Source organism: Coloeus monedula (assembly GCF_965178545.1).
Source record: "Coloeus monedula genome assembly, chromosome: 18".
Taxonomy (NCBI): domain Eukaryota; kingdom Metazoa; phylum Chordata; class Aves; order Passeriformes; family Corvidae; genus Coloeus; species Coloeus monedula.
This window is the reverse complement of record NC_138798.1, coordinates 901,823-1,046,001: the sequence shown is the minus strand read 5'-3', so window position 1 is coordinate 1,046,001 and position 144,179 is coordinate 901,823. Positions and strand designations below refer to the sequence as shown.

The 144,179-nt window shown below is 44.1% G+C and overlaps 2 protein-coding genes across 8 annotated transcripts; one reads left to right on the top strand and one right to left on the bottom strand.

Annotated features, from left to right (window-relative positions):
- Positions 1 to 72,810: 72,810 nt before the first annotated feature.
- On the top strand, positions 72,811 to 85,232 carry PIWIL1 (piwi like RNA-mediated gene silencing 1). Its single transcript, XM_082293114.1, has 18 exons — positions 72,811 to 72,853; positions 73,212 to 73,426; positions 74,517 to 74,638; positions 75,238 to 75,318; positions 75,896 to 76,093; positions 76,437 to 76,548; positions 77,730 to 77,847; positions 78,469 to 78,586; positions 78,739 to 78,853; positions 79,811 to 79,998; positions 80,539 to 80,615; positions 80,939 to 81,135; positions 81,423 to 81,526; positions 82,029 to 82,099; positions 82,624 to 82,777; positions 83,598 to 83,723; positions 84,152 to 84,299; positions 84,988 to 85,232. The coding sequence occupies exons 1-18, from the start codon at positions 72,826 to 72,828 to the stop codon at positions 85,102 to 85,104; spliced, it is 2,289 nt and encodes a 762-aa protein (XP_082149240.1). The 5' UTR covers positions 72,811 to 72,825; the 3' UTR covers positions 85,105 to 85,232.
- Positions 85,233 to 87,807: 2,575 nt separating this feature from the next.
- On the bottom strand, positions 87,808 to 125,549 carry RIMBP2 (RIMS binding protein 2; the record flags this gene model as incomplete). 7 transcript variants are annotated; one of them, XM_082293398.1, is made up of 20 exons in its annotated part: positions 87,808 to 87,999; positions 90,368 to 90,502; positions 90,746 to 90,817; positions 92,542 to 92,645; positions 93,230 to 93,398; positions 94,960 to 95,144; positions 96,872 to 96,989; positions 98,687 to 99,382; positions 101,744 to 101,902; positions 102,647 to 102,790; positions 104,430 to 104,891; positions 105,239 to 105,390; positions 107,910 to 108,719; positions 109,139 to 109,248; positions 110,079 to 110,155; positions 112,743 to 112,894; positions 117,990 to 118,194; positions 121,078 to 121,098; positions 122,299 to 122,349; positions 125,445 to 125,549. In XM_082293398.1, 20 exons carry the CDS (start codon positions 125,544 to 125,546, stop codon positions 87,808 to 87,810), a joined length of 4,116 nt encoding a protein of 1,371 aa, XP_082149524.1. The 7 variants fall into 7 exon arrangements, with proteins under 7 accessions (XP_082149524.1, XP_082149528.1, XP_082149529.1 ...); XM_082293403.1 differs by lacking the exons at positions 87,808 to 87,999; positions 98,687 to 99,382 and adding an exon at positions 89,765 to 89,791; XM_082293399.1 differs by lacking the exons at positions 87,808 to 87,999; positions 121,078 to 121,098 and adding an exon at positions 89,765 to 89,791.
- Positions 125,550 to 144,179: the final 18,630 nt, after the last annotated feature.

Below are 144,179 nucleotides of genomic sequence, written 5' to 3'. Positions count from 1 at the left end.
AAGGGGGGGATCAATTCAAAGAGACCCAAAGGGCTTATTGACTCTTTCTATTGTTAAACAAATTCTCACTATGAATAGATCAAGAAGCACTAGATTCTGCAAAGGGAAGCTTTGTATAGAGTGATGCTCTTTACTGTGCTGGGGGTGCACAGTTTTGTGCTGTATATATTTGTAATATACAATTATTTTTCATGCTCCACTATTTTATTAAAAATAAAATATGTTCTTTAGTTTGATAATTTTGTGTGTTCTAAACTTTCTCTGATGTGCTTTGCGGTTAATAAACTTGTTTCCTGGATTATTTGATAAAAGCACACTTTGAATATAATAGTTGTTGTTATACTTGCCTGCAAGTACAGATAGAGAGAACAGTAACTTACTCGAAAGAAATTGCAAGTTGGAAAGAAATAAATGGATTTTGAAGTTGCACCTTTCTGTGAGCCTCTGCAGCTGAGAAGAGTGAATGGGAAGAAGCTTTAGTGATGTAAAAAGCTGCAGTGATGTAGAGCAGTACCATGTTTACAAAGCACTGAAATTACAGCAGTGATCCTCGGTTGACACCCCTTTAAAATTTGCATAGGCTACGTTCAGCATGTTGAAGATCGCTGGCTCACTCCACGCAGCTGCAGCGCAGTTCAGGCTCTGCCCTTCAGGGAATTTTCCCCCCTTTCTAACACCACGGAAAGTATCACCATTTGTGGAAAGGCTTAGGGAAGAGCGGGAAGTACAAACGCAGGATTTGAATGCTACTTCAGGGAAGTTATCTGATGAAACTCAAATTGTAAATACATTTCCAAGAAGGTTCTAGTGGAGTATGATTTTGTGTGAATGAAGTTTTCCATGCAGTTTTCCAGTTGGTGACCTGGCTGGGTGATGGCCTGGTGAGGCAGGGAGGGACAGAGCCTCACCCAGGCTGCTCTAGAAAAGCCTCTCTGTCAGGGCTCCCATCACAGGGAGAACAGAGGTCTTGATGGACTTGGGGAGAGTGGGGATCCTTGGGACAGTCATGCTGTGGCTGGGAATTTTCCAACAAAAGGTTCTTTAGTAGTGGTCTGGTTTTTCAACTTATCTGTGCAGTGTGACAGATAAATTTGTGCCTTGTACTCTTTTTAAGTGTTCCCAGCAGTGACGAGGAACTTGAGTGACAGAAATGATCTTGCAGGTATTATTAATAATCTTTATGTCTAAAGTGCACATATACAAAGTAGCTTTTGATATAAAATGTATCTTTTGAGGAAGAGAAAATATCTTTTTGCTCTTTTGTGCCAGTGTGCCACTGTTTGACACACAGCTTTGAGATGCCCTGGAAGTTAATCCTGGTCAGAGGATGCTGTGCTGGAGCCAAAGTAGGACATTGCACTAAACAAATCCACTTCTGAAACTACTGAATTAATGCCTGTGCATCTGCATATGCTCTGGCTAAGTCAGTGGCATGAGATCCTGAGAAATAGAGAGTTTTAAACTCTGAGCATTGCAGATTGCTGCAGGAACCCTTCAGGTGTGGGTTTTGTTACTGTGTGTGTCCCCTTGCCAGGGACGTGTGTGCCTCACACGAAATGAATCCCTGACAGAAGGGTCAGTGCTGGCTGTAGCAGGGACAGGTTTGTTCAGGGAATGCTCTCAGGCTTCGCTCTAATGTGCACTAGGCACTGAAATAAACATCTCACTGTTTCTGTAGGCTATAGAATATTATTTGCTTTCACTGGTGATGATGAATTCTTACAGCCTGCTATCAGGATTCTGGAAGAGAAAAAAGTGAAGAGAGATGTTCAGCAGTGGCTGAGTTCCTGCTGCCATTCTGAGTTCATTCCGTTGTCAGCTTAGCCCTTCATTGCCACCAGAGCAGAACTGCACCTTTTTCTATGAAAATGCCAAATAATTCTTGGCTGGATGCATCGTGTTACAGAGAGATTCCTGCTAAGCTGTAAACCAAGTATTCAGATTTTATTTCATGTTTGCAGTTATTCAGGAATTATTGGGGGGGGGGGGGATACTGGTAAGGAAATTAGATTCTTCAAGTACGTAATGATGCTAATTTCTTTACTTCAGGACTAGTACACTGTAAATGCAGCAAAGTGCAATGACTGGCATTAAGGACATCTTAAGAATTAATTAATTCAGAGATTGTACTTCTGACTGTCCCATAACTCCTGACGATCTTAACAGTTTAATACTGAAGTTGCTACTTCTTAAGGAATTGGAAGCTTACTACTGTTAAGAGAAAGTGATATTCTCATTTCAAAGCAATTCATTTAATATAGCATTATTCATACTTAACACAGATTTGTGTTCTTGTCTTAGAAGGCTGCATATTAGTTAAGTGATAATAATACTAAAAGTCATTAAGACAACATCTCAAAAATATTAAGCTTCTTTATTTTTCACAGTAATTTTAAATTTTAGTGAAATCATGTTTGTATTTTTATTTGTTGAATTTTATAGGATTTTTCTTTACTGTCAAGGCCCAATAGGTATTTGCTTATCTCAGACTTTTAGGAAAAGTATCTGTATGTGGTTATTTTAACAATCCAGCCACTCCATAGGAAACTTGTTGAGGAAGAAATGTTCGGTGGCATTTATCAGATAAAAATTCTAAAAGAAATGCATTCAGTTGGCGTGTACATACACTGTAAATCAAGAACCAGATGTTTGCCACAGGCTTGCGTACAGGTAAAAGAAAGGCAGAAAGTTCTTTTTTCTGGCAAAGGTATTTGGTAGAACACTTTGATTTACTGAAGAGAGATTAATGAGGTAAGAGTACGAGATCAGCAGGGGAAAATGGGATTCAGGGCAAAATCCCACAAAATTCTAATTACAACAGTAAGAGTCTTGTTTCTCGGTGAAATGCTGATGCTTCTCATAAATAGAAATATAATTAAGCTCAGTACTTGCAGGGTTTAGCTTGAGACCTGACATGTTGGGACGCTTTGAGCAGTGCTGTGCAAGCGCCACGGCCAAAAGGATGTGAGGGGCTCAGTCCAGGAATGTTCAGATCTCTTATCAGATTTTGCCCAAGCAGCATTTCATGTGTCTGTTATTATGCAGCCATTATTCACATCTGGCTGTCATCCCAGGGCTCCAGAGCGCATGAGGAGCCCAGGAACAGCCGTGTCTGACTCACACCCTGCTCGCCCCAGCCCTTAACACCCCTGGCTTCAAGGGGATGGCTCTGTAATGATGGGATGTTACGTGCTCAGGTGGGCTTTTGATGACAGGTGGTCTCCAGCAACAGATGGCCTCAAAGGACCAACTCCAGTGCATTTGAGTTTAAAACATCTACGCATTTCTTAAAAAAAAAATTGAAATGTTATCCTCGTGTAATGTTTTTAAGTATTTTAGACAGAGTAGCCAAGTTATTAACAGTGACAGATGATAAATCAGGGCATCCTTTAAAAGGTGGGTGATGGTGATTATGTGGTCTTGGAGCTTGCTTTGATCAGAAGTGACAGCCCTGTAAGGTCTGTGCCACTCAATCCCCCCTGAAGGGAGATCAGCACCTGTTTGCACTTTGAGGCTCCTCTACCTCCCACTGCCTTCCAGCACTATTTCATCTTTTTTAACACACTTGATGTTGATTAGCTTTAAGCAAAGTCATTATTCATTTACAAAACACTCCTTGATGGAGCTGACTGAACTGTATTTCAGTGGTTTGTGCTGTAACAGTTAAGGGTGTATCAACATCCCCATTACGAAAGCTTTATTTTCAGGAAGCCACAAGTTACAATCTGCCTGAGTGCTAATATTAACAGGTTTCAATTATTTTTGGTCCAGACAATAGTACATGTTGCCTTTGAGTCTGTTCAGCTCGAGCCTGCGGTATCCTCACACGTCAATCCAGAAAAGACACGGGATCAGCTCTGTGAAACAAACAGGTCCTGGGCTGGTAGATCCGATTTTAGCTCAGAAAATGCTGTTCCAAACAGCTTCAGGTCTTGCTTGTGAAGTGGAACGGATATTTCAGGCAAAGGGCACAAACGAGGCTTTGACTTCACCAAGGGCTGCACAACAAACCCCGGAAACGAGTGCCCGTGGTTATTTCGTGCTGTAGAGCAGGACTTTGGCACGGCCCTGCCAGGGCAGATGTGAGCTCCCAGAGCAGGCAGCAGGGTGCGATGGGGCAGCTCCAGCGCTCTGAGCACAGATGGGGGTCCTGCCCAGCTGCTTTGGGGGCCCAGCTCTGCTCTTCCTGTAGTAGCAAAGTTAAAGCTTTGGGGAGTTGTACATCAAAGGCAGGACCGAGCGATCCTTGTGCATGTTTGTAAGGCATTGTTTAAAGAGGAATTCCTTCATTTTGTTGTCATTAGTTTTTTCCTTCCATTCTTCAAGATCTCCTCACAGATCTGCTCCACTGAAGTCAATGGGTGTCCAACTAAATTCAGTGTATGCTTTGAATCAAACTTCCTATCTCAGGGAAGGCATGAGCTGCAGGAAAAGTCATTATTTTGATTTTTTTTTTCCACATCAGAGCATTTTCTGAAAATCCTGATGTGACATAAATTCATGACGCAGGAAAAAAATATCAGCGAATGAAACGATTTCAATTATATTTTCAAAAGTGCTGCTGTGTTAGAATGGACAAAGCCCAGTATGTTGCAAAACCACCTGTCATTTCAAAATGAAATTCAAAAATACTGGATGTCGATAATGTTGGAATGAAGATTTATTGTTGGTTTGGTTTATTTTTAATATATTTAGGCTTTTTGAGAACACATATTTATTGCAAAATGCTCAGTATTAATCAATCAGCATTTCCTGCTGGCGAGGCAGCTCCTCAGAAATTCTTCAGTCAGTTCCCATCTTTGCTCCTGCCTCTGCCTCTCCGGAGGGGCTCAGACCTGCAGCATCCCCGGGAGCTAACGAGGAGCAGCAACATCTGGAGTGGAGCCCACATTGTGCACCTCGTTTGCTCCTTTCCTCACTGATCAGCACCTCTGCTCCCCTTCCCCTCTCCTCCACTCCTGATCAGTCTTTCATCATCTGCATGTGCCTGGCTTCTCTTCCCCTCCTCTCGAGTGATCCCATCCCTTCAGTCTCTAATCTGCCCACACACAGCTCTCTGTGCTACTGGCCGCTACCTGCCACTGCTTTGAGCTTTTTTTGTTCCACAGAAACGAAAAGATATTTCAAAACTTGTGTTTTATCTCTCTTTTTGGGTAAAGACTGTGGTAAGAAACAGAGGTTCAAAGTTCTGGGCTACCAAAGGCGCTGATGAACACAGGAGACTGTCAAGAAGAGACTGCCAGTTCTGAGCAGGTGCCTTAAACCTAAAAATGTGCTTTTGTGGAAGACAGGCATTGTTTGGTTCTGTCTTGTATATTTGTTATTTTATAGTTCTTCTATCTGAGACTAATGTCTGTGTGAAATAAAAAACAGGAAAGGGACAAAGAACATTTGATCAATTGATAAAACAGGGGGAAAAAAGCCCCCACCTTTCACTCCAAAGCTTTTAGCCTGAGGAGAGCTTTGTATGCCTCAAAGCTGGCCAGTTTTTCCCAGCTATACCCAGCTGGTCTGACAGAAACCTTCTCCTGCCCTCAGCCTGGCTTCCTCATATCCTGAGTTGCTCCCAGCTGTAGCAATGCTGCACTGACAACTGCATTACAAAGGAGACTGATTTTGACTCTTTGTGGTCCTATAAACAAATTTCGCCACTGGCCTGTGATCACCACAGTAATTTGATAACATTCGAATCACGGTATTGACAACAGAGGCTGCAGTATTGTAGGGGAGTCCTTTTTGCTTTGTTTCAGTCTCGGTGCTGAGATAGGAACATCAAGAGTGCACCAAATTTTATGTTTCTTTTCACACTCTGTAATAGCTCTTCAAGGACCTCCTTTGCATATCTAACAAGGAGAACTGTGGGAAAGAGACTTCTGAATCTTGAATGCTGTAGGGTTGTCTTTGATAGCAAATTTCACAAGAAAGTAAACACTGACTGAGTGTGTCTATATGGAGTGAAACTTTGCAATCTGTGAGCTCCTCCAGAAAAGACGGGAGAGATAAAATTGAGCATAGGTAGTAAATAGGCTGAAGATGCTGAGAACAGAGCCATAGGAGAGGAAGGAGAAAATTCCTCAGGGGAGTTGGCATTGTTTGAGTCCTAAGGCTAGAGATGCACAAACTCAGCTGCTTATTTTTTGCACATTAATCTAATCTGGTGCCCAGGAGTTTGGTTTCCACTGCACTGCTCTGACCCTCTGCTCTCCCCACAGACACAGAAAGGCATTCCAGGTTTTGACTCCATGCTTCCCTGGTTATCCTGCATAACTGTATCAATATTTAGAGTGCACCTGATTATCAAGCTGTAAGCACAGGCTCTCACACAATTAGGAGAGTGTTACAGTGGTACAGCTTCTGATAAACTGAAGTTCCAATGTATGGTTTTTGAAACGAAGTACAGTGCAGTGGCAAGAGAAGGTTTGAAGAATAATCAAATTCAGAATTCCAGCCATTACTGGTTTTGTTAATTAACTTATCTGGGGCAACAGGTTCTTCTGCATATTTCTTTGAAAATACCACCCTTAGAGCCCACAGAGTCTGGACTGTGAAGGGGTGTATTACACAGCTCTTTGATCAGTTTTGAAAATTCCTCAAAGCCCTTCATTTGCAGGATATGATAAAACCAAATTTAAGGCAGAAGAAGGCACGTCCTCTACTCCTTTTTTTAACTTCCAGATTTGGCTTCACATAGACTGACTGCTGATGGTTAGTGACCTCTGAACAAGGTACTTCATGGAGCAGATTCTGCTTTTATTAGGTACTCCAGGGAACCCTGCTGACCCTGGGGCATTGCCACACGTAGAGGATGAAGTGGAGAACAGCCTGGCTGTGTCCAGGTGTTTATTACAGCCCTTGCTGTCCAGCCAGCCTGTCCTGTGCAGGCACAGGCTGGAAAGAGGATGAAATGGAACAACGGTGAGGTTGTCTTCCCCTCCCCGGGGCTCCAGGCATGACACCCCACACAAGGCAGAGTCACAGCCAGAGTGAGCACTCACTGGATCAGAGTGAGCACTCTCTGGATCACAGTGAGCACTCACTGGATCAGAGTGAGTGCTCTCTGGATCAGAGTGAGTGCTCTCTGGATCAGAGTGAGCACTCTCTGGATCACAGTGAGCACTCTCTGGATCAGAGTGAGCGCTCTCTGGATCAGTGAGTGCTCTCTGGATCAGAGTGAGCTCTCACTGGATCAGAGTGAGCACTCTCTGGATCAGAGTGAGCGCTCTCTGGATCAGAGTGAGCACTCACTGGATCAGAGTGAGCACTCACTGGATCAGAGTGAACTCTCACTGGATCAGAGTGAGTGCTCTCTGGATCAGAGTGAGCTCTCACTGGATCAGAGTGAGCGCTCACTGGATCACAGTTAGTGCTCTCTGGATCACCGTGAGTGCTCACTGGATCAGATACTCCTTAAAAGTAAAAAAAAAAAAGAGATTCAATCTATCTATAAATAGTATGTGTTTCCTAGAAAAACAAAGTCATGAAAGCAATAATAAGACTTATTCTGAGAGCTCTGTTCTGGCTGCCGTTTCCATCTTACAAATTCTGCACTCAGATCTCCACCTGCTGAAAATCCCACGTGTCTCTGGAGCCCAGAAAACAGACTAATGGTTTTCTTTTAACCTTGGGAACCATAAGGCTCAAGAGGGCTGCAGGGGCGGCCGTGACCTTGCCCTGAGGCCGCGCAGTTGTGCCTCTGCCAGCTTTGCCGCCGGCTCGGGGCTGACCGCTGGCCAGCGCAGGGTGCCCGTCCTGGCCACACCAGCCCAGGGCCGGCGCTCCCCAGCCTTGCTGGGGCCGGGCAGGAATTCCCGGACTGCAGAGAGCTGCATGTTCCCGGTTATCACTCCCAGGAGCAGCGCGGGGATGGAATACCAGCAGTGGCAGTGACCTTTTTTGGGTTTGTCTCTGTTTTGGTACCAGTTCGAAGCCATCTTTGCGGCAGAAGCTGTCTCAGTTTGGCAGCCCCTGTTAATGGTCCTGTCCTGCGAGGGATCGCCCTCTGACCGCTGTTCCCACCTCCCCGCCTTAATGGGGACTCCTCGCCGGGCATTTAAAGCATCAAAGAGCTGCTGTTTGAAATGCAGCCCTAAGCAAACTATCCGTGTCTCCAGCAGAACTCAGAATGCAGGAGACTGATGTTCTGGTTCCCCGTTTGATGTGTTTAACACAACAGACATATCGACAACTTGGCATTTAAAAACATCAACAAAAACAAACAAGTTGGGGTCGTTTACATAACAAAAAGCTCCTTGGCCTTGCAGGAGGTTCCTTTGAAATGTACGATTGTTTCTGTCACCGACCTGCTCTGGAGCTCAGCCTCTTGTTTCATACACACACCAAAAGGCAACATTTCAGTAAATGGGATCTCTTCCTTCCACAAGCTACGGGCGTTTAAAAAACCAAACCAAAACCAAACCCGGAGCTGCAGGGGCTCCACTGTTATGTATTTTTCCCAAAGTAGTCCTTTTGAAGCACTAGTGCCAGCTTTGCAGCCGATTTTAACAAGTACAGAATCTGCTTGTGACTGATGTAGAAGTGTACAGTTCACACCACAGTTCCACAGTAACCCTGGGTCACTGCAAAGAGGGCTTCATGGCTTGTTTTTCCATTTTATCTATTCAAAACCACGCAGGACTCAAATAGTTGTAGTCTGTGAGTAGTGTCGTAAATGTAAATGACAAAGTGTCCTTTTCTGTCGTCACAATCTGGCAATACATAAAACTCTCACCATGTGAATATTGAGGACATTGATATTTAAAGCCAGTAAATCATATTTCAAGGCAGGCTTAATCATTTAAAGTACAAAAAATGTTCCAGAACGTTGTACTTTAAATGTACAAGCAGCACTTCAAGAAACTGTGTAGTCAGGTTTTTTCTTTTCTTTCTTTTTTTTTTTTTTTTCACAAGGAAGGTCTCTCCCTTTTGTTTTGCTTATTTGCAGAAGTAATTTCTGAAGACAACAAAAACAACCAGCAGAACAAATTCCCATGTTAATTAGAGCTGTTCGTGTTAGGAAAGGAAGGGTTGGTTTCTATTTGTTTTCTGTGCTCCCGTGGGATGAGTGACACATGATTAATGTGTTAGTGGTGTATCTCAGACCTCTAACGAAGAATAAATTGAGTACAGTGAAAGTGACAGTAGAGTAATCCCTTAAAATATACTGTGGCACTCTAGTGCAGAACAGAACAGGCCGGGGCCTTGAGCAGGGCCCAGAAACACGGATCAGTAACAAATAAATGCTCACAGTTTCATGGGTTTGAGTCTGCCTTCTTAGGTCTTTCTGTGGCTCCACGTAGTGTAAGATCTGATCCCCTCAATCTATAGGGTTTGTTAATCCTAATATTGGCACCAGAGCTGTACCAGCCTGTTACAGAGGGTGAACTGAAAGGCACCGGGGTGGAGAGACCCATTCCCAGCTGGGGAGGCAGGATTGTGTCCCAGGGAGGCACAGCGGGACGGCTGCGGGGCAGGGACTCACGGGGTGCAGGGGCAGATCCCCCCAGCCAGCTGAGCTGGAAGCCACAGCTGCCAAATCCACCACATTGCCAGATCCACCACACTGTCAGATCCACCACAGCTCCCAGATCCACCACACTGCCAGATCCACCACACTGTCAGATCCACCACAGCTCCCAGATCCACCACAGCTCTCAGATCCACCACAGCTCCCAGATCCACCACACTGTCAGATCCACCACACTGTCAGATCCACCACAGCTCTCAGATCCACCACACTGCCAGATCCACCACACTGCCAGATCCACCACAGCTCCCAGATCCACCACAGCTCTCAGATCCACCACCACCACCAGCTCAGATGTGCATGGAGCAGAGGTTCCCACAGGTGCTCTGGGAGCACAGCAGGAGAGGTCCCTGTCTCTCAGGAAGGAGTTGGAGCTCACTGATGGTATCTGGCTGGTGTGCTCCAGTCCCAGAACACTCATGAAGCCACTGCTCTTGTTGGCTCTCATGGAGTGAGCTGATATCTTGCCGGGGCTCCCACATCTTCCTGGATTCCTGTGGGTAGAGGAACCAGCTTTTTTTGTATCAGGGCAAGACTGTATCTCACCTCTGTGCTGGCTCTTTCATCTTCATAAACCTGATGAGAGCAAAACCTTGAATTACCCGTCTAAAATGTAGGCAGAGCAAAAGGAGGGATGTGGCTTTTAGAGGGGAGGTTGAATGGAAGGTGCTTGGAAGAGATTGGAGCGTGGGATGCTGAAGATATGTGAGTGCCTGGTGACTTATGGAATTCTCATATTTTGTAAAATACAGCATGTCATTGGGTGACTGGACTTTATCTTCTTAATTTATAATCCTTCATAAAACAGTGTCTCTGATGAGGTTTGGGAGCAATCAAAACTTCCTATCATGGGCAATAAAAATAACAGACATTGTCTGTGACAATAGGATTGCAACATGCATCCCCAGTTTAGCATTTCATGGAGCAGTTATTGCACCTCAGCTTTAGATGTTTCAGTACAACTTCTCTTTGTTCATTGTTTCCTCTGCTAGTGATATATATATACACAATCTAGAGATTCTGCATTACGGTCACACCGTTTTGCTGGAGGAGTTTGAGTCATCTGCCAAAATCTAGCATTTCCCATAGATTATCTAAGAAATATCCCTCAACAGTTTAAGTCTGTGCTCTGCCCAGCTCCTAAAAATCAGACAACTACAAAAGAGATGTGAGGCAGCTGATACCATCAGCACAGTAAATCATTCTCACAAAGAAAACAATAAATTATAAAGCAACTTTACAAATTCTGTTCTAGCTCTTGCTCCCCGAATAGGAATCTTTAAATCACATTGGAAATGAGGTGACCATAGTTTATTTTATTGAAATGCTGTGGGTTATATGAGGGTTTTTAAAATAAGCTAAGTTGTTTTTGTTCCTGATCCTGGCACAGTGTGTGATTGGTCACCATGCTTTGGGAGTGCCTGTGCCAGCCAGAAGCAAGGCTGATGCAGTGACTGGAAAAAGCATCTTTTCCTGTCAGTTGGGAATTTTTAGTAAGAAGGAAAAAATGGTCCATGTTTCTATTTTTCCTTTAAACTGCTCTGCCTGTGAATCAGGCCACGGCCCCCTGGTGAGCACGGTATGGACAAGAAAGGCTGGGCTCAGTGGTGTTAACACCTGCAAACGCAGTGTGTCTGCCACGCTCTGGCTCCCACGGAGGAACATTATGGACACAGGAGGTGCAGAACAGCCAGAGAAAGCTCAGCTGGGGCTGAGCGGGGATGAATCAGGAAAAGGGCCTTATCTCCAGGAGCTACCAGTTATTGCTGTGGCTGGAATTGCACAAGGGTGGGACGGGAGCGATGCCTCTTTCCACCCATCAGCCTCCGCCCGTGGCAGCCGTGCTGGAGGAATGTTAGGCATGAGGGGTAATTAAAGCATTGTAATAACTGCACAGAATGTGTCACCCTTGCCTGCAGCTTCTCCATCATCTCAGCTCACACCCTGCCCCTTTCTCTTTGCTCCACCCAAGCTTTGGTTTCCAGCACCCACTCACGGCTTCTGTGCTGCCTTTCCACGCTGGCTGAAACTGCCTCCCACCTTCTGCTGCCTTTCCTCCGAATCATAATTGCCCTGGACATAATGACTGAATGAAGGCAGTATCAGCTATAATCAATATTGTGATCTGTTAACAACCGAGCATGCAGGGAGGATAAAGGGCATCAGACAAGGTGAGCAAACCCAAAAGAAGTGGGCCTGTTTTCAGTGCGGACACAGGGGCCCAGCTGGTCTGGCTCCTGTGCTGACTGGAGGTGCTGTTAGAAGCAGGAAGGGTTTTCCATCCTGAAGCTGAAGAGGAGGTAAAATGAAACAAGTTCAGTAAGTGTATGGAAGAGATCATGGCTTAGGAGGGGACCTTGAGGTAGCTTTTTCACCTGGTGTTTTAGGATTTACAATTGTCCCCAGTGGGCTTGAAAAGCTGCTTGAACTCTGCATCATTTAATGTTTGTTTTTTACAAGCATCAGGGTGTACGGATTCTCACTAACTGTAAGAGACAGAAAGGATGTTCTCCATTTTGATGCAAAATTTGACAATTTTTTGCCTCAGGTGTAATCAAAACTCACTGAAAACACATCGTTTAGTTGTTATTATTTTTCATTTGGACTGTACTGACTATTTAAAACCCATGAGTATTAATTTTTTTGTTAATTAAACAGAGTGGACTGCAAATATTGTCATCTTCAGGGTGTGCAATGTGAACTCTATTTTCTACCTTGTATTTTGTCTCTAGTTCGTCACGACCAAGCCCCGTGGAAAACCCAAAATTTCTTTTTGCATCTTTCTAAACCCCGATTTCAATCTTCTTCTGAAGCACTGGAGGTTGGCCACAGCTCCAGGGTGGGTTTGGAAGCGGTGTTAAAGTCGTGCACATGCCTGGCTGATGAGTCTCGCTCCCACACCCAGAGTTAGGCTGATTGCCTGATTTGGGGTCAGGAAAGGAGGAATTTTCTCCGGTCAAACTGGCAGAGATTTTAGATTTTCTTTCCCTCCTGTATGTTCAACACAGGCTTGGTGGAGCCATGTAACACACAGCGATCAGGACAGGCACAAATTCCGTGTAATACACTTCATCTTTTCTGCCCCCTTTCTAACAGTGATGTGTCCCTCAGGCCTGACCTTCCCTGTGTGGTGGTGGGAAGTGTCTGGGAAACGTCGGGAGTGGCAATTTTGTGGACCCTTCTTGGACTTGGTGACTCTGAGACCCTTTTCTGGTGAAAAGCTCCTGTGAGACAACTGTTGGAACCAAATACTGATAATTTCCCTGCTGTGAAGCCAAACGATTGATCTGTTTCTCTTTGGGTTAAACAGAGCTGTTTTGCAGATATAATCTGTTGGCTTTAAACTCAGATGATACAGAATTTAATGGGGCAGGGTGGAGATTCTGAGTCAGCACTAAGCTTTGTCCTGCAGTAGAAATCTTCAGGATTCCTCTCTGGTATCTGCAAACGTGGCAATCTCTGTTCCTGCAATGACCAGTTCCAGGTGGGAATCTCTAATTCCCTTCAAGTGCCTCCTCTGTGGCACCGCAGAACCAAGGGTGACTCAGCCAGCACAAGGAAACCTCCCGGCCCTCTGTCCTTGGATTCCCTGCGCAGACTGCAGTGAAAGTCCAGGGCACCACGGGAAAGCTGTCAGCACCACCAAAAATGCAGGCTCAAGTGCAAAGATCCCCTAATTACATATGCAGGCAGGTAATTGAGTTGGTAATTGGGGCAATTAGGAACTCAGATGTGAGCTGCTGTAGATGCTGGACCAATTTTGTATTTCTTTCCTCTAAAAACGCTGCACCCGGTGTGTGCAGCCCCACAGACACCTGGAGTGCTGCTGAGACCTTGGCACACGTCCTGTCTTCCCTGAGACTTCTGCTGCTCCTGCAGTTGCACAGATCATTGCCCACACATAATAATGTGCATTTTCTGGATCTCCAAGAGCAAACATTGACCTCATTCTAGGGAATATAACTTACATTTTTCTATTCCCTTTCTGTACAACATAGATTCCTTTTGGGCTTTGATGGATTAAGAGAGCAATATCTCTTCTTTTCATCATTCTTAATAATGAATAATAAAAATTCTCAACATCATCTATGTTCTAAGAAGCCGAGCACTTCACACAAGTATTTGTTAAACAAGATTTTTTGTTGGTTTTGTCCACATGAATATTTCATCTGCCAGGTGATTTCTCAATTAATGGGGCATTATGCAGTCCACATAAATAATACTGGGTTTCAACTATATTGAGGAAAAAAAAAAAGAGAAGGATAGAGAGGTCAGTAAAGCATATTCAACTTATGCAAAGATTCATTGATTTTATAGGAGATTCCCCAATTTTCATCACCTGAACATTTCACTCCAAAATATTTATATGAATTTTTCATGTGGTTTACTTTGAAACAAGACACTTACAAATTGCACAGAATCTTCTGCTTTATTTTTTCCCCTGGCTCACTGACTTCCACAGTAAATGCACCAGTTGCACAGTTAAATAAATAATGTTTTTTTTAATTGCCAGTCCTCCACACAGTCCAGCTGGGACTGTGAGAGGTGAGCAGGATGATTGTCTCCGTGCATCATCGCTGTAATTAAAGCCTCATATGCAAGATTAGACTTTCAGTCATAGCCTTGTATTACTTGATCTCATCAGCACTTGAAAGGTTCTTCCGCAGTTAATGATTTTGCATAAGCATAAATAATTGTCCTGTGATGGACAGGAAGATGGCAACTCTGGTATTGCTAAGGCTGGGTGGCTAAAACAGAAATCAGCCCCTGATTCCAGTTCCATTTTTTCTTTTTTTAAGCAGAATGTGATTTTTTTGGTTGGTTTTTCTTTTTAGCTTTTACAGAGGACGGTCCCTCCCTATCCAGTTTGAAATCTCTACATTGGTTTCTGATGATTGCCTAGAAACTTTGGTACTTTTTTTGGTTTTCATCCTTACCAACCTTTGGGTGAACAACCTGAACTCTATTTTTGCCTTGTTTTTCCTCCCTGGATCATCACATCCAAGTTTTATGTGATGTCTTAACCTTCTGCTTACAAAGCACAGCTAAAATCTTTCTTTCCTGCCCTGTATCACGGGTGAAACGTGGATTCCTCATGTTGTGTCTTGGTAGGTAAAACCTCTTTCTGCCCACACCGGTGAATTCCATCTTATCTCAGTTTTCCCATCAACACGTTGCTGCAGGGATTATCTCCCGATGTCTGGGCTGGACTGTGTTGTGGCACCGTGTGCTTGTGTCCTCCCTGTGCAAGGTGCCCCTTCTGCACCACTTCAAACACTCCCAAGGCTCTTTGTGGATTCTGTTACCCAGCGCCTTTCCTGCACCAGCTGGCTGTCATACCCACGACTGCTCCTTTTGATGTCACCTTTATCACTTAATTATTATTTTTCAGTTAAGCCCCTTTGGCTTTGTTTGTGTTACCTCCGTGAGCAGGTGGAGCATCTCTGAAACATCTCCTAAGTAATTGCAGTGTAATCCCTGTAATACCCTTGAAAACGTCTCCTGTGCCGTGGTGTCTGCACAAAACCAGCATTAGTTAAACACCTGGAGTACTGTGATTGCTTCTTGTGGTCATGGCCAGTATCAGTGGCCAGGTTTCGTGTGGTTTTCCTGCCCATCACCTTCCACAAAGTCTCTGAAGAAAGAACCCCCGGGGTTTCTGTGTGCGCTGGGTCACTGCAAAGGGGGCTCTGATTCAGCACCAAGGCTCGCGAGCACAACTGCAGGGAAAATAAAACATTATTGTAATAGTTTAGGGCGATTGCGTGACAAGTGCATTGTGTTTTTTAAGCCAGGCAATCAAATCTTCAGGTTCAGGATATCAGCTGACTGCCCTTTGGTTGTGAAAGAATTATTGTATCACTTGTACCCGGCCTTACAAAACCAGTCAGGTGCATCCTTTTCTTTTCGGCACCCTCTAAAGCATTCGTTATATTTGTGAGTCATAATCACACTCCATCACATTAAATGCTTTTTCAGAAGTGACAGCCTCGAACAGGTTTTCCCCTATTGTCCCAGCCTGGGCCCCATTCGAGTCGGTGACAGTTTTAAAAAAACACTTTGAAAATCCCACCCTTTGCCACCTGACTAATCCTGTTCATGTATATGGCAACAAACCCTTAGATATGATTCAAATATGAACTGTGAAAATCTGTAAAAATGCTCACAGCTGCATGAGTCTTAAGGTTTTGTTCTCTCTTGATTAAATATTTGGGGGTTTTTGCTTAACATTCATTAATGCCAAAAAAGCCTTTGATCTTTCTTCCACGAGGGTGTGGAATCTGCCTTTTGTTAGCCAGCGCTGAGGCTTAACAGGTACTGAATAACTTTTGATTACACAGCCAAACCTCTTAAGCAGAAGAAAGACATTTTGCTTACTTACCTAGATCTGTACTAACAGTCAGGTGCATTTTATTTATCAAGGTATAAACTTTTGTCAATGCAGCCTCGGAGGTGGCAGGCTAAGCACCCTGGATAAAGAGCTCCAGAGATAAGGGAGAGCCACTCATTTACTACGAGCAGAAAACAATTCAAGGAGACAATTCATAGGAAGCTTTTCCTGCCTCTGTGGAGCCACAGATGTGAGCTGGAAGGTTCTGAGTCAAGCTCTGTTGAAACAAGCTCTTTGTAAAGTCCTGTAGGTAAGAAATGCTTCTTTTACTGCCTGGCTTAGCACATGTGACTTCATTTCATTTTTTCCCCTATAGTTAAAACGAGGTTATTAGTGCAAGGATACTTCACTGGTTCAACCTTGGAGTTAAAATCAGAGAAAGTCAGCAAATCCTGGCGTTACCGTAGCAGAACCTGCGAACTCTTCAGCCTTGCTTTTAGATCGTTCTCTGCTCCTGCAGTTCTGCTGGACACAGGGTAGTTCCAGCTGTTTGCAGGCAAAATAAGTTTGTTTGTGGCAGGAGCTGTATCCATAAGCTGCAGTGTGTGCCGTGAGGCAGGGCGGTCTCAGCTCAGCTGCACACCTGGAGAGATGAGCGCAGGCAGGAAAACCCAGTGCAGTGAGACCCAGATGTGCCTGAGCCCTGCCTCCTCCTGCTGCCCGGGACAGCAGCTGCACCTCGGGGCTGTGCCTGCAGCACGGCCCTGGCGTTTCTGGAGTGTTTCTGGAGAAATGAAATTCGGATGGAGTCAGACAGTAAACGGCAGAGGCTCAAACTGGTTGTCTGGATGGGTGGTTTAAGAGGCTTCTGATACTTATTGGCAAATATCACTTTAAATTGCTTTGATTAATCTGTTTCCTAAATCGTTCTAATAATAGTCAGCAAGGTACACATGATGTACCTCATGGGTGTGATATCCCTGCCAAAAAGCCCTTGCTGTCATGCACAAATTTGTATGTCAGACATGCAGCCAGGGGGAGAGAATAAGGGAAGGGACCATTCTGAGAGCAGAGGTTTAAAAGGTTTTCTCCTTGTAACGCTGCAGAGAGTTTGGAAAGTAATTAATGACTGACCCACTCTGGTACAGACAGTCTGAGTCCCCAGGGGGATTAATCTGAGGTTTTCTGGTCATGCTCTGAAACAGGGACAGAATGATTCTCTCCTTGAACATACTCTGAAAGTGCTGAGCACCCATCCTGCCCACCCCACTTCAGCCACAAATCAGATGCTGTTCAGATATATGAGCTCTGAGGATTAAATGTTCCTTTGTCCAAAATCATTTAGCACAGAGAAGTGACAGCAATGCAGACAAATGCCTCTTTCCACCCCCACTGCACGGCTTGTCAGCATTTTCACACAGGTCCCCTGCAACACTCACCAGTTACCAGGCCAGGAATGATTAATATTTGTGTTTATTTATTCTGGTATTGTTTGTGCTGCAGAGGGGCTCCCTGTGTCAGGACAGAATAAATGCAATCAGCCTGTGAGGGATGAGTAGCTCATACAATGGAAGCCACTCAAGGAGCTGAGATCATCCATTCTGACACAGCCTCTCAGGCTCACACACACTCACTTTAACAGAGAAAAGGATCTTTAGCTTACCAGGGAACAAAGCTCAGTATCACATCCAGCAGGCCCCATTCAAACCCCTAGAAGAGGATGCTATCTAAATTCCTGAGACTCTCAAGCTCTTTTGTTGAATGCTATGGATGCAAAAAGCCCTTTGATGATACAGTCACTGCACTGAGGGGAAGGGAACTGCAGCTCCTGAGTTACTTGCAAGTTCTTCAAACAAGGGTTGTTTGGGTTTTTTTTGCCCCCACATATTGTTACCCTGTGGTTCTGTGTCCTGTTAGAAAAGATTGCAGAAATCCTCATTCCCTTATTCTTGGCCCCTTTATTATTTTCTTCTGAATCACTGCTTTATTTTGGTTGTGTCCCAAAGCAGAACTGTGACATTTTCTGGTTTAAAAATAGCGACTGAGGAAAAAAAAAGTAGAAGCAAGGTTTGTTTTTCATTGGTTTTGCTTTCAAGATCGCTGCAAGGTCTGGTGGAGAGCACAGCCATGCAAACACTGAATCAGCAGAACGGCACAGATGGTGATCCGTGACGAACTCACGGAAATTGGCAGCTGCTGCAAGGGAAACCAGGAACCTCTTTCGCTGGACTTGTGGCCAGTGGAACAGAAATACAGACTCATGCAGGGCCTTGGGCTGCCACGGTTGGGAATTGTCCTCTTTAGGCTGCTTTGGAACACCAGAGTTTTTAGCTAATGGTTTTAAGAATTGTTTCAGCGGTTCGTTACCGTTGTTACCTTCTGCTACGGTGAGCAGCTGTGAACAATAGAGCAATAATTCAGCAGCAAGAATATTAAGGGTATAGAAAGGCTGAGGAAAGGGTTTATAGAAGGAAAGTAAGGAAGTAGGTGACGTCTGAAATAACAAAGGGGAGTAGGGTGATTATGAATCAGAAGTAAAGGAAGTAAACAAATCGTTTCCCATCACATTCTAGATACATTTACCTTCCCTGTTCTCTATACAGTGGCAGAGATATGGATATAAACGTTCACGTTTCCTGCTACCACTCACACTGTAGCAGCACCTCTGAGTTTCAGTTCTGTCTCAAGACATCTGTGTGCTAACACAGCCCAAAAACACTCTCCCTGCCCTAAATCATTTTTTCTGACTAGTACAATGTGATATTAGCAGGGCTTTGCAGCCACAAGAATCAGCTGTAAAAGGATATTAAATCTAGGCCACCGCAAAAGAATCTAGTGAAATAAGGGGAGGGATGGAAAAGGAAGGAAAGTGAAACAGTAAAGATTATCAGAGGGAAAATATGTCCCACGTTTGAGGGTTTTCTTCCTTGTACTCCATTCAGAAAAGGGCACAGGTGAAGATGAACACAGAAAGTGGCACCAGGACAACATGAAAAAAATCAGCCGAAAGGTTTGTGAGCCCATCACTGCGGCAATCCTGTGACACGTCAGCGCTCCAGACAGAAGTGCTCATTGAGATCAGGGGATGATTAAAGGCAGGATTTGTCCTACCTGACAGAGGGAATAAAGTGAGCGTACCATAACCCGCTGTCCTGCTCACTGACGGGAGGACAAAACACGGTTTGGCACCAGCAGTCTCTGCTGTTGGAGTATCCCCAGAGGGGCTGCTAACGCTGACCAGCTGGGCTGAGGGGTGTGATAGATCTCATTAACAATGGCAGATAATGACCCAGCCCAGGCTCTCTCTGAAATCGGTTATGGACCTGCTGCTTGGACCTGAGCACTGAAAGGCGTCATGGAGAAGCCCAAGGACAAGTGCTCGAGTGGTGCCAGTTTTGTTTGCCCAGCCCAGGCAGAGCGAGGCCTTGGCTGATGGAGCGAGCGTGCTCTAGGCTGCAGCAGTGCAAGGAGACGTGTGACGTGGTGTCACGTGTCATCACACGCCACGTGTCACATGGCACGTGTCATCACGTGACATCACACACCACGTGTCACATGGCACGTGTCATCACGTGTCATCACACGCCACGTGTCACATGGCACGTGTCATCACGTGACATCACACACCATGTGTCACATGGCACGTGTCCTCACGTGTCCTCACGTGTCCTCACGTGTCCTCACGTGTCCCATCCATCAGCGAGCGCAGTGCTGTGAGCTGTCCAAGGGATTGGAGGGGCGTTCGGAGCCGGCCGAAGCCCTCGCTGCCGGAGCTGCGGTGCCAGCCCTGCCCTGCCCGGTGTGCCGCGGGTGCCCGGCGCTGGGTCACTGCTTGGCACAGCCCTGTCCCTGGCTGAGCTGCTGCACTCCTGCACTGCACACGAGGCCATCATCTGGGCCAGTCGTTGTGCATGGCTGTAAAATAGAAACATCCATTCCTTTTCTAGCTCAGACACAGCTCCTGTCTGCTGGGAAATCTCGGTGCGGCTCAGTGAAGCGAGTGGGGTGCTATCAGCAAGGAATGAAGTTTTGGTAACTCGGTTGAAGCAGAATATTTATGTTCAGCAGATTTGTCAGCACTGCATGGGTAGGAACTGGAGATTCCAGGTGACCGCAAGAGGAGCTGGCTGGCCCGCGAGCACATCCTTGCTTTTCTCCGGCTGGGCTGAGTGCTTGAGCAGTGTCAGTTCCTGCCTCTTCCCGCCCAGCAGATCTGTGTGCGGGCACTGCAGAGCCCCGTGGCTGCTGCAGGAGTGGGAGCAGATGCTGCTGTAAGTTATTAGGCGTCACTTTCAATTCAGCCTGACAAGAATGAGTTAATGGAGGAGCTCCGTTACAATGGCAGACAGGGAAATAAAAGCCACACTGAATCTACTTTCCTTGTCTCCCTTGTTTTCAAAGACAGTGCTACTGGCATAACACAGAGTGCCCTGTTCATTCATTTGCTGATAATGCTGCTCCCTTTGGGGGTGAGGCACAGCTCCTTCATGGATATAGAGTAACTTATTCAAACACAAAGAGAAACCTCTTCCTTCCTTTAAATTGTTCACAGGCTACCAAAGCAGCTACTGATGATGACCTACATATTGCTGGCTACTTTTCTCACTAATAGCATTGAAAAACCAAGATAACAATCTTGTTTTTTCAAGTGCTTAAGATCTTATTGCTTTCATTCTTGTTTCTGCCAACTAAAACTAAGGGTTGTATTGTACTGTGTGAGTCTACACCAGGGAATTTCAGAAAATGCTTGACCTGGGTTATGATCTCTATATTTATAGTTATAAATACAAATTAGCAGGTTTAATAAGCCAGACAGAGAGCATCAGACAAAGCTGGTCTTCAGTTTTATCAATGGAAATGTAGAAATCTTGGATTCAGACCGAGAAGCTCAGTACAAAATGGAATAACTAAGAGGAGGCTTTCACCTACTAGTCAAGCTTGGATGAAATTGTAGGGTTTTCCTGTCATTTGCTGTGCTGATTTTAAATCACACAGAGCCATGTCATTGATTTGCAGGTTCCTCTCTTACACCTTCCCAAAGTTCAGCCCCAGACTGTACTGTGAAGTGCTTGAGGAGTGGCTGTGTCTTAGACCACTGTCCTGCAAAGGCACCTGCATACTTCATTTATTTCATATTTAAATAGTACTTCAAGAGACTTGAGAGAATTCTATACGTGTTTAAAATTGAGTATATGTGCAAGAACTTGGGAGTGTGTGTGTGTATTGTCATATGCACGTTTTCCTTCTGCACCCAAGGGTTTTTGTGTTTTAAAGGGAGAGTTTATGTGAGAAATGAGACAACTCTTAAAAAGATTAATTTATTGAAAACAGAAAAAATTGAAAAATTACAGAAATCAGAAAAATATAAAAATTTGGGATCCTATGGCTCGGTAGATGGTATGCCCCAGGAGCGCAGGGATTTGAGATCTTCTGGCTGAGACAGCACTAGACCTCAGGTAGAGAAAAAAAACTTGCAGTGCTGGGTTGACTTAAAAAAATTACTAAAAGCCCCTTAAAAGGGGTAAGGCTTTTAATGCCCAGCACCGACGTCTCCCACAGCTAGTCTGAAGAGAGCAAGAGGGGAAGAGAGAAGAGAGCCCGCCTCTCGGCTTCGTCCTTTTTATAGTTTTTGCTCCGCCCCCAGTCCGCCCACAGCCCGCCCCTTCGGTCCAAGGCGATTGGTGCTTTCCCTTTGATGGATCATCTCTGTCCACCAATGGCTCATCGTTGTCAAGGGAGGGGTGGTATCAGTTAGAGATAAGGGAAAACAATACCTTCATTAATTCAGGTATTCAGGTGCCCATGGAACTTGCCTGCAGAGTAATGGCTCTGTAGCTAAAAATAGCTGCTGGCTATTAAGACTGGGTGGGGGGTTTGGCCTTGGAATCAAAATGCAAGTGAAACACCTACAAAAAGTATTCAAATACATCCAACACACCTCAGAACACTTGTAAAAGTATACAGTAAACACAGGAAAGGTAACTCTTATGGTGTACCAGTGGTTTGTAGCTTGAAAAGGGGCAAGTTTGTGATTTTTAACTGGGAAAATTTTAACTGGGAAGGGTGCAACTCTATTAATAAACTTTAAACAAATAGAAACACTGATAATGGAACTGGATTTTTGTACCTGGGCTGATGGGTTAATTGTAACATTCAATTTAAAAATAATTAACTCAAAATTAATTATTTAAAGCACTTAATATGCAAAGACCAAGCACAAATAGGGATTTCATGTATGACAGTTTACACAGTCAAAATTTCTACAGATCCTTAGGTTTAGCTGTAATTGCAGCATGGCAAACGGCACAGCAGCATAATGCAGGAACAAGTATGGCTTGCTCTGGAAGTTTTCTTCATTCCTCTTGGTCCAAAAGTTTGCCTTGAAAGACAATTTCTTTAATGGCTGCAACTCCCACAAAGCTGCTAGTGAAGTGTTAGGAATATACACCTGGGCACTAGACAGGATCAGACACAACAGGTTTCCTCATCTCCTTGCCCTGTGTCCTGTGTATTTTAAGAACAGTTGCCAATCCCAGCTCTTTCTCCATTGCTACAATAGTGGGGCACCCTGACACCAGCTTTTCTTCTCTGGTGTTTCACAGATCAAGTAAAATCCTTGGAAGATCACCATCCTCTTTGACCTTTTCTTGATAATGTCCTGTCCTTTGAGCTGACAGCCCTACAGACGATGTTTTTATGTCTCTGAGCCTTTCTGGTTCTCTGTCTGAAGAAGTTACACCCATGCACATCTGCTGAGCCATTAAGTCAGCATCATGTGCAGCGTTACAAGTACCACCTACACCAGTTGCTGCAGGTGGTTCTTAAATTTCAAAGCCTATCTGACAGGACTTCTAACAACTGCCCTTCAGTTTCCAGCTAAAACTCATTTTCATCTCGTAGTTCATTCCGAGGCTCAGCCCACTGGAGGCTTTTTCTGGGGGCGATGTGCATTCAAAAGCCTGAAAAAATGTGAGTTCTTTTGAAAGCAGCAACACCCCTCATCCTCCTTAGAAGTAAGTACATATAGATTCAAAGCCATGTGCTTTTAAAACTCTCTTTAGTCCCATTCTTTCCTTCCAAGTTGCCCTTGATTTTGCCTCTTTGTTGCTGATTCCTCCCCGCTCCCTTTAGCACTGTCCCTGATTTATATGTCAGTGCTGAGTGCATCTGATCAAAACATGGCAAAGTTGCTGGTTCAGCACTCGCAGCAGGGGATGGGAGAAATGGGCTATGTCTAATCCCACTTTGTGAGCGCTGTCACAGCCTGCCACGCTGCCAGTTGGCAAACGGGAGCTGCAGCGGAATTTGGAAGAGACAATGACAGGTGCTCGGAGCACATCTAGGACAGCACGTGCTGCAAAACCAGCTCCTCACCCAGCCTGCTTAGACTTTAAAATAAAAAGCACATTGGTTTCAAACAACAACCTGCATTAGAGAGTGTGCAAGGTACTGCAAGTGACAGGAAAACTGAGCAGGCTCCAGAGCAACGTCTGGGCATGTGATTGTACTAAATTATATCTATATTCAGTTCTGCTTAGAATGGAGTGGCTCTAAGAAGCTGAACTAGGTAGGGTGGTGGTTTTTTTTTTTTAACTTCAGCCCAAGAAAATTTTGTGGGAGGAGTCACTTTGGAAAGGTGGGAAAGCCTTTACCCTCAGGTTGCCTCAGTAAGAAGCTCCCGCTGTGATACTTGAAAGCCCAATAGACATGTCTGAATTTATAATACACTCTTGAAGTATTCATTCATAATCCTGTAGGGATTTTCAAAGCCACAAAGAGGATGTATTTCTTTTAACTGGCTACAGGGAGAATATTAGTTCCTGCTGTAATAAACAAATACTCTATTTTGGTGCAAGAGAAAAATTTGAAGAGTCACAGCAACAAAAGGGGAACAGCTCTGACACTCTTGGAAGTTTCTGTTTTTCTAAAATGTGTGATACGCCATGAACTATTCTCCCCCCTTTCTTTGCTCCTTGAAGCCTCGCTGTTATAACCTGGTGCTCCACCACTGTGAATCGAAGTCACTGTGCTCCTACCAGATAAACTCTTTGGCAGATGACTGCGCAATTCGAGGCAATACTAAGACATAAAAAAGAAAAATGGAATGGAAGGACTGTTTTTCCCTTGTATGATTTGTTTCCCAGTCTCCAGGCATATCACAAAGGAGGATTTGTGGCATTGCACCTCTGCTTCATGCAGCCACTTCTGTTTGCCTCCACGGCTTTGTATGGGCTTGTGCAGACCAATACGTGTGGTCAGCAAACACAGGCCTCCAAGAATAGGAGCCAGAATGGTGATGAGCAGAGGCTGGGAGCAGCAGATTCCTTATACAATGGGATTCTGTTGCCACCAGGTTTAAGCTGAGTTTTTGTTGCTGAAAAAAAAAAAAAAAAAGCAGCCATTTCTAATCAGTCGTTCAATTCCCAATCCTTGTCAGCAAAGAACTCCTGCAGACTTTTACCTCCTTTGCAGCGTGCTGGGACAAGCCTTAATGTACATTGTGGATGTTGGAATTTAAGCAGTATCCATCCTCTGTGCCTCATGTGCACACAAAGTGAGCTTCATAAATAAGCACAGACCTTGCTAGCAGCTGGGGTGGTTGCAAACACCTTTACCCCCAGCTCACACTGCCATCCTGAAAGAAGGGGTCTATCCCACTCTTGTTGTTGCTGTTGTTGTGAATGATGGGATTTGCTTTTAGAAATAGGGAAGAAGACAAATTTCAATTTGTTCTTAAACTTCTCTTTGTTCTAGACCATTCCATGTACTTGTTACTCTATACTTCAGATGAGGTACAATGGCAGCTTAAACTCAGCAGCCACAGCAGCCAGGGGAGGAAATGAGAAAGAACAGCTCACCTGAGGGGAGCCAAAGGAAGCTTAAAGCAGGCACAGTGTAAATTCACCCATTTTGGTGAAGAGAACCCAAAAAGCTCCACTCAGGAGAGAGTGTGCAGCACCCTGTCCTACTGAAAGCACCAATGAACCCTCTGATGACTGCATGTGATCAGGACCAAGCTGAACCTGTTATGTCACCACAAATCCTGTAGCACCAGCTGGTTTTGCTAGAAGTCTGTTAGTCCATCGTGGAGTCAATCCAGTTTTGTTAAGCTTGTGAAATCAGAGCCTGAGGTGGAGTAGATGCAGATCACACTATGATGTGCCCACATCAGAGATCCTTCCCAAGATACCTATCTAAGAGAAGATACTGGAGAGAAAATTAACCTGCTTGAATAACTAGTGGGTTTAACTGCTCTGAATTACAAAAGGTTTCCCTGCAAAAGGGAACTCAAGTTTCCCTGGATGACCATGCTTTAATTATACCTCAGTACAGGGACAGCATCCTTGTTGTTGTGCTGTAATTTTGCATTCTGTCAGGCTCGATGAATTCACAGGCACTGCTGCCAGCGGGAGGGCTTACAAACAAATACATTGTAGTCACCAAAATAAATGTGACATCATAAAAGCTTGGGGCAGCACTGGGGAAATTGGTGGACTAAGCTGAACACTAAAACTCCTTATCAACAGAGGGCAAGGTTTGTTAAATTTACAGTAAATAAAAAAGCACCCAGAAACCAGGTGAAGGCTGCAGTGCAGACTGCAATGTAAGCACTTCAGATTCACCACGGCAAATTCCCTCTGCCGTCTGAACTCCATCGCCCAATCTGCTCTCACCTTATTTAGGAGCTGGGGAACAGCAGGGTCTTTTCTTGGGAAGTCACTCTCAGCTCAGCTGGGAACAGCACACTGGAAGCAGCATTTTCCTCTATAAACACATTAATTGGAGTCCATTTCCCTCCTCTGCATGTGCAGAACCTGCACTGCTAATGGGAGCTCTGCAGGCTTGTCAGCCTGCTGCAAACATCCTTTCCTGGGGTCACTGCAAGCTCAGCTGCCTTTCATTATGTACACTTTCACCAACAGCCTTTTTCTCCTGGAAAATAATGTTCTTACTTCTCCTGTAGTAATGCAGGGATTGAGATGAAACATGATCTGCCATGTCCACGTTCAAAATGTTCAAAATGTCACTGCTGGCTGTTAGAAAAGACAGAACCAGGCCCTTGGCTGTTGAGAGATTCTCATATTTGCAGCACTGAACTTTACGAATTAGAATGGTCAATGAGGAAAATGGGACTTTGGTTAGGAGACAGTAGAGGTCAGTACATATTTTTCATATTGCAGAAATCAGTGCTTTTTAATGACATTATAAACTAATGTACTTACACTTCATTCTGGATTTTACAGTATTTTGGACAAGCAGCAGGTTGAAAGAGGTCATGAAAATCCAGATACAGGAAATCTACAGCAAATACGCTGATATTTATTCTGCTACAGATTTTGCTTCCAAACCCCACAGAGAGAGAAGCTGGTTATCATGTGAGTCCCAGCCAAATCTGCATATGCCAACCTGGCTTTATTTTAGGAGATACATGGACGTTTTACATCAAGAATTTCGCCCTAAGAACAGACCTCAGCCTGTTTTTCTAGTCTTCATAAACTGGCACCTTTTCTGAATACCCAAAGATTTAAACTGTTTCTTTACTGCTGAGATTCAAAAAGTTAACAGTAAATTGTCCTTGTTTGCTACTTCAATTGTCATGCATATTTTATGTAATCATTTTCCATCTCAGTGAACTTAGGTCCACACATGAATTCTGCTATTTAGTCTTCATTAGGGAGTCTTCTTTTCTCTCTCCTTTAAAGTGCTGTGGATTAAAATAATTACTTTTGTTTAATATGTGATCAGAGACTCACCTGGCCTGTCTCTGCAAGAGATTTGACGACGCCCAGGTCAGTGCTTTCCCCAGTGAGAAAGCTCTTTGTACAGCTCCCCTGGGAAGCTGAGCAGAGCCTGTGCCTCAGCTAAGAACCAGATTAGTCGTGCCATTTGTCACTTACAACTTCCGTGGTGCTTGAATGGGGCAGGAAATTACTGCCAGCGGAAAACGAGCTAAGCAGAGTGGATGGACACTTCAAAAGACGAGGATTTTCTCTGTCACAGCTGCCATGAGCTAATCAGACCTCATTGATAAAGGGGGCAAATATCACTTTGGGAAGTTAGAGCCAGATTACAAAGTTAAGGGAAAGCAAACTCGAATTTGAAAGGAAAAAAGTCTTTAGATGCACAGATGTGGCAGGCACAGATGCAGATGAAAGCTGCAGATCTGCTCCCAGGAATGCAGCTCACCCTGTGGATTGAAGGGCTGGCACCATGGGCAGGGTGGCACTGCAACCCATTATTAAAGGTGATCAGCATTAGCCCTGATGTGATCCGTGCTAAGAAATCTGATCATGTTTACTTTGAAACGCTCCAGAGACTTTGCACTTTGGTGTGAGACCTTGAAATCTGGCAAGAGGGTGTTCTTTGCATTGTGCACAGGCTTTTTGCTTTTCCTTTGAAAGCTCACATCGAGTTATTGAAGACAAAAGCACCGGGGCTATCGCAGTTCGCACACGTGCAGCAGAAACCTGCTCGAGTTTGTTATCCAAGCCTCTGAAGATTTGTAAGCACATGAATACCTGCACCTCTCACCCAGCCTGCATTTGACTGAACTGTCCTTTCACCTGCTCCATCCCTGAGATGGACTGGATGAAGACAATACTGAAAACTGGAGGAGAAAGAAGGTACAGAGTGTCAGGACAAAGCAGAAGTGTCAGGGAGAGAGGGGGATATTAAGACCCTGGATCCTGGACATAAAGATCTTGATAACAGTAGAATTATCAGGATAAGGAGACTGGCACTTGGAGTGAGTAGGACCAAGAATTCAAGAAGAATTCATGAAGAATTTGAACTGTGTTTAATCACAAGCTTGCAGAAAGAGGGAAGATGGTTTCTTGGTTAAGGAAGCTGTCCTGGGAAAGAGAACTCAGCTGCAGGATGTAACGCAAAGGCAAACATTGAAACCATAACTTTCAGAAAAGGAAATTAATTTATGTTGTGCCTGGTCCACATCTAGTCAGCGACACTAAAATCTGATGTGCAGAAGTGCAGAGCAATTTACACTTTATAATAACAACTACTCTGAAAAAAATCAAGCCTTCCATGTCTCAAAGCTTAAATTAATTAATACTTCTAGGCTTAATATCTCTGTGCAGCTCTCCATCTGTTAAAAGGGATAATATTCTCCCATCTCAACAATGTGTTTTAAAAATAATTCATCCTACATACTGGAAAATAAGATATGTGACTTAAACCAGGCCTCACATTGTAACAACAGCTCTGAGTGGTGCAGTGAGGGCTCTGAACAGCCCCTCTTGGTTCCCCACAATGCTGCTGCTCTGCCGTGGGGGGCTGTTGCAAGAGGGGAGCACACACCTGAGCCACACCTGGGGAGCAGGGCTGGGGCAGCAGGGCTGGTCCCTGTCCCCATCTCCCCTCTGGGGCAGCAGGGCTGGTCCCTGTCCCCATCTCCCCTCTGGAGCAGCAGGGCTGGTCCCTGTCCCCATCTCCCCTCTGGGGCAGCAGGGCTGGTCCCTGTCCCCATCTCCCCTCTGGGGCAGCAGGGCTGGTCCCTGTCCCCATCTCCCCTCTGGGGCAGCAGGGCTGGTCCCTGTCCCCATCTCCCCTCTGGAGCAGCAGGGCTGGTCCCTGTCCCCATCTCCCCTCTGGGGCAGCAGGGCTGGTCCCTGTCCCCATCTCCCCTCTGGGGCAGCAGGGCTGGTCCCTGTCCCCATCTCCCCTCTGGGGCAGCAGGGCTGGTCCCTGTCCCCATCTCCCCGGCCCTGCTGCTCGGGGCTGGGGATCACCATTGCCATAGCAATGCTCCACAATCCTGTGTCATCACTCCTGGGACACTGGAACCAAATGTGCTGATAATGAGACTTCATGATGAGTTGAGAAACCACAGAAATTAACGACTTAAAGGCTTGACATGTTCTCTTAGGTTTCCTTCTTCACTCCTCAGCCAGAGAGCTTCTCCTCAGTTCACCCGTCTCTGGGAGGGCTGTAATACCTTTTCCATTGGCTCAGTTTCTTCCTGCCTTTAGAAACATGATGCTCACAAAAACCATCTTCCTCTCTTCCTCTAAAATAGCTGAAAATCATGAAGTAGAACTTTGAACCAGGAAAGTGAGAAGTTTTTTAGGACAGACATTGTACATATGAGAGCCATGGCCCCTAAGGGTGATGATGACTACAATTAAGAGTCACAGAGTTATGAGCAGCCTGCCATGTCCATCTTCACAGGAGACAAGGGTCTGTGTAAAAAGACCCCAAACTTTAGAGCCACAGCAATGGAAGAAGCTAACCAACCACTAAAACAGCCAATATATGGATAAAAACAGCACTGACCTTAAAAGGGAGTTGTTTTAAAGACATTTGTCTAGTCCTTACCTTTCCTATTTTGGATTATCAGCTCTTACTACTTTCAGTCACCTTTTCTAAAACCTTTGTCCAACCCAGCTGGCACATTCTGGCTGTACCTTTCAGAAGAGTTTTGCTTCAGGATGATGAGATCCCGTGTTACCCTCACTGAAAGAACAGCCTGTGCCCTGTGCACGTCCAAGTGAGCAAATGGGACTGTGGGGAGTCACCTCAAGCGATAAATCCAACCAAAGGGGGAATGTCAGGGATGGCTGACACTTCATGCATAGATTGGTTTATATTCCTTGTGGCTGGAATCTCCCATTAATGCAGGGCATGAATCAAGGGTGACTGTGGAGGGCCAGATGGTGCTGAATCTGACTGTGATTTAAATGAGACATCCGTGGTATCAGAGCCTTTTCGCTATTTCTTTATACCAGGGTAAATGACAGTCTCCTAGGGACATTACACTTTGGACTAACTGCTCCTGTCCTTTTCTGATTTCCAGGTGTTCACTGCCAGATTAATGTCAGAGGTAGGTGCAAGTTGGGTCTTGTATTTGTGTGATTTTGTGGTGTGAGCCCATTCCGAAGCAGTTTTCCACATTAAGGTATCCATATCACATCTCTGGCTCCTGTAAGTTCAGTGATAAGTGTGCTATGCTAAGCAGGCTGACACACCAGTGAGAGGAAAGAAACCCCAAGCTCGGAGATAAAGTAACTCCCAGCAGATCTAAACCAGGATTTTCCGAAGGCTTGCGCTCGCCCATGCAGAACGAGATGTTCCACAAGACAGGAATGTTTCCTTTGATTAAAGAACAAGAGCAGAAATGCTGACTGGTTCTGAGTTTTGGCTTCTGGTCTCCTTTCTGTCTTGCCCCTAATGAACATTTAATTGGCTAAAGCTCTGTTTATCCCTACAGTGAGCTGGCAAGCCCAGATAACTGTAGAGATTCTTGGATGATATAAATAGGCACAGTTCCAGTGAGCATAAGGCAGAAATGCTGATTTACCCAGCTGAAAGCTTGGCCTGTTACATTCAATGTTTTTATTTTTCATTCTTTTTTCCACATGCAGCTGTATGTCCCAACTGTATGCAGATGCTTCCCAGCCTAAGCTTTAGGATGGCAGCCTGCATCTACCTGATGTGTCTTCTTCCATCCTGCAGCATTTTAGAAGACAAAAGGAAAGAGGATTTCTTCTAGTTAGACATTTTCTAATAATCTTGTGACAGTGGGGAATCCCTATAGCTACAAGTTTGATCTCTATGTCTATGTGTATAAACTTCTAGGGAATAGATGAGAGAGCAGCAAATGCTATTCAAAAATAAATACTATAATTCCTGGGGATTGAGTTCCAGCAGAACTAGTTGTGTATTGGAAGCAGCTTTTTCTGATAGCACTTAGACACCTAGGTAATCTCAAGCTTCCTGCCAAATGCACAGCCTTTGCAAAAGGTTTTTCAGGGATACCAATTTATCTCTGCATGCACTGACTGATATTGGAAATTACTGACTTGGTTGCAAATATGTGTGGATGCCTGTGAGCAGAATTTGATTCTCTTCTGATTTTTGGCCTCCAGATTTTTCAGTTACAAAAAAATAAAAAATAAAAGAAAGAATTTTTTTTAAAAAAAGCCCTATCAAATGAACAAAGAGCAATGTTTGTCACTGTCCTTCTCCCTTGCACAGGTGTGTAATAACATCATCCCCGCCTGAGCAGATGAGCTGCAGATTTCTGCAGTCACAGGCTGTCCCACGGCACAGAACCAAGGTGCTTTAGCTTCTCTTTTTGGAGAAAAAAAATCCAAGGAAGGCATTTTAGGTGATGGGAACCCAAAGCTTCTTGGAGGGGCAATAAGCATTTAAAATGCTGTTACTGCGGTGCATGCAGGAGGATTTTAGCTGCTGCAGCAGGATGGAGCCTGAAATCCTCAGAGGTGCTTGGGAAAGGTGCAGAGAGGCTGGCACACGCTGAGCAGGGACCTTTGGTACCTTTGGCTGTCAGATGTGAGGCGAGGGAAGGCACCGCACAGCTCTGTCCCGGCCGAGGCAATGATTCTTGCTGACTGTTTCCCTGCTGCTGCCGAGATAGGAAGAGTCCCAGTGAGCCCGACCTGTGAGGAGATTCCGGGAGCGATTCCCCCGAGGCAGCAGCCGCTGCTGCCGGCAGCCGGGAGGCAGAGCCCGGGCTCCGGGAGCACTCCCGGGACGGGAGGGAGCCTGAGCCCGCTGCAGAGGGCCCCGCTTCCAGCACGCAGCCTGGATGCCGCCTACATTTGGGGAATACAGGGAAGCTGTTTTCAGTCCTGATCACCTTTGAGAATCCCACTTTTTCCAAACTGCACCCTGGCACTTCCTTGACTAATCCTCTCCTTAGCTGCCTTAAGTTAACACCTCTTTATTTCAGAAATTGGCTTTCTTAGATTTATGCTCCACTAATTGGCTTTTTCACCCTCTGAACCCTTTCTGCTTCCTCCTGCATGCACCCCAGCCCCTTTCACCACCTAATCCCTTCTTTCCACACTTCCATCCCATCATTCTCTTTTTCCTTCTTTCTATTTCCTCCCAAAATGAGCTCGTACTCTTTTGCTACAACCCCTGAGGCTCTGGTGTTAAAAATCTCGGAGTTATGTTTTGGTGTTAAAAATTTCTGACTTTCCCTGACTTTCATTATCTGACACTTGTAAAAGAGTCTCTGATCAACAAACATGTATGGACACACCAAGCCCAGATTGGATGCAGTGAGACTGGTCCCAGTTTTTGTGGTTTTAGCAAGACTTGCATGATATTTATGTTTCTGTCTCTGAAAATCCAAATTTAAGGAGTCCATGTTAGAAAGGTTCTGCTTCACATAGGAAAAAAAACAAGAGAAGAAATAACTTCTAGTCCTCCTAGTTGTAGAAGCAGATAGCAAGTGTAAATCATCTAAATCTGTGAGTCAGAGGGAAAAATAAAAATAACCCAGTTGTCTATATATTTCAAATCTCTTCACTGTAATCTCATAATCTTATTGAAGCTGATCCAAATTTTGAATACCTGCAGTTGGCAATGCTGAGCATGCAGTTAAACATGCTTGCAATTATTTGCACTTACTTATTAGCACTGGCTTTTTTCTAAACAGAAACCAAATAAGTCAGAAAAATGGATTGCCCATACAGTAACAGAACAATGCTGCACCCAGTGCAGACAAAAGGCTCAAAGAAAGGAAAACAGGGCACCAAAGCTGTGCAGTTCCAAAGGGATATTTTAGGAACATCTGGTCTCTACTGGAAGAAGCATTTCTCCAAAAATGGGGAAAAAAATCAAACAAAAAAGTAAAATCTTTACATGTATTCAAAAGCAAAACTTTAACGAACAGGCTTTGATCTGCAAATGTAATTAGCATTAGAATTAGAGATGGAATGGAGATTTGTCTAAAAGCATTAATTCAAATCCCACGCCTGATATTTTCTTATCACTGCTGTAATTCTAACAGTGCCTGTGGCAGATTCAGAAATCAGAAGAAAGGGACAAGGGCAGTAGGTCTCCCACTAGCAAAAAAAAAAAAAAGGGGGGGGACGGTGGGAGTGAGGAAAAAGAGTGTGAGATGGAATTAATCTATAATATCCCCAACCCAACTCTATTTTCAATGTATGAATTATTTATCTCCCAATCTCCAAACGCCAATATATCTGTGTGCACCACTGCTTTGATCTCCTGCCGCTCCCCAGCACTGCAGTGCCTGCGATGAACGGCGGTGGGAACCTGCGGGCTGCAGGTATGGCTCATGTCAGCAGTGTCCCAGACACCAAGTGCCAAAGTCTGGGATAACCAGAACCTGTTTCGTGGCAGCTGCCGTCCTCTCGTGCTGCTGGCGCTGTGTGCTCGGGTCACACCGGGATGAGCCGCCCTGGCCCCGGGCGGCAGCTCGGCGACAGAGCTCGCACAGCCTGGCTGCCGGCAGGGCAGGAAGGGTAAAAGGGTCGCTCCCTTTGTGATGTGTGCTCCTGCGTGTGGAGATAGCTCACCAGCGTTTGAGGGGTGTGTGGCTTTGGGATTAACCTCGCCCCCAGTCCCGTGAGCGTCACAGCACACCCAGGTCCAGACAAAGCTTGTGTTGGGCCAGCACAGCACCGGGTGTGCCCCGCAGCAGCACCGGGGATGCCCCGCAGCGGGCAGCAGCAGGGATGGCTTTGATTTGATGGCACCGGGGCTCCCCATCACCCACAGGAGCAGGGATGGCTTCGATCCCGATGGCACCAGGGCTCCTGTCACCCATAGGAGCAGGGATGGCTTTGATTTGATGGCACCGGGGCTCCCCATCACCCACAGGAGCAGGGATGGCTTCGATCCCGATGGCACCAGGGCTCCTGTCACCCATAGGAGCAGGGATGGCTTTGATCCTGATGGCACCAGGACTCCCCATCATTCCTTCACCCACAGACAGCTCTCAATAAGCTGCTCTCTCAATACTCACTACGAGGCTGCAAAAACTTTCCAACCTATGACATCCATGAGCTATCACAGATTATGTTCACTCTGAGCTGGGTGGCCAGGTCACTGCTCCCAGACAGGAGGCAGAGCTCATATTCAGACACCTCTCAAACTCTTTTCCGGCCAATTCTTTTTGTAAATTGTGCTCTCTTTGAAATTGGAAGTAGACACATGGTGATTATGCACTTACCAGAGGGATTTGACCAAACATTTATAGGTTTCAAGTCAATATTTTAATTGTTATTACATTATTAAAATTGCGGTCTCTCTTGATCTTGTTACAGTTTTTACCTTTTATTTTTCACTCCCTAAGAAAGAAAATAACTTTGGCAGGAACAAAGGCTGAGAGGCTGAGCAAAAGGCAGCCATGAGAGTCTTATCAAAGCCCCAACAGAGTGGGAATAATTATTCACACTCTGTTGGGGGTTCTAGAAAGACCATCTGAGGAAAAGGATCACTCAGTCTTTTCAACATGTGAAATTAAAGAAAACCACTAGAAATTCAGTACAGGCTGGGGAGGGGGAAGTAAAACAGGGGCAGCTGGGAGAAAGCTGTGGCTGCTCCTCTCCCACTGGATTCACACCATTAGCTGACCACTGGCCGAGCAGGCTGTGCTGGGCAGTGCCACCGCAGCAGCTTTGTAACAGAGCTCTGTCAGTAACTTTAATGAAGGGGAGAGAGCAGAGCTGAACACTTGCCTGCATTAAAAGCCACATTTACCTGATTTGCCGTGTTCACTGGCTCCCACTGTTGTGCTGCTTGTTTATTCTGCATATGTAAAAAACAATCTAAGCCTTACCTAATCAACCTATTTGTTTAATTTCAAACACTTTTCTGTTACCTCCCACACTGGCCTTCACTCCTGAAAGAGGCACCTCTTAAATATTCATGGTACAGCCTTACATTGCACTGCTGAAAACTTTCATTTTTAACTATTTGGCTGCTGGTTTTTGAAGATTATAACCTGCCATAATAATTAATATTGTTTCATTATTTAGCTGGACTGTCCCATGTGTCTGTATCCATTTCTTATTTCAAATGGACGCTCTGTGAGACCAAGTCCCTCATTTTCTTATGTTTTGCATGAAACCTCCCTCTGTGGGCTCCTGACAACACATCTTCATGGACTTGTCACACACAGAGTGTCATAGACATAGATTATGGTGTTCACTGTATCCCCAGTGAATTTTATCTCCATTACACAAATGGGAAACTGAGGCAGAGAGGTGTGAAATGATTTACCCAGGGTCACACATGAGGTCTGGGCAGAGTAGGAATTTGAATACAGCTTTTGCAAGCCCAGAGCTAATATACTGACCGCCATATCAACTTTGGGTTTATTAAAAAAATAATTATATATACATATATATAATTTAAACTACTCAAGATCTGTAATTAGGGTTGACATTCAAAATGATGATGAGAATTGAATCAGCCCTAGTCTCTCGTAAAGCAGGGTTACCTAACTGACTGGAGATAGCCTCTGGCACATCAGAGCCCCACTCAAACAATTGGGGAGTGTTTCTGCTCCTAAATCACCTCTCTGCAGTTCACCTCAGGGTAAAGTCACAAAATGCCCCATTGGGCAAGGTCTGTGGTTTGTGTGAGCATTCCCACAGCTCCCAAGCTGAGAGCCCCTGCTCCTGTGGCTGCCTTCCCTCTGCCAGTGGCCCTGCAAGGAGAGAGGGATGGCAGCGGTGTCAGAGTGGGCATGGGCAGGTGGGGTTTGGGATGTCAGTGGTCACAGAGAGGGATGGCAGCGGTGTCAGAGTGGGCATGGGCAGGTGGGGTTTGGGATGTCAGTGGTCACAGAGAGGGATGGCAGCGGTGTCAGAGTGGGCATGGGCAGGTGGGGTTGGTGACCTGCTGAAGCAAACTGCTCGTCCAGGTCGGGCTGAGTGCTCCACACCAGCCATGCCAGCAGCTCACACTTTGCTAGCTCAGCACATTGCTTCACTCAGTGTTATGTTTAGGAATTATTAACGAGGGGCTTGTAAGGCTTGCTTTATTTTAATGCACGGTTCAAGTCAACGCTGGCAGGATTCGAATCTCCATTTGGAATGAAACCTGTAATTGGTTCCTGTTTGCTTGGCAGGAGGTTTTACAGGAGATTGGCAGCAGGATTTGGGTTAGAACTGAGGCTGGCTCCTGCCTGGGTGGCACCTCACCTGCAACTACAGCCACACCAAAGGCTGCTCTTTCTCAAATACCTTCTGACTGAAGTGGCCTTTGAATAAGCACATATAAAATTAAAGGTGATCTCGCTGTCCTTTGGGTCTCCATTAGGAGGCTGCTTCTTGAATATGTTAAACAAAAGACACTGCACAGTTCTTTGGCCTGGAGTTTTGAGACGTTAGTTGAGAAGCAAGTTAATAAAGTGCAGATTGAGTCCATAGATACAGTGCTGACCGGGTCTCTGAGTCACTGCTTTGCCTCTGACCAGCTCCTGGAGATACAGCATACTTGTTATTCTTCAGAAACAGCAGGCCTTCACCTCCCCAGCAGGCCGTGGGAGCTTGCACAGAGCTAAAACTTTTTTCCAAGTGGTTGGCATCTTTTTTTCCAAGCCCTTTCTCATCTTCTTTTGGAAGTCCTTGGGAATGAGTATCATTTGCATTCAGCAGACCATTTCTTGTAGCACTGTGGCTGCTGCCTGCTGCCCTTTAATCAAAGGGCAGGAATTTGCCCGCCACACTTGGCACCCCTGGCAGGAGCAAGAGAGATCTCCAGCCTCTGAGGGATGAGTGGTGCACACACCCCACTGATCTGGGGCCTGGGGTTCCGTGGGCTGGCAGCTCTGCAGAAGGGTGTATCAGCTAAGGTGGATACTAAGCTCAAGATTTATTTTATATCGGGTGGGAGGGAAGTTTCCAGTCTGAATCCATAAAAAAGAAGCCAGACCAGAGCCTAAAACCAGTCCTACACTGGTCAAAGAAAATGAATGAGGTTCCCTACCCGTCTACATCTTGCAACCCTAAGAACAAACAGAATCTAAACTCTTCACTGATCTCTGCTCACGTTACATAACATTTTACTGTTTCACTCTGTGCATTTTGCTGGTGTCTGGCTGCTCTGCTGTGCTTGCCAAGGTAGTGACAAATGGCAGGAGACAAAAGCAGAGGTTGGGAAGGGTTTGAGGAGCTGGAGGCTGGAGGCAGAGCAGAGCCCAGCGTGCCTCGGTAGCTGAATGTCAGCTGGCGAGTGCCTTGCCATTGTATGGACTAAATCTTGTTGGGTTTGTGTTGGGAAAATCGCAGATCCCCAGCACAAAATTTTACCCGCAGGGCTAGCTGAGCTGTGTTATAAATGTGCTGTATACCAAGGGAAAAGTATTCTCTGGTGTCAGAAAATTGTTGGTGTTGCTTTGATTATTTTTTAAAAAAACACTTTCAAAGTGAAAAAGAGGATTTTTTTTTTTTTTTTTATCTTAAAGGGATAAAAAGCAGCAGGGAGTTGTGTTCCTTAGTCTATATGCCCTTTAAAATCCAGCACAGAATAGCCTATTAATTTATTTTCTCTTTCCCAGCATCGCGTTTTGAAAACTGCCCGTCACACTGCAGATGTGCAGCTGGCTTATTACTGCACCCAGAGCGATGCTGCAGGAATTAGGGGCACTTTTTCCCCCCATTGCCCCCAGCAGCAGCTCTGGGTGACCACATGGCAAAAGCCGTGCCGGCTGCTCCTCGGAGGGAAGCGGAGCAGATCGGGTCTGTGTCTGTGCACTGCCACACAATGTGGGGATGTGCCGCCGCTGCCACCCCTGTGCCACGGCTATTGTTAGCAGGTCAAAGCACTGAATATCAATAGACTAATTCCTTCACCCCTCCAACCCGTTCTCTGACTGGAATGTTCACTTCTATTGCACAGCTTTCACCTCTGGCCTCGCCATCTTCATGGCTCCGCACTTCAAAGAATCCTGCTCATGTAGAAAATGCCTTATTGAAGGAATGGTCAGAGCTGCACAATTATTTCGAAAAAACTCCACATTGTGTTTCAGCTGAGGACAGGAGAACCGGCGAAAGTCTGAACCACTTTCAAGATTCAGATCTAAATCCTGAGGTTTAGAAATATGAAAGTCAAAACTACAATGGTCCAAACACACAGAGCCTATTCTTTGCACCTTGAAATGTGGAAAATTAAAGACCTGCTCTCAGTTTGACGACTCACCTTTCCATTTTCTAAGGCACCCAACAAAGTTCCCTCTGCTAATGAATACAGGTTTTGATTGTTGGATTACACAGATTATTTTCTGTCATCTTCAAGTCCTTTAAACAATTGCTGCCTTTGAAATCCCTTATGCAAGAAGCATATGACCTTACAACACTCCTATTCCTCTTTTGTATTTAACATCACAGCCCTCTCTGTGGTTACACACAATGTGGGGAAAGCTGTAGGTCAGGGCTGTGAGGTGATAGCTAAAAACGCAGGGCGCCCAACTATTGAAGCTGACACAAAATACACAGAAGAAAAGAGGCTGCATGGAAAAGGGTTTAAAAGTAAACATTATTTTTTTATATCACATTTTTTTACAGTTCCAAAAACCAAGGAACATATGGTTGTACACAGGACAGGGTATAAATCAAAGGACAACAGAAAATTAAATGGAATGTAAACTCGAGTGCTGAAACAACCTCAAATTAAATCTTACTTGAAGTGTGGTTAAGAATATCCATACTGGTTGGGATTTATACTGGAACACCATTCCTGCCCCCCAATCTTTCTCTTTCCCTCTCTGTCTCTCTCGTCTCTGTTCCCTGCCATGTTCTCCTGCACTGATACCAATCTCTCATGAATTTTCCATAAGTGTTTCAGATTTCCACATTATCTTCCATTTTAACACAATACTGAAATTCACAAATAGAATTACCTGGTTTTGGGATGTCTTTAGGCAGAGAGAGGCAATGTTCAGAGAAACTGAGGCACTACTGGTAAACACCAAGAAATGTCAAGTGCCTGTTAAGGGCTGAGGAGTGTTTTCAATTCTCTGGGAAGCCACAGATATGGCTCAAACAGAGGGAAACATTCATATATAGTGGTGAATGATGAATCTTTTTGTGAGTGTTTATTGTGAGGTTTGTTGTGCAGTACAATTCCTGGACTGGGATTTGAATGAAGAAAATGCTGTGGGCACAACAGGCTTGAAACAATAAACTCAACCTAACTTTGTCTAACTCAGCATTTAGAAATTTTATTGGCAGAGACTTGCAGAATGGAACGAGAAATCATAATTCAGCAAATTCCTTCCATCAGTGCTCAACTTTCTGTCCTCGTAGTAAATTATTCACCTCAGCAATGACTCAGTTAGCAGAGATTAAAGGCTGGATTCTGGCACCCTTGCTGTTCCTGGTGAGCATTATGGAGCACCCTGATGAAGGCTACAGACACATCATGCAGGGTTGGACAGCTCTGTGTGAGGAGTCGGTGTTTGTGCTCAGAGTCCAACACAAACATCCTCCAGAGCCCTTTTGTCAGCCAGCTCCCAGACTGGTGTCAGTGGGAGCTGGGGGGCAGCTCCACGGAGCAGCCACGGCCAAATGCCAGGGGCTGGGGAAGCACAGCTGACCCTCGAATTTCCCAGCCCAGCACTGAGGAGGGGCCCTCCCAGCAACAGCTTCAGCCAGCCCGTGTCACCAGGGTGGGTTTCTGCACAGTACACAGAGCACCTGGCATTTTACAGGGATGTCCCCGTGTTCCACAGCTCTGCTGTCACCTTTGCCTCTGCCTTCCGAGGTGCTTTAGCTCTGTTGGCGTTAGCAGTGCACGTGTGCCCTGTCCTGACAGCAGTTTTGGGGTTGTTTCCTGAGTTTTACTGATAAGCACAACCCCTTCAGCAAACAAAAGTGTTTTGCCTCATTACTCCCAGGATCAGAGTTGTCTGCAAAATGCAAAAATGTGACCCTTCTCCCCTGTCAATACAAAGGCAGAAATGAAATCTCCGTATAATCAGCCATGTGCAAGTCTTCTGAATAAACAAACCTCATAGACTACAATTATTAAACTAAATGCACTTGACTCCACAAGCCTTCCATGAACTGGATACCAATTTAAACTGATAATTCTCTGCATGGAAAATTTCAGGAATAATATTTTTCTTTCCTGTTAACAAGGTCTGAAAAAATAGCATGGAACTGATACTCTGTCACTGTACCCGGACCTGCAAAATTCAACAGGTGAAAGTTGAAGTGATAAAATTCCCACAGAATATTTTGGAATTCAGAACTGCTAGGCAACTCACAGAAAACAGCCCACATGCCATGTAGGCCCTGATGTTTCATCTCTCACTTCTCCCAGCTACCCTGAGCTGAGAGTTATCATTTCAGCTTACTGGAAAGCACTTGATGCAGCCAGTTCCTTTTAAAATATATTTTGTTGGAAGTTGTTAGAAAATTCAATAAAGAGACTTTGATCATGATTCATTCATTGACTTTCTTGGACTAACTTTTATATGGGATTTAAAGTGGATTTGAAGCTTCTGTTTCAAAAGCAAAGCATATTTTCCAAATTCCTGCAGTGCCTCATGGCATCAGCTTTGCTTTTGAAATAGAGAATGAGGATGCAGAGATATTAAAGCTAAGCTCAGAGAAACATGATTTTCACCCCCTCTAGAAAAACAGGAACATCCTTACTCTTCCTTTGAATACATAATTAGTGCTAATTGAAGACACATGTCAGAAATTTATGCAGCAGGACAGAGCATAGAATGCAAAGGGGTTTTCCTATCAATGCCAGAGACAAGCCAATGAAGACCTCCAGTTTTTCCTCCTCCTGGGTGCTCATGCCACAGGCAAGACCTACAAGTCATAAGTGGCCATGCACAGCCCTCATCAACAGTTCCCAAAACACCTGTATGGGTCCAAATCATCTTTTCTCCCCTGTTCTGTCCCATGGAATTCAGGCAGGTTCCTGGAGCAGCACTGAGGTTATATAAATTACTTTCTCCATGTTGATTCCTAGTTCCTGCCACCACAGTGGTCCTGCTAACCAGGAAAGCTTAGCCCCAAAACTCCTTCTCACTTTCTTTGACAATAGAATGTAAGTATCCCTGAGCTCTGTGCAGATCCCAATTTCCAAATGAACTCTATATGCACATACAGGCCTTTTGGCCAGTTAGCAAAATTTCCACTGAACTGTCAAATTTGTACTCTTAATAGAAAAGGGTGTCCTTCCTTGAAAACATAATCGCTCCTTCAAACACTTATCATAAATCTGAAGTACTATGAGCTTCTCAAAAAATAAAACCAACTTTTTAATGAGCAGAACATCCTTGTTTCCCTTAGGTCCACCCTTGTAAGACACCAAAACCTTTCATTTCACCTAATGGCCACAATGAGATACTCGGCAATGAGAACTTAGTTCAAACAACAGCTAACAGCAGGGGCAGTTAATGCAGCTTTGTTGCATGTTGTTACCTGCATTGACTGCAACAAACAGCTTCTCTTCAATGCTGTTCATGCCTAAATCAAATGGATTATAAATGAATTAAAAATCTCAGGTTTTGCTGTGACTTGGTGCCAGCCCTGAACTCATCTCTGCTCTGCAGCGTCCCCAGAGCCCCAGGCTCAGCCAGCACAGAGATCTCAAGGTGAGTTCTCCTGCCCCAGCCCGGGGTGACCCCCAGCACTGACTCGTCCTGCCTGACTCCCCCACTCAGCAAGAGCAGAAAATTACATAACACACCATTCCCATTCAGCTTTTCAAATTTTCCAGCTGTTAAGCAATTCCCTGGATCCAAATCAAAGTCTGCAGATGCTCTGGGGGTAAAATCCCTGCTGAATGAATACCACAGCCTGGATGGAATTGCATTATGGAGAGCACTGATGATGGCTCCACGAATTTGCCTGACTGTGGGGTCAGTCATATGCTACAGAGTCCTGTCCTTGTGTCCTTCACATCACTGTTTTTTCTGCAATATTATGCTCCTATTCCTTACTCACAAATTCCTGGGTCTCCTTCAGTCCCCCTCAGTGTGACAGTAAAAAAGAAGCAGCTGGAAGGAGACCAAAAACTGGGGAGGAGTTGTGGCCTGAAGGGGCAGGAGGCCAGCAGAGGTGGCCAGCAGAGGTGGCTCCTCCTTGCCCCTCCAGGCTGTGCTCACGAGCAGTGCCGTGGATTAAAGCTGTGCCCAGGCTTTTGTCAGGTAAATCTGGTAAATCAGCTGCACCTCCGTGTGCCAGCTCCATGTCTGAAAATCATTCTGAGCTTGGGAAATGTTGTGTAGGTGTTCCTTACTAGTGTGAGAGCATTTTTACATTTAGGTTCTATACAATTAATGATTGAAAACTGAATGCAACCCTAAATTCTGGCTGGCACCGAGCAAGCATTGTTACAGTGCTTGCAGTTGTGGTTGGGGATGCCTTTCTAGGCTCCTCCAAAAGCCCAACAAGAAAGTGTGGAATACAAGTCCAAATATTTATTCCCATTAATGTGTGTTTGCCCCAGCTCCGCCTTCATATGTTTAGTCTGATTCATTTAGTTCTTCTCTCTTGTCATTTAAAAAATCTCCCACCATAATAATTATGCCATGCTGCCAGGAGATAAGGTAGGAATAAACCCTGGGTGAAAAATCCCAGTTCCTTTTGCCAGGGCTGGTGTTTCCTTTCAGGAATGGGAAGAGCTCACAGCAGGGTCAGTGCTTGCAGGGCTCCTGTGCTGCTGGGGCTCTGCAGATCCCTGCAGCTCCCAGGGATGGGCTGTGCTTGCAGGGAGGGAAGTGGTGTCCTATATTGCAATACCCAAGAGCCTTCAGAGCTTTTCAGTGTGCTTTATAACTGTTTGTGCCACCCAGTTGAGAAAATTACCAAAACAAAACAAAAAGCTGGTGAAAGAGACAATTAAATGACTTAGGTTGAGATGCTCCATAATTTATTGCAGATCTATGAGAGAACACTTGTAGAACCCATTTAATTCATTTAATAGTAATGCAAACATTGATATAAATTAAAACTCCAGAACGCTTTCTCACATCTTTTCTCTCCCCATGAGAGGTGAATGAAAATGATTTATTACCCATAGATTATAATTGCTTAAAATAGGTTATGATGTAAGAAAAAAAATCTAATCCCTTCTACCAGGCAGGAGCAAAATTCTACAGACAGAGAAATTACATCTAACGCCAGTGTGTTAGGGAAGAAACATTCTTCTTCTCCCTTTGGGGAAACTCTAAGAACATCTTTTTAGAACTGTCAAAATTCACAAGCTGTAATAAATTATTCTTTTTCATTACCCATTTATTAAGCAGGCTGTTTGGTATAATAGCAGAAAAATTCTGTCTAATTTTTACAGTATTACACTACTGTGATTTCTCATTTGAAACAGACAAGTTATCAAGAGCAGTGATGTGTTTTATTCTGTATGTTGGGACCATCTTTCCTCTGAATTCTGATGAAGACAACTTTTGAAGCGTGTCAGGCTCTGCCTGTCAGAGGGCTCCGTGTCAGGGAGGGGGGCTGGCACCTGGGGCTGCCCGGGTGGGGCTCCTGCCACAATTAAAGCCAACATCAGAGCCAAAATCCACTGTGAGGTTAAACACAAAGTCTGAAGAAAAGCAGATCGCCAAATATTATACCAAAATTTAGGAGTGTTGTAAATGGTGGCTACAGGATGCTGCAGGGATCTCATTAACTGTAATGCTAATGTGAAATTCTGAATGAGACTTTAAATGGATAAAACCCTGGTTTAGGAGATGAGAAATCTGGAATAGGGTTCTGGCTCTACCACCAAGCTCTGTATGATTCTGAGAGAGTAATTTATTGAATACAGTCATTTCATATTCATAAGCACTTATTATACTATAATTACATGAGTATAATTTATATTGTGTATATACATGTGTGCAGTAGTAAAGGTGCACTCAGGGTAAATCCGCCTCAGCCCTGGTGGTGAAACACCAATGACTTTGCTTTCATAAAATGAAAGTAAAAATACATATTCTTTTTCTTCTTCTGGTTTGCTTAAGCTGTAGTGAAAATTCACACTCTGCCCTAGGTTTATTGTGTGTAGAGGGATCCAAAGTTATAAACCACACTGTTAAGTGGTGACTATAATGGCTTTATTTAGAGCACTATTATTATGATGATGATGATGCTCAATTGTCATGGGCCACACTACATTCATCCTCCCCGTGCAGAAAATCAAATATCTGAGCTGTAATACCAAAATCAGCACCTGCACTTCCACACTTGATGCTGTGCAGGCTCAGAGACATGCCTGGCCAGACCCTCAGCTGGCCAAATGAAGCCCTTGCAGGTCCCACATATGCCAGCGTGCTCCCCTGAGCTCACCACGTGTCTCACCTGGAGCTGCACACCTGGTACCTCATAACTACACAGCGCAGACCAAAAATAGGAGCACAGGAGCAGAGGGAACAGATGGCTGCAGGCAGGTTTTTAGCAGACGTTTGTGAGCCCTTCTGGCCCCCTCCAGCCCCCCAAAGAGACGTGCAATGAAAACAGAAAGAGAAAATAAAAGCCACCTATCTCCTACCCCCTGGATGGCAACAGCAAGGCAGGAATGCTGCCCTGTTGGCTCTGGTTGAAAATATATAAATAAATGGTGGTTCTAAACCCACATTGTATCTTCACAGCCAGCAGCGACATAAAGCTGCTTTCTTCAGCTAGGAAGTGGATTACATTTTTATAACTAATCCGCAGCTCTTTGCCTGAAAAGATTTGCTAAGCCCCCCCTTGCCACTTTTTCTTTTAGGTCTGTGCACTCCAAAGCTTCCTTCCACCTTCTTCCTCCTACTTCCCAAAAGTAAATGCATGGCTACTTTTTTTGAACTCACAGTACGGAACTTTGTTTGTGCCTTGCATTGTTAAACAGGATTCACAGACAGGGAAAAAACCCAACACCCAAACAACTCAGTGCTTCAGTGATCCATAAAACCATTATAGGCAACATTTCAGTTTCAACAAGTGCCAAAAATTCTCCCCCCTCCCCCAATATAAAAATAAAGCAGAAACAAAAATAACAAGGCTATTAATCTTTCATTAAGTTAAAGGGATGAAAAGGAATCGCTTAAAGTATCATTCTTTACTTGCACCACAAGATTGGATGCCCCCTGCTAACTTCAAAGGCTCTAAAAGAAGCTGGTTAATATTGTTGGCACAGAACCAGACTGTGGTTTATTTTAGTTTTTCTGGGGGTTTTTTTCAGCAAAAGAAAACATTAAGGGCTGGACACTGATTGCTGAGGAACAGCTATTGAAAGAGGGGGCCTTTTGTGCTGCTACCAGTAATATGTCAATTTTCAGACATGTAAAAGCTGCTCAAAAATTGTGTCAGTGATGGCACGAGGGCAGAACTCTGTAACACTGCTCCTGTTTGCTCTGTACTTTCAGCTCAGACACAAATCACTGCTTTTCCCTGTGTGCCAGAGTGCTTGGACCGGCAATAGCTTCGGTGAAATGTGGGCTTTATGCATCCCAGGAGAAGTAATGGATCCCCCATAGGCCACGAAGTCACTCACCTGCTTCCCCGCACAATTGCTACTCGGCTTTCATTCCTCCCCAGCCCCAACGTTTGTGTGCACTGACAGAATTCTGTGGTTAGGTCCCTGTGAGCAGGGGTTTCTGCACAGTGCAGTGCAAGCTGCTGGGCTGCTGCCTGGCAGAGGGTCAGTGAGGGGAGCAGGGCAGGGCAGGGCAGAGCAGGGCAGTGCCCGTGGTCACCAGTGATGTTCTGTGCCTGTGGTCACCAGTGATGTTCTGTGCCCGTGGTCACTGGTGATGTTCTGTGCCCATGGTCACCAGTGATGTTCTGTGCCCATGGTCACTGGTGATGTTCTGTGTCTGTGGTCACCAGTGATGTTCTGTGCCCGTGGTCACTGGTGATGTTCTGTGCCCATGGTCACCAGTGATGTTCTGTGCCCATGGTCACCAGTGATGTTCTGTGCCCGTGGTCACTGGTGATGTTCTGTGCCCATGGTCACCAGTGATGTTCTGTGCCCGTGGTCACCAGTGATGTTCTGTGTCTGTGGTCACTGGTGATGTTCTGTGCCTGTGGTCACTGGTGATGTTCTGTGCCCGTGGTCACTGGTGATGTTCTGTGTCTGTGGTCACTGGTGATGTTCTGTGCCCGTGGTCACCAGTGATGTTCTGTGTCTGTGGTCACTGGTGATGTTCTGTGCCCGTGGTCACTGGTGATGTTCTGTGTCTGTGGTCACCAGTGATGTTCTGTGCCCATGGTCACCAGTGATGTTCTGTGCCCATGGTCACCAGTGATGTTCTGTGTCTGTGGTCACCAGTGATGTTCTGTGCCCATGGTCACTGGTGATGTTCTGTGCCCGTGGTCACTGGTGATGTTCTGTGCCTGTGGTCACTGGTGATGTTCTGTGCCCATGGTCACCAGTGATGTTCTGTGCCCATGGTCACCAGTGATGTTCTGTGTCTGTGGTCACCAGTGATATTCTGTGTCTGTGGTCACTGGTGATGTTCTGTGCCCATGGTCACCAGTGATGTTCTGTGTCCATGGTCACTGGTGATGTTCTGTGTCTGTGGTCACTGGTGATGTGCAGCCCCCGCAAAGCCCCAGGCCGGGGTGTGTGTGGCACGGGCAGAGAACATTGCCAGGGCTTTCCTCTCCTTCTCGGATGAAAGAAGAGCTCAGGCCCCCTCCCACAGTCAGCTCCAGCCTTTCCCTGCAGTGGAGAGTGAGGAAACGCTGCCTCCAACTTCCAGCACGGGCTCCAGGTCCTGCCACCTGCTCTCCCTGTCCTGGGTGTGAGAAAGTACCAGCTGAGAATTTTAGCGCAGTTTAGGGAAATATTCAGTGCACACAAAAGGAGTAGATATTTCTAAAATGCAAACCATACAAACAAAGGGTAATTGGAAGTATCTATTTCATTTGATCTGTTGTCATTTAGTCCCCCAAGGCACCGCTACTGGATCTGCCCTTCCCAATCCATATCACCAAATAAAACTGATATATCCCATTTGTCCCTGGGAAGTTTTTTTCTCTTCTTGCATCAGGCTATTAATGCATAACAACTGCAAATAAATTTGGCTGCATTCCCCAAAGTGTATTTCGCCCAACATCTCCCTGTCATGCTTCTATCCATTATCTCCCCCAACTATTCCCTCTGGGCCAGATTCAACATCCATCACAAAATGTACATGTAATCCACCAGTGTTTGCATAAGGTGTAATGCATTCTTGCATATGCCAAATACGACAGATATCTTAAATTCCTCCTTTAAAACCCTTTTCAGGAAAAGTCTGTTATACTGTTGCTGTGATGGATAGTGTCCCCCTGGCTTCTGATAAACTATGTATTTTATTTGTCTGAGCTAGTCCATAAATTTTGGGGGCAGGAGGAAAGGGCATGACCATTATCCTTTCTGGGTTTCTTTCAAGAGGAAGTGCACGTTTCCTGACAAAACAGCAAATGGAGCCAGCTGCGCTGCTGGCAAGGCAGGTTGCCCGATGCTCCCTATTATGAGAACACCTTTCAGCTGCTCTTGGTTCAGCCAAAATGTATCTGCTTGTCCTGGAATGTGTGATCTCAGCTGACTGCTTCAGTCATCTCTGGGACTAAGATGAAGGATTAAAAAAATCCTGGCAAACAAAGTGGCAATAATGCTGTTATTTGTCTTCACAGAGCCTGCAAGCATGAGTTATGTGTTTAGAGTAAGTACTTCAGTGATAAGCACTGCAGGAAGGTCCATTAGGGAATGAATAATCCTGTCTCAAAGGCAGTCAGGGGTGTCCATAAAGTGGGAGGGACACAGGGAAGCCCTGAACAGCTCTGCTCTGTCCCTGTGTGCTGAGGGAGGCCTGGCTTCTCTGGGAAAAACATGCAATTATGTAATTAATAACTCTGCCATAACATATGAACAGCAGGATGCTGCTCCACCACCATCCCAGCTCCTGGCATTTTCTTGTTTTTAAGTGCCTGCACTTGACCTGAATAATTTTCTTTTAACATGTTCCTCTGTGTGTGTAATAAATAATGGCAACTAATGCAAACAATCCAAAACTGAGCAGCTGTGTGAACTGTCTCAGGTGGAACAGCTCCTACATAACAAAAGGAATTCCTTCCCTAAAGAATTAATTTTCTCCATCTCTCAGATTTTCTGGTGGAGTTCCCAGCTGGACAGGACAGGGAACAAATTCTCCAGCAGTGTCTCTGCCAGAACCTGAGCAGGACTGCAGGAACAGGAACATCTCCTGGGTGTCCTTCCTGGATGTGGGATTGGTCCAACCCCATCGGCAGGGAATTTACTCTGATTTTTGTCAGCAAACTTCCCATTGCAGAGGAGCAGCTGGAGCTCTCAGCTGCCTCCAGTGCACCCAGGACCAGCCCTGGGCCAGGAGGATTTCAGCATCCTCTGTAGTCTGGCTGCATCTTTGTGACTCTCACTGAATTTATGCTTCACTTTGTGGCATATTTATCTTGAAAAGAAGGGGTTTAAGCTTGGCGAAGAGAAAAGACTTTTCAGGAGGGGAAAGGCTGGTTCAGCTTGAGACGGCTGCCTGTTAAATGTTATATTAATGATAAGATCCTAAAAGGGCGGTCAGGGGTGAGCAATCTTGCTTTCCTTTTTTACACTATCTTTGCTGAAGTTTCTTTTCTGCTTACAGAGAAGGGGAACAGTTTTCTTTTACTTTCTTTTTTCTTTTTTTCATTTTCTTATCACCAACTTCAACCACAGGGTCAGCTTTGATTTGGGTGAGTCAGAAACATATTTATCTCTGAAACTCTCCCTCTGTGCCTGGGAATGAAGTGCTTCTCCTCATCTCAGAAGAAAGAGATGTACTTTAAATAATAGCAGTGCCAAAAAAGAAAAGAAAGGGTAATAACAGCGGTTTGTTTTACCTGCTACACAGTAGGCCTGATTTAAATGTTGCTGGTACATATACGATTTTAAGAGACCTCTTCAGTTTCTCCATGACAATGTTTATGGTTTGTTTATAGAAAGGGATCTGTACTCCAGACTTTGTTCTAAACTCTGCTCAGCTCAAACGGTTGTTACAGCAGATAGGCTTGACCCAGTCCTCACCCTGTTTAAGACGTGTTTTATTTTTGCAGGCATTCCATAGTTGCAGGAAGTACTCAAGCCTTAATCTGGACCACTTGTCGGGTAGTGAAAGGAAAAAAACAACTTAGGGAGCAATCCTCTTGGAAAACCATACACGGGTTTTAGGGAGAGCTCAGCAGGCCTGCAAATGCTGTAGGCAGCTTTGAAATCCCCGGCCAAGGAGGCTTTGTTGTTGATGCCCCAAGGGAAAAGCCAAACGCAGCGCTCATCACAATGCGGGTGCGGATCAGCAGCGAACGCACATTTTGCACGCCTTGAACCGCACGTCCTTCTGCAGTTTTGGTGCAAACAAAACTGCTTGGAAGCCCAAAAACCCTGGGAAGTGTCGGTTCTCAGAGCCCGGCAGGTATTTCCATGGTCTGCAGGAACGCGAATTGCTGCCGATGCCCTCGGGGCAGGGGCAGGGGCAGATGCTGCTCCTGGCTGGAGTTCTGTGTCAGGGTCACACATCCTGGCTGGGCTCTGGAGTGCCCCTGTGCCCGCAGGAACCGGGCACTGCCAGGACAGGCTCTCCAGCGCCTGTGTGGGCAGCCTGGGGAGGAACTCGGAACACGGCGCATCTCAGAGCACGCAGTGTTTGCCTCTTCTTTCTTTAGCAGCTAAACCATCCGTTTTGTTCTACATACCGTAACTGTGTTTGCAGGAATCAGTGTAAATACGGGGCGGTTTTGGGTAATATGTTTCCTCTTCTTTGTTTGTCCGTTTGGGGGCTACACAGCTCTCACTAAACATCCCTCCAGAGAACGAATAGCCCGCTGCTCAAAGATCTGTCCCTGTGCCGAGCTCTGTTTCCATTTAGAGGCATATTCAGAATTCCTCACTTGATCAGGCTGGTGCTGGAGCAGCCCCGGATCTGTCTGAGGAGGGCTGGGAGCAGATGCTGATGGGAAGAGACAGGAATGCTTCAGTTCCTAACCCAAGGTAACCTGCCTGCAGGGCGAGATTTCTGCCCAAGCCACAACACTTGGAGCCTGAGTCATGCCCTGAAGTAGAAAGCTTCACATCCCTTCAAAAACTGCAATCAAAAAAAAACCCCAAAAAAACAAAAAACCAAAAAAACAACCTCTCATGATTTCACAAAACTTTTCGTGCAGGGCCTGTTTCTTCGTGGAGTCCCCTTAAGTTCTTGCCTGCACAGTTTGCATGGTGACAGTGAGTTCAGTAAGTCAATTATGCTCAGTTCTGAAATAGATTTCCCTTCTGTCACTTTTCTGTTTGATTCATTTCAATTTAATTAAATGGTCAAAATTTAAAGTCTATTTTTTCCATCTTGAAAGATAAATCCTTCATTGTAACTTTTCAGAAAATTGTCTGTCTTTTCTTTTGGAATAAGTCTAAGTTTTTACGCTCCTGAGAGATTGTTTAAGCAACCATCGCTTATCTGCTGTAAAAACAACATTTTAAAGATGCAATTTTCTGTGAAAGAAGCTGGTTCAACATGTAATTCTCTTCTGTCTTTGATGGATCATTTGCTCAGACATAATGAATTCTGCTGAATCTGATAACTTTATTGCTCATAAAGTAATCACAGTGAAGTAATGAGTTACTCTATCATCATTTTTGCTTTATTTCTCATTGCTTGCCTTTTACACTTGAAAAAAGTCCTTGAGTTCTTGATTAGTCTTCTTGGCTTAAAGGACCAGGCTGAAAGAAAAAATTATTCCGATTCTTTACTTTTGATTCACCATTACTTTGAAATAATGAATGGTATCCTTCCTTATAATGACCCAAAACATCAAGGGTGGCTTCCTACTCACTATGAAAAGGCACAGGTCCAGCTTTTTCATTGGGATAAAAAACTTGTTAATAAAATCAGCACAGTGGCTCAGATGGGTTCCCCTGTTAGACCTCCGACAGGAGAGTCACAGATCTTAAGAAGAAGAAAGGGAAGGAGAAACAGAGATTCATGGGAGAAAAAAAGGGGGGAAAATGTGATTTCAGATGGTATCAAACAAAAGAAAAGAATGTTACCATCAGTCCTCTCCCACCAAATTTGCCTCTGCCCAGTTCAATGCTGGGCACTGCTCAGGTCAGGGATTTATTAAAATGCAATAAAGGGACAATATTTCTGGAAACATGGAGCCATGGTGGAGCTACTTGAAGAATTCTCCTTAAAGCAACTGATTCAAACCCAACTAGGATCTTCTGCATTGATTTCAAGAGGCTTTCAATTACACCAGAACCCTGTGGGGTTGAAACAAACGCTGAGCAGGTTGTTGGCAAGGTGTGAGAGGGAAGCCAACACTGCTGCTGCTAACAGAGCTTATCATGGACAGAAACACCAGCACTGCCCTCACTGGCATGGGAACAGCACCCTCTGTCCAGGAACCATGTGCAAGGAAAACTGGCACAGGCCTGAGCTTTGTGAAATGCTTGAAGAGTTAAAATTCATCAAAAGTTTGAGACTTGTTGTATTAAAACTATCAGAGAAGGATTGTATTTACTTCCCACCCAGTACATTTTAGAAGTACAAATGCCCTTTCACGTCCTATTCCCAGCAATGACCTCTACTGTCTGTGCTGGACTTGGGTATTATTTTTTACTGAAATGAGATCTCTTTAATCAGCTTTAAAAACATTGTGAACTGAAACTGCTCTTTTAAAAGTTTAACTTTACTTTCATCAATTTATAATCAGAGTTCCTCTGGTATGTTTGATTCCTGACAAACAAGGATAAAAGTCTTGTGCCCCCATTGCTAATGAGATGATAAAACAGCAGGGATCAAGTTTTTAATTACTACAGGCTATGCACTGGAGAGGTACCAATGATATTTTCTATTGCATGTCTAAGTTGTAACTTCAGGCTTATGACAGTCATGCTGTGTTCCTCTGCCTTTGATGATCACTCATCTTTGTCTCCTGAGAACATACAAAAATTTCTGAGCTGGGATCCTGGGGGGCTTGCAATTACTGCTGTAACCTGGCACAGGTTCCAGGGTAGCACCAGCGCTGCTCAGCGAGGATCCCGTGTCTGAGCGGAGGAGAGCACACGCAAAACGTGGGGAACTTTTCTTCTCCCACAATCTAGATTCTCAATCTAGTTGTTCCTTTAATAATTATGCTTTTAATTAAGTGGGAGAATAATTTAATATTGTTCCCTTTTTTCCTATTAGAAGCGCAATCTATTACCTTCTCATACATAAAGCATAGGGCCACAGGCACAGAGCGATGCACGTTTTTGGCACTAGGGGACCCGGGTCTTGGAAAATTGTCAATACAGGCGTGTTTTTGGCAATGATCGTCATTCCTGCCCATGTTTATAAGCTTGTTGAGTGAGTTCTGTTTCTTTGAATAAAATTAATATTGATGCAAGAGATTAAATTGCATTTCTAAGTAATAAATAGTTGCACGATTAGGGAGAGAGAGCTGAGGCTGATAATGTTGCAGACCTATCTTTCCCTTCCCCAGTGCTGCAGATCTCCACCACACTGATCAGCCTGCACATATTTGGCCACTATTCTGGTTATTCCAATGCTTCTCTTCCCTTTGGCTGCACACCACCGTCCCACACAGGAGGGAGCATTTCCTTTGGCTGCAGTGCAAGGCAAGCGGGAGGAGAGCCCTCGGTGGCACAGCTGGGCTGCACTGAAGGTGTCTGCAGGTCACCTGCAAAGTCACCTCTCTCACCTGCCCCAGGGCCACAGCCCTGCTTCGACCACTAGAAATTGTGGGGAGGAAAAAATCTGAGGAGAAACGCTCTAAGTGTCTTCTCACTGAACCTCTACGAGTTTTTCCCCTGAATACAAGGTTTATCTTCTCATGGAGGAGTTTGTGAAATCTGAACATGAGCCCACCAGATTTTTCAAATCAAGCAAAAGGCTCTTTCCACACGGACCATGTACCCCCAAAACTTCCTCTGAACCCACCACTGCTTTTTTTCTGCCACAGCTGCACAGCTCTGCTACTGTTCCATGGCATCCTACAGATATAATTTCCTTTAAATTCCTTTATGCTGCGAGAGCACTCTGTGCAAAAATTATTCCATCCCTATTTCGTGTTGCCTTTTCTGTTTAATCTCTGTTTGATGTGAGAGATAGCTATGTCTCAGCCTTTTATCCAACTAAAATGAAGCTGCCATTCCTTTCCTTAGTTCCTTCACTTTATACTTCCTCTCTGCAGCTAAATCTTAAACCAGGAGAGAGTTTTCCCTCTGGGGAAGGAGTGAAGACCACAGAAGTAGTGACATCTCCAGTGGAGTGAGCAAGGGGAAGAAGATGAGTCTGGGTTCAGGAGCAGGAGGTCCTCCTTGAGTGCTGAAATACAAAAAAATAAGAAACTACTTTTTCTCTGCCTAAACGAAGATTTTACAGTGGCATCATTTGTGTCAGGGTAAAATACCAAAGGACGCCTCGTGTGCAGAGATATTGCAAAGTACTCTGTGTAAGCAACCCTTAACTGATACATTCATTTCTGTAAGAACTGCGGGTTCTGATCTGACTTGGACTCTCCAGGAACTGCATGTCAGACAAATGCTGCAGAAATCAAGTGCCCAGCTGACCCACTTCTCCCGAGCTTGAGGATAAAACCCCAGTGCTTGGGCAGCCCCATCCAGCCCAGCTGTAAATAACCATGCTTAGGGAAACAGAGGGGTGACATTCACTTCAAAAAGTACTTCACAAATCTGAAACTTCTGTTAAGTAACCAACCATGATTAATGCACTTGGCTGTAGAAATCAATTATATTTTAAAAGCAAATCATGAAGGAGACTTCATCCTTGTTTTCTTTTACAACTGATATGACAGATCAAAACTGCAAACGCTACAAATACTGCACTGACTGGAACCCAAACACAGCTTAAATGCACTGATTTCTTTTACAAATGTAGGACATCCAAGTAACAGACTATTGTATGTGGAGGCAGTCAATGGCACTTCAGAACTTAGGGCTCATATCAACTCCAACCACTGCATAAACAGAATCAAGAGACATTTAATATGCTGCATAATGGAACTTGAAATGAAGTTGACCATAAAATGTGTATAATCTAAACTGCAGAAATCACTCCACTCTAATGATCTGTTCCCTAAAAAGAAAAATGTAAAGTGTTTAAAAGATTTAGCAAAATCTGTGCATAGACTGAATAAATCATCATGGGTATCAATTATATATTGAAAATGGTGTACAGCTCTTATAACATCAAGGACTGGTTTTAATTACGGCTTGAGTGTAACTAATATTTTCTTAATTTTAATGAATGTTGTCCTATTATAGGATTAACTTGTGCTGAAGCTGGAGAAGCCTAAAGAATTTTCAATTAAAAGAATTGCAAAGACATTTGAGAGGTACACCAAGAAGAGCAGATTGTTTTGAAATATGTTGGGTTTTGGCCCAAATGCTGTTCCACTTTCTGACTCAATGAGTCATCCCACAGGAGCATGGCAAGCAAGATTTGGCCTTTTTTCCAGAAGTGTAAAAGGTAAATACTGCAATGGGCTGCAAGGGAGAAGCTGTAGTAAGTTCCAGTCTATACAAGAGAAATTTGCAAAACTAAAACAATCCCAGTACATCATTGTAATTCTTAATAGGGAGGCACACCAGTAACTCCAGCTCTCCCAGGTTCCCGTGCTCAGCTGTGGCTCATGTTCAGCTCAGGTGCTGTGTTTACATTCAGCCACTGTGACAGCTCTGATGGAGCAGCACAACTCCAGCAGCAAGGCAAGCTGTGCACTGAAATATTGTGCAAAGGTCAAAGAACCACCGGGAAGGCTCCTGAATCAAAAACAAAACAAAAAACTGACTCTGCACTTATCATCATAATTTCAAAGCATTTTAACATTTCATTATTGAGGAGGGATGGAACTTAGGTAACTCCAGACAGGGCAGGGAAGCAGGGGTTTGAGAGGTGCCAGGAGCCCATTTTGTGGGCACTCAGAGTGCCCCCCTCTGCCTGGCTTACCCAAAAGGTGACCATGGTCAGCCACCTGCTATTTATGTTCAGGATTTTTTATTTGGGCCCATTCTTAGGCTACTGGTCATGAATGAGCTCTAACGTGGGACATAAAGAAGCCGGAGTTTATGGTCCACAAACAGTTTGTGGGAAGCAGCTGGGTTTGTGTAAACACATGAAGTGTTAGTGCAGAGATTAGAAGTCATCACTCGGCCTTGAAAATGGGCTTTGAATAAGGAGGAGAAGGAACTTCACGTTGCTTTTATGCTAAGACTATGCCACTATTAAATTAAAGGAAGAATTCCAAACCGAAATATTCATGTTCACAGAGAAATGAACACAGCTCTTGAGGCTACATCCACCTCAAGCCTCGTGATTCCTGCATGCTAAGGACAGAAACATTTGCATTTGGCATCTCACTTTTTCTTCAGCAAATTTATTTCCTGTGACTTTTTCATCAGAAGAGCTGTAGCGTGTATCAAGAACATTATTTTGCTTATACAAAAGGAAAACTGGATAATAGGTGCTTTTTATGTCTCCTACTGCTGGAGAGCCATAATATTTAAGTCATAAATGGGCAAATGTCAAAGCAGGTCTCCCGCTGTGCCTGACTCCCTCTAATAATTAGGTGCTGTTTTATTGTGCTGTGACTTAGCTGTGAGTCCAGCTGTCAGCTGACATAACTGGTAATGGAAGGACCACATTCCTCATAACCAGACAACTCCCTTCAAAACCCAGGGCATATTTACAGCCCTCACATTCGCAGGGTCAGGTTTCAGGCCATAGCTGTGCACAGCAAAACAGTATCTCAGCCTATGTGACTGCAATCTTAAATGCACAGATTTGACTGCAAAAATTTATATTCATACAAAATAAGGAGGACCAGACCTTCCATCCAGCTGTGAGTGGGCTTTGCCTTTTCCTCTCCCATCCATGGAATCAGAAAGAAGCCCCATGGACAGAGGACCTCTGTGGTTCCCAGCCACCACAGCAGACATTTGCAGCAGCAAACCACTCACAAAATTCAGCAGCTTGCCAAAAAGCAAGGAAAAAATGGGAAAAGTCAGCTGCAAAGGTCGTTGGGAGCACATCCAGGTGTGGACAGACGGCTCCAATTTGTGTTTGCCAAAGGAAAAACGCAACAGCCGTTCATGCCTCGCCTGTGCTGCTGCTGTTTGAAAGGGTTTCACCATCCTGCCACCTTTGTCAGGCTCTGTAGGCTCCTGCGATGCTCCAAGGGCAAAACTCCTCTCTTGGGGCTGACAGCTCCTATGGGAGAACCTTCCCATCCTGACTTACCTGTTCTTTGAAGGGCACGGGCAGCAGCACCCGCTCAGTACCTGCTGGAGAAGCTGCTGTGGCAGAGTTATTTCCTGGCTGAAGGGAATGAGGGGCTGGTGATGGAGGGGTGCTGCTGTGTGGGCTGGGAGCTGACTGGCTCAGGGGACTCTTGGCAGGGTGCATTGCAGGGACAGGGATCTGTGTCCCAGGCCAGCACAGGGATGATCATCCTGGACATCTCTCGTAGCCTGAGGCGGTCTGGAGACAGCGAGAGGACAGCACAGGTGCAGGAGCTGCTGTAGTGGGACATCTCCCCCACGCTGTGGAAGCCTCGGGTGGAGGGTGGGAAGGGTGGGATCTCGGGAACAGCCTCTCCACGAGGCGCCCTTGGAAAGGAAGGAGCTCCAGCTCTGTGCTACTCCAGCCCAAAGGTGCTCCAGTGCAATGCTGGGGATTAGGAGCTCTTTGTGTGCTGCACAAAACACGCCAGTGATGGGCTGCACAAAACCTCCCCGTGGCAGCTGTCACACTTGTGCTGAGCTGAGCTGCAGCAACCAGTCAGGACACGTGGATTTCTTGGGGAGAGGATTCTTGTGAGGATTGCTGGTTGCTGTATTCCAGAAAATCAAATCAGCTCCTCCCTATTCCATATTCTAGCAAGAGCTCCCTGCGGAAGAAGCTTCCTCCTTCAGCACGCACTTCGGAAAACAAGGCAAAAATAGCTCGTTCAAAGGCAGGAAGGTTCAGGAAGAACATTGAGAAAACACAGAATCCTCAACATCTCCCTCCCTAACCTTCAGTCTGTGAAACCTTCTCTGGTGTGGCACCTTTTTTTCTGGGCAGAATCTATAAGGGCAGTCCCATATTCCCAGAAAAAAAGGTAGGAGACTGGATTTTGGATAGGAAATTTATTTGCCACAGCATTCTATTGGACAGAGAAATGATATAAAAATTTTAACCGAAAAGAAAGATGATCACTAAGGGGTTTACTAACAGCCATGTGTTGATCCTGGTGAAGATGTTCATTCACTTTGGTGGTTATAGGAACAGGAAAAAAGCACAGTGAAAAAAAAAGGAAAAAAGAGGAAGCAACGTAAGATATTTTTCTGCTTTCTAAACACTAACTAATCAATCACCCGAGTTTTTGCTAGATAAGAAAGTTCCAGTGGTGGCTATTTGTGAGATACTTAATGCACAGAGACTTTTTTTTAAAATTATTTTTGCCCAGGAGACAAATGTGTAACCATATGATTTTTCCCCCTGCTATGTTAAAAATGCATTTATATTTTTTCAAGCACACCCCGATTAAAGAGGGCACATCTGTTTTAAGTCCTTCTTTATGAAAATTACTGAGCTTCCTCTGAAAGCTTATCTTTTAATTTCAAAATTCTTTGTAGCAATAACTTAGATAATAACCAACCATATTTCTGTCTTCTTTAGAGGGGAAAAAAAAAAAAAAGAGAGAGAGAGAAAGAAAGAAAGAAAGAACCATTTTGAGCTTTGAACTCCCCCTCCCTCCCCTCGCTGGGTCTCCTTTGAAAAGGCCCCCCTCATTTGCGTTTAAAATGGATGTTTCATACTGGTTGATTAGTGTTCGTGTGGGATACCAGCCGCTCCGAGCGCAGGGCTCAGCTTGAGCCCTGCGGATTATTCATCAACTTCCCCGGCAGGGGGGACCCTGCCTCTCTCCCCGCTCAGCACCAAAGTGTTCAGCTTTGCTTTTTAACAGGTTTTTTTTTTCCCTTTTCACAAAGTTGTTTCTTTTTTTTTTTTTTCCTTCACTCCTTTTTCCCCATGAAGGGGTTACTTGAGTGTACATAACACCAGATCACTTTCCACAGCAAACCTGCCCCTCCCCGAGCAGCTTCCCTGGGCTGAGGGCAGAGGATAGATGGGGCCGTATTCACCATATGTCTGTCTGGTTCCAACCATTGTTTAAGGCAAAGATCATTTAAATACGTAAATTGGGACCTGGAGAGGCACTCGGGTTTATCATCATGGCCATTTATGGCATCTCCTTTATTTCTCTTCCCCTGGGTCTGACTGCTGTTTTGTTTATCCTTTATTAAGTTAGCAAAGATGTAGAGGATGCTAGGCTGTGTCTGTGTTACCAATATTTCAATAACATTTATCATGGTTGCTGTCAGCATTTTGAGCACCAAATCTAAGCCAGCTCTGAGCAGACTTCTACAAAACTGCTATTTGGCATCAGCTACCTGTGCATGTTTGTGATCTTTGGTTGTTATTGTTCATCATCCCTACTGAGCTGATGTCTCAGAACCAGTGGAAAGGGGTTGTCTTTGTGCAGAGCAAAAATAAATAGCAGGCAATTTCGTGTGCCTGAAGTGCAGCCCACTTTTGTGCCATGTGAGCTCACAAAAGATGGGTTCCCTGCAAACCTGGGGTCTCAGTCCCACGAGCCATTATGGACACAGGAATACCAGTGCCACATGAAGAGGTTTTCCAGGCATTAGTGAGCACGTGCATTTTCCTTTGCTCCTTTGTCTCCAGCTGCCTAAGGGCAATCCTCCTTCCTTGAGCATGGTGACTACACATGAAATTATCATGTCTACAGAAAGGCAGAATTACCTTCTTTTAACTTTACCCATCGGAACCAGGCATGAACTTTGATGACTTGTTTTGAAGAATCTACTGCTGATGGAAAGAAACCAGCACCTGCAGAGTGTGGCCATCCCCATCCGTACTCACACTGGAAAGGAATATCCTGTATCTATGGTGTATCCTATTCCCACCGATGGAATACAGATAACTGGTTTGGGTCAAACTCCTAAATTTTAGACAGCAGAGACTGGGGGAGAATCTTCGCACTTACTGAGACACAGGATGGTTTGGTGCAATGCTCACAATCATTAATTCTTCTTAAAATTAACAGCTACCATGAGCTGAATTTTATTTTTTATTTCCTACTGCCATCCCTGAAAGTTCTGAAAAAAAAGATTTTTCTTCTTCAGTACTTTCAGTGAACTGTATTTCTCCTCTGGGACATCTTTAATCTGCTTACAAGGAGGTTAGTAGGAGTAAGAGACACAGAACAGCACGAAGCAGACTTTGAAAACAAGAACTTCTTCACACCCACGTGGGCACCCACAGCTCCCTCTTCCCGGTGAATACAAACCAATGATACATTTTCTCTCTTTGTGACCTTATTTTTTGGTTTTGAACCTCTACCTCCTGACGGAGCTGTCTCACCATGAAACCACCGCATGTACAGGTCAGACGTGGCATTTTAAAATATTTCACATCCAGATGCTCCTCCAGGAATTGGTGCTTGGCTGCTCCCTCCAGGTCCTGATTCCAGGGGGGCTCTGACAGCTGTGTCCAGCTGCACAACCACCTCTGTCCAGCAGACAGACCTGTGAGGATCTGGAAACTGCGGTCAAAGAGTGATTTAGGGTCTACCCAGTGCTGGACATACGCTAAAGAAATTATGCAGCCTGAAGCTGAGGGTTTAGATGCCTAAATCTCTCAAAAACTTGTCTGGAGCACAGGAATGTTTCCTCTGACAGCCCTCAATGCTTCCTTACTCCTCTCAGTTTTGTGTCTGCCACAGCCGTGACCACAGCAGCATCTGAGTGTCAGCAGGAGGAGCCTCATGTGAATTCTGCCTCTTTCTTCCTTTTCCCAGGAGGAATCCATGTAACAACTACAGGAATTTAAATACGTCCGTGGGTATTTGTACATATATGCATGTGTGGAACCAGTAACTGAGCTGGGTGGCTCTGCAGCCAGGAGACAGAGGGGTGTCCCAGCACGGACATCAGAAGGAACCCATGAGCGAGGTGGGGATGACAGTGACGCTGGTAAGTCAGAGGATATTGCAGAAGATGTTGCAAGAGATGGGAAGACACATTCCTACAGAGGGTGCTGCACTACAGGGGGGTGCCGTCCTCACCAAACACTCCAGGAGGACCCGGGAATATCCCGGGAATATCCCTGCGCCGGGGTTTCTTAGGGCTGCTTGTGCAGGGTACTGTGAACTGGCACAGCCCCACTGACCCGAGTGGGTCTGAGCAAAGAAACTGCACCAGAAGAGACACCAAAGAGAACCGAAGGAGCCCTCAGGGATTTCACTCAGACGTGTCCAGAGGCACGGGGACACTGCAGAAGCTTTGCCCACAAAGCACTGGGGACAGGGGTAAAGCCAGGGGTACCTGACTCATCCAGCTTGGACCTGCCCATCTCAGTCCATGTTCATCCTCTGCCTGAGGGATAAATACATCGTAATATTCAATATATGGGACAGCACATCTACAGCTGGTACTGGCCACTGGAGCAGCATGGCTCAGAATTCAGGGAGAACAGATTTTAAATGCAATGCAGTTCTTACATCTTCAGGTTACTGTTTCTGACACCAAGATCTTCACCACCGCAGTCACCACCCTTCCTCACAGGAGTCCCAGTGCAAACCCATTCAGCAGGATCATTTGTAACATGGGCCATCAGGCATTTGACATTTTAGAAGTTAAACAAAACAGAATTTTTTAAGTCAGTACCCACCCATATTCCAAGAGAAGCAAGTGAAAAGGTGACAGATGCTCTGCATGGAGGCAAATACAAACTTTAACACAACATAAAATGTGTGAGAATGATTTAAACTAAGTTGCAAAATTAATTATTGAAGGTTTAAAATTGTAAAGCACCATTTGGGCTTTAAAGAATGTTCAAAATAAAGAAAATAACTCAAGTATTTATTGTTTTGCTTCAATTTACATTGATGCTATAAATAGCTGACAAGAAATGATGACAAATAAGCTATTGTAACCCTCTGGGAGTTTATTAGGTCATTTGTGAGAGGTCTGAATAGAGTCATTTGTTGCTCTCAGGTGTTTGAGAGTCTCTTTACCCTTGGGAAAGGAATTTAACAAAGGAGTGTATTTCAAAGAAGGCACTCTGTGTTTTCCACCCTTTTCTGAAGTGTTTTCAAACACACTCCAAGCTAAAAATTCTCAGAAGTGAGAAAAGGAGGGATACATCAGATGACCCCTGAAGCAGCTGACAATCCCAGGGAGCAGAAGATATGGTCAGATTTTAGATGCTTGAATCCCAAATACATTTTCACTGTAGGAGGCCCTGATTTATTTTTGCCCCACCCACTGGGTGCGAACTTTGAAATGCACAATACAAAAGTGCTGGACTAATGCCCTACTTGCATTTTTTTATTTGGCTGAAATGTGACGTGTCTTATTTTTCGTCTGCTTCCAAAAACACCGGGCAGGTCCTTTGTTACAAAAGACATTGCATCTGCCTTAATCTATATATCTTCTTAATTAGCTAGAGCATTAGCATTTGTTTAGGCTGTAGTAAAACAGGTTGTCAGGCAATAGCAACACCGCCATCAAAATGAATCTGCCAAAACAGCTTTAAGGGAAAAAACTAAGGACAGGTTTGACTGGCCAGGGAGCATCCAGGTAATCTCTGCTCCAAAAGCAACGGCCCAGCCAGTCCCTTTGTGGGATGAAGGCCTGGGGAAAGGAAAAATGCAATTTCATCTGTGTCTGTATTTTTTTTAGTGAAATTTAGGAAAATTAGTTTTAGCGTCACCCATCTTGTCTGTAGTTCGGAAGGTGCGACCAGGTGAAGTCACCAGCTCAATATTTCTGTTTAAGATACTCAGAGATGAAAATCTGTGGAAATTTTAAAGTTAATAGTGACAGTGGTGAAATAACTCAGTCTAACTGAGAAGAGCAAATTGGTGCTATGGAAGTCTTGAACGCAACTGAATGCAGCAGTTGGTGGAGATCAGGTAATAAACAAAACTGGGATGGTTTTTTCCTTGAAGACTACTGCTAATGGATCCAAGGCAAGGCTTAGTATTCTTTGTTTCAGGAAAAGCTTCCTTCTGGTACAAATTTTGGTTAAAATACCTTCCAGTTGTAGTGGTTATCAGAGAAGTCAGACAGAAGTAAGGAAACCGTGGGCTAATACATAGTGCAAAAGCCTGATTTTGATTAGGGAGCTGTCACAAGGACAGCAGTTAAGTGTCACAGGCATCTCTGGCTGAAAGAGGGGCAAATGGATTCACTGGATTCATTGATTGGGACAGGGATATGCAAAATAATAGAAAGCAGAATTTGGCATTAATTTTTCTTCTACCATTGTTTTGTCATTGATTTCAAATAATGCTGCTCAATCTGCCAGCACCACTGCTCTATCCTTCACCCTGTTAGTCACTAGCAGTACAGGAAAACCACAAGTAGCTCAGAGATTTTTATATTTTGGTATCAGGACTGAGCTGTATTTCTTGCTCTATACAACCAGATGTTTTATTTGTCACTCCAAGACCATAAACCTGGTTTTGGTGGGAACCATTAAAAACTCTCAAAGTTTAGGAAAAAAATTGTGTCCTTCTAAAAGAAAAGATTTTTTAAAAATGTACTTAATGACTTCTAGGGCTGGAAGCTGGTGGTTTTTGTCTTACTGGGAGGCTGGAAGATTTCACTGTGTTTTTATAGCTTCTGCCAGTCCCCTTTCCAGTTTCAGGCAGAAGTTAATGTTTGAAAATGAGCAATGTGAACAGAAACTGTTTTCAAAGCACCTTTCAGTTTCTGGATGGGGTTTTGTTTCCCTTGACAGAAGTCTGAATGTAGTGGGCATTTCCGACCTACGTTTTTGGGAGCTGAGCATTGCCTGTCTGTGCGTATATAACCCATAGCAAAACACTGTCTGTGTTCCCAGCACCCTCCAGAGCTGGGTACAGAGGTCCCCAGATCATCCCAGAGATGCTGCTGTATAACTGTTCTGCCACACAAAAACCCACTTCCAGCAGTTCATAGCTACAGTAGGAACTAACCAAGTATCACAGTCTCTGCACCCGAGTTCAGGGTCTCAGTGCAATAGAGATGTCTGGGTACTGGACTGAGTTCCCCTGCACAGTAAATGCGGCTCAGGAGGAGTCCCAGCTTGGCCAGCCTAACATCTGCTGCGGGACTGGAATCCCTGTGTCCCCTTCCCGTCCCTGGCTGGCTCCAGGCTGGCACAGCCGGGGGCTCTGCAGAGCAGCAGCGGTTCCTGAGTGCCTGCACTGGCTCAAGCCATGGGCTGCACGAGGCTGCAGTCCTGTTTCCACCACTCTCAGAAATTATTTCCTGCCCTTATTCAGGGCTTCAAGAGCGTACTGTCATCCACTTAGACTCTACTTGAACCCTCTCTCAAGTGAATGCCCTCCAGCTCTTGTCTTCAAACAGTGGTGTCCATCCTCTTTGATCATACAAGTCATGTAGACTTTTCAAAGGCAGAGCTGATGCTCACAGCCCCTCTTCCCTCCTGCTTTCTGATTTCTTGACTGGACTCACTGTGCATTCAGTTCACAAGTCATTCATGCAAATAAGGCACTGCATACTCAAAAGATGTCCAAGATGAGGAATAGCTGAGATCAGACTGCCCCTATTAGAACAATTCATGTAGCCCACATATCTTTTGCTTAGGCTAAATTTGAGAGCATACAAAAACTTTCTTGTCAGTAGGCAAATATTTTAACTGTGACTACAGCTTATTCTGGCTGCCACTCACTCCTGGTTACTCCCTCTCTTTATGGGTCTTTCCATATCTTGCCCATATTGTCCTGGATGTATCCACAGACCGCATGCATCCAGCTTGCAGAGATTTATTTACTCCTAAGCTGCCTCTGGTGCAAAGAACCTGAGGAGTTTTGTCAAGACAGTTTTTGCGCTGGGAAAGTAGAGAAGAGTAATTTGGAGTGCCTGAGGAAATCTATAACCAAAGAGTTCAGTGCATTTGAAATTAGGCACCTTCAAGAACAGAGAGCATCTGAGCAGGAGATCCCAGCATCAGCTTGGTACAATTCTGTATTGCACACTGCAAGCACACAGAGTCTGCTCCTCCCTCGACATCCATGGAAAGCTCGTCACATAACCAATTTAGGTAATTAAACCCCATGTATTTATTTCTGGAACCCTTAGAGTAAATTAGGAGCTCTGCAGAAACCCACCATAGTCCCAGTAGATGAAGTGAAGCCCTGCCTGCTGTCTCTTACCAAAATGACCCAACAGTTAAGGTAGGGCAATTGAAAATCAGCTGCTGATACTACTCTACAGCAGAATTAGTTCAGTTGTGAGAGCTGATTCCCAGCAGATAATGACTCCTGCCAGTTCCCCTGGCAATGCTGACATCTGTGTTAGTAATTCAGCACATGAATGTGAGACTGAGCTGGTCTGGAAACCAAACTGTGGTGCAGGAGGCAGTAAGAAACGTGTTCAGATGCTGAACTGAAATGCATCCTTGGGATCTGAGGTTCCAACCACACGTTGGAAGCACCTAAGAAATGAAGCCATTCCATTTCTTTCTCATTCTCCTGATCACCACCAGGGAAATCGGACGCCATTCCTGGCCAGGGATCAGCACACCAGTGCAGCCTCTGTTCATGTGCTCCCAGTCCCTCCACAGCTCTGCTTCAGTGCACTGCCTCACCTGCAAGCCCTGCGAGGCAGGTCTAGGCTGAAACATTACATAATGAAACAATGCACTCCTCTTTCCTTCTCAGGCAATCTTTGCTTCCCTTCATGATGTGGTGCCTGTTTGTAACTCCTGTTACACGCTGGAGAAATATCCTTCCCTAGCGACAGACGCGCTCCTTTAAATACGCCGCAGTAGAGATTGGGACCTATTAATTTTAATTTACTGCGTTAAGTATCAGATCATTGTGATTGATTAATTCTAAATGAGAGATGCTAAAATAAGATTTAAGGAAAAGGTTTAAAATTGAAATTAAGCCTTCATTATTTTGGTGCTCAGTAATTTAAGATGACAGTGCATTCACTAGACAGCATCTGAAGTGCTAAGACAGCACTGAAATGCTCGTGTTGTCATAGAGAGAGGGCAGTACAAGATGACAAATGTGACTTCAAGTCTTGACAGACAAATATAAGAGGAAGAAATAAGAAACTTATAACTGGCTTTGACATGCTGCAGCAAAGTCTCTGAAAGCTACGAACCCTGAAAGAAAGTCTACAACTGCTGGCCAGAATCTTAAAGCATCCATCACTCTGGAGTCCCACGGAACTGAGAGTGGGTCAGTAGGGAATTAAATGCTCACCCCTGTTTTGGTACCATTGCAGCCCAGAACTCACAAGCACCTGAGCTAAAAGCTACCCTTTACAGGCAGCCTGGGACAGACTCTGCACTGGGAAAACTCACGGGTCTCTGCTTACCCAGACTGCAGGTAACCACCCCTGCCCTGCTTCCCAGCCAGGCAGCTGCTGTGGGAAGTATAACTGCTATCCCTGCTGCAGCAAGTACCACAGAAAGCCGTTTTCAGGAGTACAACAGTCTGTCTTAAGAATTGTAATGTCTCTGGGTGGCTTGCATGAATGAAGCAGTAGGATGTGAGTAAATATTGCCACGGGTGGAAGTACATGTTCAAATGGAAATTCCTTTGAAAAAGGTCAGGGAGCACCAAGTGTCAGGGGTTTATTTTCCTCATAAATACAAAACCAGTTGCCTTCATGCAATAAAAAGTTCAGAGTAAATAAGCTGCTATGGAAACAGAGCCCAGGGTGTGTGGTTTGGTCGATGCAGGTAGCCAGGTGTACAGAGCGTGTAGAAACGTGTCTGACTCTTAGCTGTGCTCTTCCACCCTTTTCAGCCCTGCACCCCACACTCATAGGGAGCCAGGAGCAAAGTGCTTTTTCTAATACTTTACTACTACACTGAGGAATTCACTCTGCCTTTCGTAACTCAGGATATCACTTACAGATTTGTGTTCTTGGTTGTCATGGGTGTGTACTTGTCAGATAACCAAGAACTCGACCCATCTTTCAGAAGAAATTCTTGGAATATTGAACCTGTGAATTCCCTTGCTCAGGCAGTGCTCTGGGTGGTGGCTGTGGTCTGACACTGAGCACAAGGCAGTGGCCACCCAGCCCTAGGTGGCCGTGTCAGTGACACCAAGACAGCGCCCAGCACTGCGGCCACGCACAACCGCAGTGCCACGAGGCCACTCATTCTCATGCACAGCACTGACAGAGGTTTCAGTGAAAACATTTCAAAAATGATTTTGCAACTTAAGAAAACATACTTCAGCAATTACCATTTCCTTTACCATGAAACCAAATTCACTGTACATTACAGCTTTAAAGCTGAGATCTAAGGTTCAGATCAACTCTTTAATCCTGACTGTGGCTTCGGGTACTTCCTGATATTTATGAGAAATGCTCCAGGCCTGCAGCTGGGCTTTGAACAAAAAAATAATGAACTTCGTTGACTGTGAACAAAGTTCTACACTATTTTAAAGAAAGTTAAGATGTGACATTTTTTAATCCAACATTAAATCACATAACCCAAATTCTCTGCATAATTCAGGAATGTTCAAAGCAATAAAAAGACAATTAGATCAAACTGGGTTGCTAAATGAGCTGAAATCAATCTATCTAAACTTGAGAATTCTTGCTAATTTCTCTCCTGAAATACGCCTATGTTACTATATAATAGCTGAATCAAAATACTGTTTCAGTTCTATTCTAACATACTCCATTCACTAATTCTCCATCTCCTCTTGCTAGTTAAAAATACAGGTAATAAAGGATGTCTTACTGAATACACATCTTACAGAATTTCATCCTTATTTACAGAATATGGTTTACAAATCTAATTATGGTATTATTTCTGGAGGCCTTGTTCCTGTCTGTATAATGTGACCTCTTCATTTAATGCAGCTGTTACTGAGAACTTATGCCAAATCGCTTCTTGCTCACTTCACTCAGGATTTGGGCACAGCTTGGCCTGATCTGAATTTTTAATGGGCAGAAATCAACAGAAGATATCAAGTTGATAAGAGCACAGGGAAATTTGGCAGGGATATGACGGTGTGTAAATAAGGGGCCCTTTTCTCTTCAGCAGACAGGGGCTCAGGGCACAGTGTGACAAACAGGGCCTGGAGCGAGCAGTGAGGAACTGCAGGGATCAGATGCCCTGGTGAACAAGGAGCACACCAATCCCAAACACACTCTGCCTCTGTGTACACAGAACGTGTTGGTGTCAAGGGGAACAGGAGGAAGTCCCACACCTGCTCCAAGAATACAGCAAGGGATGTTTTAAGAGAATAGATACAAAGAATAAGGGCTTAGACAAAAGGAGTAAGAATCTGAAGGAAAAAATCAGAAATTAGGGATGAAAAAGTAGACTAGAGAACAGCAGGGAAATACAAAGTTGAAACCTTTATTTTCCCTCTTCTTGAGAGAAAGTACTTGCATGATATTTGTTATGCAGCTGTGCATTATCTCCTCAGTAGCAATTTTTTTTCTTTTCTGTCACACGCCTTTTGCCTTCTGTTTTGGGATGTAAATAGTGCTTTGCCTGTCCCCATCTCCAGCCAGGACAGTAAGTAAGTCAGGCTCCCCTGTGCAGGCACATCAGCTCCTCTATCCCAAGCACCATTACAGGAAATGAAATGTGGCATTCAAAACTTGCACTGGGAAGAAGCAAGGCTGTTAGCTCATGAGACAGTATCTCAGATACCAGACAGTCTTTAAAACTTTGCCTCTCTCACTTCAGAAAAAAACTAATTAAGAATGTAAAAACACTGTGGTCCAGACTCACAACCAGTTAATACCTACCACAGGAACGTGAATTTCAATGCTTATTTTTGAGAAATTCCCATTTGAAAGTTTCTTAGCAAATATTTAATGAGATTCAGGACAACATGTTGGGCTTCTAAAAACCTAGCCACACATGTGAGTTACTGCGTTCTGTTCTGAAGGATTCCTTGTTTCCTCTTGCTTCAGCACAGCAAAGAATGGTTTTTATTCTGCTCTCTTGAGGTGGTGCCTTTTCTGGGGTTAGAACCCAAAGAGCTGGTGATACCTGGTCACGCTATGGTGAAGGTGAATATGTGAAGGTAAGAGTTCAACCTGCATTGTGAGGCATTTGTAATACACTTAAACATTACACTACAGGTAGTGAAGTATTTTCCTTACTGTGTGCATCGGAGTCACTTATTTATTTACCATTCAGGATCCCAAAGTGCTTCTAACTACACGAGCTAACAGCTGTCTGCTGGTACAGTTCCTGGCTCCTACCTCCTCAGGCATCTTTTTCCTGTTTATACTTGTACATCAAATGGGCCTTTGGAAAAATCCCTGATTTCCTTTTGTTCTGTTTTCTTTGTTCTGTTTCCATGCGGTCTTTTCCCCTTTGGGGATGACATGTATGGGAAATGGCTTATTGTAGCAACAGGAGACAGAAGGCAAAAACAATTGCATCACGGGTAAAGCAAACATCAAAGCAGAGTCCAAGCCAAAGAGCTGTGAAAAAAAAAATTTCATATGTGATATTTTGACGTGTTGAAGTCCAGCTTTGGGAGGGGTTTTGGCAACACAAAAAATAAAATGCAAACAGTTACCATTTTCCAAACCTTGTTTGTCTTGGTGTTTCTGTGAACCAGCCTGGGCTGAGGACATGACGGACCTGCTGCCTTTTCCACATTCCCTCTGACTACGAAAATCCTCTAAGGCTACCTGTACAGCCAGTTTTAACTGGATTGAATTGTTTAAGAAAAGCAGGTCTGAAAGACTGTGAACCAAACTGGAACCTATCTTTCACTAAGTACTAATTATCTGTCTGACAGCCCACGTATAAAAATTAGAGTGCTTATTGCTGATGTTTATTTTCACTTTATAAGGAATTGCTGTAGGTAGCCAGCCTGATTAAGTACTTTTAACAACTCCTTTCTAAAGATAATTAAGTTCTGCAGTGAAATGTAAGGAATTTGGCATAAAAAAAAAATTAAGCAGGCAGATATTTTAAATGAATAAACAAACATAACTCTTTCCAACACATGCATTCTGCTTTCTCATGATTTACATAACGTAAATTACTTTGACAACATCTTTATATTCTGTTTATCTTAAAATACTGCTGAACCAAAAAAATCTGCATATTGTGTTTCTGCAGCTTTAAACCTCTGACCTACTGGAGAGTTCTGCAGGCTACAGAGCAATAAAAGTTGCCACTGTGGGTGAAGAGCCCATGGCAAGGAGTAATCACTGCTCTTAAAAGCACTGAACACGCCACATCTAAGTATATGCATTGAGTTTGTTAAATATTTATCCAGATTTGTATGTGAGTAATGAAAATCACGTTAAAAGTACTTCAGCTATCTTTAAGCAGCAACATCCACACCTTTGTAGTTTGAAAGCTCTTCTTTTTAACTTCTGATAGAGAACCTGGCTGCCCAAGTGGGTTGCTGTGCTGACATAGTAAGCACGAGAAAACTGGCTTTGTGGACAGACTGACAATATGAATAAACAAAAAGAGGTATTCCTATTATTTAAGTACTAATCGTAACAGTGTCACCCACTTCTACCTGGAATAGCAGAGAACAAGGAAAAGAAACCTTGCTCACTGAAGGTACCTCAAAAATTGTAAATGACCTCACAAGAGCAGAGTGGTCTTTCACGAAGGCAAGTATTTAATTAGGTAATGTTATCTCTCGCCCCGGGAAGTCGGTGTCTCCGAACACATCACAGCCATCTAACCTTTAAGCAAAGGCACACTTGTAAAAACAGAAATGGTGCACGTGAGCCCTGGTGCCATCTACAGATCATGTCTTTTGTGGAAAAGCTCGCTAGAGAGTTAATTCCCACTTCGGACCGCTTCCTCCCAAGTCGGGGGGGGGAGGTCTGTTAGTTCTGTTGCGGGGTCCAAAATACAAGTGACGATTCTCTGTAACAGCCATGGCAATCGGGTCAGCCTCGGTACTTAGAAAAAGGGGCTTTTCCCCCCTTTGCTTGCTGCTGCGGAAGGAGGGTCACTGGTGGGCTGTGAGCTGCTGGAGCTCGCTCAGGCTGTGTCACATCAGCCCTGGGGACAGCTGCGTGCCCCGCTCGGCTCCGCCGCCCGCAGCGGCTGCGCTTCCGTGCCAGCGAGGAGGAAGCTGGGCGTGTTTTTACTTATCATTTGCTAAAGTCAAAGTAAAAACGCCTTGTAATAGATCTTTTTATGATAAGGGTTGTGTTTCATTGTTTTATAGTTCCACGTCAGTTTGATCAGTCAGTTAAGAAGTCACGATTTCTAAAGACATATATTTATTTTATTGCTGTGAGATACAGAGCGTTAAGCGCATGCATATTATGTGCACTAATTGGAAGCACTTGAAAATATTTTAAATGTATCGATAGGTTTTCATGTACTGCATCGGATTGATTTTAAATTTTCCAAAATAAATTCTTTTGGTAAATGTAGACACTATCAACAGAAAGAAAACTCTGTGCTGATAAAGGGGTCAACGGGGAGTTGCTGGAGTGTCTGAATTGCAGGGTCAGTCATGCTTAAGATAAGCCAGGCTTAAACATGGACAAAGTACAGCCACGGCTTTAACGCTGCCGAGCGACGCTGCCCTTCGCTGGAACAACGTCAACTTTTATTTCTTGTTTGACTGCTCCACCTCCTGGTGAACTGAAATTTACCGTTGGTAAATGGTAACTGGGTGAGGGGGAAGTCACCTTCAGCGGGAACTTTCTCCGCACGCTCCTCCTGTGTGACACCCGGAGCGGCGCCTCAGGGCGGCACCCGAGCGGCCCCTCAGGCCGGCACCCACAGCCCGGCACCCACAGCCCGGCACCTCAGGCCGGCACCCGAGCGGCGCTTCAGGCCGGCACCCACAGCCCGGCACCCACAGCCCGGCACCTCAGCCCGGCACCCGAGCGGCGCTTCAGCCCGGCACCCACAGCCCGGCACCTCAGGCCGGCACCCGAGCGGCGCCTCAGCCTGCGGACGGAGGCCCCGCCGCCATGGCGGGCACGGCCGCAGCAGCCCGTGCCGTGGTGTCGGGGCAAGCGCCGCCCGTCGGCTCCCTTCGTCACTCTCCGGCGGCGCTCGGCAGCCAATCGGCGCAGAGCGCGCCTTCCCGCCTCGCCGCGCTGTCGCGTGCAGGAGGGGCGGCGTGCTGAGGGCTGCTCCGGGCCCGGTCTGCGAGGCGGGCGGTGGCTGCCGCGGGAACAAAATCGTGTGGGGGCCTGGGGAGGGCAGATTGCTGTCTACAGGCAGGTAAGAGCAGTGTCCCCGTGCGGCCCGAGGGCAGGCTGAGGTAAGGCCGAGGGATGGTGGGTGTGCCTGGGTGCGGGAAAGGGGGGGCGACTCTGGCTGGGGATTTTGGCCCCACAGACTGCTCGAGGCGGGCAGGGAAGTTCGGGCCAGGCTCATGGGGCAGGAAGGGTGTCCGTGAGTGGAGAGGGTGGGTAGGGCTGGGCGGGACTGACCAGGCTGCAACGGCGGTAGGTGCCCTGGTAGGTGCTCTGGAGCAGTGTGCTCTCTCTGCTCCTGGTGTAAGGCAGCAAATCAGGCTGAATCGAGTCTCCAGTGAAAGTTGAAAGTAACATCAGAGGGCCCTGGCTTAAGCTTGGCTGAGGCCGTAGGTCCTGCTGTGCTCTCCAATCTGATCCACTCAACAGCTTCGGATTTGTGGCGGCCTGTGCCAGTCCATGCAAACCTGACTGAAAGAGCTTCCCCACGCTCCGTTAGGGCTCCGTTAGTGTGGAAATCCCCGAGCAGGGAATTCTGCAGGGATGGCTGTCTTTTACTGAGCCAGTTGAAATTAAAGCAGGGCAAATGCAATAGTGCTGCTTGTAATATTTAGTGGGATAAGGATGGGGAAGGAGAAGATAGAACATTAATGCTGTAGGTTGCTTGTTTTAGAAGATGACAGGAAGAGCCAGAGCCAGAGCCAGAGGGAGGCCTCCCACACAAGGATCTGCTCTTCCTGCTGTAGGAGATGCACCTGTAAGTTGGTTTTTCTTTCTAATGAGTGCAACCAGGATTTGAAATGTCATACCTAACCTACTTCCTATTTTAATATCAGGCAGATATGTTAGATGTTCTTTGTGTGTATGCATATATTCTGTTGGGTGTACGATTAATATAACTCTGTTTTATTAAGGACATTTTATTACGTTTCCAGGAACATGAAACTCTGAATTGTGGGATTGCTCATGGCTGTAGGTTGTAGTTCTTCCAGCCATGACACTTTTTAATATTGTTTATTCACTAGACACTAAAATTACAGAAGACGTTTTTATGGAATAACTAGTCAGTTACTTGAGGTATCAGACGGTCTGCAGAAAATGAGAAGTCCATCAATTTTAGTTAGAGCTTAGAAAGAGGAGGTTTGCATTAGCTATTAGTTAAATGAATAACAACTTAGAAAAAACATTTCCACACTCCAGTATTTTTGAGTTAAAGTGTAGAGTAATAACTCTGCTCCTTAGGATGGGAAAAAAGACAGTTAAACTTCCATAACTCTTGCCCTCGAGTATTTGAATGTTCTCTCCTTAGTGAATGTTCTGTTGCACTCTTGGAAGCACGCTGTTTGTTCCCAACTGTGGCAGGTCCAGCTGCGCGGCTGCCGGCAGCCCCCACAGCCCCCACAGCTCCAGCAGCTCCAGCAGCCCCTGCAGCTCCAGCAGCCCCCGCAGCCCCCGCAGCCCCCGCAGCCCCTGCAGCTCCAGCAGCCCCCGCAGCCCCTGCAGCTCCAGCAGCTCCATGTTCCTCCACCACAGTCGGAAGAGCCCGGGGGCCATGGGCGCCTGCGTGGCTTTGAGAGCGTCCTGCAGGAGAGAAGGCCAGAAGGTCAGAAAGGCTGAGAAATTCAGTGTCCACAAGAGCATGTGTTTTGAAGAGAATACAATTAGGACATTCTTTAGATCATATTTCTCTTCTTTCTTTTCAAAATGAGATTTTTTACTAAGATTTGAAAGATGTTTGCTACATAACAAAAGCTGACACTTAACATTTTGTGATTACTCTTAAATTTATCTAAGTGCCTTCCAAGATTGAATTGTATTATGTATTTTTATTTATGTAATGACAGTATATATGTTATGTGTTACTTGATTGTGATTCTGCCTCAAATTTTAAACAATAGGAGTACAGGTTTCCTCGGGGCTCCAGGATTTGTCTTTACGAGATAGGGGTGGACGTCGTAGAGATTTCCATGACCTTGGGGTAAATACTCGGCAAGCCATGGTACATGTTCAAGAATCCAAAACTGGTATGTTTAAATTAGACTGTAGACATATAAGCAATTTGAAATTAAAGATAGGTTCCTTTATTTCTGCTCTTAGTTTCCCCTAGAGAACCAGGTAAAAAAAATCATTAGAGTGTGTTAGAAAAAGATACAAAGTTGTTCCTGATACCTGAAGAGGAACATGGGGGGTTTTCCTGACAGCTGAAGGCAGGAAGCTCCAGTGGGCACGAGTGTCTGATAACAGCGTGCCAAAGCTCGCTGAGCCAGAACAGATGCAGAACACGACTGGCCTCTAATCTTTATCTGAATGCTGTAGCTTTAAAAAATTTTCTCAGGGCTGTTGAATGACTGTAACTGGTACCATGTTTGCGTCTCCTTTCAGGTTTTTCAGGAAGAATGGTAAAATTGACCACAAATCACTTCCGCCTGACGTCTCGCCCGCAGTGGGCCCTGTACCAGTACCATGTTGCCTACAGCCCCGAGATGGAGGCGCGGCGGCTGCGCTCGGCTCTGCTCTTCCAGCACGAAGAGCACATTGGAAGGACCCACGCCTTTGATGGGTCAATACTGTTTTTGCCAAAGAAACTACAGAATAAGGTGTGATACGAGATTTTTTGTTTTGATTTGCATTTTATGATGCTTCTTGTTTCTTACTAGCTAGAGTGGTTAGGGAATTGATGTCCCACAAGCAGTGTTCAGTTGTATTGAGTATATCCTTATAAGCTAATTTGTTTGTGTAGAGAAATTTGGTAATAAATGCTTGGTTCTAATGCTTAATTTCTGCAGGCTAGAATCATCCTGTGCACAGAAGTAGATAGTACAGAGAGTATTTCTCCTTTAGTTTCCTTTGTACTTACATCTTTTGGTAACGTCTGTATTTGAACACTCACATAATTGAAAGGGTGGATGAGTTGGGTGTGTGTGACAAGGTTTTGGTAGCAGGAGGGGCCGGGGTGGCTCCTATGGGAAGGGGTCAGGGTCAGCCCTGTGTTGTGCACAGTCACTGCCAGCCAGCTTCAGAATAGACCCATCACAGGCCAGAGCTGAGCCCATCAGCAAAGTTGTTGGCACCTCGGTGTATTTAAAAAGGAGGGAAAAATTCCAGAGCAAAGAAAAATCTGAGAAGAAAGGAGCGCCAGAGGGCAAACACCTCTGTACTGATGGTAACCCCTGCCCTCTGTGCCTTGTGCCACTCATTGCTTCGCTGGAGGGACTGAGTGTAGCTGGTGCTGTTCACAGAGGGGCCAGAGGAGTCCAGAGGGAAGCTGAGTTTGGAAAAGGGAGAGGGGGAAGATGTTTTCACTGTGTGTGCTAATCTTTGTCTTTTTGCTTCCCAGTACCTGCATCAGTAATTAAATATATATTAGTTGGCAATATGTTAAGTTTATTTCCTCAAGCTGAGTCTTTTTTCTGTCATGGTCATTGGTAAGTGATGCCCCTGCTTTCATCTTGATTTCAGCTGCTCTGGGGGATAGCCCCATTCTACCCCATGAGTTGTCTTCACCCAGATGAGCAGAGCCTTTACGTTGTAGTTTACAGTCCTAGTGGGAGATCGAATCCACATTGCAGTTAGTCTTGAATTACTGCTTAGAGTAAAAATGGCCAAGTCCAGTTTGGTATTACTGGAGCAAAATCCAGATACAGCCCTGTTTGCTCTAGTTTTGTTAATCTCATTTCACTTCCTCAGGTTACTGAACTGTTTAGTAGGACTCGAAATGGGGAGGATGTGAAGATAACAATCACACTGACTAACGAGTTGCCACCTACTTCACCTACTTGTCTGCAATTTTACAACATCATTTTTAGAAGGTTTGCTGTACAAGTTATGTCTCTATAAGAAGTCACTCTGAAAATATTTGACTTAAGTTTTTCCATTCCTAGGAACAGGCTACAACAATTAAGTATTAGATATGTAAATTTTTAAGCCTCTGTAGTTACTGTGGGGCCAACCACGTGGCAATATTGTAATGTGCAGTTGTGTGTATTGCTGGCCCACGTTAGTGTGAAAGGAGTTTACGCTGTTGGAGGCAGTTAGTCCTATCCCTACCTCCTGTGTGTACGGGTTTGCCTCTTAAACCAAATAATAGAGCAGGACATTGAACTGGAAAATTCCCTTTTTGTGGCTGTAGTCTTTCCTCTTAACCTTGGTACCTGGACTGCGTGGTTCATCTGAGATGTTTGGGCTGCTACCTTCAGCTGGTTGGGGAAGGGTTGGGTTGGACGTGAACTTACCTCACCTGGTGGTTGTTAATAAGTGTCCATGACCTTTATAAATTGAGTTTAATGAGAAGTTCATGTTTCATGTAGTCAGAGGACAGTGAGTTTGTGCATAGGGATTGGACCATGCATGATGTGATAAACTGAATAATAGTAATAAAAATAAATAACATCTATATTTCAATTTCTAGGGTTTTGAAGATGCTGAATTTGCAGCAGATTGGACGTAATTATTATAACCCCAATGATCCAGTCAGCATCCCTCATCACAGGTTTGGCAAAAATCCTTGGGTTTCGGAGGAGTGCTGGGCCAAGGGTTGCTGGCTGTCAGGGGGTGTCCTCATTCCCTGCAGGATCCCTAGAGGGTGCCTGGTGCTCCGGCTGGCCCTGGGCCTGCTGTACAACTTGGTAGGCTTGAGTTTGCCTGGGGTTCCATCTTGTGGCTGTGGTGTACTCCCTGCCATTAACCTACCCTACACAGCCTGGTTGATGGGAGGAACTGGGCTGGATAAAATGCTGGTCTTTCTCTTTTTGAAGTGTCCTGAATACCTACACGCTTTGTCTGTGAGATATTTAATAGCATGAAATGGATTTCTTAGCTTTTGAGGCATTCTTTCTTTCAGTCAGTTATAGCTGCATCATTCAATCAATCTTATTTTAAGCTGACTAAAGATAGCTACCTGTAAAATATTTTTTATTTTGTTAACCTTAAAGAGCTTGTTTATATTTGGACCATGGTTTCTTTGTGCCTTCACTGCTCTCTGGTGTCTGTGAAAGTGGACAGGAAGAAGAGGTGAGAATAAAGATGCTCTAAAGCACACTAAGATTTTGTGTGCTCTCTTTTGCCAGGTTGATGGTGTGGCTGGGCTTCACAAGTTCCATCCTCCAATATGAGGAGAACATCATGTTGTGTGCAGACGTGAGCCACAAGGTTCTCCGTGGGGAGACAGTGCTGGATACTATGCACAGCCTTCACTCCCAGGTTGGAGAGGAAAGATTTAGAGACGCCTGTGCTAAAGAGCTGATTGGTTTAATTGTTCTCACAAGGTAAGTCTTTTTGGACTTTTTGTCTTGGAGAGCTCTTTATGCTCCATGCCCTGAAGTATGCAATAAAGCATCAGAAAGCCTGAAAATGCTGTCATTGTCAAGCTAGCAAGCTGATCAAGGTGACAGCATTTGCAAAAGCAGGAAGTACACACTGCTTTTCTTTTGGTTTTATTACAGTTCAGCTTTTGGTAGAATTGAGAGCCTATACAATTGAAAACTTGAATTTACTGCTTCTGAAAGGAGCAAAACATTCAGCATGAGTATTGAGATTAACTTTGTTGTCCCACAGTTGTATTTCTTTTCTTTTAAGATTAAAACAAAAACTGATGAAATGTTTATGTAGGTACAATAACAAAACATACAGAATCGATGACATTGACTGGGATAACAATCCAAAGGGTACCTTTAGAAAATCTGATGGTTCCGAGACGAGCTTTGTGGAGTACTACAAAAAGGTATGAAATCTTCCCTGTATGTTTAATGCTGTAACTTGGAATGTTCAGTCCTTGTTACAGGTTTATTTAGGATGTGATTTAAATTTGTAATTCATAGTATTTTTAACAGAATTTTGTATAAAGGACACTGTGTAATCTGAGATCCGTAACTAACCTGCATAGCATGGTTTGGTGGGAGTAGTCCATCCCAGTGAGTAGTTGGTCAGGCAGAAAGGCCCAGAGGGCTGCATGGGTGAGCAGGGAGCTCTTGGGAGAACTCAAAAAGGAGGCATATGGAAGGTGGAAGCAGGGACAGGTGATCTGGGGGGAATACAGATACACTGCCACAGCACACAGAGCTGAGGTTAGGAAAGCCAAAGTGCCTCTGGAATTGAGTATGTCTGTCATAGCTTAACCACTGAGGCATACCACTGTAGTTGTCAAGTCTTTATGCATATATCAGTTTCAACTGAAACGGGATGGAACTTTAAATAAACAAAAAGCAAAATTTGTGTTACATATTCTACTTCAGGATGGAGTTCAGATTTTCTCTGCTGTTTTGCCTTTCCTGTGATGTCTTTTTTTTTTTGTTTTGTTTTTAAATGCAATCCTTTGGATGGTTTCTAAGATGGGGCTCTCTTCAAGAAAAAGTTAAACTATGAAGTAGGTTTGTTGACTGTCAGCTTGTGTTGCCTTTCTGTGCCTTGCTTTGGTGTTTTGGGGTTTTTTCTATACTAAATTAGTGACTCCTAGACAAGACCAACTCTTGCCAGATGCAGGGGAAGGTTATGCAAAGGTTAAGTTTCAGAAACTTCACTTGGGAGTCTCGTTTGATTCCTGTGATTTCTTGAATTAAATTGCTCTCTAGGGCAGGAACTTTGTCCATTGCTGAACTGGAAGGAGCATCCTAATAGTGAGTTAGATACTCCAGTTTGATTCTGCCTGAAGCAAGGCACAAGCTTTGTTTCTGTTGTCTCGTACACGTCAATAGTTTGATGGCACCGGTAGAGAGAATAGTGCTTTCCTGCTTGGCCTTTTCTGACAAAGCCAGTTCCTCTCAGATGTGCTAATTGGAAAAGGTTACAGTTGCTTTTGGTTTCATTTTAGGGAAAAATACTCATTTTCTAAAGTGAGCATTATTATTCAGGAAACTGCTTGTTTGTTATAAGTAAACTAACATGCAGTCTGTATTTCTGATACAGCAATATAATATAGAAATTAGTGATTGGATGCAGCCTGTCTTGATCAGTCAGATGAAGAGGAAGAGTGGGAACATACAAGGATCTGTGGCTCTGATTCCAGAGCTGTGCTCCCTGACAGGTACTGTATCAAAGCATCAAACCATAATGCCTGCTGACATGGGTATTCTGACTGCTAGCAGCCTTTTGCCAAGTTCAGGTGAATTGTTTTGTCTGTATAAATGTGAGTTTAGGAACACATTTTGTTGCTAAAAGATGAGATACTTAAATGGGACTAGAAAGTTCGAGGGGTTTGATGTTGCATAGTGTTTAGGTACGGTGTTCAACATTGGCACACTGATAACTTGCAGAGTTCTGGTGGTAGAACTTCTGTTGGAAAAGAGAAATTTAGTAGAAATTGATGATAATTTTGTAAGATATACACATAAATATGTGTTTTGCTCTGAGATACTCACTTTGCACTAGCAGTACCTGTCCATCTCAGCACTCTTTTGTTTTGATTTGAAAATGGAAATGAAGAGCTGCACTGACTTGTGTGGTTCCATTTAAAGTGCAAAAATCCAGATTTTTTTTTCTATGCCAGTGGGAATGTATGTACAGGAAGCAACTGAAAACTTTGGTTACTACTGCCACCACTTCCCGTGTCTGCAGGACATGCATCGTTAATCTGCATGACCTGCAGGTTTAATTTTCATAGTCCTTAGTCTTGACTTTGACTCAGAAAAGGCTTTGCTGTTCACAGGATTGACTGAGAAGATGCGCAGCGATTTCAGTGTGATGAAGGACTTGGCCGTTCACACACGGCTGCCCCCCGCGCAAAGGCAGCGCGAGATTGGGAGGCTTCTGAGCTACATCCAAGAGTACGGCACTTTAATATCCTCTCTGTTTCTGTCTCATGAAAAATTTGTATAACAAACTCCTTGCAATAAAACTTCTGAAATCTTGCTAGTTTCAAAAAAGTCAGGAAGAACAAATTTCTTACGTTTTTAATTCAAATCTTGTTTTTAAACAGAGATGACAATGTTCAGAAGGAACTCCGAAACTGGGGTTTAAGCTTTGATTATAAATCAGAGTCCTTTACAGGAAGAGTTGTTCAAGGAGAGAAGATCTTTCAATCAGGAAACATGGTAAATAATAAATCAATTTGTTAAACCTTCTAGGTGTCTCACTGATGAAACAAGTTCTTAAGGAAGGAAACAGTACTTTTTGGTTTATAAGTGAAGGATAAAGAGTGAAAATGTTATACACAAGTCTTTGTCCAAGCAGGAGACTTGCAAACTTCTTCAGTTGTTGCCAAGTTCTGGTTAGAAGCCCTTGAAGGCACTCCATTACACTAGTGTTGTCCTTGCAAAACAGTCCTTCTGGCCAGATACACAGATGAGGAGACTAGAGATGTTTCTAATTAGTTTCCATTTATTAAAAAGGTACCAAGGCCTTGAGATGAAAAGCCACTCATTATTTCAGTTCAGTAGATAGAACACAGACAGTGTATGTTCGCTCCCAGGTAGGATGAGCAGTATGAATAGTGTAGATTCGAATTAAGTCAGAACTTGTCGTAAAACATGAGATACTTGCTCTGTACTGGAGATTCTTGTTTTGGATGGCTGCTGGATGGACAAGGGCATTTTGCACAGCTGTACAGATCAAAATCTTGTATTTGGTAAAGCTTTTTAAATTCCTGCTATTTAAAAGATTTGCTGTCTTTATAATAATACTTTTCTTTCTCTCAAGCAGTTACCTTATTAAAAAGAAAAATGGGATAACAATAAATACATCAAAAGCTTTGTCTTCATAGCACAGAATCTCTGCAGCAAATAGTAACAACTTAATCAGCTAAAAATCTTAAGTATGTTTGGTTATTTAGGAATGAAGCATTTCAAGAGTATCATTTCTTTGTAGGGCTAGATAAAGCTTATTTTAAATTTCTGATGTTAGCAGTAAAGGGACAGATGAATATGGAGTCGTGTGTTCTAGGCAGAAGTGTTACAGCCTGCTCTGGAAGTGTGTCAGGAGTGGCTGTGGGGCAGTGGCTGTGGTGCAGGCTGTTTGGCAGGTGCTGATCTGCTCTCTCTGCCTGCCTGCAGTTTGATTACAACCCTCAGTTCGCCGACTGGACCAAGGAGACGAGGGGCGTCCCCCTGATCCGCCCTGTGCCCATGGACAGCTGGCTGCTGATCTACACCCGCCGCAACTACGACGTGGCCAGCACCCTCCTGCAGAGCCTGTCCAAGGTCACCCCGTCCATGGGCATCAGGATGAGCAAGCCAAACATGTGAGTGTCTCCAGAAAGCTGATGGAAAAATCATTGCATTGTTAGGCTGTTCAGTGAGGAGAGGGTGTAGTGTGTCACACAGCTGACTTCTGTGAGATTTTTAATAAAGCAAAGTTGCTTTCACTATGCAGATTGCTCGGGTTTTCTCTTGTGACTGACTTCTCGTACTCATGCTTTATTTCTGAGAGCTTTTTGCATGCCAAAACTAAGAAGTATTAGTCATTGAGCAAACCTTTCTCTTAGGAATATTTTCTTGCTGACTTTGGATATATTCTGGTTCTGATCTGTTCTCACTGGAAATATCTTCCCTTGAGTGCCTTGAGTACATGCCTTTAACTTTGAATTTCATTGTGTTTGGAAGCTTAGTTGGAGGTGATTCCTTTTAATCTTCAAAATGTGTGAATATTGTATGTTTGTTAGTTGCTGTAAATGTGACATTTCATACAGTATTGCTGCATAGTGAGCTTTTATGCTTTTACTGAAGTTTTTATAGCTGTTAGTTATTTTTCTTCTGAAAGCATTTTCTCTCTTTCTTTTCAGGATTGAAGTAGATGATAGAACAGAAGCTTATTTAAGGGTTTTACAGCAAAGGGTTACCCCTGACACAAACATAGTATGTATTTGAATCCATCATTTCAAATCCTGTTAACCTCTGTAATTGGTGTTTAGTGGGATTTGCTCTCAGAAATACAACTCTGGGCTTCTGAGAATCCAGTACGTACCTGGTCATCCTCCTGTGCAAACCTGAGTGACTGTGGATATCCTGGATAAGAGCCTTTGGTTCTGAAGTACAGACACTGACACTTTGCAGTTACTTCTTTCACTGTGAACATTTGAATATTTCTCTTGAGCATAAGAAGTTTTTCCTAAAGAACTCTTAAGTGCTGTGTAAATCTGTGAATGCAGCTTCTTACAAAGATTCTTTTTCCTTCAAAGGTAGTTTGTATTTTGTCTAGTTCCCGAAAGGATAAATACGATGCCATCAAGAAATATTTGTGTACAGACTGTCCCGTCCCCAGCCAGTGTGTGCTGGCTCGCACTTTGAGTAAACCACGGACTATCATGACAGTAGCAACAAAAATTGCCTTACAGATGAACTGTAAAATGGGTGGAGAACTCTGGAGTGTTGAGATCCCCGTAAGTATCTTCTTGTAAATGCTAGCTAAATGGGAACTCCTCTTTATTAGGCTTTATTTAAAAAGCAAGCTTTTTTTTCCAAGAAAGAAAGTTGAGTGTTCTTTGTGTCGTTTGTTTTGTGTCTGTGAGAAGGGGCCTGAATTTAAATATAACATAGGGAGACATTTAACCCAAGAATTCCGTGCCGTGCTTTACTTAAGCTTTCTGATGTCATACAGCTTGTCATGAATATGTTTCCCTGTAGCACATCCCCATGCCCTGATCCATGCTGTGTGATTGCTTTGCAGCTGAAGCAGGTGATGATTGTGGGCATTGACTGTTACCATGACACCGTCTCTGGAAAGCAGTCAGTTGCAGGGTTTGTCGCCAGCCTGAATCAAACAGTGACACGGTAAGATCAGAATGCCAAAGGCAAAGAACCCCCAAAATGATAAAAAAACAACCTTTCCTTTGACTGGAAAGTAGCTTCAATGTGGTGGTCCATCATCAGGAAAATTGAAAATTGGTTTGCTGTAATGGTTAATAAGAAATATATTGTGAATTTTTTCTACTGCATCCCTTGAAGAAGTGGCATTGTCCTTTCCCCACACTGCTCGGGAGAGCAGTCAAATGGTGGAGACAGGGCTGGGATGAACAGAGGGCATCAGGGTGACAGGTTCTTTCCCCTTTTGAGTTGATGTGTGTGAAAGGTTTTTTTTGGTTGAGAGGAATTTCAAGTCATGCTAAGGCACTCTTACCACAGGGGGAATATTCTCATAGAACCCCAACTCTTCCTTGGCTGCATTGGCCCACAACACCCATAAAGACTAAGTGGTCATGGGCATTTAAAAATAACTTCACTGCAGTAAGCCTGGGAAATGCTTGGAAGGTCTCTTTTATTTTGTTCTTCACAGGTGGTTCTCCCGCTGCGTTGTTCAAAGTCGTGGGCAAGAACTTGTGGATGGAATCAAAGCCTGCTTGCAAAGTAAGCAAAGGAGTTCTGCTTCAGATCTAAGAACTGACTCCAATTCAGCTTCCTCAAAACTCCCCTCCCCTGCTGCCCTGAGGGGAGGTGTTACCAACCTGCACTTGGGTAACAACAGGTTAAGCACTGCGTTACAAATACTGCTGAAAATGAAGAGCATTTTGTGTAAATCTTTCATTGGTCCCCATGTTTCTTTGCAATAATTAAAACCTACTTAGCACTGCACTTCCAAGAACGCTTTAAGGGAGTCTGATTGCAAGGAGGGCAGCTCCTGCTGTGAGGGAGGCCAGTGGAGCAGGTGTGTCCTTGCCTCTGTTCTGTTTGTGTGGGTGCACAGGCAAACCAGAGCTCTTCCTGCAGGGGTATTTGTGTAGCATGATCCTGACCCATTTCACATTACTGAAGGATTGAGGACCTTAGTTTTCCAACTCACTGCTGTTTTTCCAGGAATAAAAACCCAATTTTGTTTTGGAATGAATTGTCACTACAGCTATTGGCTTTTACTCTCTTTTATTGTTTTTAAGCTGCTCTAAGAAACTGGCACAAGTGGAATAAGTGTTTGCCCTCTCGTATTTTTGTCTATCGTGATGGTGTTGGAGATGGACAACTCAATACTCTGGTTAATTATGAAGTGCCTCAATTTCTGGATTGCTTGAAGAGTATTGGTACTGACTACAGGTAAATCTGTTTCTACCAGTCCTCTTCTCTACACTGCAAGAGAAATAGACACAGGGATACAAAACAGGGCTATGGATGAAGACTGTTGTCATTCCATCCTTACTGATTTTCAGTTGAGCTCAGATAACTGTTTTTCTGATGGTTATTTACATGATTTCTGATACCTGACTTGTAATATAATAGGAAAATTCTTAGTACATGCACCACATGACTGCAGTACACATGTATGCACGTACACTCTTTGGGCGTTCTTGATGGATGTGATCATTTACTTTTTTCCAGCTGGTTGATCATAGCCTGACTGTTATATGTCTGCCAAGTGCATTTTTTTTTTCTTTCCATTTCTTAAAGGAAGTTGTCCAGTCACATTTTCAACATTCTGCTTTGAAACTTACCAACTGCAGTGACTTAATCTGCTCTGAAAAATAAAGCTATTTCCGTATACTGCAGGCAAGCAGAGCAATTGAAGTGCTCAGTTCTTCTGTTTAGCTTCTGTTAATGGCTTTACTACTGTTAAGACACAATGTTTTCTATAGGAAACAATGGAGTAGAGAGTAGAAATCCAATCTGTATTTAGAAGATCCCTTCTTGGTCCATTTTCTACTTCTCAATAAGGTTAAAGTTGGATAGATGAAAAAACAGTATGAGAGTTGCACCTCAACTAAAAATCTGAAGTTATGAACAATGTCTTATTTAATTGGAGTCATCAAAGACTTTTTGGTGAAATTAATGCCCTGCAACTCCAGCAAATCTGCTCCTAAAATACTCTTAGTGCAATTTTCCAGGAGAGTACTGTTTTTTTCCTTTTCCTTTCTTTTAGTCCAAGACTTACTGTGATTGTAGTGAAGAAACGAGTGGGTGCCAGGTTCTTTGCTGAGATTGGTGGAGGACTCAAAAACCCACCCCCTGGGACAGTTGTTGACACGGTGGTTACCAGACCAGAGTGGTAAGTTCCTGCAGAGCTAACATGCACTCCTCTTGCCAGCAGCCTGATCATAAGGAAATGCATCCAATAGCACATGGACTATGGGATCAAGTGTAAAATACTTATCCACACTTGTGTGGCTCAGGGGGCTGGAGAAAATGAGGAGTATAAGCTAAGAACATGTGCAGGGGGAAAACTGGATAGAACAAATAGTTAAGATTGTCATGGTCTCAAGACCTGTTCCATAGAATGAGATTGTTCATGTTCCTCCAGGTCTCTGGCCTTTCAGACACAGAGGAAGCTTTTGTGGCCAAGGCCTGGGCATACTTCAGGGGTTTACTCAATGAGCATAAAGTGACTTCAAGAAATAAGACATGGGGACTTGCATTTTTCTAAGACAAACAGCCCTGCCTGTAACGGACTGGTGGGGTTTGCTTTTCCTCTCACAGGTACGATTTCTTTATTGTGAGCCAGACAGTGAGGAATGGCTGTGTTGCACCAACTCATTACAATGTAATTTATGACACCAGCCAGCTGAAACCAGACCACGTGCAGCGCTTGACCTACAAACTGTGCCACATGTACTACAACTGGTCGGTGAGTGTTGCCTTCCCCTGGGCAGGGACAGCCTCACCAAGGTAGAACAGGTGTCCTTACAACACTGCTGCAGCTCCAAAAAGCCTGCAAGGATGCCCTGGCACCTGCAGTGGTTTGAGGCCTGGATGGTTTATTGTTACCTGATCTCTCTGAAGATTACTTTAATTTTTATTTTCACTAGGAAATAGTTGTTTCAAGTAGTGTTCCCAAATTGTGTGTCAGAAGCAAAATTGAAATAACTTCTTACCTGCAGAAATATTCACTCCTTTATGTGGAGGTAGAACTGTGTTGCTGCATTTCCCTTGAGGCCTCTGTTGCACACCCAGCTCAGCACAGGGTCAGCTCGTGCCTGAGGTGTGCTTCAGCTTTGTCACTTCAGCAGCCATCAGTATCAGATGGGACTGAGGCCATGTCCCACCTTCTGCAGGGCCCAGCACTGAGTGTAAACCTGTGTAAGAGGTGTAAGGAGGGCACCGGAGTTGCGAAGTTTGGGGCTTTTTTTGCATCTGTTCTTTGGTTGTGTTGGGTGTATGTAAAGTTCTTTTCCCAAATCTGCATAAACAACAGGGATACTAGTTTTACAAGTACACAGACTTTGGAATTCCAGCGGTCTTTGTTACAGTGATTGCATGCTTCTTTAAATTGCTTGAAAAAAACTGCCCTTTTTTCTTTTTTCCCCTTTCTGCAGGGTATTATCAGAGTGCCTGCTCCTTGCCAGTATGCCCATAAATTGGCTTTCCTTGTTGGTCAGAGTGTTCACAGAGAACCTAATCTGATGCTTTCAGACAGACTGTTCTACCTTTGAAGTTATCAGCCAAACAGAAGAGTGTAATTCCTCTCTAGGGACTCTAGAATTGTCTGGGCTTTTGGTTTAGTTGTGGTTTTTTGTAAGAGATGTGCACAGGATATGTGCAATTGTGGAAATTATTTTCTTTTCATTGTACCAGGGAAAAGCTTGAGATAGCTGATCTGCATTTTGAACAGGTGTCTGCTTGCTAGAATAACTTCACAAATTTTTATGATTTTTTATACTTATTTACTAAAGTTTTTCTGTGCTTCTTCACAAAAGTGTATTGGTTGGTCCTATTGACATTTTGGGGAGGCGTACACAGAATTACTTCTTGCATGAAAGACAGAGAGTTAATGCAGACCAAAATCCAAACCTTTCCAGCCAGCACATTACCCTTCTAATTTTCAAAGTGCTTTGCTATTGTTGAGTCCTTGTTTTTCCTGTCTGTTAAAATGAGGGGCAAATTTTGTCTCCTAAAGTGTTTCATACGTTAAAGGGAGGCGATCAGGCACTCTGGGTTACCAAGGCTTTAAGGCTGCACAGTGATGCTGAACCTCTGGAAGGGGTTTTTAACAGTTGTCATTGTAAGGGATTTGCAAACCAGTCAGAAACTCTGGTGCTGGCTCAAGCCTCTCCTTGGAGCAGAGGGAAGTGAGGGAGGATTTTTCAGGTTGGGAGAGCTGAGGATAGAGTGATGTGCTTTTGCTTTGTCTTGTAACTTCACAGTCACTACACTGTGGGAGGAAATGACTTCAGACAACTGCACGTTCATCTCTGAGAGGAGCTGAACTGCTGGGCTGGTCCCGTTTAAGCACATGCTTGTTAAATGAGAAAAACAATTTCTGTCAAGGAGTATCAGTGCACTGACAGCTTTGGGGTTTTTTGGTTTTGTACTTCCAAGCAATGGGAAGCAGCCCTGGTTTGTTCTTCCTGTCTGAGGTTTTTCATTGGCCACTGTTCTGCAGTCCAGTTTGTAAAACAAGTAGCAGGTCTGGGGATGGAGGTTGATTTCAGATTTTTGCAGCAGCAGAGTCAAACTACTGCACATGGAGAAATTTGGATTAGTGCTGGTTTTCTTAACCACCTTGTTGTGAACCTGTTTGCTTTTCTTTGTGAGATTTAAATAAAGTTGTTGCTGTAATCCTCGCTCGTTGGAGCCTGTTCTATGTATTTGCTTTTGTACTTCACCCCTGGGCTTCAGGTACAGATGGGACAGGTGCTTTGGAGTAACTTTGCAACCATTTTTTACCTCTGGCAAGCTCCTGCACTCCTGCAGAGAGATGAGCCTTTCTTTGTTCTGCAGTAAACTTCAGCAGCCAGTGGCAGTTCCAAAAAAAGGCTGACACAAGAAGCCAGCAGCCAATACAGTGGATTTATGAACCATACTGCACTCTACAAAATATCAAATTATTTATTTATATAAAATATAATACACAACGATTGTACACATGCACACACCCACACAGTACTTTACCACAAATGTAGGCCAGTTATTTTCTTTAATTAAATGTTATAATCTAGCACACAGTATTTTACAGTAATTTACATTGTTATCTGAAGACACAATGGGGAAGCTTTGATCATTCATTTATAAACCTTCCATAAATTACAAAAAGAAAGGCAGTCTGAAAAGTATGTATAAACAGTAAAAACAATTTACAAATGGACAAGAATTACAAAATAGTAACAGCCAATGACTGCCATCAGTGTGTAAGATTGTTTTTTGTGATATGCCAATACTGCAATTGAGATTTGACTAGAGCCTGGTGCAGCCTCGTTACTGCCTGTGGCTGTAACACAGTTTGTCCTTTTACTTTAGACGTACTTTAGCCTGAATCTGACATCAGCAATGTGAAAATGCCTTTGAACCTAGGACTGCACCTCCACAGAAACAAAACTTGGGGAGTAAAGGGGTTTTGGTGTGGAGTTGGTTTTTTCCCAGTAGCTTAGAACAGTGAACCAGAAACCCCAAAGCTGGAGGTTGGATGGTTGAAACTGGGTGAGGTTCTGAGTAACTTCCACTGCGTCTGCTTTCAGTGCAGTGAAAATGTTGACAAATTAATACAGGTTTTGTTTTTTACTGGGGGGGAGCAAAAACTAAAACGTGTTTAGCACAGCACTTCCAAACTCCCAGGAGTTCATCAGACATTGAATGGAGTCAGTGACAGAGTACTGATCTCCAGTTACCGTGGTGGAGGGAAGATGGAGACAGCTGAATACACAGTACATACAAAGTATACGCTGCATATTTATTCGACAGTACAAATCATTGTGCATTAATAAGGCAAAACATCAAGGCTGATTAAACTAGGAGTTTCAAGACCATTTTTGTTAATGATTAGATACAGTGGGGTGATCTCTGTGAACCAGGAATCACTGAAGAGTTTTCTCCCCCCACTCATGGTTAAAGGAGACTAAAGGCTGAGATTTTTCCAATGGAGTTGCAGGTGTTAACTTCAAATAAAACCATGTTCTTCTGGTCTTAATCTCACAGCATTTAAAAAAAAATTTTTTTAGGAGTTTTTGCAACAACAAATCCACTTCATTTTTTTCTTGCTGTTTTGATTAAGCAATTCACATTATTCTATTGATGTCGGAGTTAGAAATGCAAAGATCTGGTAAAGTACTGCATAGTCATGAAAGCCCTAGTTTTGACTTAAAAAAAAAATAAAAAATACACAGACTGGAAGCTTTACAAGTTGTCCAGGAGCACATGACTCATTTCACTGCACCAAGCTTTTTCAGCAGTTTCTTGCCTTTGGAAAGCAGCCCCTTTTTCTTTTTCGAGGACATATCCCTGCCTCTCCCGGGACTACCAGAGCCCATCATAGGTGACGGAGGTGACCCGGAATGGAGATGAACTGTGGGGGATGGTGCTCTCCGGGATGTACCTGTATTCTCAGGAGGAACCTATTAGGTACATTGTTATCATTTATTCAATGTTCGAAAGCTTCAAAGCCATTATTAGCAAGAAAGTTGGTAACATCACTTGTCCCATTACCCACTTAAAGCAAAAGGGCTGGTTTCTTTCTTCTCTCTGGCTTAAAATACTGCATGGGCTTATGGAAAATACGTCAACTTAGAGAAAAAATTTATAGAAATAGAAAACCCACCAATAAAGCCCAGTTTTGGTTATACCTTTTTAAAGGAAAAGTTGGATACACTTGATTTGCCATAATTCTGGCCACAAAAGCCACAAAATTGGCTTTGGTTTTACATTTCAGTACTCTGATAGTACTAAAATGGAGAGGGATACTTTTAGCTATAGATTTAGGAAAAATAAATGTGTTAATCACTACAGATTAGCAATCTATAGAAGTCAAACTCTTTTCAGAAGAAATTACTTAAAATGCTACATCACTTACTTTTTAATGTCCTTTAAATGCCTTTTCTTTAAAATTGGCTAGCAAACTTTATGTATAGATTAGAGAAGATGGCACACTGGCTTAAAAAAAAAAAAAGGAAAAAAAAAGCTAAAATGAACCTTAATTGCAATCAAAGAAAGCTTAAAGACCCTGAGTGCTTGATGTGTATGCTGCAGCTATGAAGCTGTTAGATGACAGCATTCCTAAATATTTTGAACAACTATTTTTTTTTCAGTCATCAAAAGCACTTGGATGAAAATGCTAAAATTACTTCTACTCAGCCTATCCTAACTACAGTGCCCAGGTGGCAAAATGGTTACTATCAATTAAGATGACATTTTCATAGTAGAATCCATGCTGTAGGGAGTCCTGCTAGCTTGCAGTTCAAGTTAAAACATCAGCAATTTACTGGCTCGTTGTGCAACAGTGAGTTAAGCAAAGGGGCTTCAAGCCTACTTTGATTTTAAATCAAGGTCTAATTCTAATGAAAAAAAAAAAAAAAGAAAACAGAAACCAAAACAACTTGGTAAAGCACCCCAACGTACACCTGAAGATACCAGATATTGAGTCTAATGCATTCATTCAGTGAGCTGCATGTTCAGGTCAAGACTTTTATTGCATTGGTAAACCAAACAGTTGCTAATATTGCAAAGGTACACTTGCTAGGAAAGATCCGAGAGAATCGTACCATAGGAAGGGACTTTTTTCAGAAGTGTTGAATAGTTGGTCTTAGGCAAACTGGGGTATAATCGACTGTGGAAAACACATTTTAAGGCAGACAATTTCAGTAGCTATATTTGAGTGTAGTGAGTTTCAAACCAACTATCCCCTTGTAAACTACCGTCCGTGCCAGTGTAGGCGTCACTGCTGTTTCGGGAGGGGCTGGAGCTGTTGTGCTTTTCTCTTGACAAAGGAGCTTGGAATTTTTACATCCCAGCTTGGCTAACAATGCAATATGCAGCTTTGGTTGTAGGGTAGTTAGACATCAAACTCTCCTTTCTATGTAAACATAAACACTGAGCTCGGGAAGAAATATGTTCCAAACGCTGACCTTCATAAAAAGTGAGGTCTAATCAACTTCTGAGGATTCCTATTTTATAGGATTTGTCTCCTAAGAAAGGAGTTGACTTGCCTAGGTACAGTAAAGGCATACAGCCTGTTCTTCTGTGGCCAAGGGTTTTGGAGACATATTTCTTTTCTTTTCCCCCACAATTAAGTTTCAAGACTTGCATTAGATAGCCAGGTAGCTTTAATTGAAATCTCTATTGGTATCTTCAGTTGCTCACTTACGTGAAGGCTACATTGCCTTATTAAGGTGTGAAATGAACACTCTTCTTCTGTTTCCAAGCAGATGAGCAAAGAAATAAAAATATATATAAAATATATAATATATAAAAGTATTGCAGTGATGAAACAAAACCAAAAATGAGATACTCTAAACATGATTAATTCTTTCATAAAAGAGAAGTCTCTGAGCAATTAACTATTGCCAGTTGGAACAGGAAGTCGTGAGGATTAAAAGACGACCACTCTCAGTCCATCAGCTGCAGTTACACTTTGTATTTAGAGGAACACTGGTACCAGTCTTTTGTGCACGAGAACTTTTTTAGTAAGAGCAATTTAGAAGCTTTGGGAAATAACTATCACCAGGAAAGAGCTGCTGAAATTCAGATTATAATGGAAGGTACTGTAATGACTGCAATCAGACAGCCAATTTAGTTTCTCCATTTACAAATGTAACGAGCTAGCGAAGGCTAAAGTCATTTTCCTCATGTTTTATTTTACGTATTTGAAAGATAACTTTAAATGGGCAAATGAATTTAAAAGTAATGTTAAAAACAATGTCTAAATTATATATGAGACAGAATGAAATGGAAAATGAGAATTTAAGTGTTTCTTAGTCGGTTGCTTACCCTTTTTGCTTTCGATCGCATCGGCGTGTCATGGACGTAGCGCGAGGGTGCGTCGGAGAGAAAGACTTCAACATCATCAGGCACTTCTTCAAGGAAGTTGGAAGGAACCAGCCCCTTTTGTCCATTAAGTTCACCCTGCGAGCAGATGAAGTGCCAGTGAATGTTTCATTCAATCACATGTACGTTCCCAAGGAGGGAGGGAAATATTTTTGCCTATTTCAAAGCTGGTGAGGAAGAGGAAATTCCCCTCTAAGGTCACTGGGGACACTGAGAGCCCAGACGTTCCCACATGCCCTGCCCCTCCCCAGGCTGTTGTGGGGTAACTGGTGCTGGGGAAGCTTGGAGCAGTTTGGGGTGACCAAGCAGAAGCCAACTCACGTAGTAAAATCCATCTTCATCAATCTCACCAAAGACGGTGATGATGTCCCCAGTGCAGAATGTCAGCTCGGCCTGCAGGGAAGGAGCAGGGACAGGCAGGTGTTAGGCAAAGATTAACCTTTTCTTCATTAATAGTAAATCCATTAAGATTTCCCCCCACTCCTTCATGTTATGACATTGGTGAAACCAAATTGATCTGAGAGCCAAACAATTTTTTTTTCCTTGGAGTTTTTTCCTCAGCTTGCTAAACCTGATACCTCTCCCACTGTGTTGGGGCTCCCTGTGACCAACAGCTGAGACATTCAGGCCTTCAACAACCTCAATGAGCTTTGAAGCTTTGAACTACACAGCTTCAAAGGGCCCCTAAATCAATCCTTGTGGAGGAGGGAACACGCAGGGGTGGGACGTGGCTCAGGCCCTGCTCTGTGTACCCACTGATGGCCACAGGACAGCTGAGAGCTGCTGGTCACAGCATCGGGGCTGCCGGGCTGGGGAGGGACCTCTGGACATCACCCAGCCCAACCCCCGAAGCACAACGTTCCTGCAGTGGAACTGTCCTGGAGTCTCTTCAATAAAGCCTTCACAGTGGGCAGCTCCACTCTGATCAGCAAACAGTGCACTGGGCTCTTTTTAATTGTCTGTGGCTTAAATGTAATTTAAGGGTGGGGTTTTAAAATTATTTTTAATTTCCTGCGGTCATGGGAGAGAGAACAAACAAAATCTTTGCAATAAATCAGCACAATTTATTTGATTTGTTGGCAAAATGACTTTGAAACACCATAATTTAGAAAAAGATCTGTTTCAATAAGAAACAGAGAACACCCCGGCTGTGTCTTAAAGCACCAAGTCCCACATATTTCAAAATTCACTTTCTCCTTTAAAATATCCCAAAGTGTTCTACAATTCACCAATTAAAAACAAAAGAACATTTCAAAGGATAACTGAAGAAGCTCATAGGTAAGCAGTGTTTTTCAGAGCTTTGAGTGTACCCTGACCATCTTCCCACAGACAGAAATGGAAACTGATCAGATCTGGACTGAGGGACTTGACCATGTAACACCACAGCCGTGTAAAAAGGGACTATTGCTGCTGCTCACAAATATGGAGACGGGAGACTGGAAGATGGGAGATGGAAGATAAACCCGGAATGGAGATGGAGCTGATGCTCAGCTGGTTTTAAATGAAGGCGTGGCTAATGCTCAGCTGTTTAAGATACCCTCACATTATTATAAACACAAATGACAGTCAAAACATAAGATCACCAAAGCTCAGATGCATTGATTAAGAGAAAAATCCAATATACTCTGGGTGCTGTTCCCATGCATCACTCTGGCTGAGGTTGCTGTGAAGGAGGGTGGATTTTTGGAGGTTGCAGGGGTTTGAAAGCACGTGGCACTACCAGCTTGGCATGAGCTAAGGCACTTCTCAAAAAGTATCATGTTCTGATGTGCAAACACCCAGAGGAAATTGGAAAATAAAAATCCCCTACTATTTCTAACTGTGCTTTTTTCCTTACAGACTTTTGTTCCATTCGCAGGTACACACACACACACACAGCATAACAAACACATCCATCCACAGCCACAGCTGACTTCAGTTGAGCCATACTGTATAAAACCTACAGAGGGCATTCCCTGGCTTTCTTTGAGCCACACCCACAAATCTGCTCGTGCAGGAGTCATAACCTTGGCACCCCCAGGCGCTCACGGCCACTGGACCGACATGTGCAGCTCTGAGCTCGTGCCCTGCCTGTGCCCCCAGCCTGGCTGTGCCCGGCCCCACAGCTCTGCCCCTACCTCCACATCCACGTTGGGAGAGCTCTCCCTGGGGTCGTAGTCATAGAGTGCCACCATCCTCCTGGTGGTCACCGGCTGCTGCCGGCCGCTCCGCCGGCTCCGCTCTGCTCCAGCCGCGGGGACAGCAAGGCAAGGAAAGCAACCAAAGTTATTTTGGAAGCAAAATCCTGCTGCACCTGTTCCTCACATCCTTCTCACAGCAGTGCAGGAGCCGTGTGGGCATTGCTCTAGCTCAGGGATAAAGAGTCCCAGATGAGCGGACCCATTAACACGGATAAAGGATGTGGAGCCACGCACGGTTCACCAATAACCATCAACAGTGCTCGGGCTCTCTTTACTCTAAGGCACTGAATGCTCAGCACACCGTGCACAGCAGACTCCAAAGCTCAGGGTTGGTGTCCTGTGCCCAGAAATCTTTCAGGTAAGAAAATCCACTTTTTTTTTTAAAATCAGAAAAGAAAGTAACAAGTGTAGTGGTGGAGCTACAGGTCCCCATCTGCAGCAAATGGTATCACCAAGATTAAATATCAGTTGCATAAAGCCATCCAGACACTGACACAGAATGTATCCCCTGGGGCAGTAAATGACTGCAAGATTTAGATGCATCTGCATAAAAATGAGGTAAAGTGGATGCAGCCAAGTTAACAGCACCCAAAGTCTGAAGTGAAATGTCTGTATTTGCTCTTACCAATTTTCTCAATTGGTGTGTTCAAGGGAAGGAAACCTTGTTTAAGAAGCTGATCCATCATCTCTTCATCATCTGCTTGTATCTCAGAGACCATATTACATGGGATAAGGCCAATTCTTGTACAGGTTTCTCCACGGTAAAACCCATCAGCATCTTTGTCCCCATACACCTGATATTCGAAGAATGATAATATTGGTCAAAAGGTTTTAGCATTTAGGAATTTCAGTGCAGGCTAAAGGCTTACCAAAGCACAGATGATGACTGCAGTTTAGATAGGGAATTATTTTAGTTTTGGACTATTCTGACTTAGGCTATAAAACTGGAATTGTTGCATTTATTTAACTTGTGACTTTAGATACATAAGCAGAATTTGGACTTTTTTTTTTTTTTGTTAGCAGTGAAAGCCACAAGAAGTGCATTAAAAGGCATCAGTTTCTCCCTGTGCTGAGCCAGATGTTTACTTGATGTTTATCCAATTATTACGGCACTGTATTCAAAATGAAACATATGCAAAATTGTGCCAAAATGTTATTATTTTAATTCAAACAACTTTTATATGATCAAAAATGCTTATCTCATACATAATTTACTTGATGTATGTACTTAAGCTCTGCTATTGTCTTTTGATTTAATTTAAAAACATGATTCAAGGTGTAAAAAAAAATACCGGAATGAAATGCACATTCTTGCAGAGGAAAAGAAGCTCTTAAACAAGTTTTTTTTTTTTTTTTTTTTTGCATTAACTATGTGAGGTAAGCAAAATACCAAACAGAGTATTTAACAGCACAAAGATTGTGAGTTGGGTACAGGCATTTGTGTTAGAACCCAACCCAACCCAGAGGAAGGCAGTCAGTATTTTAATAGTTTAAATTACAGTTTAATCTCTGAAATGGATAATGTTCCAATGAGCCAATTTTTTTTTCAGATTCTGCTCCAGATCACTCTGAAATCTCAACTCCTTGGACTGCCAGCAGCTGCTCCTTCTGCCTCTCTCAGTTCTGCCCAGCCTGCACCACAGCAGATTCCAGGCTGCAGGAGGAAACACTCCCTGCTGCTGATCCCACAGAAATACCTGCTGGCTTCTTCAGACCACGCCAGCAAACTGCAGGGATTTGCCTTGCAGCTGCAGGGGCAGAGGCTGGGGTGAGCTGGGCTGGAGGGGCGGCTGTAAACATCAACAGAGCCCCAACTGTCCCTGGCCCCTGACACAGCCCAGCTCTCCTGTGCCTTGCTGAAAGGCAGCCATGGGTATTTCACACCAAACAGCCAGAAAAGGGAACAGAAACACCTGACTGAGGACTTGAATTAATCCAAAGTGTGCATTAGCCAGGAGGGTTCAGCATTTAGAAAATGCAGCAGCTCTGGTTTGTACAACGCTCAGCACTTCTGGGGTTCCTCTGCAGAAAAGATCCTCTCTGAAGCAGGTTTTCCTGCAGGGTTTGTGCCAATGGACATAGGGAGCTTCAGAGTGACAATTTTGGGCTTAACCTAAATTTTTAATTAAGTCTGGCCCTAACTATCTACAGCAACTTTGAGGTTTTTGCCCATTTCGTAATTATTTCTCAGCCATTAGCATTAGATATTAAGTTCCAGGTCCAGTGAGATTTACAGCCTGAACCTCTGAAGGAAAAACCCCTTGGATTCTGATCAGCTGGGCTGCTTTCTCCCACGGTACAAAGGAGACCCTGTTTGTAAAATTGTTACTTGTTTCCCTTGGTTTCAGATCTCACCTTAATGATCTGTCCTTCTTTAAATGGCAGCTCCTCTTCTGCAGCATCAGGGTTCGGGGACATGGTCAGTGGATCGTAGTCAAAGAGTGCAACAAATATTCGAGTAGAAATATCTTCTGTGCCAGGATCTGTTTCAGATTCTTCATAAATATCTGGAGAAAGATGATCATGACCGCCGTAGCCATCTGTGGAAGTTAATTCAGAAAAGACCAATTCAGTAATACACGTTGGCCTCATCGCCCAACTATCCCAGTTAATATTTGAAATGTGTTTGGCATTTCAGTGAAAAAAGACCCAAACCTCACTGCATGTCCTATAAAGATTGGTGGGGGTTTTTCCAGAAAATTATCAGAAATTATTGGCTGCTATTAAACTACTAAACAGCAAAGTCATCGCTTAGTGTTTTCTGTCCCAACTTTGCTGACAGAAAGTGAGCTCTGGCAAGTTCAATCACTTCCCTTATGTTTTAATTAAATGAGAAAGAAACCCAAACTTGTCTACTGTCTCACTATTAAAAAAATCCCCATGTTTTAACAGATAATAGAAAAGAAAGAACTTGGATACAAAACTCGCTTTAAGTAGTGTAAACACAAGCCAGAAATCTTTCCTCCTGTGAAATAAAGGCTGCTTTCAGAGGAGAAGAACGAGGACACGAGAATCTGGCATTTGTCACACCATCATCCCAAAGCTGCTTGGTTCAGCAGCAATGACCTGGCAGGAGAAGCACGACAGCCTCCCTGGAGCTGATTCTCCTCGCCAGCATTCTCAGATCAGTGCAATTCCAGGGACATCTGTGCCGTTCATCCTGGATTACAGCAGCATGTGGGACGAGGAGCAGCCTCTGCCCGGCCGTGCCGCGCTGCAGAGCCTAAGCAGGCCTCACACACTGCAGCTCTGAGTGCTTCTGATCTACATCTCAGCATCAGCTAGGAGATTCAAAGAATCCTGCCCACCAGGGGGATCTCGCTTTTAATTTACAGAACAGGTATTTTAGTGTGAGTCAGTGAAAAGGGGGAAATATTTAATATTTTAAAATAAAAGCATTCCTCAGTGATTGGTCTCTTTCCTTCGGATACTCCCCATTTCTTACATCTCTCACTCACACACAAGCCAGTGAGAATTGCCTGGCACTGGTTCCTTCTCTTCATGATGATGCCTACAGTATTCACAAATTAACAGGAACCAGACAACTTTACATCTTCATGGAGTAAATTTCCATGAACAGCTCACAAAACACTTTCTGCATTTGCTTTCCATATGCTTCCTGATTTTCAGTGTGGATATTTGTCATTTGCAGTTTAGAGTGCAAGTTTGAACAGCTACGTGCTTGTCTTGGTTCCATTATCTTCTCTGCACTAATTTTTGGATTTTCTGGAATTCACAGCATATAGATTAAGTCATCATTAAACCAGAACAGAGACTAGTGTCAGAAATATCAAATCTAAAAAATATATGCAAATTCTACATTTACCAGTTTCTATTTTCCTTGCTAAATTCCAAAAAGTATTCAAGAGAATGGAAAGTGAATGCAAGATGATGGCTGATGAATGGAAGGGTGCATGGCTGGATGGATGCTGAATGGCCACATTTATTTCACTGACCACAAAGTAACCTGCCAGCAGATTTCTTCCTAGGTAAGATCTAGCAGTGTCTAAGCTTAACCAAGCCTAAACAAGCTCCAGTAGCCACTAAATTTAATGAAAAAGCTCCCAGAAATGACAGTGATGGCTGACTGACGCCCCTGTGAAGCCCCACCACACTCATTTCGGTGGAGCTGTTTTCAGCCCACTTCACCCCATTTAACCCAAGAGTAGCCTGGCTCCAGACAAGTGTCTGTTGTTCCATTTTTAAGGACTTCCTTCCCAGCCCTGAGGCTGCAAAGAACAGAAATGCACCAATCTGTCCAACTAACCAATGGAAGGGACCAACACTGGCCGAGACCTCTGTGGCACTGCGCTGCCGTGGGAGGACCTTCGCCCTGCGTGCTCCACCCTTTCAGGCCGTCCTGCAGAGGCTGGGTTACCTAAAAGCTAAAAAACAACAGAAAAAATAGGTTTGTAAGTTCCATACATGGCAACATCGTGGTTACACGGCTGGACATTAATCAGGTCAATCACGTTTGGAAGCACAAGCTCTAAAGGCAACTAAACTTAGCTTTTAACTGAAAGGTTAGCTGAAAAGGGAATACTGTTGCCTGGCAAACCTGCAAAAGAAAAAAAATGGTTCCCTGATTTATGGCAGAGTTTTGTAACCAGCAGTCACACATCAGAACAAAAAGAAAAGAAAAGAATAATTTTTGCAATATTCTTTTGCCTTTGTTGTTGCTGCTAAGGTGGCGCTTTAGTGTCCTGAAGAGTGGCACAGGCAGTCTGAGAGCTGTGGAGCTGGGGCTGCCCTGCCAAGGCAAACCCCGTTGTGCCCAGCTATGGAGATCCCTCCCGTTGGCAGCAGGGGAGCCAGGGCAGCTCCTCGTGTCTCTGAGCACACCGAGTGCTAGAAGGGCCCTCGTTGCCAAAGCCTTTTACAGGTGAGTGACAGATGCAGACAGGGATGCAGACACTCCATCTCACGTCACAGCTGGCTCTGCTCACTACGCTGGCAGCAAACTGGGCTATTTAGGTAACTAGAGGTGTATTTTAGGGCTCTCCAGAGTTTATTGTGCAGCCATTGACATTAATACAGCTTGGTCACCAATTCTGATGGGAGAAATGTGTAGGGATCGTTTCAGCCTGAACCGGGAGGCTCGAAGAGCAGCAGCTGATCTCTGCCCTACATGAAATGCATCAGAATGGAGTTCCCACTCTGGGCTGTTGCAGACTGAGAGTGAAGAACTTGCTCTGGTCTTTGGGGAGCCTACGGATGCATCCCTCACACCCAGAGGCTCTTCTAGACATTAATGGGCAGAAATACAAACAGGCAAGATGGTGCAGAGCATCCTTGGAAGATGTGCAACGGCCCTGGCCTCTCCCTTTGGAAGCAGCTCTGTGCCTGCATCCTCCTGCAGAGATGCAGTCTGCAACTTCAAAGGCAAGAAGAGATGGTCTAAAAAGGACGGCAAAGTAGTGACAGTGCAGAGGTAAGGCAGAAAATGAAAATATGATGAAGCTGTGACTCCATAAATCTGGGCCACTGTCACACTGGGGGAGAATCTTGATTCTTGTCTTGAGATGTTCCATGATAAAGAGCACATCCTGAAAATTCTGGGAATGAGATGAATAAAAACAACACAATGAAATGAATTCCTTGACAATAACAAAAAAAAAAATTAAAAAATACCGATGAAACATCTGTCCAGTTAAAAATGCAGCTTTTTATTTTTTTTAAAGCAACATTCAGATGGGCAAAATAAAGAAAAGCAATCTTTTGGAAAAACTGTAGTTCAGCTAACCCTTAATTAAAATTTAGATTCAGTTGTCCTTTAATAAAAGCAGCCATTATTGTAATTTGTTCTGTGGGAAAATCATTGTAAAGCAAATTAATCTGATTTCAGCATGATACAAAAGAGGACCATAAACGAAAATGCAGTGTAATAAACAAAAATGAATGGGGAAGTAAAAAAAAAAAAAAGGGAAAATGTAGCAGACAGGTCCAAAGCACGGACTTTAAAAATCAATTTGGGAGAAAAAAATGAAAAAAGAACAATAAAAATAAAGAACAAAAACTAAAGAGAATGAAGAAAACAGACTGATTTGGCAAGCAGACGTTAGAAGGAAGATATTTCACACACCAGAGAGTCTTCTGCATTTCTGTGGAATGGCTTTGCAAGGACAGCAGCTGCCCTAGAGTCAGCTGGTTTAAAGTTGGTCTTCCAGCCCCCCTGAACGTCTTCGTTGGACAAGCGCTCTGTTCTGCGGCCTCTCTGAACTTCGCACTTCCTCTCGTGACCGCGCTTGGCCTGGTCGCTCCTGGGCTCCACAAAGGAAGGCCCCAGCTCCCCGAAATCCTCCTCGATGCTGCTCTGCCTGGTCAGGGTTTTCCTGCGGGCCAGCAGCGGCCGCGGGCCCCTCCGGCAGGCGCAGGCCGGGCCGGGCTCCCACGCGGGCCTGGGGCCGAAGCGCGCCTCGTCCTCCTCGCTGCCGCAGTCCAGGCCGCTGTCCGGGCTCCGCGACGCCGAGCGGCCGTACTTGCATCCTCGCTCGTCCGCGGCAAGCTCCTCCAGGCCTGGCATCCTGTGCTTGGCCGGCTGCCACGGGCCGTGCTGCTGCTCTTGGCTGCAGGGCCTGGGCGCTCGAGAGCCTCTAGCTATTCTGGGGTTCTTTTTATAGGGCACACCTAAACCCTGCTTGTACAGCAGTTCAGAGTATTCACCATCCTCTTCAGCTACTTCTGGGATACTGAAAAGCCTTTTACTGTGGTGTGTCTGCTGTGAAAAGTCAGGCTGCTCCAAAAAAGTGGCTTCAGTGGTCTTATTCTTATCGTACTCCTTAAGATTATGTAATGTTAGAAACCAGACAGGGAACAAAGAGCGTGTGACAAAAATAAAATGGGAGGGAAAAGGGAGAAGAAAAGAAAAATAAAGACAGAATTAGTTTTAGAGCAATGGCAAACATAAGACATGCAGCTTATATAGTGAAAAGGATGTCATGCTTTGAATGAGAATCTGTGAAAAATAAAGACATGATTAAGAAGTTGCTGGATGTCAGATAGAACATGAGAGGTCAGTACAAATAACTGAGTGATGCCCTTGACAAGAATAAACTCATACATTTGAAACAAAGTAATGAAAGCCGCCTACAGGTTCCAGCATGGTGAATGAGAATGGCATTAAAACTCGTTCCTTGCCCCATGCCAAACTGCCATTTCATTTTCTTTGTAAGCAGAACCCATATCTGAGAATGACAGCTCTGCCCTAGCAAGCTTTCTTTCTTTGCATCTCTCGACGTATCCTATATAGGTAGCAAATATCTTCAGTCTCCTGCCAGAGGAGAGCTCTTCCACAGGCATCATTAAAGGAGTTCTGGTTTCCTTTCTAAAATTCTAAAAAACCTGCACCATTTTTAAAGCTTGGCTTCCACGGAAAGACCCCTGGGACGCAGGCTGCTCTCTGATGCCACCTGCTCTGCACTGCCATCAAATCTTGCATCTTGTACCTGCTTCATAAAACCAGTATTTGAAAATCAGCCGTGAGCAGAAGTAAAAGTCTCTGTTTATGCCAGAAGCAGGTAAAAAACTATCCCAGACTGGGTAAAATAAGTGTTCTGGACACACCAGATATATTTTTGCAATTTTCCTGTTCCATTTCCATGAAACACAGGTTGGTCTGACAAAGAATCCTACAAGCGTCTTCGATGGGCTCTGGGAAGAGAGGAGGGAATAAATGCAGGAGGTGCTGGTTCTGACTGACAGGATTTATTGATTCTGCATCCCAGAGATCATCTCTCCTTGTGCTTAATGCCCAGATCAGGGGCATCTCTGGACTCAAGAGCACCCATAAATAACGACAGGATCATCTTGGAGATTTCAGCAGTATCTCTCTCTGAGCATTCTGAACTTAGCTGGGGTTTGGATGTTGTCCCCTTTCAGGCACAGGGGACTTTCTAAGTACTTTATGACTGTTTCACCTATTTTCATTTGGTTTTAAAATGTGTATAACAGCTGTGAAACTTGAGACAAAGTGCCACAGAAATGGAAAAAAAGGTCAGTTTTGATAGACTACTACACTAAGAGAAGCCTGCAAACCTTAACAGGTCAAAAACCATTCCCTACACCCGTTAAGGTTCTGGAATTTTCTCAGTATCAACACTGGCAATATCGATTTAAATCCAAGAAGTAAATACAGCTTCTGATGCATAAAGAACAAGAACAGTCCAGGGCTTATTCTTTTTGCCAGGGGAAGGGGATAGAAGCAGCCTGCAGAAGGATTTCAACCCTTATGTTGGTGCAGTAACAGAAACACTGACAATTTCTCCTTTTGAAAAAGTGCCTGTCTCATTCCAGACAGTATCAGAATAGAAGGACTGAATTTACAGCACGTGAAAGCAGTCAGAAGAATGGTCAGAATTCTTGTATGCATGAGAAAATAGTGTTGATTTTAGTTAAATAACAATCTACTAAAAAGAAGTTGACCTGCAGGTTTGTGCTTTCTAAGAAAACACAGTTTGTGTAATTACTACACACACAAAGAGGCAAACACAATTTACACGTACAAATGTAATATGGGAAATATCTCTTCAGTACTGGGTAGGTTTAGTGTTTTGCAAATCTTTAGTTGTTATACTGAAGTTGTCTTTCACAATGAATATTTCTGTTTCAAAGCAGTATTTCTGGAAGGTATTTCCTACTCTGGTGATGCCCTAATAATCAGAGCACAGGGAGTTCTGATAAAGCATTGATCAAACAAAGCTGAAAACAACTCCCTTTCTTACAAGAATGCTTTAAAGCCTGTGGAAGGCATGGGACTAGCACTGGATACACAGACAAATCACTCAGACATGAAAAACATAAGTTGTTTTCTAAGTTTTTACAAATCTCCTTGCTCAGAAACAAATCATTTTCAGGGTAGCACATGCAGTGCATCTTCCCAGAGACACGGAGAATGTCCCCAGATGTAGAAGAGAAACTGCAGCTGCAACAATCACATACAGGAAAACAGTAAACTAGTTTAAAGTTTATCTACTAAACAATGAAAAAAATAAAGCAACAGATGCATTAAAGCGGCCCAGTTCTAGGTCTATAGACAGCGTGAGCTTTAATGGCCTGCAGAATCCATAACTGCCTGCAAGAAATGCTTTGGAGGCAGCACCCGAGGTGGAGGAGCTCCCAGGGCCTCCCTGCGGCCGCTCACCTTGAGCGCGCTGTGCGAGGTGAGGCTGAGCCGCCGCCGGCCGCCGTCCTCCAGCTGCATCTCCGAGTACAGCTCCTCCTCGTCCTCCTCCAGGATGTCCGACAGGTCCGAGCCCCGGCTGCTCTCCGTCTGGTACTCATCCCCGTGGCAGTAGTGAGGCTGAGGGACAAGGTGAGGGGAAAAAACCTTTACTGCCTCTAAAGCTGATAATCCCTGGATAACAGCATGAAGACTAGAGCATTTCCTGGGCTGGAATGTCACTCTGGGAAGCACTAATGAGTTACATCACAAGGCTTGGGCTCTGCTCTAGTGGAGACATCGTGTAGGAGTTGTTTTGCCCGTTTATGATGGTAATTCAAGAAATCCTATCTTAATCCCAGGTGATACAACAAAGGGTATCTCCATCCACAGCACCAAATCTAGTTTTAGTCTTGATTAAATTCTCCTTATTAAAGAGGTCCTTCACGCATCAATGGACTTGCTGACCAAATTGTAAAAGCCTTAGGATAATTCACATATCATCTGTTCTTCACAGCTGCTTGTTACATCACATCATAATTTAAAAGTGATCAGCATTTAATTCTTGCAGGATATTACCACCATCGTATGCTACAGCTATAGATGATGGCATTTGAAGCTTTAATTCTCTTAAACATTGTAGGAATAGACTGGCTAAATTCAGTTTCCAGTGCCTGCTGGAAGGGAGGATGCTCAGGAGATCCCTGGTGCCGCGCACTCAGCTCCCGTCAGGCCCCAGTAACAGGAGCCTCCCCCTGCCCCCGGCTCAGCCTCTTGTCACCAACGCGCCACAACGCGCAGGAGGCGACCGGGGCACAGCTCAGCTTCATCAAATACTTGTTTCCCGTTGAACACTTGATACAATAACTGAGCCAGGTGACTCACCTGCTTTCCAAGTTCTGACCCTTTCAGGAAATCGTCAACCGAAGCTCCCCTTCGTTTGACCTTGGGGGAATCGTAACCATCCTCCTCCTCATCGGAGTACTGGGCTGCGCTGCTCCTCTCGCTGAACACGCTCCTCCTCTCCATCTAACAGAGCAACAACACCAGAGGACTGTGAGGCAGTTGGTTCCTGCACCCAGTGGCAGAAATGGCAAATATGGAGACTCAAGCACACCACATTTAAGTGTACTCATGGTTTAAAGCACCGTTAGTTTCCCCTGGCTGGAACCTTTATGGAGTTTTCCAAGAAGGTTTTGCTTGTTTTATTGCCCTCGCTCATGAACACAACTACCTGATTCTGCGTGATCACCAACTCAGCTGCCAGCCTTCCTCCCTGTTCCACTTACCAAAGTTCTCAGGATCCTACAGCAGAGGCTGCTGACAAAGGCATTTCCGCTCGGCAGAGTCAGCGGGTGACCGAGCCACGATGGCATTTTTGACCTCAATACTAAAAAAGCCACAGAATGAGGCTCTGGGCTCTTGCTCTGCTCTGAGGTGCCTCTTGGCCACAGTAATTCCTGCTGCTTGCTCTGGTGACAGTGCCCATCAGCCACCCAACAGGGGGGACGAGGGCAGGAGCAGGCACACAGCTCCTTCCGCAGCTCTTAAGTGAAGAATTTATACCACAGGGGGCTAAACATGGCAAATATCACTGGCAGAACTTGATTTAATTCAGAATTAATTCATCTATAAACTTCTGTCCAGATTCCTGAATTAAACATTTCAAGCATCACTTAAACTAATGCAGTCAGACATGGTTCAGAGCAGATGTTATGTCAGCAATTTTCCACACCAGAAAAAGTATTTCTGTTCTCTTTTTCTCTATATGGTTCTTAAATCAATTTTCACCTCATAGGGCCAAAGAAAGCAATTGCTTTTTCTCCCTCTATTACATCCCAGTTTTCTTCCTTTATAAACAAAAGGAAGATATATACACATGCATACACATGTATTTATCAGACCTTATTGATCCAGAGTTATTCAGGTTCTCAAAAGCTGGCTCAATTTACCCATTGGATCAAATGCATCCCAAAACAGGAACAGTCAATAAGCTGGGGCTGTTAAGACGTGTGAACTGTCAAAACTAATGGAGTTATTTTGGAGATACAGCGGGAGACTAAAAACTGGACGTAACTGATGATTGCCAGATGAAGGACCAAAAAAATGTATGAAGTAAGTGACACCTCAGCTTGCACAAAGTAACAGACAGTTGTGAGCAGCTTCTGATGAGAAATCAACTGCCCAGGGCACTGGGAGTATTTAAATATTGCGTATTTGTGTAGAAAACCCACAGCACGTTGTCAGGATGCAGGATCAGCTGTACTGACCCCAGAGCCCCAAATGTGGGGTTTAAATGAACTAGGAAAGGTCTGAGTCAGTGCAGCAGCCATGGGTCACTGTGGTGTCGAAACCAGGGGTGTCCCTGGGCAGTGCCGCTGCTGGCAGCTCCAGGAGGAGCTGGAATGAAAAGCAGATGCAAACACGTGTGACAGTGTAGCTCTGAGAAGGGCAGATAGATAAAATTCCCTGTGGATCCATGACAGCAGACACAGGAAGGCTTTATGAGCCCAGAATTTCAGCACACTGCTTCTTCTCAGACTATGGATCTTCAGAGTTTGGGAATGATTACCCGCTCCTTAAAGCACATGATGAAAAAATCTTTGGTGGGAAGTGTCACAACGAACAAACCAGCCCAAAAAAGCCTCAGGAAGAAGTTTGCCTTTACCCTGCTGCTCTCTGCCACTCTTTGTGCAGCTTCTCTTGCCATGGCTTTTGCGACGGTGTTGGGGACAGGAGTGCCTTGAGGCTGGGGGAGGATTCTGTTGGGGGATGGAGACCTCCTCCCCTGGAGTGGGCCATGGAAATTGGGTGGCTCCAGCATGTGTCCATGGACAGGGGACACCGAACGAGTCTGCTCCCATGACTCATCCCTTTTTAAATGTGGGCCTAAATGTTCTTCTTTGGTTTCTGGGGCTCCGGCACTTGCTAATGGCTTAGATTTGGGAGCAGTTCTGGGGTGAGGGGTTGGAGGCACCAGGAGGTCAGATGGAATGGCAGCAACAGAAGAGTCCACTGATTCCCCTTGCGCAGAGAGCGTTCGGACGGTCACCTCCCTGGCTTCCAGACTCCGCAGTCTCAGCAGCTCCACCAGCGTGCTCTCTGCTGCTGGGAAGATCACCTCTGCCACCTGAGTGCACAAACAAGCCTCTTGTGAGCATGAAATCATCTGCTGCCCTCCCCTCAGCCCCACTGCAGTACAACCCTCAAAGTCTTTGCAGAGTGAACTGTTGCCAGCACAGAATGGGCTGCAGGAGCCCACACCGGGCTCCACACCACTCACACGGGCCGGCTTCTGTCCTCCCAACCCCTTCGGCCAAAAGGGCTTCTACAAAGGGAACAAGCTGTGCCCAAACAAAAGAACAGGGTCTGCTGGCAGCTACGAAGCCCCTGCACCCACCCCAGGGCTGTCACACCTTTACCTGCCAGCTGAAATGGCCTAGAGCAGACGGTCACTGTGGCAGGAAGGGAACTCACCCGCTGCCCTTTGGCATAAACACCGTAACCTGTGACACTGGCGCCGTGGGACGTCCCCGTCGCCGTCAGAGCCGGGGGCTTCCAGGACACCTGGACAGTCCCTGGCGTGGACCCGGCCCGGACAACAACATCTTGAGGTGGAGCTGGAGGACCTAAGGGAGATGGGACTGGTCACTCTGGAGCCTCAGACCAGAAGTGCAGTGAACTAAGGTGCAATGTGGGCTGCAAGCTGGAACTTCAGCATTTTCCACCAGCTGAGTAAAGGACAAGTGTTCTCACAGTCTTTTGTCTGCACTGAATCAAAAAATACACCCACTAACCTCTTAAGGCATTTACAGTAAGTCAGTGTAATAGCACACCAAATACCTCCTTAATTAAAAGGCATTACCCTACTATAAATAGCTCTACTTTGGCCAGAAAGCCCAAGTAAAAATATCACAGAGATTATTAGTTCATACATTTTTCAAGCATCCTGTTGTGTTAATGTAACCATCAAACCCTGAGCAGAGTCTCCTGCTAAAACGTGTCAGAATCAGGGCTCAGCTGCAGCCCTCTCTGCAAACAGCCAGGAGAACACAGACCTTGGCTGTCGTGAGACTGCTTTTCCCAGTGGACTAAACGCAACCAACTCCTGTTCATCCACCAAAAAGGCTACAAACACTTCAACTGCGCGCATGATGCACGTGCAAATGTCACACATCACCACTGGCAAACTGCCAGTGCATTCCACTGGTTTGCTGTCACTGGATTTCATCCTCTCGTGGGCATGGGAATAAAATCACAGTCATGTTCAGGACAGTACAGGCACAACAGGAAATTTTTGCTCATAGCACCCCTGCATCTATAAAGTATTTTTAGCTGCAAGTTGAGAGTATGCAAATTGACCTGATACTATTCTTGGCCAAGAGGGATTTTGGTTCAGGATTGAATTTCAGCCTTTCTGATCATCCTCTTTTATTGACAGCCAGCATTCCCAATCCAGCCAGGCTGCTCAGTTTACAAGAAAGAATGCACCTGATCTAACCCAGCATCTTGCCAATGACAATGACATTAATCTGCCCCTGCAGAAGTCACCTTCCTTTCATTCTCCCAAAACCAAACAATCCCCAGGGAGTCTGCCTCAACCTTCACGGGCTGTAGCAGAGAGAGGTTTAATAAAGTGCAGTGCCTGAGGCTCAGCATGGTTTCTATTTCCTCCCATCATTAAATGGGAAATTATTCCTGATGACTTTTGATGGTCTTGGTCATCAGCATAAATGTTTGTTTTGGAATTCTGCTACACTTTGCTCCTCATGGGTATTTTTACATAAATTAGCTCCAAAAAACCGCAGCAGGCCCATTGGTCCTGATCCTGTACTTACTTCTATTTTTAGATCTGAGTGCCCAAGAGAGAACTACTTCTATTTTAATGGAAGCAATTCCGTTGCTTTGATCAATCAAGATGAGGAGCTCAATTGCATGACACACTGTGATGGTAACTCCATCACTGACTCCACATCCATCCTTTCCCTTTGTTCCAGTGACTCTGAAATACAGGCATCAGCCTCTAACCACTTCAACTGCTGCTATTTTATTTCGCTACACAACAGTGAGAAGTTGACTTGTTTCTGTGAAAGTGCTCTCAGTGAAATGAAGCAGTGGGGAACATTCTGGGATGTCTGGATCTAAAAGGTGAGGCTTCACTGTGCTTCAGCTCCTCAGCAGAGAACAGCTCATGCCTTGCTTAGCAGCCTTCACAGCTAGAGGGAGATACAGCATGTTAAGTGTCTGGTCTGGAAAAAAGCCTCACTCAAAAGGCCTTTCCTAAATAGCAAAGTTGAAATCAGTTCAAGCCACCATCCAGGCAGTACCTCCCAACTCCCCCAGGACACACCCCCGGTCTGAAATGCCCCCCTCCCCAACAGCACTGCCACTTATCCCTCTGAAATGATTCCAGACTGAAAACTGAACATTTTCACTGAAACCATTAATCATTAGCACCAAAACAGGAGACACAGCAGCTCAACTCCCCCTCTGCTCAACCAGCAGGGCTGTCCTCCACCTCTCCTCTCATGAAAGTTACACAAGAGGCCAAGGAGGGGACCAGAATGAACTCCTGCCCCTCTGCTGGAATCAAGCCCCAGTGGGAGTGAACAAACCCCAGCTCAGAACACGCTTCTGACATTTCACTTGCCAGGGGCCACTTGTACCTGAGTGTCCCTCCAGAGGCACCCAGGGACCCTGCAGCAGGACCCGAAAGATTGAATACCTGAGGGGGCTCCGACTCTCCATGATTTGATGACCTGGGGTAGGTGAAGCTACAAGGAAAGATACTCAGATTTTTTCAGGTGCTGCCATACACCCCCAAAATGATGAGATTATCCTTTAAATTCACTACGTTATTTCTGGTCTAGTTTTCAAAACTACTTCAGTGTTCTCAAATAATGGGAGATGACTGACAACACTTACCAACACTCCTAATGTAAAAGCCAGGTGGGAAAAAACCTCAGACTTTCCAAAACACAACGACTCTGTTGACTTTACAAAGTCAAATTGTACAATGTGATGACAACTTCACAACTGAAATGCACTTACATCCCCTAAATGACTCTGTGAAGGTTAAATTATTTTATCTAGTATTTTCAGAGAAATTCAGCTGAAGAATTTTGGGGTAGGGAGGATAATACCAAACCTGCTGGCAATGTAGAAAATTCCACAAAGGCTTCCTTTTTTTCTCGTTGTTCCAAGGGAAGCTGCCAGGGCATCTGATGGGGCTTTGCCATGACCTTCACCTTGTAGGCCATATTGGGCTTCAAATTAAAAAAATGGTACTTGTAGCTAGCAGCCTTGACAATGTCAAATTCCTCCTCGTTGAGGAAGATGACATGACTGTAATTACTGTTTGTAGGGAGCCAGGACAGCTCAGCAGAAATCTGGGTTATGTTGTCCACTCTAAGGTTCGAGGGGGCTACGATGACGTCCTTGCCCACTAACAAAGTGCACTGCAGCTCGTCGGAGTTGCCCTTGTTGGTGATGCTCTGGATGGATATCCGGTACGTGCACGTGGAAATGTTGAGCTTTTCTATGAGAGCCTTCGTTCTGCTTCCCAAGGCTATGTTCATCCGGATTTCCTTGTCCACCAGGACGTTGTAGCTGCTGACGGTTCCCCAGCCGGGGGGCACTACCGGTGGCTCCCAGCCCACAATAACACTTTTGGCTAGTTGTTTAATAAGGGTGATTTTTCTAGGATAAGGCACAATGTCTTCTCCGATCTCATCAATGTTCACATCCAGAGTCCCTGCGCCGTTGCTGATCACGCTGGAGTCTGTGTGACTTGGGGGACTTATCTCCAAGAGATCTCCTTCCAAGGGAGGACCCGAGCGGTTGATAAAATTCTGATCTTGTTCGCTGCTGAGTGTGCTTGATAACCGGGTCTCGTTGTCTTGAACAAAATCCACAAAGTTTGAAGGGACTAGTCCTCTTTGTCCATCCAGAAGTTCTCCTGGTGAGAAAGAGCAGTGCCATTATAACCCCCGAAGCAGAATACCTTTCTCATGTCAGTGCCTTGAGAGTGGACAAGGTAAGGTGCAAGGGATGAGTGAAAATACAGAAACAACATCCCCAGTTTGAGAACATAAAGGCTTATTAAGGGAAAAACCAGAACTGCCAGTAAGCTTTTTTGTCAACTTAAATCTTGCCAGCAGGAAAAGCTGACACTATAAAATATCTTATAATTAGCTTTGCCTGCAAGGAGAGGCTTTGCTGGTGCAGAAATTCTTTTAATGAACACCATGATGATAAAGCTAATTTTAGCAACCGATTTAGGAGCAGATGAAGGAAAGAATTTGGAGCGTGTTTGACAGACAAACTGATTTCAATCTGCATGAATTAGCATGAATTCATGGATTAAATAAAAAATACCTTCATAGAAGCCATCTTCATCCATGTCTCCGTACACATAAAGGTACTTTCCTGCCGTAAGAGGGAGCTCTGCCTCTGGATTTTCATTTGGTCCATCGAAAGGGTTGTAGCTGTGGGGGGACAGGCAGAGTGCTGCTCAGGAAGGGGCTACAGCTCCAAGGAGGGCAATTTCCCCAGCAGTGTTTTTGCTCCCCTTCTGAGACACGTTCTGAGTGGGCCTGGGTCAGTTTGTGCCTGTGAGGTCCCACCCTCCTCCCTCAGGAGCTCTGCCCCTAAACCCACGTCCTTTCCTGCAGAATTTACTTGGACACTTCTCACTCAGGGCTCTTGAAATACACTGGACAAAATTCTCTTTAGTTTTTAGAGTGAATTAAAGCAAACTCAGTTGTGGGGTCTCTGTCAGTTGCTGTACTCAATTTTATGTTCCTTTTACACAAGTTTAATAAACTCCTACAGAGACAAGGTAAAAGAAGACAAAAACAGTGAGTTACATCTAAAAGAAGCTACTGAGAGACAAAAAGTACTTATAAAGTACTTAAATCCACATCTATCCTGAAGGAAATTGTTAGCCACTGAAATTTTCATCATGACAGTACTTTATGTCTGAAATTTTAATGTGCAAAGCAGTGATGGACTTCAAGTCTTTTCTTGCTTGAAAAAGTACTTTATAAGAAGAGAAGGAGACACCCTCTCTAAAGTAGGAGGTGCCCATTTAATGTGATTTAGACACTGAAGGACAGAAATGCAGAGGCCATGCTCAGCCCCCTCTGGCAATTCAGGCCCGTGGACAGGGCACTGTTTTGCAGCCAGTGCCAACGGGAAAGGGGTCTGCTATCCTTAACTTTAATTCCATGCAATAATTCAGTGCATGAATAAAGTGAAGCCAAACCTGATGCTGAACATTACAAGTGCGTACTGTATCTGCAATGAGATGTTTTACCTATAACGGGCAATGCAAAGATGGACTTTCCCAGAATATCTCTGCTTTGAGGTATTGGAATTCTGATCATTATCCATCTGTAGAGGGGGGAGAAAAAAGATAATGTGATTTCAAAAAAAAGGAGGAATGGACAGTTTTCCTGACAGGTGATACAAATCAGTGAACACACAATATCAAGGAAAAAAAGAATTAAATTCTAACACGGAACACAACTGGTTAATTTTACTCAGAAAGGCATATTCCAGTGACCGAGTACTTAAAACAAATGCTGAGTTTAGAACTGGTGCCACTGTCAACTTCCAAACACTGGCAAACAATGAGTATCACACAAAATATCCCCCCTTGCCAATCCAACCCAATCCACAGCATCAGCATCTGCTGAATGCCACCTTTTCCACTAACTGAAAGAAATAATGTATTTTCTTCTGGATTTAATATCACATTTAATTCAATCCTGCAAAGCCACACATTTATTCTATTACAAATCTGGTCTACAAAACCTGGAGATTTAATTGCGGTGTTGAGTCAACACAGACTCTGCCTATTTTAGCCCTGCACGAGGTCTCTAGTGGTAAAACAGTAATTTCTGCTATGCTTTGAGCTCGTGGAGGTTTTAAAGTGAGAGATGAACTTCCCTCCACTTACTGCACAGTTTGCTGTGAGCCATTTCAGAAAAAATTACCAACTTTTTGCCTGAGCTTGAGAGAACTTTAATTAAGGTAAAAATACTGGGTTAACAGTGGGATGAAATTAAATAAATTGTCCAAGAACTGAGCAAAATTTTACAATCTAGACAGAGTGAACACTGAACTGCAACTTTCAGGTCTAAACTGGTCCCTGCCAAAAGCACTCCAGAAAAATACTGAGTGAAGTCCCTTTTCCTCTGAATGAACTTCTGAGGGGTGGTTTAGCCCAGCACGCACTGTCCTGCCAGCACTCAGCTCCAGCACCAGGACACTCCCAGCCAGCTCCCAGGGATTCCCCCTGTGCAGCACTGGGGGATCCAGGAAAATCTGCCAGGATTATCACTCTGACACATTTATATGGGCACCTCATCGAGCACACAGCCAGTAATGGTTATTCTAGAAGGCTTTTTAAATAGGAACAACCAGGGCAGTTGCAGGTGTATTTTTTGCAGAGTATCATTTACTTATTTATTTATTCCAGACTTCCCAGCATTATGCTCCATTTTTCACATTTTCTTCAAACACTCTCCCTTGGGTCTGGGTACCTCTAAAAAAGAATGGAGCTTAATTTCTGAGAGCCTGCATAATGTAAGTGTGCATCACATAATGACACTCCAGAAGGCACAAAACGTACAATTCTGCAAAAGAGGGCTTGACATCCTCACTGAGAGATAACTCAAAAATAATGGAAAAGGGGAATTAAATTTGACGTGCGCTTCCTCTGTTCCTTGCTGTTAGTTCTGCTTCCCTAAGTCTCCTTGCTAAGCTGCTTTTTCTGTGGCCTCTTCAGAAAGCGGTGAATGTTTCCACTTTTCAGTAATGCTGCTGCACAAACATACACAAACATTTCCTGTGGGTAATCCTCCAAAACGCCCATGGAATTCCCACTATGCAAGAATCTAACATTTTCTTGAATATCCTCGGGCTTGTGATCCATTTGGAAACATTTTGATTCCACCAACTCTCACAGGTCCAGCAGCAACGAATGTAACATAGGTAGAAAATATGCACACAGTTGCAACTTATTCGCTCCTGTAAAGACTGAGAAAGGGTTTTCTTGAAATGAGAGGTAAAATCTGAAGATCATTTCCTCATGGCTGTCTGCCCATATAAACCGGGCTATTTAACAGAAATTAATAACCTTCTACAAAGTTTACAACATTTGTTCTATGCAGTTTTTATATTCAGCATTTGTCCTAAATATTAAAAATCAACTTGTTATGGCACCTCTGAAAAGCTCTTCTGAGCTTCCCATTGGATTTCTACTGGAATTCTACTGAAGACCAGAAAAGCCTCCTAAGAAAGGAAGAACAGAACCTCTCAAAAGTATGACTGAATACGTGGAGTTGAACAACAGGATGTTTAGTGACAACATCCTGCAAGTTTCACTTCCATTTGCCAGGCTCAGAATCCTCTGGGAGAGGCTGGGGAGGCTGTGAGCAGGTGATGGCTGCCCTGCTGTAGGGGGGAGATTCACACATCATAAAAACCAGGCAGAGAACGAGTCCTGCAGAATGAACCATTTTCCTGCCACAGCATCCCCAGGGCACCACAAGGAACTCCTGTTCCCTTTGCCCAGGCTGTATCAAAGTCACACCTTCTGGGAGACAGAATAAAGCACTAATAAACCTGCCTAACACAGCCCTGCCCCACAGCAGACACAGCCAGAAATGCTGGTTTGCACCTCACCCAGAAGCACCAAAATGCTCTGTGTGCATCACTGGGGGCTGAGATCTTCAGAGAAGCTCGAGTTCCTCACACACCCGATTTTTATCCTGTGTAAGTGGGACATCAACTGCAGCTTCTTTGAAAATATCCCTTAAATTCCCACTGATCACATTCCCAACTTGCCTCAGAAAATGAGAACATTCATGTATTGATTTTTTAAAAGCAGGTGGATCAACCTGCATCAGCCTGCTGGAGCAGAGAAGCCTTGGCCCTAAATCACTTTCTCAGTAAAAAATTCAAAAAGACTCACGTCTGAATCAAATCTGCATCTTGGGGTACCAGATCTTGACTTGGACAGGAATGTAGGTTTGACAGACAGTTGTTCTGGTTTGTCTCCAGATATCTGAAGGGGTCGTATAAACTCTGAAATCACACAGCGACTTCCAGAAGGACTCTCATGACCTGGCAGCGAACAAAACACACACGAGAATAAGGAATGGTTCTCGAGCAGAAACACTGCCAGTACACAGCAGAAGGTTGTTTTCCTCTCCTGCTAAAAATCATTCAAGAAGAAGATTGTGGTGGGTAGACTGCAGAGCACAGAAGCAGCGCAGCCTCCCAGTTCCCAGACTTTTGGTAAATTGCTTAAGTCAACAATACAAAACAAACCATAATGCAGAAAGTGAAGGCATTTTAATTCCAAGAATTCAAAAGTAAAATTTCCCCCAGTGGAAAAAAGCCCACCTTGGTTCTGAGCACCCTGATATGTTTGGGGGAGTTATGAGACACCCTGTGTAACACACCCAGCACTAAAGCTGCCGTTAGAACCTTTCTTTCTTTTGGGGACTCTGTCATATACTGGCAAGCAGAATGGAGTCATACATGTGCCTTCTAAAAAAGAGACTGAAATGCTAATGATTGAAGTGGCAGGATATTCACGTTGAAATGAAGTTGTTTGACTCTTGGCAGGCAGGAAGTGCCACGAGCACCTGCTGCATATTCCATAAGAGCTCCTCACTGACGCCAGCACTAAACCACGTAATTTGGTCCCAGTGCCATCTCTCCAGTTTCTAAAATGTGGAAACTAAGGCTGTTCACAAGGAAAAATCTCTGAAAATCCTTTTGGAATCTTTTTATTGTGCTGTTTTGAAATTGAAACAGTTTAGAAGAAAGAAAAAGACAGATTATACTGCTCGTTGAACAGCCTAAGGAGGCTGAACACTCTTATCTCCTCCTGACTCGGGTAAAAACCAGAGGTGAGACAAGTAAAAAGAGCAAAGTCATCAAGGTTCCAAGAAAGACTAATAAAGCTTGGTACAAAACACTTGTATATTTTTTTCCTTTTACTGTCAGTTTAGTCCCCAAAGCACATGAAAGCAGGAATTGTAAACTGAGCTGAATTTTACCTGCAGCATGAGCAGGAGTTATAGCAGAGCCCAGTGTGCTGCTGACACCTCCAGATATGCAGAGTGCGTTCTGCCTCTCATTAACACAATGAGCCTGTGCTCTAATTTCTCAGACCCTGATTATGTGTAGGTTCAGCATTTCCTCTCCCGTTCTGCCACAAGTCTGGACAGCAACGTTTTGCTACTGAATTGCAAGATTCCCAGTCCACGTCACCAGGAATTATCAGTGGAACCTCTTTATTCATATTGCAGAGGAGAATAAGCTCCAAGAGTATCATCAGAGGGTTTTTCTGGTGTGCTCATTAGTCCAATATGATTAATTTTCTCTGCATCACTGTAATTTACAGCAGGACAGCTTAGCCCATTGACAGCAGGGAAATATACAACTCACCATACAAAAGATTAATTACAACCAGCCCCACTTAGAGCAGTCCCCAGACTGGAAAAGGGCACATTTTTTATTCTTGGAACCTTTCTCACATATATAACAGAAAAGTCCTCCCCATTCAGGAACCTTTAGCCAATTCAGCTCCTTCTGTTTGCTGTTAATGTGTTTGCCATATCAGGCTGTCAGCACCAAGCTATAAATAATCGGGCCAACTGTGATTATTCATTGAAAGGAAGCTGCTGTTTGGTCTCAGACCTCCTGCACTCTCCAGGCTTTGTTTTTAAATTACTGGCACGAGGTACAAGATGTGGAGGAAGGTTCTAGGGCAATGCAGCCCTTGCTTTGCAGACATACAGGATAATAACTAGCACTGGAACACACATTGTCAGGAACCCCAGGAATATCAGGATGCTGGAAGATATGGATCTGTCTGATTTTTTTCACTTGGAAAATAAGGTACATAAAATTTACCTTGAGTCCTTAACACAACGGAGAAAACTGTGGTGTAGCTGTGACTGCATGAAGGGCCTGGGCACAGCTCTGGCCCCAGACAGTGCTGGTAACCCCACACAGCCCCCACAGACACCTCACTGTCCTGCAGAGGGACTGAACACCCAACAGCAACAGCCAGAAACTGGGAAGAACAGATTTCCATGTCAGCCCTGTCAAAGAACTTCAGCAGTGAGCTCTGTGTACTCTGGAGAGGAGCCTTTAGTAAAGGTTATGAGACAAATATTATATGTAAATTCATGTGGATTCTATGTATGTAGAGCCACAGCTGGGTTAAAAAAATAAACACAAGCATCATCAAGCAATGCCTTTGCAAAATTGAGATTCAGAGTGCAGGAAGCACATTCCTCCTGAGTATCTGTAATCTCCTGGCCATTTCTGCAGAGGATGTCTGCTCCTGCAGGTTGTGAATACAGGAATGCAGGAAAAAAGGCTGCATTTAAAAACTGGCCTAAGTTTGCCTCCAAAAAAAGAAACTGATTGAGCCTGGTTCTGGTGTTCATCCAAGGAAATTACATGGATGGCCCTGGGCTTGAACAGCAGAATGTGAAGGAATCAGACCTACAGACTGTTTTAAAGCTTGTTAACTGGAAACCTACAAAAAAGAAAACAAACAAAAAAACCCAATAAAGCACCTTTCCTTTTATGTTTTCCCTCTGGAAAAAAAGGGAGTTAAAAATAAAATATACAACAGGGCAGCTCATAAGAACACACAGCAGCATGTAGAAATGTCTTTTTTTCTCTTTAAATACTAGAGAAGAACCTTATAAAGCCACAGGGGTCTTGTCCATGAAGTCTTTTTAAATCCATATATGCTCAAAATGGTTTTTATTTTCCCATGACTGGGAAATATTTGTTAAGAAAGTCTGAAAAATACCCTATCAACGAAAAAGGAAGAGCACCAGACCTAATTTAAACGTTTCAGGAGAATTGGATCTGTCCCTGTGTGCATTACAATTGGACTTTCCATTTTATTTACTGCAATTGCTGATTCCATATGGACTACCTAAATTATCTAGAAAGACCATTTAAATGAGCCTCTTAACTGATGAATAATAAATCTTAAGGCTTCTGTATCTGATTGTGACATTATTGTATGTTTAAAGTGAACTTTTCATGCTCTAATCCATCCTGGCTGGGTTTATTTCATTTCCTGATACATCCAAACATCACCAATTAATGCAAAGCAGCTGGCCATTAACTGATCTCATTTCCATCATTTGCTTTGCTCTGAAAGCTGTCCCTGTGTTCCCTCTTGTGTTCTTTCTTCCTCACACATAATAAAAATAATTACACTTGTGGTTTGAAGAACTTGCTGTACTCTACCATCGTTATTGAGAAAGGGTTGGTTTCAATAATTAGAAATCCTGCCCACTTGCTCAAACATGACTTTATTGTTATCAGTGCATTCATACTGAGGATGAATGTTGGCCAAGCACTTCTGATGTTTAGACACAAGTGCTGCAGGCCCTGAATTCTAAGTGCCATAAAAATCAGTAGGTTTTGAGAAAAGGTTTAGAAAGAAAGGCCCTTAAATGCCTTGGGTACAGACCTGGCTGTGTTTGCTGTGGTTTTACTCAAGGGTTACTTGGGAGATTTCAGTTTGAAGTTTTCAAAAAGGTTTTTCCATTAGCATTAGAGGAATAAATATGAATTAGTTTGGAGAGTTTGACTGAGTACCTTAAAATGTTTAGCTGATTTTCATTTTTCATTAGATCAATTGCAGTGATACAGGCTGGACCTTCACTTCTGCCTGAAGGACAGTTCAATACCTAATTACCTTTCCTTTTAAATTAATTGTTGCTTTGAAAATCCTGTCCTTAGAGACATGAGGGGATAATGCTGGCAGTATTAAGGAAATTTCTACTAAACTCTTATGACTATCAGGAAATGCCTTCGTAATTCCCCATTTCGTGTACTTTAGTATCCACTCAGGAGAGGCTCGCAGCTCCAGAAAAGCCCAAGCACTAACAGGGAGCACGGTGGGCACAGCTGCCAGCAGCTCCAGTTCCGTGTTCAGGGAGCCAAGGCACACGAAGCAGAGCCACTGAGCTCAGCTGAGCTGAGCTGAGAGAAGGATGTCACCTCGGCACCTTCTGCCTCGGCTTCACATCGAGTTTAGCACCCTTCACTGACAGCGACTGCTCGTCTGCAGCAGCAGGGAAATCGTTTCTGATTTCCAGGCCCCTGTGCCCCAGAGTTGTTCTAGAAGCTTAGGAAAAAAAGTCAAGACCATTTGATTTTTCCAGTTCCTTTTCATACTTATTTTCAAGCAATTTTGGGGGAATCCGTAAGTTAGGAGAATGACCTGACAACTGTTCCTCTGCAGGACAACTGAAGCCATTCCAGCCTGGGTGACACTGACCACACTCCCCACACGGAATAACACACAACCTAAAGTGTCATTTACATGGAAGTTGTTTTTAAGAGTCCCCAGGTAACCTCTTGCTTTGATCTCTGTAATTTTCCAATGAATAATGGATCGTTTACAAAGCTCTGCACTTAGGAGAGCCGTTGCCTCTGGCAACAGGAGATGACCTGGTGAAAGTTCAGCACAGATCTTGGATAAACACATACTGTTGACTGTGCTGGGGACTGTAAGTGTAAGAACATCAATACAGATGCAAATGAATTTTTTTTTTTTACTTTATGTTCTCCATTTCTTTTGAAACTATTTTTTGCTTTTTAAAACATTTTACTTTCAAATTTTTAAGGAGAAGTGCATGATTTCTGTTAAACAAATGAAACTGAGCCCAAACAATTTTCATGTCTGTCAAAACACTCCATTCAGTTTCCCCATGTTCTACTCCATTTATTTAGATGATTTTTTAATGTAATGGCCAATGCAGTGTGTGGGGTCTCCGTGCTTTCTTTCCCCATTAACTCTTCCTTCAACAAGACAGCAGACCTACTCCTGCCCCGAAACAGGGAAGGGTTTACAACAAAGCCTGGATATTCAGACAGCCATTCTTCTCACAGCAGAGGTACACTTTCACATGAGGAATACGTAATTTTAATGCTGAACAGGTTTCTCATCACTACACTCAACAACACTTAGAGAGAATTTTGCTCACAGCAGTGCCCAGGTAAGACTGGAACAAGCTCAGCGAAGGCTTAAGAGATACTCTGAAATTCAAACAAGTCACCAAACAGAAACAGGAGCAGATTCTCTCTTCCACGCGTGCAGCGAACTCTCTGTACATCACAGACCTGCACCAGGGCAGCACCGGCACCAATAACTGCTGGTCCTTACCTTTGCCTATAGAAGTGGCTATTCCATTCATTAACTGGGACAGGGATTTGCCAGGAGAACCAGAGAGATCCGAGGGTGCCAAGGAGCTGCTGCTCAGGAGGTCGATCTTGCCCGCCTGCTGCCGGAACCTCTCCAGCTCCCTGGACAGGAGGTTAAACTGCTCGCTCTGCGTCCGGCATTTCTCCTCCAGCTCCCGGACCTTGGCCTGCACAACCAACACAGGCACGCCGTGAGAGCACAGCAGGGCTGCCTGCAGCACGTTCTCTGGGGTACCAGGAAGCCAGGACAGGCAAAGGATTTGGGATAACCAGGCCCACAGCCTCCCTCTGAATCCTCGCCCACACTTAGACCCCGACCCGCGGGCAGCCCTGCAGTACTGAGGCGATTTCGCCTTTCATCGCCAGTCTCCAAAGGGGAAATTCCTCATCGTGGATTTTGGCAGCGCTAAAAAACCACTGCCAAGAACACCTGCAAAAAGATGCCACAGTTTTGTGACTTCTTCACACATCTGAATGTCAGTTTTGTGCGCTTTTCCAACCTTCTCTAATAATCAGGTGTATTTCTGGGGTTTGCCCATCTTCTGCTATTAAGCTGAAGCCTCCTAAGTTGCTCCATTAACATCTGTGTATTAAAATCCCAGCAAGAGCAAGAAAACCCCCAGTGACTCCTGCAGAATTTGGGCCCAGCCACTGGCTGAACTGCCCTTAAAAACAATGCTGCTCACTGTAAAGCCAAACCACAGCAGGCACCAACCAAGAAGAGGCTTTTGTAAGGGTGGGAGAAGTACCAAAATATAACATTTTTGTTTGAATTTTGAGGCATCAGGCTTTAACCAAATGGAAGCTAAAAGATAAGCTTCAGCTGGGAGCTGGGAATCTGCCTACGTACGGCTCATGAACCCCTGGTGTGAGAAGATGGATGAGGTGATGTCCAAGACATTCCCCAGCTGAAAGCAGTGACAAAGGGCATGGGGAACTCCGGGGGCGTTCTACAGGTTTTACTCCAAACATACAAAGAGTAGTGAAGACCCCACAGCATGAAACCCCCTTTTACCCAGATCTGCACATTCACTGTACCAGCTAAATTAAGGATATAATAATGTATCCCACTCCGGCCCTTTATGATGAACAAACACCACCTTCCTTCATTAAAAACCTCTCTTGTGCTTAGTTAAACAACTGTACTAACAAAGGAAGTCTGGATATTAATTAAATTCATTCAACTGAACTAACAATTTCAGTTTCTTTAAAGAAAAATAACATTCTTGGTTCATATAAGAAAAACTGCACATTTTTTATATCAAGAAAACAACATGTATTACATACCACCTGTAGAAAGACCCTAGCTAAAGGAAAATACTTACAGTACCCAGAAGAACCCAAACATCCAAATTTTCTACTACACAATGTGGTACTTTGTTCCTTTTCTAGTAACACATACTTTTTGAAAGTTGGAATGAATTTTGAAGATACAATTTCTTTGCATTCATAACACACAAATGAATTTATTTCTGCAAAAGAAATCTCAGGGTGTTCACCTGATCGATTATGAAACAAGACACGGTAAGAATCACACATTGTGGGAGTTTTACACGAACATGAAATGCTTGGGGTTTTTGTCTTTCATCTTTTCACTGCGGTTTCGAGCAAATGAAATGTCTGACTTTGCTACTTGTTAATTTGCTGCATGAAAATGGCATCTATGGACAGTGTCAAAGGACAAATTAAACAAACATTAAGCAAAGAAAGAAGTAAACTGCTTTGGGTTTTTTGGTCCCCACTTTCCAATGAAAAGTTAAAGGATGAGCTATTCAGCTCTCTAAGAATATTTACTGACCTTTCCACATGCAGTTATGGAAACTCTAGCACCACATAAAAAATAAAAGCATCACAATCCTGACCTCAACAGGAAGCTAAGGCTGCCTTAAAAATATTTTTGAAGAAGTATTAATATTATTATTTGTTAACTTAAAAATTATTTGTATTTTGGTAACTTCCTTCTTTGTCTTTTCTTCTGAGCATGTAGAAATTTCAAGTTTTTCTCTCACAACCATACGAAGCCTGGAATAAAAATGCCTTTACTGCTTTATTTTTAGCAGGGTGGTGAGTAAGACGTGAGCACGAAGCTGGTACTTTATAAAGAAAATCTGCCATAAGATCCACGACTGAGCTTCCAGGAGGCATCCCCATGCTCATCCCTGTTCCCTACCCCAGGCATGTGCTCGCTTTGTCAGCCAGCCAGAGTCACCTCACTGGAGAAAATCTACAAATCTGTGTCAGGCCCTGCAGAGCCAGACGAGCTCACAGCCTCAGCATTCCGAGTTTTTATCCTGTGCCGTGGCTCCTGCCGTACACCCTGCCCTGGGAAGGTGGCACAGAGGTGTCCCAGATCTCTCTAGAGCTGCGGCTGCCTACAGCAGACATTCCTGCTCGGAGCAGACTGAGTGTCTGTCACCTGGGAGCTGCCAAGCTCCTCACACAGCGCCCAGCGCTGCTTCTAAAATTCAAACGGCTTCTGGAATGCAAAATGAAGCAGACTTCATCCATTGCAAGACAGACACTGTGCACACAGGACAGGTAAGATGATGAGCAACTTTCCAGGTGGACAGGTTTGAATTCAGAGCAGTAATCAGCATGTTCTGCTGTGCAGCTATTATCTCACAGTTTAACTGTTTGCAGAGCAGCAATGGCTTTCCCTGGGTGGCTCCAATCAGCCTCAGGTGAAAGTATCACATGGAACAGTCTCTGTATCAGCAAAGAAACAATCTGAATTCAGACAAAATCCACACAGTCAGAAAGTTACAATCTCGAGTGAATTACCAAACCATTCCTACTGGGCATGCTCGTAAGGAAGTGGATTTGAAAACCAGGATCAGAGCTCTCATTAAATCATGCCAAGATCAATTTCCTGTAGAAAAAGTATTCTGATTTTGATGATTTGGTATGAGGCCAATAAATGCAAAGCATGCTTGCATAACAATGGTTCTAGCACGCATCCCATGCAAGGTGAGGCAGGGCTATCGTACTCATTTTCAAGGGAAAAGTGCAGGATTCAGGACAGGGAAAGGAGAATTTATGCCCTAAAATACCTGCATGCTGTCCAAGGTGTTCTGGATGAAGTGCAAAGCAATAAATCCCAAACAAGACACAGTAAACAAAGAGATGTGAAATAAACAAAGAAATAAAAACAGTTTTGAATACTTTTTTTTACATTTCAAAGCAAAGTACATTAGAACAGTTACACGTGTAAAAACATGCATTAACACAAACCACGCTAGAGAAATCAGCACTGCTGCTGATCTGAAACTGCAAAAGGCACATTAAATAAAAGGCTAAAAAATAATGTGCTTGTGGCAATAAAAAGCAAAAGCTTTGGAAACTTGTTGGGGTTATGCAAATCAGAGGCTGCAGACAAATCAGCTCCATAAGAATTGTGCTCAGCTTGAGGGGGGTGAATAATCTCTTGCCTGACTTTCTACCAGGCATTAAATAATAATTTCACCTTATAGACTGGAAGCTAAAACAAACTTTATATATATGATGATAATGAAAGCCTGTAACTGAAACACATTCTGTGGGAATATTAACTTTCATAGATATTAACAAACAAATGCTTTAATTTTACTTTTTTTTTAAAGTTTGTCAAAGCACCAGGGAAAAACCACCTTTCACCAAGGCATAGCCAGCAAGTACACACACAGAAACACTGTGGGAAGGGAAAAAGACTGGAAATTACCTTGAGATAAAAGCAGATTTCTAAAAGAAATATTGACAATGCACTTGCTATTATCAACCCGTATTTTTGCACATCCTTCAGGACACGTACATTAACACTTAATAATCTTTTAATGCCTTTTCCTCTGGCAGAAAAATGAAGTACTCTCTCTCTAGCACAGCCTTTGAAGGTTTTTTGAAGTATCTCAATTCTTTCATTAGGTTTACAATTTCTGGCTCTTTAACATGTTGCTTTATGTTTATTAGACAGTATTTAATTAGGAACCCTGGGTAACTGACCAGTATTTGCTGCTATATTTCCAGCCTGATAAATCAAAATTCTCATAATTAATCACTCCCTTTAACAGTATTTTACAAAAAATGGAACCAAAAGAGAAACATACATCACTTCCAACAGCTCAGCTTAATGCACTCCTAACTGAATTATAAATCTTAAAGGATGCAATTACATCAGAAGAGAAAAAAAACGTCATTTGCCTACATACTCCTTGAAATGTGCAACAGTGACGATGCTGTAAAAGTTATCCCACTCAGAAGGGGCCCTGAACAAGCCAAGGTAACCCAGAGGATCTTACCTCTAGCAACTGAACTGCTCCCTCATGTTCCTTCTTAGCTTCAACCTGAGCCTTGTTTTCATGGAAAAGGAAAAAGGGAAGAAGAGGGGAAAGGAGGAAGAAGGAAATTTCATTAGTCATGCCACATACAATATGCTGTAAGCACATAAAGCAGCACACTTATCCTCACATCCAGAGCCAGCTTCCATCTCGCAGGGGCGGCTGTGCCAGCACTGCTCCGGCACTCCGGCTCCAAGCCTGGAAATCACTGCTTGTTTCAGGAGGCCAAATCCCAGCCAGGCTGCAGAGCAGTGGCGTTTGCTGGACCAACAAAACGTGTTCAACACGCTGCAACATCACCTCAGAACTCCCCGAAACCCTCTAAATGCAGTTTGTTATTTGTTGGGGGGTTCGTGGTGCAGAAACCTCCCAGAGCGGCTGGGAGAAAGTTATACAAAAATTAAGCTCATTCTTTTAATGAAGCAACAGCATTTATCACCAAGGAAAACAGCTCACAAAACAAGGCAACCACAAGACAGGCTGTTTGAAAAGAGGAGTGCAACATTTATGGTCCAATCAACTGAGTCAAAGACAAAAAGAGGGAATCAACAAGGGCAGAAAAGTGTATTGTATGTAGCTTAGAAATTCAGTTGCCAAATTTTGGTTGGGAAAAGTCTAAACCTTAAAACCAAATAAACAGCACTCATTAACTTTGGGTTACCCTCACTTTACTTTCATTTACATTTGTCTCCTTTATTGAAGCTGGCCCAAGACCAGCACAAATGTTGTTAACCATTGTGTCATTCTGCACGTTCCTCCCCAGAGAAAAGTCTTAAACCTCTCCTGTTTAGCGGAGGACAACACCCCACAGCCTTTCTAACTGAATGTGCCACACAGTCCCAGGATGGACACAGGTGCAGCTTTGTTTAACTTCATTTCCCCCACTGCTCAGGGCTGCCCTACTCCGTTACTGCCTTCAGCAGGAGCTGGGTCAGGCTAGAAGTCCCCAAAAGCACAGACCCAAACCCACAAACCAAACCCACAGACCCTGAGTGCCCTCCCTGTCCTGCAGGGTGACAGAGCCCCCCTGCCCCCACAGCTCAGCCCCATTCCTGCCTGCACCACAGTAATAACTCTCACTGCAAGCAGGGGATAAAACACTGGCTCCACGAGCACCAGCAAACGTGACAGCAGGTAATAGAAAGCCTTGAGTCATCCATCATGACAAGTTTAATAAAACCTCCCCAGAGTGTGAGTTCTGGATAAATGATAACAGAACCTGCATCAATAGCTATCTCTCTTAGACATCAAACTGCCTTGTATTAAGGTTTTCTCACAGAAAAAGACCATCTGATCCCTCGTTAACACAAAACCTCGATGGACAATATTATGTTCTTCCTTTTAGGCTGAAAAATCTGATCAGTCTGTACATATATGAAAAAGAGAATGAACTCTTATTTATATCAAAACGTGCCAGCAAATGCACCGGGCTGTAGCAGTGACTGGCTCTGCTCTGAACTGCACATTTTGGTGGTTCATCAGCACCTGTACAACAGCACCAAGATGTGCTGTGAAAGCCATCCTGCTACTGCCCAGACCTTCTACTTCCCTTTGGAAACACTTTTTAAGTAAAGATGACTCTAATAAAAAAACAAAAGGGGAGAAAGAATTTAACAAGCACGTACTCGGTCCATTGGGAGGCCAGCTCTGGATGAAATGTGAGCCAGCAGCTCCTGGTTAAAGCTGGCAGTGATGTGTTATAGTTCCTTAGATAACATATTTATTTAAAGTATTCATCTGCTGAGCTTGTTGCACTGGGTGAAACAGCAAGTGCAACACAGCCTGGGCTGTGCTCGGTGTCTGTCACTCTGCAGCTCAGCACCAGGGTACAGCAGGAAGAGTGGCACAGAGATTTGTCTCCTGCTGCCAGTCCAAAGGAGGATTTATTAGAAGAATGTAACAAAAATTAGCAACAAATGCTGTATCTTTCTTTGATTTCTTTCCTTTGCCAGGAAATTTAAGTCCAAAATTTATGAGGCCGCTCTAATAATAACAGCTGAATATAACTAGAAATGGCATTTTGCAGTGTGCCTAAGTACATTTATTGAGGAAGACTAAAAGAAAATTAACTGGAAGATTTCATTTGGTCAACTACAGCTTTCTATTTCAAGCAACTATATTAGATACATCTTTTATTCTGCTGAGAAGGTCCCTCTGTGCAAATTCTCTACCAAATTATCATTAGCAGCATTATTTCTGTGTTTTCATCTAGTCCAGCAATTGGAAAAGTCAACATTAGCACTGAGACAATTGCTGCTTTAAGTGACTTTGGCAAGACTGAAACTCAACATCATGTTTTTTGTACTGCAATGAATACTGAGAAATTGCATTGTGGAAAAAAAGAAGCCTCAAAGTGATTTGTGAATTAGAGAATGACCTTGGAAATGAGGTATTTAAGCAACTGTTTCATTTCTGTGGTGGGCTGACGCTGGCTGGACACCAAAGCCCTGCCAAGCAAACTCGACGCATTCTTGAAAAGGAAGATCAACTGTGATGTGTCAGTACCTTGACGAGACTCTCTTTAATCTAATTTACAGGAGAAAGGGAGCAAGAACTGCATGTCTGGCAGAGGAAGCCAAAGAAATCCCAACAAAACACTGATATGTCAGTGAGAATGTTAACAGCACGCTGGAAATGGTAGAGACCTCGCACTTCCATTACCAAGAAATTAAGACCGGATTCCTCTGTGACATTTAAGAAATGCACAAGTATTACCAAGCCAAATATAGAGGGAAGCAATGGAAATACAAAGGAAATCCATGAGACTGTGTCCCTCTTATCCCTTTTGGGCAACAGAAAAACTCAGATACAGTGGAGTCAGGTTAATGCTCACTAGCATGAACATTTATAAATCCTTTAGCACAGCCAACAGCCCCTTGTTACAGCACAGCAGCCATGGAACAATCCAGGGCAGGGACCAGCCTGGCAGCTGGGTGGGAATTCCTTCAAGAATTCCTTCTCACCAGGAGATCCATCCCACGCCGTTTTCTCTGTCCACGCAACTCTGGTCCCACCTGCCCCTGTCCCCACCTGCCCCTGTCCCCACCTGCCCCTGTCCCCATGTACCTCCTGCAGCAGCTCCATCTCCTGCCCCTGGCCCCACATACCTTCTGCAGCAGCTCAATCTCCTGCTGTTTGGCGTTGAGAACAGCCAAGGCTTGCTCATGCTCCAACTCCAGCTGTTGCCGCCGTTCAGCAGCCTCTCGCATATGCTGTGCCAGGGGAGAAGGAGAACTGTCAGGGCACTGTAACAATCCCAGCTGCAGCCACACGAGCTGCCACGGCCAGGGAGGCACATGTCCCCTCCACAGAAACCTCCCCGGCACCCCTGAGAGGCAGGAGGGGAACCAGGTTGGGTTTGGACTTGGCCAGGACTTAGAGGCGGCTCTGCCAAAGCCAAACTCAGGCATCTGCACATGAACCCCTCACAGGACCCACGGCTCTGACACTGCCACGGATGTGGCCTTGGGGATGCACAGGTGAGCAGGACCCATCTCTCCCAGCAGGCACACGCTTTCATGGGCCTTTGTGCTTAAAAACTAAAGCGTGGAAAAAAATTACCTTGACAAGTCCCTCAGTGCCTCTTTATCCAGGACAGGCTGCTGTGATTTGTTTTGCAAATGCTGACCCAAAAGAAACAGCTTACCTTTGCTGATCTCTGCCTATTATCTACAGAAAATTAGACAGAACAAAACTAACACAGGTGGATTTGGACAAAAGGGACTATACAGTGCTCAAAAACAACTTCTAAAGTATATTTGATGCTAATGGCTCAAAGCAATATGAGAAAGGTTCCTGGGAAGAGCACAAGCTGAACGATGTCAAGATACCCTTTGCAGATAGAAATCTTTTTCATTATAGGTTAATATCATTCCCCCAGCATCACTGTAGCTTTCAAACACCCTCTTAATAAACAGGAGTTAAGAAAGATTTCTTTCTAGACTCTGATCTCTTCCCTGGTGAAACAGGTATTAAAGATTTTTATTTTCCAAATTACATACTATTCCCAAAATAGTCTCAGAGCAGAGGCACAATGTCTTATCTGTGGCACCGAGTTATTACACACAAACCTATTAGAAATCAGCACTTGGAAACACAAATGCATGACTAAAACTGACAAGAGCAGCCCAAAATATCTCTTACTGTGTACAAGAGAAAATTTTATCAGCGTATTTCTACCCTGTAATGAGCTGTTATTACCTGCTCCACACTACCCACAGCACAGAGGGACAGCTAGGGAGGCTGACATTGCTCAGCCTGGATATGTTTGCAAAAGAAGCAGAAATTTCTCCACGTGGCCTCTGCTTGGGATTTATTTACTTTTTCTTTGAGCAAAAACAACAACAAGAAGATTTCCCACTTTGTAAGTTTTGACCCTCAACTGTGGCTTGTTTTCTAGGAGTTTTGTGAGGATTTAATGTTTTGCCTGTAGGCGTTTCTTCACTGCACTGTACAAAAGTTCACGGGTAATACCTGCTCTCAGTGTTTTATAATGACCAAGAAGAGTGGCTCTGATTCTCTTCTTACCTGCATGAACAGCACCCATTTTACCAACCAGTCTTCCTCATGATTTGAATTAGCATGAAGCTGCATTTACTGAGCTCAGCAGCTTCCATCAAATCTCATGTAAAACTGGACATGGATGGAGCATCAGCACATTTCTTATATTCAACAAATGGTGAGACAGTCAATTTTCACACCTTTAATTAAACCCTTTAATTATCAGGAAAAAAAAAGCTCTCTCTCAAGATTTAGTATCTGAATTGGTACAGCATATTTTGAGCTCTTCCTATTTTACAAAAGCTCCTGCAGAACATTTCTAGTCCTTTGAAAAGATCAATAAATAATTAATACTGTGAACATAGAGTGAATCTATAAAATGTAATGAAGAAACAGATTGTGATCCATGATCTGTGATCTTCCCCAGCTTTCAATTCCTGTGGTTCCTAAAATATCTATTTAACGATCTGGAGTGTGCAGATTTTAAGGTCAGAAAAGACCAGTTGGTCACCAGTGTTAACCTGAAAGCACCCCTCAGCCATTTCAGCACTGTCATGATCTACTGAAAGCAGCAAGGATCTCCTCACTCAGCATCTGCCCCTCCCTGGCACAACAATCACACCTCCCCCAAACCAGGGCAATTCCCCTCCTCACACACTGGCCTCAAACTGGTTCTCTGCAGGTCTGAGCTCTGCCCCTCTCTGCACATCAGCTGCTGCCCCTGCTGCTCTGGAGCCTGGGCAGGGCAGGGGGATGCAGGGAGCACCCAGGGAACAGCAGGAGAAGCTCTGAGCTGCTGGATTCCTCCAGGCCTGGCTCCCACAATGAGCACACAGCCATGGCCTGTGTAGGAGGTGACAATGACAATCCACTTGGCTGTACCATCACTGTCCTTAGAGTCAGGCAGCTTAGACCTTTCTAACATGTAAATTTGCACTTCCCTTTTGCAGCCTTTCTAGGGGTCCTAACAATGCTGTTCCAACATCAGAAGGCAAACAGAGCATAGAAAAAATACAGCAGGGACTCCCTACATCAATACAATTGTCAAATAATGCTGTGTCCTTCAGAGAAAGTGTGAAGAAGTCACCTCGTCAGGGGATCTTTCAGACCACAGGCATGAATCCTGCTGAGCAGCACAGAAGGGACAGGGGACATCCTGCATTTATCAGTTTTCTTTCCCACTACAGAGCTAGAGTGCTGTGAGTACAAACTGCTGAAAGAGCACTTCAGAGCCTGCTCAAATGGTTCTTGTTTCCTCTGCTTCCTCACGGGCACCAGGGGGTTGGACAATGGGCAGCCCACCCTGGCTCCAGCTGCTGCAGGGCGTACCTGCAGCTGCAGGCCACGCACAGAGCCCCGTTCTGCCCGTGGCAGGGACTGCACAGCTCCAAACGTGTGCTGGGGGATGCCAGAACAGACCCACACGGCTCTCAAGGAGCCCAGCCTTGCTCCCAGAGCAGAACTCATCCACAGTGCTGAATGGGAGCAGATTCAATTCTCACCCAAGCACTCTCATCAAAAGCCTTGGCATCTGTGCTCGCAGATGGGTGAGCACCAGCACGGGGATGAATGGGAAACGCTGCCTGCACACAGCAGAAAATCAGAACCCTTCTGCACGAGAGGCACTGTGAACAGCTTCAGAAGTTAGCTAATTCAGCAGTTCTTCATCTTCCCTTTTCTGCTTTGTTGATACATCCTGAATTTCTCAAAAGAGAAACTGAACTTCTTTTTACACAGGGAAACTAGGCTAAATATTTCTCAAAACTTTTTTCCAATGGGCTGGAAAGCTGCAAGCCATTTCTCCAAACTACTAATTTCCCGAGCATATGAGGACACACATGAAATGCACGATGAACTGCATCTGCTTGGGCAGGGCTTGGTGCTAAAAAGGAGCTGTAGGGCTCCAAGCCTGTTCAAGGTACTCTGCCAGCTCACAAGGGTTCTGCTCAGGGCACAAGAGCACTGAACATGAAAAGCCAGGATCTCTGTATCCACCAGAGTACTTTTGTTTCAGTGAAGGAAAATTTTTGAGTTCTTAAGCAGAGAGATGTACAGAATGTAGGGGCTACAGTAATATTTTGTAGCCAGTTAGACTGGCAGACACAGCTCTCTAAAGTAAAATACCTTGGCAGTTTGCTCATACTCTCATCCTCTCTTTCTCATTTTGACTTAAATAACTCTATAGTGAAAACCTACATGTAATTACTTATTAAGTGTCAGATAAAGGTCTCTAAATACGTCTCTGTGCTGGTTTAAGGTCCCTTGTCAGTAGCTGGTGCACTGCATTCCATACATTTGATCAGAGCTGAGAGGGGCATTCAGTCCCTGGGTTTGCAGAGCCCTCCCTGGCTGAGATCAGGAACAATGAACGAGCAATGGAAGTACTGGATTGCTGGAATTTAGGATTTCATACACACCTTTAGGACCTGCTCTAAGTTCTCCAGCTTGGCTTGGAGCTGGTGTTTTCCCCTTACAGCCAAATCTCGTTCTTTGGTCACTCTGAGAAGGCTTTCTCGAAGATGGTCATAGTCTGATTTTACCTAGAAAAAATAAAATGAGGTTATTGCCCAAACTGCTAATGAATGAAGGCAAAACTACACCTGACACAAATATTCCTGCATGTTACAACAAAGAAAGCAAAAAGTTCAAAGGAAATAGGAAAAAAGCACAAAAGCCCAGGGGGGAATGTTCACTGAGGAAGCTGTGTGTGTCTCATACACAGAGAACATTTTCTCTCAGCAAGGACTACAGTCTAGCAACCAAACTGGAGCCATGCATAAGTCCTGTCAATTTACATAAATACACTATATCATGCACAAAATGAATGACAATCAAAACATTTCTAAAGTCTCTGGATCTCAGGGGCCTCAGAGCTGGGTGTGCTACATAAAGAGGCAGAGATCTAACATATATATATATATATATATAATACAGCTCAAATTTACATTTCTTCTGTGCTCTTTTTAGAGTAAACTGACTTCAGAATAAACTCAAATACACATGATCAGCCTGTGTTAACACTTGAAATCATTGTACCTACAATTCAGAAATAAGTATTCTTCTGCAACAAACCCCTTGCTCTCCCATAAAGCCTTTGTATATGGAAGGTATTTAAAGGATCAGATACTCATGAAGTAAGATTTGTTTCATGATTTAACTCACTTGGTCCTATGTTAACCAGTTCAGTATGATCAAGTCTTTTTATACAGGATTTTGTGAATCATCAGTGATAGTGACCACTTCAGAAAACAAGAAAATATATTGAATTACTTTAGCCTGACATGGAAAAGTTTTTTCTTTAATTCATCAGCTGAAAATGTCATTTCTTAGCCCTTTATGAGTTTGAGACCTGTATTGATGCATAGCAGGATTATTACAGCTTGTATCAGATCAGAAACTGCATTTTTTACATCAAGAAAAAAATCAAGCAGGAATGAACACCTGGGTAAGGAAAACCCCAACATGATTTTCACATACTGCTCCCACTTTTCTGCAGTGTTTACAGGAGGGAAGAAAGCAGTAATGTTTCCAGTGAGCAGCGTTCCAAGCAGCATCTGCTTTCCTTTGTCACTGGAGCACAAACAAGGCTGGCAGGTTCCTGCCCAGGGAAAGGCAAACCAGCCCAATGCTCAGGATTCAGTCTTGGGCTGCTCCTGGTTCCTTCTGACTCCACTTCAGGAACTGACAAGTTCCTTCCTTCTTCCCCCCCAGTTTAATTACTGTGGGGGTTTTTTATTTGTTTGTTGTTGTTTTCATTTTTTTTTTTTTTCCTTTTAAAGAGCAAATTAAGCAATCTCAGACATGGATATCTCTCCTGGCCGTTTTCTAATGCAATGTTTTGAAAGCTGATTCAGCCCTTTTATTTGCCTTCTGGCTCCAGTTTGTTAACTTGCAAATTTTGCCATGGACCAAACAATCTAAATGGTTGCAGCCAGCCCTTGCATTCAGCTCTGCAGAAAGGCTCTTTGGTGTGCAGTGGACTAGAAAAAAAGAGAGGAAAATGGAACAAATCATGTTTTCCACAAGAACTGATGCAATTATTGTCAACCTCAGGATTTTTTTTTCTGTGCGCAGATTTTTCTTTTCCTCTCAGTTCTTTCTAACGAAGGAAGCTGTTAAACAATGGATTTTCAGAATCTATTAACTCCTGCATCCTTTGTGTTGTATTGCATTGCTCAGATCAGTCAGTGTATATTGTTGAGGAATAATGGGGTGGAAAAAGGAAACAGTGAGGTATCAGCATCAATGATGCAATCCTGTTGTTGTCTGGGATTCTCAGTTCATTTCCTGGGGATTAATGAAGTGCAATATTTTGAACAAGTTATGAGAAGAGGTTATTTTTGTCAGACTTTAGTCTTCCCTGTCTCCAAAACAATTCCTACCAACTGAGCACCTCTGCAAAGAACTTCTAAAATTCACTAGTCGTCTTATTCCAAGTATTTTTGGGAGCTAGGGAGCAGGGTACCCTTCTGCTCTGAGCTTTTCCCTGCTGGCAGGGAAGGGGCTCTCAGAACAAACAGCTCTCATCAGGCTGCTGATGTAATTTTGGAAAGGGATGGATTAGAGATAGGTAGAACTGCAGATGTTTTAAGCACCTCAGGATCTTTCACTTAGGATCTCAACGTGCCCACCTGAATTAGTCAAATCTTAGGAATGCACCAATGATTCTGATAATTTCTCTGCTTTCTCTTCTGGCAGATCATCTTTTGAGCAAGGTTTTGATTTTGAGTATTGGAAAGAACAGAACCAAATCTACCAAACACCTTAACTACTATTATTACTTACAGAAACACCGACACCTTTCAATGTTTCTACAGGATATTCTTGCCAGGACTTTCTCCCCTGAAGATCATGTGTTACGTAGAATGCTGTGATAGACACATTTATATAACCCATATGGCATCATAAAGCTTGATGAGACTATTACTTCCTTTTTCTTTTTTAGACAACATTTGTTCTTAAATGTGGCTTTAGTGCTCTCTCCAAGCAGGCTGCTTAAGAACATATGGGATATACATGAACTTGAATTACTCACGGAGCATATCAAAACATCAATGTTCCCAGTGGCAAAAACAGTTGACCTAAATAGAGTGCATCAGAAACAGCTCTAATTTCATGACAGAAACAAGGAACATTTTGATCCGTGATGCTTCTCTGTTCAATTCATCAACCAATTTATTTTGCATCCTGTATCTTCACACTTACTGAACATGCCCTCATTTGAGTCAGTCTGAGGGCCAGGGTTCTGTAAAGTGCCCTCAGCTTCCTGAACACTTGCACAGAAAGCAGCTACTGAAAGCCATCCCCAGGAAGCAGCAGTTCATGTTCTTGGTGAAAAGCTCCACCAGCCTTATCACCCACCACAGGCCTTGGTTCCAGGCACCAGAGAGCTGCAGGTCCCCCAGCTACTGGCCCTGTTCAGAAAACACTACTGAGAAAGCACCATGAAAATGGTGTGGGTTTAGGTACTGTGGAAACATTGAATGGCTAAAGCCTATTCTATTTTTATATTAAAACACTGACTCGTTTGTATTCAGATGAAGAGGAGAACAAGTCAGAGCCCAGTGCCACAGCACTGCCAGGGTCACAAAGTCTTCTCACACAAACTCCACACCTGGAACGCGATTTTGTTTCACTCAGCAGAGTACCAAACCCACGTGAGTTATGTACAGTTTTACATACTCAGAGGTAGCCAGCCCCGTACCTACTCCCTTCTAGAGTCAAATTTCAGCACATTGTACAAAAATGAGCAGTGGCTTCCTCAGTGCTGCATAGCAGAATTCACCAACACTCCTCCAGCCCCATGTGCCTGGATGAAGCTGGCCTGTTTTCAGGCCAGCTCTCAAGGGTGAAAAAGAATAAATTAATTTAGGCAGGTTTTCCCCTTCAGGGCTGAGCCCTAACTCTGTTAGAATTCTGCTGCAACCTCCACATCCAAAACTGTGGATTTTCACACATTCTGAACAATAAAATGCATCTAAACTGCACAATCTATCATCAGCCTCAGTGTGTGGCAAAAGACCTCAGAAAACCTCTTATGCAAGGAGGAAAAGCAAAGGTTTGTTAACATCCAGGGTATGTGACTAAGGTTACATATTGTGAGATCTGTTAAAAGTGAGACAGCACTCAGTTTTTGTATTGAGGCTGTGATATGAGATCAGTAGTGCAAGCACCCAGAATTTTTGCACGGTGCCTTTTAACTTATATTAATTAATTCATTTAATTATGTGAATGTATTTGATAGATGTGAAGAAACAAGCACCCACAGAATGACAAATTCTGACATTACAATAGTAAAAGGGAATTTTATTTCTAACTTAGTGGCTAATGTGACAAATGCTGACCTCTGTATTTTAAATTGGTTTTAGTAGACTTTTTCAATGTTCCTCAGGACAAACATTACCTATAATAAAGCACTATCAGCCATGTAAGTTGTGCACGTGCTGATAGCAAGAGGACTCACATTTTTAGTGTCACCAAAGTACTGAGCCCTCACTGCATTAATGATGCACATTATTGTGTGTCAGCTAGAATATAAAATTGCCCAAGTGAGACTTTATCTTTATGTGCCTCGTGAGGTAAAGAGCAAAGGTAATGTGTAAACAACAATAAAGAGAAGAGAAACACATTAGGAAAGGGAGAAATTTGTAGACAGATGGATGAATAAAATTAAGTGATGCTATGATACACATGGCTTCCTCCTATCATAAAGTATTATAACTCTGCCTTTTTATATAAAGCCAATTTAAATTCATCAGCAGCAGGAAACGTCAGGCCTGCTTCGATACCAGGTGCTGCACACAAAGTGCAGACCAAGTGCAGAGCCAGCTCTGAATTCTGGGGATTGGCAGGGCCCTGGGGGCCTCACCAGCCCCCTTTGGCTGGGGAGTCCAGCAGTGGCCACGCTGTGACCAGCGACCGTGGGAGCCCAGAGGGCAGCTCCCACTGCCCCGAGAGGGGCTCTCAGCAGAGCCCGTGTGAGTAACAGCTCCTGGGATATGAATGAGGTTGCCCAGCAACTCACTTAAGCCCTGTAGAAATCCCAGATTGGAGTTTTATTTTTAGCTAAATGTAGCCCTGTAAAGTGGCTGGTTCATGATGTTTCTCCCCTGAATGCATATGTGGTGAGGTGAGGCACGTCAGCCTCTCCTCCTCCCAGCATGGTCACCCCATGCAGAATTTGCCAGAGATAAATCCACACTGCAGGCACAGAGAGACCTTTTAGTCCCCAACAGGCACAAGTTAAGAACCGAGGAAAAACACTTACTGCTAAAAGAGTTTTTCTCTCAGGACCTGGAATAGCTGAGACTACTCCATGTGGCAGGGGAAATAACTGCTAAAGAGAGTTTGGGGCATTTGCTGCTGGCCAAGAGCCTTTCAACGTTTTACTGAGCAATTTAAAATTGCAATTTTAAGATGCACAAGGGTAGGAGAAAACCCCAACTGATAGACAGAAATTTTTCAGAAAAAGAGGAGAATTCTTCAATCGAGTCTCACCAAAATCACCAAAAAAGTCTTTTACCAAAGCCTACTACCAATTTACAACACTAAGAAAATACATATCAGAGGAATGATGCACCTCTCTCAAGTCCAGAAGCATGTCTTCAATGTTCACCTGAAAATCACATTTGCCCCTAAGACCATTTTTTTGCGATTTATTTTCAATTAATTTTTTTTTCACGTTGTCACAGAGAAGCAGGCAAATCAGAAACCAATGATTTGGGTAAGATCCACTTTCACCCAGCCTGCAGCCTGGTCCCTGTAGCAGGAGATAAGCCAGGAAGCAGCTGGAGAGCTGTGCTGTTACCTGCTCATGCTGCAGGGCTCGGGGGGACACAGTGGCATACTGAAGGCTCAGGCGATTCTTCTCCGGCACAGCATCCTTCAGTTCATTTTCCTAGAGCAGAAGCAAACAGTGTTACAGGCCATTTATCTCCATTTCAGCACATCCTATTAAGTGCTTAAGGAAGCAGTGGTTTTGCATTATTTGGTATTAACAAACTATTAAGAGCAATATGAGGCCCAGAGCCAAAGGCACGGAAGGTGCAGCAGCTGTAATTTGCAATAACAGCCAGCTCTGCCATAAACCCCCATGTTTTCAGTAGATGATCTGATTAAAGATGTGCAAGATGACCTGGCTTCACAGGCCTGGTGCCTACAAAAATAATAATAAAAGTCTCCCCATGGGGGTAATGAAGAGCTCAGACCCGGCTGCCTCACCTCACCCAGAGCTGGGAAGAGGAAGAGACTCAACTCCCAGAAAATAAAGCAATTTAGGTGTCTAGAAAGCATTTTGAGGGCAAAAGCCAACGACTGCAATGTACACTCATGTACATACTTTTACATTCACGTATTTCACTTTACTTTTAATGCACATCTACTCATGACATGAGTAAACAGCCACATTCTAACTCACACACTCAGAATCTGGGTACAGCATCTCTGTCCCACAGTGACAGGCAAGCCAGAAATGCAGGAAGTCAAAAGGTAAGGAACCTAAGCCTAAAGATCAAGGTATTAACTACAGCCCCAGGAATGTATTTTTATGTATTTAGACAGCAATACAAGCTGGAAAAAAAAGAACAGTAAATAAAACTCAAATATACAGTCAAAGGTCAAACTAGCAGGGTGGAAAGGCTTTATCAGGTCACATAAACCAAAATGGATGGAGCTCAGGAAAAACCAGCAGCATCCTCTGATACTTCTGACGATTTTGTTTCTGCACAAGTTCCCAAAGATTAAATCTAACATTCAATTCCATATCAAAGCTGCCATCAGTCATGCTGAGCAATCTGTAACCTCTCCATCCTGCAGTGTGCATTACACACTGTCTTCTGAAAACACTGCTTACTTCTGCCAAAAGCTACATTAAGGTGGGCAACACTTGGCCCATTTTTGAGTGATTAGAAATAATTTATGATTTTGCATCACTAAATCCACACTATCAGCAGATTTCTCTACGAATTCTGCTGAGGCCTAAAGAAAAACTGTTCAAGTAATGCTTTATCACAATTTGTCTTTAAAATTCTCAGTGTGAAAAAAAAATATAAATTGGCAATTTTTGATTTACCAATGCAAGCCCTAAAAATGGAATTTCAAGATTATAGTAAATGTTTTTCATACTGTTTGAAACCAAAAACTTGCTATTTTAAGCATACCTTTCTTAAGTCAATTTCAAAACTTTCTGCAGGTAAGATATTCATGTTTTTAATGGTAAACTAACCTTTCCAATGACCGGAAGTTTTTAAACTGTTTATCTAAATTGTCTCCTAAGCCTCACTGCCTGAGCACCAGAAGCAGTGAGGTTTTACAGATGTCTGCCTAATGCCTCCTTGACCAGTATCTAAGCAGGGGTGACATTCCAATCTGACAGAAATTAACCACTGGGCTCAAAATCATCGAGTCAGCTGAACAGGGAATAGCATCATGTGAATAACTTTTTTCTACAGAAAACTGACATTAAGTGTCAGGTTTATAAAACATCCACGCCCAGAAGGCCATTCTGAGCAGCACTGATTTAAACACATCAATTCATCCCACAGGAGCTCCTGCACGCCTGCCCACACCTGGAACTGCAGCCTGCTTGTTAACTTGAGCATGAACCGAGGACAGTGAGAATTAGTTCAGCTTAAGTAAAGATGTGAAGGTATCAGAACATGTCCTCAGCTGTGGGAAGCTCTTCTCCTGACCATCTTGGGGCAGATGCTGAAGGGCAGAACGCTGCCTCTGGGGCAGGTGCAGCACCCACCCCACAGGAGGAGCTCAGCAGTCAGCGCTGCTCAGCCCTGCTCGGTCTCCTCTCCGGGGTGCAGGTAGAAGCAGCAATCAGGCTCTGCGAGGTGCCACACACTTCCAAAGGCTGCCAGCAGAAGAATCTCTCAGCTCGCGCTGCATTTTCAGAGGAATTAAACGGATTAAATTAGGTGCGTTAAGTCGGTGAATAATTTTATACTCCCCAGAAGCCGCAGGGAGCAGCTCCTCGGATGTGCAATCAACAGTTGTGTCCCACAGAATGCTGAAGCCCCCCGTGTGTGCCATGGGGTGTCTGCTCTGCACCCCACACGGGACACAGCTGCACTGCAGGGCCCTGCCGAGCCGACTGCGGCGTTCACGGATCGATCTGCAACTGCTGCCGATCAATACTGCTCAGCTGGCTCTAAAGGGGAACACGCCACAACGGGTTACCAGGTTTTAATAACGTTATCAAAAGGAATTAAGCAGAAACGGAGGGGTGAGGAGGTGAAAGGAGAGGAGGAGTAAGTGATGGCAGTTTAGGCCAGCAACTTTCACACCCTACTTAAATTCTGCAGAGCGCGAAGCGCTTTAGGAGAGATAACACAGTCAGTCCCACCTGAAGAAAATACATTTTCTCATGTTTTTTGCAGGAATGAATACAGCTAGGGCAGTGACTATCCCACTTTCACTGACCCTTCGTTATAAGCCTGTTTCTTCTCACTTACATCTCTGTTCAATACAGTTGGAAACTTCTCTCAGCACTTTCTCACTAACCAGGACAAAGCCCACCTGTGCTCCCCATCCCACCTGAATCCACAAAGATGAAGAATCACCTGAAACTGTATCAGGAATTACTGGACAAATTCTAGCCTAAGAAATACACAGACTAAATTCCAAGTGGCAGGATTGCCACTTGAAATCCTTGCAATAAGGAGAGAATGTTTTTGTATATATCCTCAGTGTGTTTGGAAGTGACAAATAAATGTAAACTTGAAATATTTATACTGCTTCCTCGGCAAAAAAAAGCACTAAGGAACAAAGAATAAGTGAGTGGTTTTGAACCAATAACAGGTGGTAAAAGCTAGAAACTGAGCCAAAGTCTTCTAAATTTTAGCCAAGTGCCCTCACTGGGCTGTGTCTTCTGGAAATGATCCAGGTCATAATTACTGTCAGCTCAGAAACTCCAAAAATATTAGTTTCAGTGTGCTGCCTTGGGTCACCTGGGAGCAGCACCGAGCCCTGCAGCTGAGGTGGGAGCCCTGGGAGGTGCAGCAGCGAGGCTCAGCCCTGGCCCACGGAACCCACGGCGTGCGGCACCGGGCAGCACCCACCGACCCACCCCGGCCAACAGCTGGGTGCTCTCAGCATCCCCAAGGCCAGCTCCTCCAGTGCTGGGTGTTTCCAGAGGCTGCTCCTGCACAAACACACTCTGGTACCTGTTACACTTCTCCTCTCTCACACCTCCCCTCCCTGAGCCTGTGAAACACCCCCTGGCTTTTGCAAAGGATGCTCATCCATCACTGCAGTTGGTGATTTTCTGTCTAATCCACTGACTTCAGTCATTCTTCCCTTAACAAGATCCACCACAATATTTCCCAGATTAGTTGAGTATAAATCTTCAGCAAAAAAAGACAAAAGTTAATCCCGGCTACCCCAGAACTAAACTCTACTCAACGAGCAATTTGTATATTAAAAAAGAGATTTGAAGTCATGTAGAGCAATGCCCTGGGAGAGAATTAGTTTTCTTCTTAGTAGGTATGACAGTGCTGTGTTTTGGATTCAGGGTGAGAGTTATATTGATGTTTTAGTTGTTACTAAGTAGTCCTTACTCTAAATCAATGAATCTCCAGTTTCCCAAGCTCTGCCAGCAAGGAGATGCCCAGGAATCTGGGAGGGACCATGGTCACAACAGCTGACCCAAACTGGCCACAGGGATGTTCCACACCACAGAACATCACACTTGGCGTGTAAACTGTGGGGAGCTGGCCAAGGTGGGATCCTGGGAAAGCTCTGAAACTTCCAACACATTTTTAGAGAGACCGATGCCTTTTGAAAACCCCATCCCCTCGCACACAATGGCAACCCCTCCTCGTGATTAAATAAACAGAGTATTTTTCCATTTTCTGTCCTGTACTTGGCAGCGAGCACGGAATGCATTAACCACAGGGCAACACTTCTCACTTGAGCTCTCACACCTGCCAGCTCCAAACAGAACCTCCGAGTCAACAGCAAGAAGAGGTCAGCAAACACAGGGCAGCCCTCAGACATGCCAGCCGTGCTGGCAGCAGCCTGGGGACGTGCTGCCAGGGATTCTCTGCTCCTGCCTTCCCCACTCCCAGCCTAATAACTCTTCCAAATTCTAAAGGGGACATGCAAACAGGCACCACTCTATTACTGCCTGGACCTGAGAGGAAATTTAGTTGGATTTCACAATTCATTTTGGAACGTGGCATGACTGGGATTGTTACACTTCCTGACAAGGAAGCAGTACCAGTCCAAAAACAAACCTGTGGAAAGCATTACCATGCACTCTTCCCTCATCCCTCCTAGTTTTTATTGAAATAGCTTTTGACTTCTTAATACAATTTTAATGAGAGTTTTGTCCTTTTTCTCCCTGATGCCCTCTCTCCCTGTTCCCCATTTATTCACTGGATGTAACAATTCTGACAATATAATTGTGCCTAAGAAGCAACATCTCACTGGAGTCAGATGAGGCCTCCCATTTAACCTATGCAAATCAATCCACTGCAGCTGCTAACAGAGACAAGTAGAGTGCAGGTTAAGAACTCATCAAGTCAGTCAGTGCACGACGGTATAAAGGCCAATGCTGACCAAATGGAGCAGACTGAAGTGCAAGTGGAAAGGAAACAGCACTTCATGCTTCCAAATAAGCTTCTTGCCCGTCTCCAGAGGCTTGACATTGGGTTTCAGTGATGACTTGCACAGTCTGTCACCCCCTTTCTCATCATGTTGCTACACAGTGCTCATTAAAATAAAAAAAAAGCAAGGGCTTGAAACAATTTAATTAATAGTCTTGCATGAATCCAAGAATTTTACAGATAAATCAATGTGGAAAATTAACTATAAGAAAATAAGCAATAGAAGCTGCTTGTAGAACAATTTCACTTTCCTCCAGAAAAAACCCTGATAATTTTGTCCCAGATTAGCATCAACAAGCTACAGAACAAACAAAACCCAGCCTTTTTCTAATGGATACAGACAGAACTTGCATGGAGCTTGTATTTCTCCTGCTGAAGCTTTTTCACCAAGTTAAACACAAGAAGCATAACCCACACTTACATCTGTCACACACGTGCTGACACCTCAGTCACGCTGGATTCGCGGCAGGACCACAGGCAGCATCATTTGCAAAAAGAATCTGAAATGCCTTGAGCATGGCAGATAAAATTCCAACCAGCAGGGATATTTCCTGCTGGATGTAAGGACTGCTTCAGGCACTCTCAGCTCCAACAGGCATTTTGATTTAAGAAAACAACACTAAGGATGATGTGCAGAGTAAACCCAAGCAGAAAACTGACAGTCCTCCCAAATGTACACCAACAGCAGAGCCCTTGGTGTGCTGGGTTTTGGGGGTGCCCAGAGCCCTGCACAGATTTAAAGGCTCACACACCAGCACACACTTCACAAAACATGAGACTATCCATCAAGAAACAGCTATCAAAAAGTAAATATAAGAGACATTAAAAATAAATTGTGTTACCTTATATATAAGTTGCATCTTTTAAAGTGCAGAAGCGAAGGCATAAATGTGTGATCATAACAGAGCAAAAGTAAAAATTCTCCTATGGATGTGAGGACTGACTAAAAAAATTCCCGGTAGGAGGATGACTTCGGTAGATTTAATACAATCTGACACCACTGTCTGGGTAACAAGGTTCTACATTGCCTGGAGAAAGGCATCTGTTGCCCTGTGTGCTAGTTTGCTCATCCATCAATTATTTTGGTTTAAAAAAAATCTTATACACTATTCATTTATTTGTAGCTCTTTTTCACTGAGAATTACTGCTGCCAGTAACCTGGAAGGACTGCATTGGAACATTCTGATCATAATCCCCTGTGATAGTTCTCTGTTTGGATGGTACACGAGCAGAATTCATCTAAGAGCAAGGGAAAACCTGTAGTCGGCAGGTACATAAAAAAAAGAAAATTAAGAATCTTCTGATCTTTTCTCATGTATTTTGGCCCTGTAAATGACTCACTTCAAAGGTCAGGTCCATGACCACCAGTTCATTTTTTATTTCTTCCAAGAGCTGGATTTTAAAGGCAAAGCTGACTCATCCTCAATAGTACAACTAAAGAACCTCCCCATGGCCAACAGAGCCGGGCTGAGAGGCACAGCCTGTACAACAAACTGCCTTTAAATCCTTTCTGATCTTACCTTTGCAATTAATCTCCACATAATGCAAGAAAAATAAAGACTGTCCTGCACAATTCTGACCATTAACAACAGAGTACTGGGCAAAGTGGAAGCTGAGGCAGGCAGAGAGAAACGGCTTCCACGAGAGCTGCTGCTGCTCTGCTCCTGCCACCCAGGGCTCCCACACTTCTGTTCTGACATTTCTGGGTGCACACCAGTAAGAGGAAAGTGGGGCCAAGCAGGATGCTGAATGTCCCCTCCCTGTCTCTGTGCAGCACTGGCTGCCACAGTTACCAATTCCACAGTCAGAAAGCTGCACTTTTAATAAATTACATTTTATAAGTTAGTGGAAAACTATTCTATACAATGAAAAAATAAACAAACAAAATAGTCTTACTTTTTTTAGGTGTTTTACTATTTCCATTTGATCCTTCCTCTCAACTGCCAGGGTGAAGCACATGTTAGCAAGTAGCACAGGAAAGTAGTTGGACATTTCATGATGTTAGCATTAAACCTAAGGAATTCCTACAGAGAGCACTAACAGACACCAGTGTTCTCCACTACCACTCTTAAGGTAAAGGAAGAACTGCTCAGAAACGCTTGCATTTCAAATAAAATCACTTCACAATTGGATTTCCTTTGTTTTAAAAATAGGAGCTTTTCCGTGCAAATTATACTTTGTTCTAACAAAGGAAAACAAATGCAGCTTTACCCCTCTAATCAGCAGGCTGAATTTAGCATAAGAAACACTACATAAAAATAGCACTTCTTAAAAAGCACTGCTAAATAAGGGACACAGGAACTGCAGCAGTTTATTGGCCTTGGAAATCACCAGTGTCTTGGCACCATAGCAACTGGGAGCAGATGTTATGGAGGAAACACAAACAATCCATTCTCGGTGTTATTTTTCACTTCAATAAAACTCTGAAGATAACAAGCTTTGTACAACCAACTCATTTCATTCACACTCTTTTCTTTTTGCCCATTCCTCTGAAGCATTTTCTCCATCAGAGGGCAGATGAAACACCAGGTTCACCTGGACTTCTGAAAGATCCCCCTAGTTCAGGATCACACGGAACCACATTTGATTTGCTGCTGCTCAGACTATGGCCGTCACTCAGAGCTGTTCATCACAGTCTCTACCTTATTTTCTTCACCTTATGGCACATAGCATAGACATGACAAGACCTTCTCAACTCTTTTAAACATGAAAATGGGTGAAGTGATAACTTTAGATATATCTAAGTGCAGTGGTTTTATGACAGCATCCACACATGAGTAAATACCAGTAGCCACTCTAGCTGCAGCTTTTTGCAATGAATCACCAAATATGCAAGCTCTCCTCAAGACATTACTTTTTGACTTTATACCTACCATGGCTGAAGGAAGGGTAGTATTAGAAAGTCAATTAATTTGATTTGTGGGCTGAAGAAAAATCAGCATTTCTTCAGGGGCTTTTCTTTCAATTATTTTTACACTCTCTTCTCAACACATTAAAATAATCTGTGTATCTGATATACAGAGGGTCTAATTCTCCTTTGCCATGGCAGAGTCCTGCTTCCTTCAGGGACAAATTATACCCAAGGGAAAGAAAAATTATCCACTGCTAAGGGAGAAAGGAATGAGCAACGTCCCTGCTCTTGTGTAAAGGCACAAAGGAAACACGGTGTGGCTTAAACATTAACTCCTTTTGCAAGCTGGTATCAAGCTGGCACGGTCTGAAGGGGATATTCCTCACTGTTCCCTGAAAAAGTATTTTCTTTTCATCTTACCATCATCCTCCATGTCTTTTGTTTCAGTTGGTAGTAAACTGCTCTTTTGCCTTGAGACCAGAGGATGAGCTAAAGATCTAAACTCAGTTCTGTGGGTCACACCAAATACTACACCAAACATTTAATAACAACTCAGATGCAGAGCAGGGTTTTAGTGGCTCCTGCACATGTGTGAATTCCCACTCACACTTGGTGATAATTCATTAGAAAACACCTCATCCACATTTTCCACTCACTCCAATTTCTCTAGTGGCAGAACAAACGAAAATCATCAGCTAAAACACACGAACAGAGCTGTTCTGATCAGCCCTGGAGCTCATCAGGGACGAGGCTACAACAGAAGCATCCTCTAATCAATTACCTACAGAAGCATTAAGGTCTCCATTTGCTGATCAGCAGAAGGCAGGCAGAGGATGGATGAGCAGCAGTGGGAGTGGGGGATGTCCCTGCAGGTCCCCCTGCCCCGGGGTCCCACAGAGGATGGATGAGCAGCAGTGGGAGTGGGGGATGTCCCTGCAGGTCCCCCTGCCCTGGGGTCCCACAGAGGATGGATGAGCAGCAGTGGGAGTGGGGGATGTCCCTGCAGGTCCCCCTGCCCTGGGGTCCCACAGAGGATGGATGAGCAGCAGTGGGAGTGGGGGATGTCCCTGCAGGTCCCTCTGCCCCCAGGTCCCTCTGTGCTCCCCTAACGCTGCTCAGCCAGCGCCTCTCCATCTCGTGGAGACACCTCCCAGCCCTGATTAAACTGTCACCATCATCGTGCTGCTCCTTGGAACAGACATTTATTACCCATATTGAAACAGAGGAAGCCATTTCTTGATCTGTTTTACTGATCATTTCATCGCAATTAGTCAGATCAGCTTTCACAAATATTTCTCGAAAAGCTTTCCTTTTTGTCATGCACAAAGAGCAGAGAACAGCAAACAAGATCAACTGTTGTCATGGTAACATCATGCCCCAGCAGGTGAAAAATTCAGTCTCGTGGCACTAAAAAAGGACGAAATGTACTGAACCTAAGCATAACATCAACCACAGCTCAAAAAGCTTAGTGTTTTTTTCCAAAGACTGGCAGATTTTTTAGCAACAAATGTAGAGATGCAAATGTTAAAAACCCCCATGTGAACTCTGGTGACATCAGTAATTATTCAACTGTCTCAGAGAAATTTCATTAGGCAGAAACTTACATTAATATGTTGCATAATTTTGGAAATCTCTATGAAAAGTTTAGCCCAATTTTTAGAAGTTATAGCTGACTTGAAAATAGAACATATTTTTTCATTTCAAGACAGACACAAGAAATATGCTGAATAATTTCAAGGATTAGGTGCCAGAAGCATCATTCAAAAACAGCTCTTCATGCTCCAGAAATTCTGTTTTCGGAACAGATAATATTACAGCCTTCAAGTAAGACTGTACAATCAATTTTTCATCTTCTGTGAAGCTAAGAAACACTAAAC

Coding starts and splice junctions, on each gene's coding strand:
- PIWIL1 (XM_082293114.1), top strand. CDS start 72,826: ATGGTACATGTTCAAGAATCCAAAACTG. Junction 74,639..75,237: donor TACAACATCATTTTTAGAAG/GTTTGCTGTACA, acceptor TTCAATTTCTAG/GGTTTTGAAGATGCTGAATT. Junction 84,300..84,987: donor ACATGTACTACAACTGGTCG/GTGAGTGTTGCC, acceptor CCCTTTCTGCAG/GGTATTATCAGAGTGCCTGC.